The 137,923-nt window shown below is 63.1% G+C and overlaps 1 protein-coding gene across 1 annotated transcript; it reads left to right on the top strand.

Annotated features, from left to right (window-relative positions):
• Nucleotides 1-85,912: 85,912 nt before the first annotated feature.
• NOTCH1 (notch receptor 1) lies at nucleotides 85,913-129,965 on the top strand. The gene is made up of 34 exons (XM_028094868.2): nucleotides 85,913-86,189; nucleotides 87,891-87,972; nucleotides 104,200-104,462; nucleotides 105,028-105,366; nucleotides 107,462-107,584; nucleotides 107,939-108,172; nucleotides 108,397-108,552; nucleotides 108,701-108,886; nucleotides 109,182-109,295; nucleotides 110,112-110,225; nucleotides 110,369-110,602; nucleotides 110,686-110,796; nucleotides 111,262-111,454; nucleotides 112,581-112,726; nucleotides 112,921-113,034; nucleotides 114,616-114,735; nucleotides 115,047-115,199; nucleotides 115,738-115,966; nucleotides 116,504-116,705; nucleotides 117,569-117,722; nucleotides 117,806-117,990; nucleotides 118,513-118,645; nucleotides 118,963-119,220; nucleotides 119,294-119,406; nucleotides 119,819-120,390; nucleotides 120,718-121,146; nucleotides 121,670-121,818; nucleotides 122,529-122,745; nucleotides 122,913-123,000; nucleotides 123,092-123,257; nucleotides 123,805-124,100; nucleotides 125,224-125,371; nucleotides 125,459-125,556; nucleotides 126,739-129,965. The coding sequence occupies exons 1-34, from the start codon at nucleotides 86,129-86,131 to the stop codon at nucleotides 128,260-128,262; spliced, it is 7,704 nt and encodes a 2,567-aa protein (XP_027950669.1). The 5' UTR covers nucleotides 85,913-86,128; the 3' UTR covers nucleotides 128,263-129,965.
• Nucleotides 129,966-137,923: the final 7,958 nt, after the last annotated feature.

Raw genomic sequence — 137,923 nt, 5'->3', positions numbered from 1 at the left:
GACCATGTGGTGTGGGGAAGGAGCACCCTTGCCTGCCTGGTTAGGGCCGCAGATGCTCTCCAGCGAGGCCCACCTGTGCGGGGGACAGAGACCCCCACCAGGCCGGGATGCCAGCAGGCATGCCTTCCCCCGCACCCCTTTGCCTGCTGGGCACCCTACCCCAGCGCACCGCCCCGCGCCTCCCCGTTAAGCGAAAGCAGGGCTCCCAGAGGCAGGAGGGCAAAAGCAAGTGGGCACTGTGCCCGGCCTGGCTCGGCCCCACAGCGGCATGACCTCGGGCGGGGCTCCAGCGGGACCGTGACTCCGCAGAGGTGACTGCTGGCTTCTCCTTTCCAGCACCGGCAGCTTCATGGCGTGGGAGCTTGCCCAGCGCCCCATGCGCCCGTTTCAACCGTGCAAGGCAGTGGCTCTTAGTCCAGTCTCAGCCCAGCGCCCACTGTCCCAGCCAATTTCAGAGCATTTCCATTGCCTCGAAAGCACCTCCACCCTCTTAGCGGTCACCCCCCGACCCCTCGGGTCCCGTCCCCACCCCCAGCCCGAGGCCACCGCCCTTGTGCTGTCTATCTCTGGCTGCGCCCGTTCTGGGAGGTCGCACGAGTGGAATCCTATGCTGTGTGTGGCCCCCTTGGCGTCTGGCTCCTCTCACTCAGCCTGCTGTCTCGGAGGCTCGTGCACGCCGCAGCGCGTGTCCGTGCGTGTCGATGTCCACGCGTGTCCGCGAGCGTGCGTGTGCACGTCCACGTGTGTCCGTGTGCGTCTGCCTCATCCTGTGTATGGGGTCCCCAGCTGAGGGGCATTTGGGTGGTTTCTACCCTGTGGCTGTTGTGAACCCGGCTTCCGTGAACACTTGTGCAGATTTCCATGTAGCCTCGTGTGTTCGTCTCCCTCAGGGATATACCTGGCAGTGGGGTTACCGGGTGGGGTGGCAGCTCTGTGCTGACTGTTTGAGAAGCTGCCCCAAACTACCTCCCAAGCCAGTGGTTTCTGATCACGCCACCCCTGCCCAGCCCCAGGAAGGCTGGAGGGGCCACTCCGGTCCTGCCGGGACCCTGAGATGGAATAGGAATGGCATGGGCGGATGTGGACCTTGTGGTCTCCTCTCGGCTGGCTCAGAGCTGAACTGAGGCCCCAGGAGGCTCTCTGGGGATGTCACGCAGCCTGTGGGCTGTCCCCTCTCTGCAGACTTGGAGCCAGAGGTCAAATCTGGACCCCACGGGAGCCTGTCCCTCCCCTGGACGTCCTGCCCTGCAGAACGTCTCACTGTCCCACCTAAGAGCCTGAGAAGTGTCTCCGGCCTCGGTCCCCAGCCTGGCCCTCGGTGCAGGAGCTGAGGCCAGGACCAGGAAGGCAGGACCCCTCCACCAGCTTGGGGGCAGCTGGGGTCTGGTCTGTGGCTGCGTGTTGAGGATCCTTGGGTCCAGGGCAATCCTGGGCAAACCCCCACCCTCTCCAGGCCCGGTGTCCTTCGTCCATAATGATAACGATCGGCTGCCCTGTGGTAAATCTTAGGGTACCTCCTCGGCCCCCACTGTGCCAGGAGTGGACTGGGGTTCAGAGAGGCAAGTGCCCCTCCAGGTCCTCTGACGCACGGCGGAGCTGGGATTAGAATCCAGGCCACCCTGAGCCATCCACACAGCTGGCCCCTGCTCACTGTCTCCCCACCCTGTTCTAGGATTAGAGCAGTCCCTGGTGAGCCGAGCTGGGTGTCCTTGACCCTCTGTGCATTCCCCATCAACACCCCATCCCTGTTCTGGGGATGCTCGGCGTTCCCCACTTGCACCCGAGTGTGACCATGTGAAGGTGTCCCTGTGCCCTTCCCGGGGCAGGGCCTCTGCCCAGTCCAGCAATTCTGCGCAGGCACCAGGAGAGGGGGTCACCCCAAGTCTGGGGTATTGGTGTCGGTGCCACAGGCTGCCATCCTGGCCCAGATGACGCCGGCTAGCCTCTCAGCCAGGATGCCCCGGAGCCCACGGCAGCCCCGCCAGGCCCTGCCTGGGGATCACAGCTTCCTGAGCCAGCCCAGCTCTGCACAATGGCCGGAAACGCCTTGCTCAGGCAGGGGTCCATGCAGCCACGTGGGGCCCTGGGAGAGGCGGGAAGGCTGCTTTGCGTGAGCGCCAGCCCTCCTGGTGGCCCTGAGAGCCCCGCCGGCCTGCTGTCTCTGGATGGGCCATGGACACCTCCGCACGGAAGACCGGGCTGGCGGGGTGATCAGGAAGCAGGCCCACCAAGGCCCACCCTCGCTCTGCGGTCAGGGAGGGAAGCCCCACATCCACCAGGCCCTAGCCAGGAGTCTCCATGGGGCAAGGCACAGAGGGCTCGGTGCTGGCATCTGTGACCACGTTGGGGAGGTTTTATAGGGTCTGACTCAGGAGGCCCAGGAGTGCCCCGACCCTCACCCCTTTCAGCTCCCCCACTTTAAAGGAGCCATGTGGAGAAGGAAGAGATGCACCTCCCTCCCTGGGCTGATTCCTGGAGGCCAGGGGGTGCAGGCTGGGGACCAGGCTTCGGCCCCAGGAGTCGTGAGGACGTGAGTCCTCCAGGGTCCGAGAAGCCAGCCGGCCTATGGCTGGGGTCGGACAGGAAGGCCTCTCTGGGCTGGGGATCACTGACTTAGATTGTGTTTTGCCATTCCAAAATGAAAAGAGATTTTTTTGGTGTATTGTCCAGGCTGTGGAATTAATATGTGCTGCTTTTGAAAGAGCCGGTGGATTTGAAGCGCGGAAGCACGTGAGAGAAACCCCTGTGCCTCGTGTCCCGCTGCGGGGCATTTACAGGGCTCGTGCGTGTCCCAGCACCCAGCCGGGCCCAGGGGTGAGGGCACATGGTGCGCAGAGCGGCTCCCGCCAGGCCGGTGGCAGACGAGAGCCGCTGCGTCCTTGAGGTCAAGTGCCCTGGGCTCCAAGTCATGTTCACACTTACAACAAAACATGTGCATTTTCCAGTAGATTTTACTTTTTACAGCTGTTTTGGGTTCATAGCAATATTGAGAGGAAAGCGCAGAGAGTGCCCGCAGACACCCTGCCTTCCCACACTAGCTCCCCCCCCATCGACGCCCCGCCCGACGCTGCACTGTTACTCAAACCCGGACGGAAGCATGGTCATCGCCCAGAGTCCAGAGTGTGCATGAGGGCCGCTCCAGGGTGTCCATCTGTGGGTTGGGACAGATGTGTGGTGGCCCAGACCTGTCGCCTGGCCTCAGACACAGTGTGCTCACCGCCCTGCACATCCCGAGATGCACACACTCCGAGTGCATGGTTCCCTGACTCTGGTCAATGTGTTCCCCCAGGTAAACCCCACCCCGGTCGGCCTACAAGACATTTCCATCCCACCCGGAAGCACCCCACACTCCCCCAGACTCACTCTGCCCGAACCCCCGGCAGAGCCCCACGCTCAGCTCGGTGCCTTTGAGACGCTCCGTGCCGTGCGTGGGTCCGGGACAGGTTCCTGCCGTGGCCGGGGGGTGGACCACAGTTTCTAACAAATGCATTCGAAAAGTAGTGGCTCACCTATGGTTTCTCAAAGAGCAAACGTTGAGTTACTGTCTCATACGGTCATCTCACTCCTGGGTGTGCACAGAAGGGTGCTGGAAGTGGGCACTGGACAGATGTGTGGGACACCTGCTGCCGCGGGGTTCGCCACAACCAAATGTCCGTCCGCGGAGTGGGACTGGGCGTTTCCACACCATGGAATGTTATTCAGCCATAAAAAGGCAAGACGTACAGACACCTGCCACAACCCGGGTGGGGGGGGCGCTGCTCAGGGATGTGTGGAGTGAGAGAACCAGACACAGAAGGACAGATGCCGTCTGGCTCCCCTTACAGGAGCTGTGGTGTGTAGGCAAGTCCGCAGAGACAGGAAGTGCGTTCGTGCGGGTGGGGGGCGGGAGCCGGGCGGCTGGGGTTTGGGGCTGGGGAGATGAGCGTTCTGGGACTGGATGCCGGCGGTGGTGGTACGGCAATGTGAATGCGGTGAACCCCTGACCTGAGCACTTAAGGATGGTGAAAGAAGAAATGCCCCGCGACGGGCGCCTGGGTGGCTCAGTTGGTTAAGCGACTGCCTTCGGCTCAGGTCATGATCCAGGAGTCCCTGGATCGAGTCCCGCATCGGGCTCCCTGCTCAGCAGAGAGTCTGCTTCTCCCTCTGACCCTCCCCCCCTCATGTGCTCTCTCTCTCTCTCTCTCTCTCTCTCATTCTCTCTGTCTCAAAAAAAAAAAAAAAAAAAAGGCCCCGCGGGGAGCACGGTGGTGCTGCCTGAGCCTCCGCGAGCGGCTGCCCACTGGGCCCTGCTGATGGCCTGGAAGGCGTCTGGGGATTGGCTCTTACTAACCCCATGAGATGTGGGGCCACGTTCGGGGGGACCCCAGCACAGGAGGGCGCATCTTCTGGGCTCAAGCCCTCCTCCTGGGCTCCAGAAATAGACATCGGGGGCATGGTGTGGCCCCAGGCCTCCCGGGCTCCTTCTGCAGCGCCCGTGTGGCCCACCGCCCACCCCTTCCTCAGCCAAGGGCAACTCCTGGAGTCCATGGGGGTGGGAGAGACCCCTTCTGGGGCTGGAGGAACTCTCCCTCAGCCCAGTTCACCAGGCTTGCTGTGTGGCCAAGAGTCTTGGTCGCTGTGGGCAGTGGGGGTATGGCTGAAGGTCCTCCCTCTGCCCATTGTCAGACTCGTGATGACCAGGTCATCTCAGGACAGATGACGGGTAGAGTAGCCTGGGGGGTGGGTCCCCAGGGGGCAGCACACAGGGGGACCCCAAGTGGGGACATGGGCAGCATCTGTACCTGAGGGCGCCTGAGATAGGCCTGAGCCACCGGAGCGCTGAGCTCAGAGGCGCTGGGAGGGCTGGGAACCCACTTCCCCACTTCCCGAGAGCTGAGAGAGAGCCCTGGTCGAGGCGGGGAGCTGGGCAGGAAGGAAGCCTCGGCGGCTGTGGGCAGCTTGGTCCAGGTGCCTGGGCCCAGGCCTGGCTGGTCCTGGAGCCCTTGCCGCCCGGGGCCTCAAACTCCCCCAGGCCCCTGAGCACAGGGGCGGAGAGGAGGGGGAGGGGGAGGAGGGCCGCCGCCGGGCGCTGGTCCTCCCGCCCCAGCAGGAAAGGCTGACCGGGGCTGGGGACAAAAGGCGGACGTGCAGCTGGCCATGTGGGCCCTTATCAGGCCTGCACCCGCCGGGCTGCAGGGTCTCTGCGGAAACGCTCCCCTCTGCCCGCCTTCCTGCCTGCGCCCAGCCGCCCCTCCAGGCACTGTGCAGGGGCGAGGGGAGGCTGGTAGGGGTGACGCGGTGGGGGCAGTGGTGCAGGCCACCTGGCCCCGGGGGTTCTGGACTGTGATTCGAGGGAGCTCTGCCTGCCGCGTGAGAGCTAACGTTCTCCCCGCCCCGCCCCCCATCTGTCAGATTAGGAAACCGAGGCCCAGAGCAACAGGGACCGGGAGGGGCAGGCGCTTGTGCCTAAAGGATCAGCAATCCCGCAATTGTTGCTGACGAGGTCCTGGCTCGCGCTCGGGCCCCTCTGGGAATATGCAGCAAGGGTGGAGAGGGTCACAGACAGGGGCTTCCCTGGGGGAGCTCGCCTCTACAACCCACCCCTGTACGCTCGGGATCAGCACTTCTTTGTCTTGATTAGGGGCGCCTGGGTGGCTCAGTCGTGAAGCGTCTGCCTTCGGTTCGGGTCATGATCTCAGGGTCCTGGGATCGAGCCCCGCGTCGGGCTCCCTGCTCGGTCTGCTTCTCCCTCTGCCACTCCCCCTGCTGGTGTTCCCTCTCTTGCTGTCTCTCTCTGTCAAATAAATAAATAAAATCTTAAAAAAAAAAAGTTTGTCTTGATTATAACACATTTGAGGAGGTGGCTGCAGGTACCACTACCTGGGGGGGTGGTATGGGGGCCTTGGCAGGTTTCCCCACAAGGATACAGGGTCAGCCATGGGGGTGGGGGGACAGGGGACCCTTCACATCACCCTGAGGAGGAACCTGAGAGGTCCCAGCCGAGCCAGCATCCTGCCCCTGCCCAGAGACCCCACCCCAGGCCCCAGCTGCCCTCTGGTGGACGCAGAGTGCACTGGGTCAGGATGAGGTGGCGGCGGTGGTGGGCCTCATCCACAAACCCCCCACTCCCTCCTAAGCGCAGACTTGCAGGATTTGGGGCTGGTGAGGGGGGTGACCCAGAGCAGCCAAGTCTCCTGGGACCTTCTGCCCACGGAGTGTGGCATGAAATCTGCCGGAGGACTGCCCAGCCTGAGGAGGGGTGGCCAGGCCCAACCTCAGCCCCGTCAGCAGAGCCACACCCAGGCTGCGGCAGAACCCCCATTTTTTCCCACCTCAGGCAAAACCGCCCAAGACCCTCTCCCTCCCCGCCACTGCCTGGGAGGGCACAGGAGCAAGCGGGGACTTTGGAGGGGACACAGCTGGTCCTCTGGGGCTTGCTGGGAGTAAGGACACAGCTGTCCCCCATCTCCCCAGCATAGTAAACCCAAAGTTGGGTGTGACTATCCCCCAGCACTTAGCCCTGGGTTGGGAGTGATGTTGCTCTGCCCCTCCCCCACACACCCGGCGGCCCAGGTCAAGGGCTGCAGGCGGGGGCTCCGCCCCATCAGCAGCAGGCTTTGGACAGGTCTGTCTGGGGCCTCAGGCTTCCCTTCTGTGAATGGGGCAGGGGTGTCTCCTGAGCGCCCCTGTGGCTGGCTGAGGACTTGTCTGAAAGGCTCTCAAGCTCCTGCGCACTTTAACTGTGTAAAGGCAGGGGGCTAATTATTCCCATTTCCCGAACAAACCCACCAACCTACAGAGAAGTTTCTCAGTCCTGGTACCTGGGGAAGCTGACCCTAGGGTCAGGGGCTGGGCGGTGGGGACTTTGGAAGCTCCTGGAGGGTGCCAGTGTGGGGGGCCAGGGCAGGGGGTCCCTGTCTCGGTGGGAATGGACGACGGGCCTTGGGGGGAACCTGACAAAGAATAGCGCAGAGCCTCGGGCAGCAGGGTCTTGGCGGCCACACCCCCCGGGCACTGTGCTCATGCAGGCTCCTGTCCCAGTGACACGTGCTGCAAGAAGGCACCCAGAGCCCTTGTCAGGGAGCCACAGGTTCTTCTCCTTCTGGATGGTTGGGGCAGGGGTGTGCAGAGGGGCTGGCCGATCATCTGAATCATGGAGAACAAGGGGAGCGGGGTCCTGGGGCGCACGTCCTGGCTCTGCTATGGGACGTCACCTAGGATCAGGTGACAGCTGCGCCCCCTCTGTGGGCAGCGCTCGGCCAGTGTCTGGCTGTGAGAGTCCCTCCTGTTGGTGCTGGCGGGGGCCTGTGGCCACGGAGCAGAGGCGGCCCAGCCCAGGCGCGGGCTGCCTCCAGCAAGGCCCCTCACCATTGCTGGGCGCAGCTGGGCCTGACTCCCCGTCCAGTGGGGCCAGGGCTGCAGCTCGAACCGCGCTGGCCCGAGCCACGTGCTGCGCCGGCGGACGTGGTGCACACGGGGGCCACAGAGGGCCAGAGCACGTCCGCACTTGGGACCCAGTCTGGCTGGAGGCCCTGCTGCTGTTGACCCGAGGGGACAGAGGAAGTCCCTGATGGTCTCTAGCCTCCCTTGCTGACCCTAGCCATCTGGGCTGCTTGCAGGGGCACCCGGGCTATCCCAAGAAGCCCTGTGCCCACCCCTGCCGTCTGCTGACCTCTGGGACCAGGCCCCTGGAGAAGGGTTAGGGGCTTACAGGCCGTTTGGCTCCCATCTCCATGCTAGGGGGCTCCCTGGGAGCAAGGCCTTCAGCACACGGTCATGTCTTTGCCCACACCCCAGATATGGGGCCTGGCGCTCAGGGGCACCAAGGCCTTCCTGCCTTGAGGGTCAAGACAGGGAGGCTTGTCCATTCCTGTCCCTTCAGGCCCGGAGGAAGAGGGTGGGGCAGGGAAGGCCCCGAGCAGAGCCTCTGAGGGACCCCCTTCTGGACACCTAGGCGGAGGGGTCTCAGCCTGGTAGTTGCCACAGACCCTGCTCCCCCTCCCAGGCAATCTGCAATGAGCAGGCGGGCCCAGCCCCATGCAGTTCACCTACTTTCCACTGGGTGGCGGTGCTCCACCACGTGGGCCAGGCCCCAGGCCCTGGAAATGTCCAAGCGCTGGTGGGCAGAGCCAGGGCCACTCCAACCCTAGACAAGGCTTTGGGCAGCCCTGGGGCCCCGAGTGTGGGACACGTATGACCAGACACATCCCCCTAACAACCTGTGCAACTGTACAGGGCAGCGCTCTGTGTCGTTTCTTGCCAAAGGTGTTTAAGATGTGCGGGGCTGGGGGGGGAGTTAGGGGGATGGGGGGCGTCCAGAAAGCCAAGGCCAGTTCCTTCTGCTTGTGAGAACCTGCCCTTTGCACATGGACCACCCCCTCTCCACCGCAAAGGGCCAGGGCACCTTCCCAGGGAGTTCACCTGAGAGGCTCCACCCTCGATCCTTGCCAGACCACTGCCTGAGCTCAGGGTCTCTGCCTGAGGCCCCACCACCTGCAAGCGGCCGGCTGGCTGGGTCTCAAAATCCCTGGAAGCGATTCAGTGTCAGGCCTCAGGCGGAAGCCCAGGGCCCCGGCCCTCTGGCGCTGGCCCTTGTAGTTGCTCTCCTCTGTCCGCTCACTCTGTGATAGCACTCACTGTCTGCTGACCGTGCCAGGGGGACACGGCGGGAGCAGCAAGGGCAGGAGGCTGGCCCCGGCACTCCCCGCAGGTGCCTGGTGGTGTTGGATACTCGAGCCCAGGCTTGCTGAATGCTTCCCCGGGACGCAGTTTGCCTCCCGGCTTTGCTGCTGGCAGGGAGACTCCACACGGACAGTAGATCATGCACCCTCTGGCGGGACTGGCTCTAGATCTCTGGAACTCTCAGGTGGAGACCCACAGGGGCCTTCCCACAGTGATGGAGAAAAGCAGTACTGGGGGCACAGGTGAGCCGCAGGCTTGAAGAGTGTCCCGTGCGGAGGGGACAGGGAGACAAAGGGCTCCAGGAGGCAGCCTTTTGGGAACAAAATGGCTTTGAGCAATGAGCTACGAAAGAAGCCTTACAGCTCCCGGGGGGGGGGGGGGAGGGGTTGGGGGTGCAGAGCCGCCAGTCTTGCTGGGAATCTGAGGCTGTTGCAGCTGGCAAGCAAGGTCACGGTCACAGAGGCCATCAACCTCTGCAGCAGCGTCCCACGGCCGACAGGCACTTGTGGCCACAGCAGCAGTGACTTCTGGCCCCGGCCCGTGGCCCGTGGCTGCGGCGCGCTGTGGCCTCTCCCCGCAGAGCCGAGGTGTTCAGCGCAATGCTTGTGGCAAGATACACAGGACACAGCATTTACCGTCTTCACTGCTTTTAAGTGCACAGTCCGGGGGCGTGCGTGCGTTCACACTGCTGTGCTCCGTCCCCTCCGTCGGTCCCCGGCACGTGGTCATCTTCCCGCACCGGACTCTTGTCAGGTTACACCCGGGCCTGTCCCCTCCTCCAGCCCCGCCCCCTAGCCCCCGCCCCTCCTAGCCCAGCCCCGCCCCCTAGCCCCCGCCCCTCCTAGCCCCGCCCCGCCCCCTAGCCCCCGCCCCTCCTAGCCCCGCCCCGCCCCCTAGCCCCCGCCCCTCCTAGCCCCGCCCCGCCCCCTAGCCCCCGCCCCGCCCCCTAGCCCCGCCCCTCCTAGCCCCGCCCCGCCCCGCCCCGCCCCCTTCGTCTGGGGGTCTCCCACTCTGGGGCCCTCACTGTGTCGGTCAGTTTCTGCAGAGAATTAGAACCAATCGGAGGTAGGTAGATGATACACTTTTTTTTTTTTTAAAGATTTTATTTATTTATTCATGAGAGACAGAGGAGGAGAGAGAGAGGGAGAGAGAGAGAGAGAGAAGCAGAGGGAGAAGCAGGCTCCCAAGGAGCAGGGAGCCCGATGTGGGACTCGATCCCAGGACCCTGGGATCATGACCTGAGCCGAAGGCAGACGCTTAACCATCTGAGCCACCCAGGCGCCCGATGATACACTTTTTAAAGCAGCTGACGCCTGCAAGGATGAGGGCGGACCAGTGCCCGGATCTGCAGGGTGCGTGCGTGGGCAGGAACAAGGCGCGAGAGGAACCAGGGTTTCACGCGGAGTCGGAAGGCAGGAAAAAGTCGGTGTCCCAGTCCAGGGCCGGCAGGAAGGAGGAACTCTCTGTCGCTCAGGGAGGGTCAGCCTTTTTGTTCTGTTCAGGTCGTCTGGACGAAGCCTCCCCACATCTACTTTACTCCGTCTACTGATTGAAATGTTAATCTCAGCCAAAAAATCCTCTGGCAGAAACAGCCAGAACACTGTCGCCAAATATTGGGCACCCCGTGGCCCAGTCACGGTGACACCCAAGTTAACTGTCACACTAAGTGTGAGTGGAACCCTACAGGATTTGCCCTTTTGTGGCATATGCACTGGGCGGTGTCCTCAAGGTTCATCCACAAGGTGGCAGGAGTCATAATTCCCTTCCTTTTTAAGCCTGGATGATATTGTCATTATGATTATATTATTGTTACTGTTATATTATATTACCATTATTGTTATTGTTACTGTTATATTTTGTCATTGTTACCGTTACACTATTGTTATTGTTCTCGTTGTCTCAGGTAGCTGTTCCTCCATCGATGGCCCCTTGGGTTGCTTCCACGTGGTGGCTGCCGTGAGTGACGCTGCCACGTGGAGCTGGAGGCCTCTGTGATCCTGTTTCTGATGCTGCTTGGTGTTTACTCAGAGGTGGGGTTGCTGGGTCGTGCGAGTTCAGAGTTTTGTCCATTGAGTACCATGTGTGGTCACATGCAGCACCAGACGTGGGACATCTCCATTACTCTAGGAAACTGCCCCTTCCAGCTGAGATGGAGAATTTACCCTTCCACCTGAACAACCAAAACCCAAAACAAAACCAGACAAACAAAAAGCATGAAACAACAGCTTGTAAGGCTGGATGCTAGGTGACATGGGACAGTGACCCCTGAGAGATGGGGGAAATGGGGTGCACCCGACACCTGTCCAGCTCACTGTCTCAAGGGGGTTTCCATGGCCTGGGACGGATGCCTGGGTGAGAGTCTGGGGGCCAGGGGGCTAGAGTTCATATGAGGGAGTGTGAGAGAGGGGAGAGCCACAAAGAGCGCTGGCCGTCCACAGCACTCAGTGGAGGACTGGCCAGCGCTGGCTGGGAGGGCATGCCCGGGGCAGATGAGGAAGCATCTGCCTTAGAGGGAACCACTCCCCAACCCACAGTTGGCTCCCGGCGACCAGACCAGAGACTCTTAGTTTGCAGGGTTTAGGTTGAGCTCTTAGGAAGGGCTTGCCTCTGTGGTGCGGAGTTACTACCCCAGACTGGGCCCCCTACCCAACTAGAAAAGCGAGCGTCGGAAGGAACACACTGTTCCCAGGAACGCACCTGCATCCCCAGAACCAAGCTCAAGATTGACAGAAATGCAAAACACCCAGCATCCGACAAGGCAAAACTCAATGTCTGGCATCCAAGCCAAAGGAGCAGACATACACAGAAGCAGGAGAAGGTGACGCATGATGAGAAGAACCAGCCACCCCAAAGCAGCCCAGGTCCCAGGGAGTCAGCACCGAAGGCCGTTGGGACAGTTATGAGAGCTGGATTCCAGACGCTCTAAGTTAAGTAGAACCACAGTGAGACACTCCTTCCCACCCATGAGGATGCTATCAAAACTCAGAGACTGCGTTGGCGAGCATGGCGAGTGGGAGCCCCGGGCACGGCTGGCAGGAACGGGCAGGACCGCCTGCGGTGGCTGAGGACAGAGCGTGCAGTGACCTCAGAAAATAAAAATCAGAGTTACCATATGACCCAGCGATTCTTCTCTTGGTGTACACACAAAAGACTTCAAAGCAAGGTCCGGAAGAGACATTGGAACCCCACACCCACAGCAGCACTATTCACAACAGCCAAGGCGTAGCGGCGGCCCAGATGTCTATCAGTGGTTAAATGGGCAAGCAAACGTGGTCCGTCCACAGTGTGGAGCGTGGCTCAGCCTTAGAAGGCAGGAATCCCCGACCCGGTGCTCCGTGAGGGAGGACACCGTGCTCCGTGAGAACAGCCGGACGCAGAAGGACAAATGCGGCAGGGTCTGCTCCCGTGACGCCCTGGGGCAATGGGACCCACAGACACAGGGAAGGGAGCTGCTGTCTTGCGGGGACCAGTTTCTTCTTCGCCGGAGGACAAGTCCCGGAGACGGATGGTGGCCGACCACTTAGCAGCACTGAACCGCAAAACTTCAAAAGGGTCGAGATCACAGACGGCGGCGATGTTGTGTGTTGTTTACCACAATAAAGGGAGGGGGAGAAAAAAATTCAAGGGGGGGGTGCTGCGGACTGGGGGAGGGGCGGGGGCAGGAGGGAAGGGGGAAAGGGGGAGAGGGCAGGGGGCACAGGTTGGGGCAGGGGCTGGGGGAGGGGAGGGGGCAGGGGGCAGGGGTGGGGGGGCACAGGTTGGGGCAGGGGCTGGGGGACGGGGGTCCTTGTGTAACGGGACAGAGTCCAGTCTGGGAAGATGACCGCGTTCTGGGGACGGGCGGAGGGGTTGGACAGAGGGACGGCTGCACAGCGGTGTGAACGCACGGACATCCCCCGACTGTGCCCTTAAAAGAGGTGAAGACGGTAAATTTTGTTACGTGTATTTTACCACAATTAAAAACAATAATTTTTAAAAAAAGTTAAGTAGAGACAGGGAAGGCATTACCCCAGGGAGGAGCTGAGCCCCCACTACGAGGATGACCACGTGGGCACACGTAACTCCCCGTCCTGCGCAGAGACCAAGTGGACTGAGGACGCTCTCAGTGCGACCCAAGAGGACAGTTTTAAAAGCAGACCCGAGGGGCGCCTGGTCGACTCAGTCCGTTGAGCATCCGAATCTTGATTACCGCTCAGGTCATGATTGCGGGGTCCTGGGATGGAGCCCCAAGTCCGTGAGTCCGCTGGAGATTCTCTCCCTCTGCCCCTCCTGCTTGGGTGCTCTCTCTCAAACAAACAAATAAATAGAACCTTTAAAATAAACAAATAAAATAAAAACAGACCCGAACCCTGTCCTGAGCGTTTTTAGCAGGCAAGGCGAGGCCTTGGAACCCACAGTGTGGTTTCCTTTTCACATTTTTGTCCCATAAGCAGAAGCTTTGAGCTGCCGGGAGTGGAGCTTGGATTTTAAGAATCTGCCCCCTTCTCCGCCCACCCCGCCCCGTGTGACTGCATGTGACTGCAGCCTAGTTGTGGGGATTTTAAGTGAACATTTTATTTTAGGGTAGGTTTAGAAGCAGCAGAGATAGTACAGAGGTCCCACATGCCACCTCCCCACTTCCCTGTTATTGACTTCCACTGGTTTGGTGCGTGGGTACAGCTCATCACTGAATATGGATATATTATCATTCACTGTAAGTGCACAGTTCGTTCAGATTTTCTTCTGTCCCAGGGCCCCACCGCGGACCCACCCCTTGGAAACACACCCCATCACTGTGGGTTTATTTGCGGGCGAGCACATCCTTACTTTCTGGCACGGCGTGAGCTGTTCCAGGCTCCTTGTGCATACCTCCCGCCCCCCATTGCAGGGTCAGCGTTTCTGCAAGGAGCACTGGTCCCTCCCCATGGGGCATGGCGTTGGACACCCAGGTCTGGATGCGGGTGCGCTCACTGCCCTTGGGGAGTCACAGCTTCCAGGCCCTCTCAGCTGGTGAGCAGGGAGGTGAGTGTGCGCACAGGGACCTGTGTGTGGACGCTTGTTTCCACAGGGACCCCTGTATTCACAGGAGCCTAACATGAGTGCACTGTGACAACCCTTCAGCATGTGGGGCATGCCGGCACCTCCCCCTGCTGCTCCCTAAGTCCTGCTCCAACAGAGACCAGCCCGGCTCCTCGTCCACCCACCAGCTCTCGAACGCTGCATCCTGAGTTCAGAACTGCTGCTGTGTTCCCGTGGGAACCCTGCACTCTTCTTGGCACGTCCACAGGTCCTTCCTAGTGCTCAGTGCATCCCTTGAACTGAGACAGCACTTATGCCGAGCTGCCCACCTGCCCACGGATGCTCGATGGGCTTCCATGTTCTGGCTCTTCTGAATGAGGCTTCCTGAAACATTCTCGTACAAGGTTTTTGGTGACTGTGGTAGACAGATTCTAGGACTGGCCTGATGATCTGGCCTTGGTGTCCCCTCCATCTCGGGCATGGTGGGACTCGTGAGTGCCACCAAATATTACTTCTGTCATCAGGTTGCATCATGGGGCCAGAGGAGATTGTCCGGGTGAGAATAATCTAATCACACGATTTTGTTAAAAACAGAGGGTTTTCTCCGGTGGAGGTAGAGAGGGACTCTATTGCCAGCTTTAAGTACAGGGGTGCATCTGCCAAGGACTGAGGGTAGCCCTAGGAGCGGAGAGACAACCAGCAAGGAAGTGGGGGCCTGGCTCCTACAAAGCAAAACCTGGATTTGGTCAACAACCTGAATGAGCGTGGAAGCCGATTCTTCCCTGAGCCTCTGCTGAGCCCCAACCCAGCCTTTGATTTCAGTCTTGTGAGACCCACACCACACAGAACTTCTGACCCACAGAACTCCGAGCTGACTGGTGGGATTGCTCTAAAGTGCCAAGCTTGTGGCAATTCGTTACACGGCAACAGATAACCGATAGAGCCACGTGTTTTCACTTCGGGATGCATACCTGATGGTTGAATTGCGAGGCTTTAGGGCAGATGCACACTTAACTCAGGAAGAATCTCCCAAAGAATCTCTGAGTGGTTGGATCATCTCACCCTCCCACTGGCAAAATCCGTGCGCTGCCAATGCTGCAGGTCCTTACCACTAGTTGGTGCTGTTAGTCTGGACTTCAGCTGTTCCAGTGGGTATGTACTAGTGTCTCACTGTGATTTTCATGTGCATTACCTGGACGTCTATAGATGCTGGGCACCTTTCCATGAGTTACTGGCCATTTGTACATCTCTTCCTGTGAAATGCTGATTCAAATATTTTTGCCCACTTAGGGCACCTGGGTGGCTGAGTCCGTTAAGCATCTGCCTTCGGCTCAAGTCATGATCCCAGGGTCCATGGGAGCCCTGCTTAGCAGGGAGTCCACTTCTCCCTCTCCCTCTGCTGCCACTCTCTCTCTGTCAAATAAACAAAATCATAAAAAAAAAAAACATTTTTGCCCACTTAAAAAAATTGGGTTGTCTGTACTTTGTTTGTCGGTGCTCTTTACATGTTCCAAACACAAATCCTTTGTCAAAGATTGTGCTGGGAACATTCCCCCAGTTTTCTGATTTCCTATTCATTTTGCTAGTGGTATCTTTTGATGAGTAGAAAATTTTTGCTTTGATGAGAACCAATTTATTGATTTCTTTTCTTGTATGGCTGGTGCTTTTGTGACCTGAAAGAAATCTTTGCCTACCCTAAGCTTGAGAAGATTTTTTCTTATTTTTTTTTTCTAGAAGGTTCTGGGTTTTATGTTCAGGCTTATGATCCACTTCAATTTCATTTTGGGGCAAAGAGGGGAATGGAAGATGAGGCCCAATTTTTTTCTGTGTGGATATCCAGTGGTTCCAGCACCGTTTGTTTGAAAGATTTTCTTTCCCCACTGGGGTGACTTGGCATCTTGAAAATCAGTTGACCATGTGTTTGCCAGTCTGTGTCTGGAGTCCTCACTCTGTTTTCCACGAACCCATTCATCTGCCCTTCCACCAGTACCATGCTATCTTGACAACCATTGCTTGGTGGTCTTTATGATGTAGCTCCTTCAACTTTGTCTACTTTTTCAAAATTCTCTCAGCTGTTCCAAATTTTCTGCAATTCCAATTCAAATTAGAATCATCTCATCAAACATTTTCTAAAATTAATTTATTTATTTTAGAGAGAGAAAGCGTGAGTTGGGGGAGGGACAGAGGGAGACAGAGAATCCCAAGCTGACTCCCTATGGAGCGTGGAGTCTGACATGGGGCCCAAGGTCACAACCTCAAGGTCACGACTGGAGCCGAAACCAAGAGTCAGATGCTCAACCGACTGAGCCACCCAGGTGCCCCTCTTTGAAGACTTTTTAAAAGCCTGATGAGATTTTGATAGAATTTGCAGTGAGTCTACACAGTATTTCAGAGAGAATCAGTCTCTTAGAAATACCAAGTTTTCTGGGCGCCTGGGTGGCTCAGTCGTTAAGCGTCTGCCTTCGGCTCAGGTCACGGTCCCAGGGTCCTGGGATCGAGCCCCTCATCGGGCTCCCTGCTCGGCGGGAAGCCTGCTTCTCCCTCTCCCACTCCCCCTGCTTGTGTTCCTGCTCTCGCTGTGTCTCTCTGTCAAAGAAATAAAATCTTTAAAAAAAAAAAAGACATACCAAGTTTTCTAATCTCTCTGAGATCTCAGGCCTTCCATAGTTTCTCTCAGCAAAGTTTCCTATTTGAATTCTTCCGGTTTGTTTTTTTTTTCTCTCATTATTTTAGTTCCTATGTATTTGATGTCTTGATGTTATTGTAAGTTTTTTAAAATGTCACTTTCCAGTGCTTCATTATTAGCCAATAGAAATGTAATTCATTTTTCTAAATTGACCCTTTGCCCCCCCATCTTGCTAGTTTGTCTTATTCTATCAGCTGCTTTTGTGATTTTAGAAGGATCTACCTATAGGATCATGTCTTCCATCTCCTGTTCTTGCCTCCTCGCCATGGCTAAGACCTCCCGTACTAGGTCAAACAGAGGCGGTGAGAGCGGACTCCCCGCCTTGCTCCTGGCCTTGAGGTCAGCATCAGCTTCTCACCGAGAATCAAGACTCTAACTATCAGTTTTGTATAGATGCTCTTATCAAACTGAGTAAGTTCCCTTCCCTTCCTAGTTTGCTAAGAGTTCTTACCATGCATGGTGTTGAATTTTGTCAAATGCTTTCACTCACCCGTTGAGAACATCCTATGGATTTTCTTGGTGAAGCCATAAATATGGTGGGTTACATGGATTGGTTTTAGGACGTTGAACCAACCTTGCATTCCTGGGATAAACTCCCCTGGTCAAGGTGTAGAACCCTTTCTATAGCTTGTTTGATTAAATTTACTATTTTGTTAAAAGATTTCTCTGTTCATGTATATGAGGGATATTGGTCCATAATTTTCTCTTCTTGTAATATCTTGTCTGATTTTCGTCTTGGGATATCATGGCCTCATTATATTTTCTTTTAGAGTCTGTGTAGAGTTGATATTTCTCCCATGAGTGTTTGGTTGCATTCACCAGTGAAGCCTCTGGGCCAGGAATTTTCTTTGTGGCAAGACTTTATACATGGAATCTCTGTAGTGGACATAGCACTGTTCTGCTTATGTGTGCCTTCTGTGCCTGTTCTCATCATTTGCATCTTTCCAGGAGTTTTTCCCTTTCTGAGAAGGGAGCGTCAGGAGCTTGGGGAACGGATCCTGTGGGCAGGTGCAGAGGTGGGATGGGGAGGGCTCTGCAGGAATCAGATGCCAGATTTCTGGTTGTCGGGTTACTAGTAATGTTGGGAATTATTCCTGTAATGTCTGTAGGATGTGAGGTAATGCCCCTCCTTCACTCCTGATATTGGCCACTTGTGTCCCCCTTGATCAGCCCAACTGAAAATTCATCAGCTTTACTGATCTTTTCAAGTAACCAGCTTTTGGTTTCACTCACTTTCTCTCCTGCTTGTGCATTTTGTATTTCAGCCGTACCTGCTGTCATCCTTGCTCCTCCGTCGTCTTCTCTGGGGTTGAATTTCTTCTTCCGCAGTCCTCAGCACGGTCTGCCCACCCCCCCCCCCCCGCCCCACAGCCTGGGTCCCCAGCGGGGGAAGGTCTGCGCTTTGCCCCAGTCCTGACTCTGGACCAGGCTTCCTCTGGAGAGGGGTCTCAGGTTCCCTTCCCCTTGCACGGTGGGCGGGGGGGGAGCCAGATGTGGAATCCAGGGTTCCCGGTCCCCCCTCAGACTGCCAGAGCAGGGGGTCCCTGTCTCTCCAGGCTCTGCCCTCATCCAGACCTTGGGGTCTCCATACGCCACGTGGATTCCACCCCCAGGGCAATCCTTGCAGGCCCTCTGGGATTGGGCAGCTGAATCTGAGCTGCCCGCCCTCAGGAGTCAGGGGGTTGGTGGTGGGGGAGTAGGGGATGGGTGGGCAGCTCTGGCCCAGGAATAGCTGTGTGTGTGTGCAAGTGTGTGTGTGTGTACACGTACCCAAAGCTCTCACAGGACTTCTCTGATCCATCCCATTTAGGCCCATCCCCTCCTGAACCCCTCCCCTCCGGAGCCCCCCCAAGCCCCTCCTGTCCAGAGCCCCCCCCACCGCCCCGCTCCGGAGCCCCCACTGGGGCATCAGTGGTTGAGCAGGTGGAGCCCCAGCAGCATCTACTTGGCCCGGTAGGTGGCGTCAGGAGCTTGGGGAACAGATCCTGAGGGCAGGTGCAGGGGGGGGTTAGGGGAAGGAAGAGACTGGGGACTGGTTCCTCTGGACGGGGGGCTGAGCCTTAAGAGCTGGTCTGAAGTGTCGGGGCACTTCCAGGCCTCACTGAGCTGTTTCACGTCCCATAGTCTTTTATTAATCACCCTGGGGCGAGGCGGGGGGCTGGGGGGAGGCTGGGAGGGGCGGGGCCTGGTGACAAAGACTGAGGGTGCACCTGCCAGGTGAGAGGCTCAGACACCACCGAGTGGTCCCGCAATGGGGGACAGGGCATGGGACCTTCCCCTCCTCCGGGCTGGGGTAGGGGAGCAGTAGGACCCCGTCCAGCCAGGGAAGAGCAGGGCAGGGGAACAGGGAGGAGTCCGGGGCTTAGGGCTCAGGAGGGGAGGGCAGAGCAGGTGGGAGCCCCACTCTGCTATGGGCGGCTTTGTCCCTGGGGGAGGGATGTGGGGTGGGGGCCCTGGGGAGGAGGCCACGCCTCAGGGAGCCAACACCTGCCCTCCCCTCTCCAGGGCTGGAGCAGGGCGGTGGATCCGCTGGACTTCTCGCCCTGGCCGCTGAGCTGAGACGCCCCCCCCCCCCGCCCCCACCCCGGCCCCGGTGTGGATTCCCACCCACAGGCAGCCTGGGAGGGAGCCTGGCCGGGTGGGGGGAGTTTGGGGGTGTGGGAGCCCTGAGTAGGGAGGCCCCCACAGGCTCAGGAGTGCTTGTGTTGAGCGACGGTGGGCGGGGTGGGCTACGCCCGTCACGGCTGTCCCAGCCCAAACAAATCAGAGCAGCGGCATATGGCCAGCAGGGCCTTTGTTCGCCCAGAAAGAAGCTGCTGGAAAGCTTCCGAGGTCTCGTCCCAGGGGCCGGTCTCCTGGTCGTCCAGTCTGTGCTTAGGGTCAGGGATGCCACAGGTCTTGGTGCTGCCCGGAAAACCGAGGTACAGAGTAGGAAGCTGGTTAGGGCAGTGCCTGGGCTAGCCCCCAGCGTCCCCCCAGCAGGACACAGGGAACCCCGCAACAGACAGCCTTGAACCAGGCACAGACCCTCCCGGCCTGTCCGGCTCCCCAGCCCCTGTCAGTGAACCCACAGTGCCCCCGTCTATCCGGGGTCTCCGGCCCTCTCGTACCTGTGTTCCTCTCCCCTGCAGGTGCAAAGCTGAGGGGAGGGGAGCCTGGGAGTGCCCTAGTTTTCTCATCTGTGAAACGGGATGGCAATTCCAGCTCAGGCTGTGCAGGGCCAGGCTCCTGCTGGGAAGTATTCTGGTTGGGGGATCTCCCTGGGGTTAACAGGACAGAGAGCCACGGCCTGCAGGCCTGGGCAGCCCTGCCTCGGGGTCCTCGAGGGGCCGCTGGGTGCCTGTGGTCCCCTGAGTCCAGCGGGAGGCAGGGCAGGCAGCGGAACGTGGGAGCGTGGAGAGCGGCAGGTGTTGCCAGCCTGATGGTTGGCGGTTTGGCCAAGGGAGCAGGAGAGGGGGAGGGGAGGCGCTTGCACTGGGGGGATCAGGTGGGCTGCTGGTCCCGGGGCAGCCCGCCCCAGGAGGGTGGGCAGAGCTCTGTGGCTGGGAAGCCTCAGTGCGGGGGGGGGGAGGGGAGGGAACCTCCCCGCCCCCACCCTCACCCCATCTTCCTCCTGGAATGCTGGGCGAAGACCCCTCAAGCTAAGTAACTCCCGCCTTTCCCCCAGGGTCCCGGATCCTTCCGTGGGCCATCAGAAACCTCCCTGGAGCCCATCTAGCCCAATGTTTCATTGTGCAGGTGGGGAAACTGAGGCCTGGGGCGAAGCCAGCCTCCTGATCTCTCTCTTTCCTGCTGGGACCCCTGCCGCATCTCCCACACCCCGACGTCAGGTTTGTGACCAGCCTCCCAGCCTCACCTCACCCCCACCCCCACTTGTCCAGCAGCCTCCTGCTTAAGCCCCCTGCATCCCCTGTGTTCATCCCACAGCCCCCACCCAACCCCAGCCCCGGAGGGCGGCTCCCCGAGGCCCTACCCTCACAGGCCCCACCTCAGCCTCCTTATCTCGAGGCTGCCTGGACGCCCAGGCTCTGCCCACCTCTAGGAGCCCCTCTTGCCTCTCCTCTTCCCCCCTCCCTGGCTGGCTCCTCTCCAGTGTGGGTCTCGGCGCTGGTGTCACATCTTCTCAGCTGCTTCCCTGACCCGCAGCCCGGGTCAGGCCCCTCCTCTGGGCCCCCAAGTCCCCAGCGGCAGACTCCTCCATCAGGCCCAAGGACTAGGGCCCAAGAGACTTTCAGGGGCTCAGTGTAATCAGGAGAGGGGAGGGAGTGTCCCCTGCGGCTCAGGTCATGATCTCCGGGTCCTGGGATCGAGCCCCGCATCGGGCTCCCTGCTCAGCGGGGAGCCTGCTTCTCCCTCTGCCTCTGCCTCTCCCCCTGCTTGTGTGCTCTCGCGCTCTCTCTCTCTTTCTCTGTCAAATAAGTAAGTAAAATCTAAAAAATAAATAAATAAACAATAAAATCAGGTGGGGGCACCCGGGTGGCTCAGTCGGTTGTGTCTGACGCTTGATTTCGGCTCAGGTCGCCATCTCGTGGACGGTGAGCCCCAGTCCCAGCGTCTCCTCGTCACTCCGCGCCCAGTGGGGCGTCTGCTTGAAGGTTCTCTCCCCCTGCCCCTCCACCCATTCTTTGTCTCCCTAAAATAAAGAAATCTTTAAAATAAAATCAGGAGGGAAAAACGAAACATTTAGAACAAGAAAATGCTTTCACATATAATATTAATATATTTGTCTTTAGACCAATGCAGCCGTAAAATCTCATCTTCCCTGTTTCTGGTTTTTACGGAGGTAGGAGCCCGGGAAGGCCAAGTCCCCCGGTCTCGCTGCCACCCTGGTCCTGAGCTGCCCAGCCCCACGCCGGCCACGCTGGCCACACTGGTGCCCTGACCTGGAACGGGAATGCTTGCCCAGACCTGTGAGCCTGGCCCGAGCTCCACGCGGTGCCAGCTGGACCAGCGACAGCCCCGTGCGGGCCCAGCTGCCCCCCTGAGGCCCTGAGAGCAGTGAGCCTAACAGGTGGCTCCCTGACTCCCTGTGGCTCCCTCAAGGCTAAAGCGTTTGAGCCGGGCCCCCTCGGCCTCCGGGAGCTCTGGGGGCCCAGGGAGGGCTTGAAGCGACCCAGAGGCCACGTAAACTGGGTGATGCTGATTAAACCCCAATAAACCCAGGAGGAAAAGCAGCTGGGGCATGGCTGGGTGCTGGCCCGCCGAGTGCGCCTCGGGGAGAGGGCAGGCCCACCCACACTCATGCACAGGGCTGGGGCAGCCCGTCGTGGGGAGATGGACGAGGGCCCGCTGGGCTCAGTCTCCCCACACCTCTGTGACGTGGGGCCCCAAAAACCCCATTTAACAGCTGGGGAAACAGGCCACACAAGTTCCACGCGGCCAAGGCTCCCGGAACATTCCAGCGCCTTAGACCCCAGAGTGCACTGCCCACTTCGGCTGAGCTCGGAGCCCTGGATGAGCACTGAGCCGGGCTGGGCCAGGCCTCCTCCAGGGGCAGTGCTGGCGGCAGCCCAGGGGAAGGGGCTGGGACGGAGGGCTGGGAACGGAGGCCCGGGGACGGGGGGCCGGCCAGGCCCTGGACGCTGTGGGCGGATTTTCCCAGCGCGCAGGTGTGGGCTGGGAACGCGCGGGGCGCAGCCATTTCTCAGGGCTTTCCTATGAGAAAGAGCCCCTCTGGCCGCGCCCTCGCCAACGCTATCGGAAGCCAACCTTGGATCCGGGGAATGTCAACACTGCAGGCACACCACCTGGCATCTGGTGCCCGCGGGAGATCCCTCCAAGCCAAGACGCTCCTTGCTATTTGTCATGTCGCTGGGAGAAGCCGAGCAAATATCGTCAGCCCCTCCCCACAACCCCTGTGACCTCTGCTGTGTTTGAACTCTCGATGGGCAAACAGGCAGCGGTAAGGCACAGAGATTAGAGCCGCAAATAACAGCTTCTTTCCCCCAAGCGCAGGATTCCCAGCCTGGACCCCGGGAGGCCCAGGGAGCTGGAGCTGGTGGCCACAGGGACCTAAGAGCCCAAGCTGACCACCCCCCGACCCCCCCCACCCCCCCCGCCGCCCAGGGACCGGGACTTCCCGGGGGGGGGGGTGTCTGGTTGCATCTCCCTCCCCTGAAGGCACCCCACCCACCCCAGGCAGCCCTGCTCCACCGCAGGTGTCTTCAGGCCCCGGCTGAGGTCTGTCTCCCGCAAGCGGGGCTTCGTCACACTGACTGGGATCACGTGATGTGCACATTCGCAAAGCACTGACCCTGTCCCTGACCCAGGTTCCTCTCCCACAGAGCGGGGAGGGCACTCTCCACCTTTCAGTGCCGGCTGGGAAGACAGCCTGGTGGAGGTGACATGCTGACACACAGTGAATGCTTAGCAAACAGCGGGTCCCACCAGGGTGACCAAGCCTCCCACCCGCACACCAGGCAGCCCTGCACTCTGGTCTCCCCGCTGTGCCCCATTCTAGCTGGCCTGAGTCCCCTCTGAAAGTGCAGGACCAGGAGGGAACACACATCCAGCAGACTAGACTGTCACCTTCCAGATGCTAGGGCTTGGCCTCTGCTAATGCAGCCCAGGGAGGTCTCGGCCGGGGGGCGGGGAACACAAAGAGCCAGGGATGGGGGCCGAAGGAGCAGCTGAGATACGCAGACATGGGGCTGGAGCTCCATTTGGAGCCAGGGTCTGTCTGTACCTGAGAACAGGAGCCAGTCTGCTGGGAGTCAGGGCTCAGTCCACAGCTGGGACTAAGGATCAGTCTGTGACTTGGATCAAGACTCAGCTCAGGCCACGGTCGGGGCTCAGTCTGTGACTGGGGTGATAAGTCAAATTGTAACTGGGGTCAGGAATCAGCCCATGGCTGTGGTCCTGGGGTGACAACTCAGTATGTGGCTGGGATCGGGTCTTGGCCTAGGATCAGTCCGTGCCCCCAGCGGCTCTTGTCGAGTGGCTGTAGTGGCACTTTGCTTCCTCTTTGGATCCGAGCATTCTTGGCCGGCGCCCAGCAGCTGATTCCCGGGGGAGAAGCCTGTTCCTGCTAGTCACATTCCCACGCCTGCCTGGGGAGTTGCCGGAGAGCAGTGGGGTGTCGAGGGGCTGCCTCCCAGGGGACCCACATCTCACCCCCCCCAGCCTCTGACAGCAGCCCAAGACTTGCAGAAGCAGCTTCTAGCCTGTGGGGTCCCTTTCCCAGAGCCCTGCACCCTAGTGCCCACCTTCCTGCCCAGTGAGGGGGCGGATGAGATGGAGCACAACGGGAGCCTGAATACCAAGGCCAGAATGGCCAAGCGCCTCCTCAGGCGGCTCAGCCTGGCTCATGAACGCAGCCGTGGGCCTGCACTTCCCCAGGCCTCAGATTCCCCATATGATACCAGAACAGGGAGGATCTGTCTACTGTGCCCCTCCAGTCTGTCCCATATACCACTACACCAAATCTGAGAGGCCAGGGGCTCACAGATGGCTGCCACTGGCCTGGGTCCCCACTAGCCCCTCAGGGGTGGTGCCCAGAGAGGAGCCTGTTTGTCTTTAAAAGCACAGACCCACCCCAGGACCTGGTGGGGTGCACAGAGAACTACGGGCCACCCTGACCTCAAGTGCAATGGATTTGCTCAGGGATCATGGTCTCTCAGCAGAAGGGTCGGCTGCTTCTGAAGGACTGGCTGGTGACTGGGGCAGGGGCCCCACTGGTGGGGTCAACTCCACCAGCACTAGCCAGACAGATCCCACGTCCTGGCCTGGGGTTGGATGAGGCCCGGGAATCGGGGGCTACAGGCCTCTATCCCCCCAGCCCATCAGAAAGGGACCCTTAGGGTTTCCTAACTTTCTGTCCCAAAGGCAAAGCCAGGATGGATGAAAGCCTTATGCATGGGGTTTTCTTGTTGGAGCGTCCCCACAGCATGGGGCGGCGACCCCAGCATGCCGCTCTCCGGAGGGTATCTCTGAGGTCAGCAAGGTGAGCACGGTGCAGGCTCTGACGAGGGGCTGAGCCAGGTGCACACATCACCCTGCGTAGGTGCCCTACTAGCCTTGATGAGCCTCAGTTTTAAAGGGGAGAAACTGAGGCCCAGAGAGGGGCAGGGCCTTGGCCTGTGTCCCCGGATCCAATCTCAGAAGGCTGGGAACCACTCTCTCTCCCCTCCCAGGCTCGTGGGGGTGGGTGTCAGGGCGGGCCGGGACGCGTGCCCGTGGGGGCTGGCCCAGGCAGCTGCTCAGCCGGTGTTGCAAGCCGGGCCCCCCCCCAACCCCGCCGCCCCAGGCCGCGTCTGGACTTGCATCGGCCCCTGCCCCCGGGGCCCAGAGGAAAGCCTCGCCCACCTTCCTGGGATCGGGAGGACATGTCCCAGCCTGGCCCGCTCCCCCATGCCAGATCCGAGCGTGAGAAAATCCCGAACTGAGGAGGCCCGTGTGGCAGGTGACCGGGGTGTGAGTACCAGCAAGCCCCCACCCTCCTCGTGCCCAGAGGAGGCCAGCCCCAACCCTGCCCCTTCCTGGAGCTGGCCTGGAGACACCACTGCCATCTCGGGCCCCTCCAGACCTGGCCCCTGGCTGCAGCTCCCTCAGCCTCCCCTCCACCCCTGAAGCAGCAAGGAGCTGCATTCAGCAGGTGCTCAGCACGGGTCTCCCCCAGGGGGCTGAGCCGAGCAGCTCGGCCAGCGAGGGTCTGCAGAGAGCCCAGTCACCAGGGCATTTCCCCCCAGTCAGGGTCACTGAAGTCTGAGCTGTGCTGGCCCTTGGGGCCAGGTGTGCGAGCCTGAGCGGCACCAGAGCCCCTCGAGAGCCCCCATCCCCAACAGGAGGGGAGGACAGAGGGCCACTGCCTCCTCGGTGGTCTCTCGGGGCCTGGGGGCACTGAGGTCTGGTCTCTGTGTCCTGTGAGTGATGCCGGGTCCTGTATGCATCCCTGGTTCGCTGGAGACAAGGAGGGAGGAAGAGGGGGCCCAGAGCCAGGTGGGTGTGACATGTGGGTGGGCACCTCCCTGAATGCTGACCCCTGAGGGGGCATGAGCCAGCAGGGGGATAGGAGTGCCATCCTCGGAGCTGCCAGAGGCAGAGGCCCTGCCCGGGCAAGTGCCCGCTCTCTGAGCTGCCTGGGAGGATGGGCTGGGCAGGCCCGAGAGCCCAGCGGGATCAGTGAGCGCGGCTGCCTCATAGCGGGACCCTGGCCAAGGGCCTCCCGTGTCTCCTGGGCTTCAGATGTCTTGAGAGCCCAGCTAGGCCCCCCCCAGAGGCCCCTCGGGACTCCCGCAACCCTGGGGGAGACACGGGCTCTAGCCAGGAACCCCAGGGGACTCCCGGGAAGAAGTGGTGCATGTCCTGTTTCCCAAAGGCCAGCATGACTTGGCGTGGAGGCCGAGCAGCCGCAGGAGCAGAGATGTCCCTGAGGGACGGGGCAGGCTATACACCTGTGGCTGGGCAGGCACCTCCCGGGTTAGGGCGTGGGGATGCCCAGGCCCCTGTACAGAAAATCTGGGCTCTGTTCCCCACAGGATGGTGGGAGGGGGCCTTGGGGACCCAGGCCAGGGGCTGTCCTCAGTGCCTTGGATGTGCTGGGCCCTGCCCAGAGGCCCAGCTCACTCAGCACCGCAGTCCGGGGGAGGGGGGGAGCAATGTCCCAGAGGTTGCAGAGCCAGCATGACCTACCCGCCCGGAAAGTGAGACCCCGGCTGAGAGCATGGTAGGTGGGCGTGGGGGACGGCGAGGAGCCATGCAGGATGAGGCTGCGGGGAGCAGGCGCAGGCCAGCAGAGGACTCGGGGTGCCACGCCGGGTTTAAGCCGCTCTAGAATGCGCCGTAGGAAGATGCCTCCTGCAGGCAGGGCATCTGCACAAACAGCCTGCAGTCCTGTGAGCAGTGCCCAACCTGCACAATCACACAGGGCAACCCTGCCCGGTTCAGTGTGGACAGCAACCCCGGGCTCTGGTCCTGGCGTGCAGAGATGGCTGACCTCCGGAGGGCTTCTGGCCGCAGGGCCAGCACCTCCACTGAGCCCACCTGGGAGACCCTGCCCCGGCAGCTTCCCCACAGGCAGGAGGCCCATGGCTTGTTTATCTCCATCACCACTGTTCCTTCACCATCTGTGGCAGAGGAAGGAAGGCCCCTGTCACCAGCCCCACCTGCGGTGGCCACTTCTGAGAACAGGAAGCCAGGGGCAGCAGGCCACCTGCCCCTCCACCCAAGAGGAGCAGGAAGGGGCAGGGAGGCTGGGCAAGGTCCTGGGGGCCCGCAACACCCAGTCACCCACCCACACCTGCTGCTTCTCCCCAGCTCTGATCACACCCGTCCTGGGCAAGCCTCCTGGACATGCCCGGGCAGAACCCACCATCTCCCCTTGGCCTCTAGGGTCCCGCTCCCAGGAGACGAATAGGAGGTGGGTCCCGAATGTGAGGGGTCGGTGCCAGAGGGCAGGGCGGTACAGCTTGCCCCCCTCCCCTGTGGCTGGGGGCACCTGCCGAGACATCTGATGGGGTTCTTGGGCAGATGTCCGAGGCACAGGCGGGGAGGCTGAGATGTAGGAGCAGCCTGATTCAGACCCAGACCCCTTCCTTCACACCCCTACCCGCCGGCAGGACAGGGCCTTTGTGGGGACGCAGGGGCACTGAGCCCCGGGTCTCCATGGGGTTGTGTGCCCCATCCCCTCCCGCTGACCCCGGAGACGGCGCAGTAGGGGGCACGGTGGGGCCTGAGCTGGGACTCGGGATGCTGCCACAGCACCCATTCAGGTGTTGTGAGAGCAACAGGGAGGCTGGCAGGAAGGTGGGCCCCGGGGTCCATGTGGGAAGAAGGGCTTTCTGGGATCCTCCCCACCTAGGGGGCCAGCCCCCGCTCTGCTCTCTTGAAGCCCAGGCCAGGCCCCCGGGGCTCATAACAGGTGTTGCCTTGCCCCTCCCCGGCCGCAAGTCACACTCGGAGCCCAGCACAGAGGAGGAGGCACTGCCTCGGGCACCAGCTCGAGCTGGTGGTCCCGGGGGTGGGGTGGGGTGGGGGGGGTAGGAGGTATGCGGCCGTGCGGGGCCGGCGCTGTGGGAGGGGGCCTGACCCCTCTACCCTGCAGCTCCCTCCCAAGTAGAGAGAGAGCCCAGGCCTGCAGAAGGTGCAGCCGGCATGGCCATGGCCTGGGCCAGGGTCCTGGGACGAGGGCACTCTGGGCAGGGACCCAGAGACCAAGCTCTAGTCTGGGCCCTGCTCAAATACCCCTGTGGCCCCCGGCAACCCCCTTCCCTTCTCTGGTCTCTCCAACAGACGCCCAAGCTCAGCCCCATAGCCCTTGCTCTGCTGACCCACTCCGAGAAGCCCCTGGCCTCCTCCCGGCACCCACAGCCCTTCCCGGCGGCCGGCCGCCCCTCTCCCCTGGCTGGGAGCCGGCCCTGCGGCGGTGTTCCCAGCCTATCTCTGCTTGGGGCAGCTATCTCGGCAGGGCGAGGCTGCCCTAGATAGCGGGCACCGGGCGGGCTGGGAACGCCTCGGGCACCCCCGCCCCCGGGCCCGGCCTGGGCCTGGTGAGGTCACGCTGGCAACGGCCCCTGATAACTCGCTGGGCTGGGGGCTCTGGGCTCTGTATCCAGCGCCCTGTCAGGGAAGCCTAGATAACCAGGTCTCCAGCGGCCCCTCCCATGCCGCCCAGACCCAACCTGGCCTGGGCTGTCCTCTGGGGGGCCATCACTCCTGGGGGGTGCCGGGGACATATTGACTCTTCCCAGGGCAAAGCCAGGGGAGGGTCCAGCCGGCTGGGCGCCGTGGGAGGGGCACCGGTCCACCATTGCGTTTTCCTGGTACGGCCAGCGCAGGACCTGGGGCAGCCCAGGCCGCCTCTGGGCACCAGCTGGGTGGAACTGGGCCCACCTTCAGCTCCCAGCCTTTGTGCCATGGCCCCCTCGGCCTCACCTCTCCTGGCTCCACCCAGAACCTTGTCTGACCCCTTCCCAGCTCCCCTTTTCTGACAGGAGCCCTGAGCGCAACCCCGGCCAAGGGCATGGCCCAGGGCTGCTGTGTGGCCCTGGCCTTGTCTCGGACACTCTCTGTGCCTCTGTGGGTGGACCCCTTCATGACCCCCGTGTACACAAGAGGAAAGGGTCTTGCTGCAGCCTTTGGGCCGGGACTCGAACCCAGGATGGCTCTAAGACCAGAGCCTGGCTCCATTCAAGGGCCAGGCTCCTGCTCTGTGCTGGGGGATCAAGGCACAAAGGGCAGCATGACGTAGGCAGGCCTCTCTCAGAAGGGGGACAGTGGCAGCACATGGATGAGCAGGGAGAAAGGTCTAGCCCCTTGGAGCCCAGGGCAGGCGGCACTGAAGCTGGGGCAGGCGCAGGCCTCTGCAGCCGGAGGGCCGAAGGGGCTGGGAATCCCAGGGGCCCCAGCTGGCGAGGGTGACCTGTGGTCGCCGGGGTGCAGGCCGCCTCCTGGCTGACCCCTGGGCTTGCTTGTTGCGTGCGGCCTCAGGAGGCCAGTTTTCCGGATCCCGTTCATTGCACAAGCTCGTGAGATCGCAGAGAAGAAGGACCGCATTGCACCAGCCCAGCTTCCTCTTTGTTCTGCTGACGCCTTGCAGGGAGCGAGCAGAGACCCAGCTCTCCCAGCCTGGCCAGGGCAGGGTACGTCCCTCCGACCGCTCCACCTCGTGAGCCCTTGGCAAGGCCCCGAGGCTGCTCCCAGGCCCTGTGAGACAGGCCAGGGGGAATCCACAGCACCAGCCAGCCTCAGGCTGCCTGGGGCTCAGCCTCTAGGGTCCCTGTGTTCACTGGCACACGATGACTCCTGGATCCCTTTGGCACATAGTGTAGCAGAGGCACACCCGGGGGGAAGAAGCTCTTGTGCCTTCTTGTCCATGAGCTCACCTGCTCCTTTCTATAAAAGGCCCATGCAGCAAATGGGACACGCCTCTTTTCCCATCTCGCAGGGGAGAAAACTAGGGCCCAGAGAGATGTCTAGTCTCCAAGTGCCCCTGAAATTCCTCCTCCTCCAGGAAGTCCTCTAGGACTACTCCCCCTAGAAGGGGGTCTCGGCCTCTCTAGAAGGGGACTCCTGTCCTAGCTGCTGCCTCCCTTCAGCTCACAGCCACCCTGAGCTCTTCCCCACCCAGCAGTGGTCCCTTTTGGGCAGCCTGGGGCCAGTAGGTACTTCTGGCTTACTCCTGTCTTCCTCCACTGGACTTGGGGAACGTGAGGCCCTCCCTAAATATTCACTCATCTCTTGAGCTTCTTCACCGGTAGAAGGGGTGAGGACACCAGAGATGACACAGGGCCGTCGGAGCCCGGGTTGCTCCCGTTGCTGGGTCAGCGTGCAGGTGGAGGCCTCTGGCCTGGGAGCCGGACCTCACGGCCCCGCACGTGGGCTCCGAGTCCTGGAGGGAGGGTCACCTGGTGAGGGCCTGCCAAAGAAGCCGGACAGGTAGCACCGTGGAGAGGTGTCCTGCCGGCAACTAAAGGTGCCTGATCATGGCACAGGCCAGCGGTTAGACAAACCGGCGGCCGGGTAGACGGGAAGAGAGGAAGCCGAGATCCCGAGCCCACGCCGCCGCCCCCGCCCCCGCCACCCCCGCCGGTTCCCACGGAGCCTGGCTGCCCCGGACGTGGGGCCTGCTTTCCATTTTACGGCAGCTCCTACACATCATGCCTGACAATAAATCTGAGTTCACAGCATCTTTCCCTTTGAAAGCACGAATCCCCATTCAGACCAGACCCTCTCCCACGCCTCTCCCTGCCGTAACGAGCCGGGCAGACCAGTACCCCATGCTCTCTGTCCTCTGGCCACCCCACCTGCAAGCCCTCCCAGTCCTGGGCGCATTGCCTGGGGCCGGGCAGGCCTGGGCCTCCCTCTCCTTTCTCCGCTTCGGCTGGTGGGGAGTTTATTGCCCTGAAACGCCGGTTCTCTGCCTAGCCCGGCTTGGCTGGCGCTGCACCTGTCTGCGGTCCTCCTGGGCGTGCCTCCGGCTCAGCCCCCATCCAGGGAGCCCCTGGGACAGCTGAGCACCCAGTCCAGGCTCAGATGCCAGCTCTTTTGGGAAGACTCCTGGTCACCCTAACCCAGCAACCACCCTGCAGATGCTCCCGATGGAGGGCCTGCTCTTCTCCACCATCTCCTTCTTTCAGCAGCTGCTCCGGCTCACAGGGATCTCAGGATCCTGTGTGAGGCAGACTCACTCAGGTCCCCCAGCAGAGGGGGCCGCCTCTCCCCAGCGCCCCTTTCTCGCCCGCTGCCTCCGTGAAGCAGAGACTCACGCCAAAGCCCCACCCCCCACCCCCAAGCTCCCTGATGGCTGGCGCCGGGGGCCGTGAGCTCCTCCCCGCACCCTGCAGCTTGTCCACACAGCAGGCCCACGGCGGCACCCATCCCTGGCGGACTGGGGACTCCACCAGCGCGGCAGCCTGTAGCCGCCCCTCCCAGTGACCCCACCCCTGAACCCTGGGCTTGCCAAGTCCTCCAAGCAGCTGCCCTCTCACCTCCCTTGGGGGGCTCAGAAGCCACCTGTCCTGGCACGTTCAGCTCCATCCCTCCCCGCCCGGGGAGGACACCCTCCTGGAGGAGACCCCCCGGGGCCCCGTGGTCCTGCTCAAGACACTGACCCCTCCATCTGCACCAGCAGCTCGCCTCGGGGAGGACTCCACTCCAGAAGGCCGCGAAGACCCATGGCCACGAGCGGCATGTCCGCTCTCTGCCGCGGGTACCACCCTGAGCTCAGAGCCACACACTCCGCCACATCTGGCCTCCCCACTTGGGGATTTGTGTCTCCCGGGCCTGCCTGGGCCCAGAGCCCTTTGGACCCCAAGGCTGACCCCTGCCTCCAAACCCTGTCCCTCTCCCTGCTCCTGCACACCCTCCTGGTGGCCCAGAGCTGCAGGGTCTCTCCTCCTACCCCCAACAGCCTGAGGGTGTCCCCAGGCCACCGTCTCTGGCCATGGCGACAAACCCTGGCCAGGGCCAGGACAGGGCAGGCCGGAGTCCAGGCTGCGGTGGGGAGGAGTGGGCCCGAGGCCCCAGCTCCTGATCCCACCCCCTGGCCGCTCTCCAACAGCCGGGAGTGGGGTCAAGCATCTCCTCCCCCGCGGCCCCTGCAGAGTGTTTGCACAGCTGGAGGTGCCTGCGACCTGGCCCCGCTTCGGCTTTACTTGGTCTTCCTGGAGGCCAGCCTGGGAGGAGACCAGAGCAGAGCTGGGGAAGGATAACTCAGCTGCAGGGAGGAGGAAGAGAGGGGGCTCTGGAATTTGCTGTCGGCGGGGGGCGGGGGGGGGGGTCTGGGAGAACTCACTTCCCTGGCCTGCAGGAAGATGGTGGGGAAAGCGATGTTTCTGTGACCCCAGAAAGCAAAGCCCCCCGACACCCCTGCCATCGCCATCCCCTCTGCCGGGAGAGCCAGGGACAGGCTCAGGTGCGATGGAAAACCCCTGCCCTGGGCCCCTCACCCCCCTGGGCTGGGGATCTGGGAAGCAGGGGAGGGGTGGGTGCGCTCAGGGGCACCGGCAAGAGGTGTGCGACCCGCCCCCGCCCCTGCAGCCAGGACCAGGATACACGTGTACCTGGGTTGGTGAAGCAAGCCGAGGTCAGTCTGCTGGGGCAGCGCTCGGACCAACGTGCCTCAGTACCCCACAGGCTGAAGGCTCCCTGATGGCTCTAGCCATCGGTACTTCGCCTTTCCCGCCCCGTGCTCTCGGATCCCAAAGTGCCATGGACACAGGAGGCCCGACAGAGCAGGGGCCAGGATGAGGCTGCCCCAGGCCGGAGGGCACGTTCCCGGGCCGGGGTGGAGGCGAGAGGGGGCGAGGGCTCCGAAGTAGGGGCTGGAGGAGGGTGCACAGGGGGAGTCTCTGCCGCAGGGCAGGCGTGGGGGGTCTGGAGTGCCAGGAAATCGAGGCCCTGGGCGGCTCTGGTCCCCAGAGTTGACAGAGGCCTGGGCTCTGCCCTGCTGGCCCCTGAATTTCAGGCTGGGAAGTGGTCTAGCTCAGCCACGGAGCCTCCCTTCTGGGCTTTGTCTGCTCTGACCACAGGGCCCCCCACCAGCTGATCCCTTCGGGAAGGCCCCCCACGCCCCCCCGTCCCCGGGCCTGCCACTCCTGCGGATCCATCCACTGCTGCTGGGCAGGCCCGCCTACCGCGGAGTTCCTCGAGGCCTGGGTGCAGAAGGCTCTCGGTCAACTCTGAGGTCATGCGTGAATGGCCTCTTGCGTTATGGTCCAAACTGAGGCCCGGTGGTCAGCTGGCTGGACAGGAGGCGGCCACTTCCTGGGCTGGCTGGTGACTCACAGGCCCGTTTCTGGGAAAACTCTCACCCACCCCCCACCAGATCCGGATGGCGTGGAGCTCGGCCGAGTGGGGGCTAGCTGTGGGAAAGTGTGGTTATAATTAGGGGCTGGGGTCTGAGGGAGGAGAAGGGGGCCCAGGGGAGGGACCAGATGCCTCCTGGCCTCCTGGGCCATTGGGCTGGGCTCTCTGAGCCTCCAGGCTGAGGCCACGCTGCCCTGGACCACCCCAGCTCGGCACCCTGGCCTTTCCTGCTGAGTCAGGGCCTGACGTGCCCGGAGGGCCACATCGGGTTTGCCTGAGCCCCTCCCCAGGCCCTCCTAGTGATAGAGACCTTCCCACTTGGGGGCTCAGGCCCTGCACACAGCCTCACCAACGCCCAGGATAACCCATGGGACTGGCAACCCCGCGGTCCCATGGCTTGGGGGTGCCGAGAAGCAGCAGAGCTGGGCTCTGGCCAGATCCGAGTGTCCAGAGGAAGCAGGCCGCTCCTAAATGGGTCTGGGTTGTGGGGTCCCTCCCCACCAGGCTTCCAGGCCAGAGACCAAATGCCATTTGCTCAGCAGGTCCCTGCAAAAACATCCTTCTGGAAGGTTCTGAGAAGGGCAGGACCAGAGGAGGCCTCTGGCGGGTCGGGAGCAGGGCCCGGGGCCTCCTGAACAAACACCACCCCGCCTGCAGCGGACGGGAGCCGGGCCCCGGGCTGTCCCCCTCCCAAGCCCACCTGGCCTCCCGCAGCCACCCCACCCTAGCCCACCGTAGGGAAGGCCGTGGTGATGGAGAGGACACACGCCCACGCCTGCATGAGCAGCCGGGGCTGGCACCCTGCCTGGCCGGGACCGAGCAAAGCTTTTATTTGTTGGAACAGCATCACTGAGATGTAATTTGCATGCCATACAATTTCTCATTTAAAGCATACAATTCAACGATTTCTAGGGTGTTCATAAATATGGGTAAGCATCGCCACAATCAATTCTGGAACATTTTCATCAGCTTGGGGGAAATCGCATCCTTTACCATCCCCCCTGGCCCGGCCTCCAGAGCCGCTCGGCTACTTTCTGTGTATGTGGATCCCCTGCTCTGGACATGGCACGTGATGTGCCCGTCTGTGAGTGGCTCTTTCACTCAGCATAATGCCCTCTGGGGTCGTCCCTTCCCTAGCCGAACCGTAGTCCAGTACACGGATGCACTGGGTTTTAATCATCCCTTCTGCTGATGGACGCGGCGGCTGGGACGGGCGGCTGCGCTCGTGGGTTCTCACCTCTCTGGGGTGCACGCGGGCCTCGGAGGGGCAGGGCCGGGCCACGCAGCAGCTGCACCTGATCGCCGCCACCAGCAGGGTCTGAGGGCTCACTGGCCAGCGCCCTGGACGACCGAGGCTCCTCCCTCCACCACGCTGGGCCCGTCGCCCTGGGGGCCGGGTGTGGGTGTGAGCGCCCACCCCGGACCCACTGCATTGGATGGCCCAGGGATGAGCCTTGGGAGGCAGGAAGGCCAGCTCCCTGTTTCACAGGATCATCCTGGGCTTGGAGAGAGGCCCAGCTCCCAACTTCGGCTGGTCCCGCCTCCTCACTGGTCAGTGTTCTCCCAATTCTGGGGGCTGTGGCAGGAGTTGGGGGAGTTCTGGCCCCTCCCTCCGTACCTGAGCCCCACGTTGCACCTGCCCAGGGTTCAAGTTGGCTACTGGGTCTGGGGCTAAAAAATCTATAACCAAACAACATTCTGGTGTGAGATTCTGGAGGGTTCCAGAGGCCCCCAGGGTTCCTTAGGTCAGAACATGAGTGGCCACCCAGCTGTGGCCCGTGGCCATCTGGGCTCACCCCCACTGGGCTCCCCTGGACACACACAGGACTCAGCACTGCCCCCCCCAACCCCTCAATGCATTCTTTTGGCCCGGACCTTCCTGTCCCTCTGGAACCCCCTTACCGCCCGTTCACACCCAGCTCTGGTCCCTGGTAGCCACCTGCCCAGCTCAGGCTGGGGGAAAGACCAGAACTTTCTGTTCTCACCAGTGTCCCGGCCCCACGGACGCTCCAGGAGCACAGCCCTCATTACAGGGTGCTGGGTGCCGTTTGCCCCCTCTCGGACGCCCAGAGCCCAGCTCTGCTCTTCGTCCTGAGGCCCTTCCTCACACAAAGGCATTTTTATTTCTGAACTCTTGGCCTGGAGCCCACAGCCTGTGGGCAGGGTCAAAGAGCAGCACCCCACTGACCAGCTGACCCTCGAGCAGGCCAGTCATGCTGGGCGTTGTGGCCCACCCCACCCCCGCCGCCGCCCGCCGGCCCCCAGCAGCTCGGTCCACACGGAGGTCTCTGTGTCCAGAGGGATTTCCTGCTGGAGCAGAAGGGGCCATGGAAAGCCAGAGCCCAGCCCCAAGGACTAGGAGGGAGAGTCTGGCTGGCCCCGTGGGCTAACTGACCACCGCCCCGCTGCCTGCCCCCTGTCCTCGCACAACGCTGGGGACGGGCATGCCATCCCCACTTACAGGTAGGGAAACTGAGGCTGTCGAGCAGAGCAAGGCTGGTGGTGTGGCCCCAAACCGACACTTGGTATACTTGCTGCCCCTGACGGTGCTGGTGGGTGCTGGAGCTCGGGGCTGCGGGCGTGCAGGGCTCCCGCGTCCCCAGCACGCCCCCCCCCCGTTACAGCCCCCCAGGCGTGGCTGAGGAGCTGCCTGTGAACACTCGGGCAGGAGCGTTCTGTGCACTGGCTTCCCAGAAACTGCCCTCCCTGCCCCTGGCTGCCCTCAAGGCCGTGGCAGGCGGCCAGATGATCATGCCAGGCCTCGGGGTCCCCCATGCCAGCCAAGCCTTCCGGTGGGCTCGGGCTCACGGTGGCGCTCTGCCCGAAGCTGCCGGTCGGGTCTGGGGTCTCCAGTTCCTCCAGGGAGGACTCGTGAGGCAGCCGCTGCTGAGCAGCATCTCAGGACGGCCCTGGAGGATGAAAACCCCAAAGGGCATCCGTTCCTCCCCAGGCAGAGAGCAGGGCCACCTGGGACCCCGTGCGTGGGGGCAGCCGACTGCCTGGTGGTCTGGAGCCCTCTGGGCCCCACACCCAGAGCTCCACGGGGACAGGGTGCCCGGTCCCCTCCATGCCCCCAGCACCTCACACAGACCCGACACAGCAGATGCCCAGAAGAGATTTGCCGAAGGAAGGGGCCAAGACTCCCCCTCCCCGGGCCAGGCCACGGGGTCCTGCAGCGTTCCTGGAGAGGCCGTTCCCCGCACAGTCATCCCCAGGCCCCGGTTCAAGGGACCCTCGGTGGTGGGGACACAGCTCCCAGTGTGGTTGGTGAAAGCAGCCCCACAAAGCAAGGCCCCTCGAGAGTGGAGGAGGAGCCAAGAAAGGGCAGGCGGTGGGCATTTGGGGCCCTTGCTTGCCGAGGAAGGTGACCCGGGCAGCAGGTGGCTGGGGCAAGCCCGCAGGGTGGGGCCCTGGCATTCTGGGCATTTCCCTGGAATGCCCTTGAGGGGCAGCTGCAGGGAGGGCCTGGGCCAGGCTGGCCTGTGTGTGGCTCCTGGGACTGCCTGCTGGTGCCCCCCCCCCCCAACTTGGCCCTGCCTGGGAGGTCTCGGGTTCCCAGGACGGGGCTGGGAATGGGCTCCATCCAAGGCCAGGGGGCCCTGCCCATCCTCAGATCCCCTCCTCAGAGTATGGGCACCTTCAGGCCTGTTTCTCCATCACCATAGCTGTGCACCGGAGCAGCCTGAGGGCAAGGGAGGCCATGAAGGAGCTCCGCGGAGGGCTGGGGGCCAGGGGAGGGGGAGCGGCGCAGGGGGAGGCCCTGACCACACGCACCATTTGCTGAGGCTGCCCAGCTGTGCCGGGCCTCACCCCTGAGAGGAGAGTCTCAGCCCATTTGCTGTTGTTCCCCCACTGAGCCCCTGTGGCTTCTGTTTCCTCAGGGAGTGGGGCCAGCGCCAGAGAGGGAGGGAGGGAGGGGTGCCCAGGAACATCCAGACACAGGGACGGAAGCACAGAAAAGGCTGAAAGGGCCAGCCAGTCCCAAGAAGGCAGCCGCCAAGGAGGGCCCCGCCAGGCCCTACCTGCTCTCCGGCCTCCCGCCACAAGGACAGGTGAATCGGGAGAGCACCAGCCCCACCGCAGCCCCAGGCGGAGACGAGGGTCCCTCTGGAGTCAGGATCCCACGCTCAGGGTTTTACGTGAGCGCTGGAAGAAGCAGCTGATTTTGAAGACTCGGTGTAAAATGGAGGGGGACCGGCAAGGCCTGGGGGATCCTGGGGGCCCTTTTCTACTTCCTGGAGGAGGATGCCCCCGGGGAGGCGTTATTTGTCTTCACTGAGACGGCACTGGGCTTGCGCCTTAGCGGGCAGGCCTGTCCCCAGTGCCTCCAATCACAGAGGCAAGGCCTGCAGGCAGCTCTCACGTGGGCAGGAAGACGTTAGGAGCAGCAACCCAGAAGCCGCCAGTGGGGTGATGGCCTCGGGGTTGGGGGAGGCCTCCCAGGCCAGTGGGCTTGGGGCCAAGCCTGAAGCACAAGCAGGATCAGCCTGGGAGACCTCATCAGTGCAGACTAAAGAGGAAATCACCTTCTTTATTCTGGACACCAGATCTCTATTAACACCACCCAGCAGGCCTTCACACCCTGCCGTTCTCCCCACACACCCTGCTCCACTTGACATCCCAGGCCCATGCGCTCCATCCACTCCCTCCTGGCCCCACAGGAACCTTCCAGCTGCAGGGTCCATGGGGGACTGTCCAGTTGCCCCCAGGCTGGGGACGTCACCATCCTGGCCCTGCCCACGAAGCCTCCCTAGGCACATGTTGGCTCCCTCTATAATTAGCCACCAGCTCCACCTGCTTTGATCCCTGGCCTGGGAACCTGGGCTCTGCCTCCCCCACACACACCATCAGGGGCAGCTGCCACCTGGGCGTCCTCTGGGCCCCCGGCCCCAAGCCTGCTGCCAGGCCTGCCTCTGTCCCTTGGCCCCCGCCTCCCATTTCCAGTCCAGCTCTGGCCTTAGGCAGCACACCACCCTCCACCGGCTTGGGGTGGCTGTGCGGTCTGGCGGGGCCGGTTCTTTGTGCCCGTGGCCGGAGGCCCCGAGGGCAGCCTAGGCTCGTGAGCAAACCAGGACAGACCTAGACTCAGAAAGTGCTACAAGCAGGTAGGGGGCCCACCACACAGGAGGCACGGGCTCCGGACAGCCCAGTTTCTAGGGCCTGTGCATCAAGTAGGGCTGCTCAGGGGTAGGGAGGCCAGAACCAGAAAAACAGCCCAAGTAGTGTGGGGACCCAGCCAGAGGAGCTGGGCTGGGGTCCCGAGGTGAGTGCCCACCCCACCAGCACTGGAGGCCCAGTAAGCTAGGGCCTGGGTCAGAGCCCCCAGAGCCCCCCCCCCGTCCCCGGGGCCCCAGAGGCCTGCTCCTGGAAGGGTGAGGGCCCTCAAGACAGGCTGCTGGGGACGGATGCTCTTCAGGACCCCACCCCCGGGTGCAGAAGAGGCTCATGGACACCCAGAAACTTTCCCTCCCTGACTATGGGCCAGTGGCCTTTGAAGCGGGAAGGTCTGTGGGGGCGGGAGGAGACGGTCCAGGGGTATAATTAGGGAGGGTGGTTTCACTCTCTCTCACACACGGAGCAAACCCAGCTGCAGACGCCCTGGGCAGAGCTGGCCTGGCTCCCCAGACAGGACCCGGGACAGGGTCTCTGGGCTCCATGCCTCCCTGGTTTCCAACCCCCCAGAGGCAGAGGGCTGGGCCTGCTCCCCCCGGACCACCCACACATTTCATGACCGCATAGCAGGGAGACCAGGAGCCCTTCCCTGGCCGCTGCTCTGGTGGTCTCAGTGGCCTTTGGGATAACCTTAGGGCGTAGAAATGCTCCCTTCATCCCTCAGCATCCTGCCACCCGGGGTCCAGCCCCTTTCCAGAGAGTGAAGGGTGGCATGGGGACCCCTGGGGCTTTAGGCAGAAATCATGGTTAAACCCTGGTGCGCTTCCTTCCCCAGGGAGGAGGGGAGGCGGGGGAGGCAGAGGAGGCCAGGGCCCCAGGGCTGTGCCAGTAACCCCCATCCTGCCCGGGGCACAGCTGTCCCCCACTGTGGGCTGCACCTGGAGGGCTCGGGTGAGAGTGAGCAGGTGTGGGGACCAGGCCAGACACCCAGCCTCACGTCTCCAGGCCAGCGCATCCCTGCCTGCACAGGGACTGAGGACAGGGCCTGGACGCCAGCCTCCCATCTGAGGGTCAGGACCTACTTCCAGCCCCATCCGCCTTCTGTTGGCACGCGGGGCCTACGCCGGTGAAGGAGGACCCAGACCGCACCCTCGGGGGGATCCTGGGTCAACAAGGAGAACTGGCTGGAAGGCTGGGCTGCAGGCCCAGGCTCGGGCTTCTGCCACCTTACCCTCTCTACCTGAACTCTGGGTCTTTGCCTGTGCTGAGCACCTTACCCGGAATACTCCTCAGCTCCTCTACCTCTTACTCATCGTTCAGGTCTCAGCCAGGAAAGGGGCTTCTGAGGGGCCTTCCTGAACACCCACCAGAGTGCACGTTCCTCACCTGCGCTCCTCCATATGCCCTGTGCACCCCATCACAGCACTGACCACACTAAGCATCAACCCTAGTGATTATCACCCTCTCCCACTGGTCTGTGCAGGCCAGAGGACACCACAGGGCCTGGTATGCATCCACCATCCACACATCCATCCATCCATCCAACCACCAGCCATGCATCCACCCATCCAACCACCATCTGTCCATTCATCCAACCATCTACTACCTACCCATCCACCCATCCACTCATCCATCTACCTGTCCACCCATCCACCTGCCCGTCCATCCATCCATCCATCCACCCACCTATTCATCCATCCACCTGTCCACCCACCTACTCATCCATCCATCCATCCATCCATCCATCCATCCATCCATCCATCCAACCATCATCCATTCATCCATCATCCACCATCCACCCACTCCTTGATTCACTCAGCACAGATTCTTGGAGGATCCACACGTGGCCAGGCTCTGCTCTGAGGGACGGGACACAGAGGAGAGAGCAGAGGCAGCCCCATGGGGGAGATGCTCTCAGGGGCCTGCTGCAGCCCTTCCCGTAGGGTCCATCTGAGTTGGGTCTCTGCAGGGGATGCTGAAACCAGGGCTAGGGAAGGATTGGGGTGAAGTTCCCACCTGTTCCTGTTACCATGCTCTGGAATGCGAGGCCAGGTCATTGTTTCAGGGACAACGGTGCCTGCCAACACAGTGTGAGGTCACCTGCAGTACATCATTTCAGGGAATGACCTATTATGGGGGTGGAAGGGGAAGTGTGCGCCTGCCCAGCAGCCCCTGTGTGGGCACCCACACGCGTACACGCACGCACATCATTCCTTTCTTCTCCTGTTGCCCAGACCCAAGCCCAGCACCCAGATTGGGCAACCAGAGCCCTGGAGAAGAGTCTAACCATGCAGTTGGTGACAGGACAGGACCCTGCTGACCAGGGCGGGGCCAGGATGAGGGCCAGGACTGGGGCTCCTGTCCCCTCGAGGCAGCCCCAACTGCCCCACCCCCTGCCATGAGGGGCAAGTCACCAGGCGTGTCCCCTTCCTCTGACAGCACCTTCCTTCCTGGCCTCCCCAGGCCTGTCCCAGCAGCGCTGCCAGGAAAGCGGGCCCTCCCCCTGGCTCTGGGGGTGGAGAGTCAGGAATGCCCCAGGGACCCCTGCCCACAGCCCCTCCAGCACCCCTCCAGGCAGGAGTGGGGTGGAGGCTCCCCAGGCTGCCCAGCTTCTATGACCCCACACTGGGAGGTCACCTGGGCAGACAGACCTGTCCCCCATGCCACCCTTCCTTACTTCCAAAGACAGCCTGGTATGCATCTGCTTATTCTTACACAGTGGATGGCTGGAGGGCTTGCAGACAACACCGTGGCCCCAGGCCCAGGGCCCAATGAGGAGAACCAGAAGAGCAGAGACCGAGAGGGTGGGACAGAGGGGTGTTCAGTGGGGGCCCAGGACCACCTGATCTCCCTGGGAAGGGGGTGGAGGAGGTAAACAGAAGGCTTCGGGGGGCATGTCTCAGCTGAGGTCTGAGGGAGGACAGACATCTTCAGATGAACTGGGGGCAGGGCCAGGGGCAGGAAAGGACAGCAGGGAGCCCCACGCGGGGGGCTCATGAGGCCTTTCGAGGCCCAGGAGCATGGTGAGTCTGGGGGCCTGAGGACCTCACCGAGGGATGGGCCGGGGCTCTGCATCTATCCAGGACTGAGGGGTATGGAGGCCCACTGTAGGTGAGTAGCTGGGAGAACGGTGTCCCTGAGATGGGGACAGGGCTCTGTCCCTGTGCCTGGTCGCCGGAGGGCCTGGTCAGCCAGTCAGCCCGCCCCATGGCTTTGCCAGAGGCCCAGCGGTCCGCTCCTGACTTGTAACAGCAGAGGTGTGTCATCCCCTCTCTGCCCTCGGCTCCCCCACGTGCCCTGCCCCCGTGATGCCAGGCACCTGGTCTCGGGGCAGACACTCACACCCCCAGAAGCTCCCTCTGCCTGGGGGTGCCCCAGCCCACCCGGGGCTCGCAGGGCTGGCTCCTGCCATTCCTGTCTCAGCACAGACCCGTCCAAAGCTGCACCCATGCTGACCCCAGGACTAGCTGATACAGTGTCAGGTTGGCTCATTTGGGGTGTCCTCCCCACCCAGAGGGGGCACACCCTGAGGGCAGAGGCTTTGGCTCTCTGCAGCTTTTGTCCTCAGTGCTCAGGAGGGCCAGCGCCTGCATACAGTGGAGCTTAATTAATATTTGTTCAATGAACAGATGTGGAACTCAAACCTGGAAATAGACCACAAGACCACCTACGTGGACAGTCAGAGCTGGAGCTGGTCCCGGCACCTCCACTTGGCAGGTGCCCCACCCCGGGCAGGTGTGGGACCCCTCTCAGCCCTGTGCTTGCTGCTGCCTTCAGTCACCCTGGTAAGGTATGGGGCATCTTCAGAGCCTTAGGAAATGGGGTGTGGCCCTGAAGGCTAGGGGCCGACCAGCTTGCTGCGGCCTCCCCTGCCCCGGGCACCCCCTGGGCCTCAGAGCTGCAGGCCAGGTCCAGCAGCACCATTAACTTGGGCGGGTCAGGGGCTCCTGGAGCAGCCTGGAGGGTCCTGAGCTCACGTCACACTGGGGATCCAGCAGCCCCCCTCCCCATGGGGGCCACAGCCCTGCCCCTCCCCCTCTGCCTTTGGTCAGCAGGAGCGGCAAACGCACTCAGTGTCCTGGGACCTGGGCTTGTCTGGCCCTGCCCGGCCCTGCAGCCACCCCCTCAAGCTCTGCTTCCCAGCCCTCAGCCTGGGGTGCGCACCCCACGGGGGTGGAGGCCACGCCTGAAGGGGCAGGTCCCTTGGCCTGGGAAGTCCCCCAGGCCGGCAGTAGGCAGGGGAAGGAACTGATCAGTGGTACGTGTGGCCCAGGGTCAGGGCAGTGGATGGCAGGCAGCCCAGCCCAGGGGGCCTCCTGTAGGGCAGGACATGCTGGGCCCCGGTTTCCCTATACTGCTGGACATCCAGGTACCTCCAGCTCCAGGGGACTCTCTGAGCCTGTCTGGAGCAGCAGAGCACGTCTCACCACTCAGCCCAGATTCTGACTTGCTTGAGACCCTCAGAACCCACTCCCCACCCCACATACACACAAATGGGGTGAAGGGCCTGGCCTGGCTGTGCCAGCAGTGGATGGGCTATCACAGCCGGCTTCCCGAAGGAGGAGGCATTTCCCTGGTCCTTTGGGGGTGGTGAGTGTAAGGCTCAGGATGATGGAGGGAAGAGCAGGCCTACTGGGGGCCGTGCAGGGGGCCTGTCCAGAGGCTGGAGCAGGAGGAGACCGGACTTGGGGACCTGACTTTCCGGCAGAGACACTTGGGTCTTGTGAGCACAGGGGAGCCCTGGAAGGTTCCTGAGCTGGGGAGGGCCTGGAGTTAGAGCTGATAAGGCCCTGCGGGCAGCTCTTGTTCTCCCTTCCTTCCTCCCTTCCCAGGACCCGCCCAGCAGCTGATCTGGGGGCTTAGGGGAGCCCTACGTGGTGGGATCAGGGCCCACAGGGACACGGATTTCCTGTCCGGGAGCCACCACGTCGGGGACCCCAGCCAGCCCCCGGCTCTGACACACTATCCCTCAGGAAATCCTGGCCCAAGGGCGACCCACAGCTCAGGGATGCCAGAGCCCTGAGGGACGATCCCGTGGGGCCGGCCCGTGGTCCTCCTACCGACCCTGCACCATGCACCCTATTGGCCCCAGGCCCCCGGCCCTCCGCTCCACCCTGCCCCCCACAGCCCCCTTGTCTGCACAGCACCCCCACCCACCCAGCCCCAGCCCCGGCCCCACCAGCTCTTCTGAGCGGTGACGGGTATAGTTCCAACCCCAACTTTCCTGGCTGCCTTCTCAGCCCTGCAATGGCCACTTGGGCTTCTCTGGGGGGCTGCAGACACCCCCAGAATCTGGCACACATTGCGGACCCTCTCCCTGGGAAAATGCACAACCGCACAGAATTTCACACCCAGTTTGCAGAGTTTCAAGGGGATTACAGACCCAGGAAGCTCAAGGCCATCTTGGGAGGAGTCCATGGACTTCCAGCTAAGCCCTGACCAGGGGAGGAGGTGTCCCCCCATCTGACAGGTGGGGAGACAGAGGGCCAGAAGGGATGGAGACGTAGAGGGTGTCCCAGGGGTTGCTAAGAGCCAGGCGGGCAAGGGGTGGGAAGCTTACACGCCCCCCCCCCCCCACAGCTCTCCGGGCTCCCCAGGGGGAAGCTCAGAGGCTGGGACCGCAGCCCTACCACACCCGGGGCCTGGTGATGCTGGGCCAGAGGACAGCCTCCAGCCAGCCGGCCTTGTTCCAGCACCAGCAAGCCCAGAACGCCAGGCCTCCCCGGCCAGGCTGGCCCAGGCCCCATCAGCATCCCCAGCACGGAGAAGAGCCTACGGGGGACTCAAACGCTAGCTGCGACCTCCAGCTGCCTGTGGAAATTGGGGTCCTGTGGTTTCCCTTGGCCTCAGTTTCCCTGAATCACAGTAGCTAACCGCAAGTAGCTGACAGAGCCCTGGGCCCCGCAGCTTTTCCTGGGGACAATAAAAGTTAGGCCTCCAAGCACAAACACTGGAGTCAGGCACACCTGGCCACAGGCCTCTCTGGCTCTCTCCAGGTGGATGCCCTCGGGGGGTTGGCTGAACCTCCCTAGGCTTCAGCGTCCCCAGCTGTAAAGGGGCGAGAGAAGGCGGGCTTTTCAGGGTTTGGTGAGCTGCTGTCTACAAAGTGGGCAGCGCGATCAGTGGGGGTGGCTGGCAGTGCCCAAGCCCCGCTCTGCACTCTGCTCTCGCAGGCTCGTGACCCAGGGGGAGAGAGGGCGTCATGATGAGCAATTCTGGGCGCTTTGGGGAGCAGGCACGGAGAAGGGCCCCTCGGGGGGTGGGGGAGAAGCAAATGGAGCAGTTCGCACCAGCTCAACCCAAAGCCTCAGAACCCTTCTGAGGGGTCAGGGCTGGACCCCTCCAGATTTCCCCCAACCCCCACGTCTCCGGAGAGCTGTGTCTAGGCTCCCATGTTTCTCTCTGGGACAGATTCGGAGGCCCGGCACAGGGTGGGGGTTTCCGCTGAGAATGCCGAAGGCCTGCTGTGCTCTAGGGGGTGTTGACCCCAGCTCAGGGACGAAGAGCCCCCCTGGAGGCCCGCGGGACCACCAGCCCACAGACGCACCCTCCCTCCCTGACCCAGGGGACCCGCCCCGCCTCCTCCTGGTTTCAGGGCTCCTTCGCCCATTTCCGGGCTCCTGGTGGCAGGTGTTGGACTGCACCTGCACCACCCCTCCCAGCCTGCCTCTCCCAGCGTGCAGGGGCCCTGGGGACACCACCCCTCCCCCCACCAGCTCCCAAATCACCGCCTGGAGACATGGAGACACTGCAGGCCCAGGGCCACCACCCGCCAGCGCTCAGTGGGTGGACCGAGGGGAGCCGGCTCTCCAGCACGCTGGGCCCCTGTCTCCCAGCCAGAGTGCACCCGAGTCCGAGGGGGCCTGGCTGCTGGGGGTTCCGAGGCACCTTTCAAGCACACCCCCTGGGAAGCCACTCTGGGGCTCCTCATCCAAGGTGACTTCTGGGCCCTGAGCTGACTCAGCCTTGGTCTCTGAGCCTCCTTCTCCATCTGTCACCACACTAGGCTGCCCTCTCCCGGGGAGAGGCTCTGTCCCCGTTTCCCCTGTTCCTGTCCCAGATTGGATCCCAGAGATAGAGCGAGGTGCCCCAAAGCCCCCAGCCTGGCAAGGAGTCCAGGAGACCCAGCAAGGGCAGGTCTGTCCCTGCCACCTCCTCTGGTCCTCAGCCCGGAGGCTGCCCCCAGGTTTTCCTAGGAGTCCCTGGATGGGGGGTAGGGCCGACTCCTACGTCCCTGAGCCTGGGGTCAGGCTGCACTGAGGTTTGCGCAATCCAAGGGGCTCAAGGCCCAGGCTGGAAAGGGAGGGGAGCTGCCTGGCAGCCTGTGCAGCAGCAGGTGGATGCCAGGGCAGGATGGCCGTGGGGGTGGGGGGGAGGGGGGAGGGGGGAGGTGCCCGGGCAGGTGCCTGCACACCCGAGCACAGGGCGCACGCTCCCGGGCAGGCACACGTGTGGGTGCGCACATGCACACGCACACACACACACACGGCCCCCTTCCTCCCTGGCTCTGTCCGCCGCTGTCTCCTTGCTGCTCCCTGGTTCTGGGGTCTGGGGGCTGCCCTGAGAGGGGTTTGCAGGGAAACGGAAGCCCGGGGCGGGGCGGCAGCTTCCACTAGGCCCCTGAGCCGGCTGGCCCCTGGGGTGTGGAGGGAAAGGCCAGGCTCCAAGGTGCCAGTAGGCTCTGCCCTGCCTTGACGGCCCTGCAAGGACAGCGGCTGTGGGCTCTGGACATGAACCGTGAGGCCACAGGGCCCGGTGCCAGGACAAAGGGCCCTTTGTGCGGTCACTGCCTGTCTCGCTGCCAGCGTTAAGGTGGCTGAGTGAGCTCCTCGGAGGTGCCCTCCCCCCCAACCCTCTGCATGCCAAGGCCCAGGGAGCGGGACAATGGTCATGACCTTGCCCCCACCCGCCCCACCCCCCATGCCTTCCTGAGCCGGCCAGGAGCCTGGCAAGGAGGTGTGTGTGTGTGTGCTGGGCCTTGGAACCTCTGCCCTGCCCCCCTCCCCCTCCCCCTCCCCCTCCCCCTGGGCCTTGCAGGCAAGGCCCCAGGACCACCCTGGGCTCCCAGCTTCGCTTTCCCCTTCCTGGGGTGCCTCCCAAGGCACCAGGCCCCACCCTCTGGCAGACCTGAGGGTACCGGGAGGTCAGGTCTCGGGGGTTCTGTTCTGGGACCAGAGGCCAGATCACCTCCCCTCTGGGGTGTTCCTGAGCCCTGCCCAGATGGGCAAACCCCTGCAGTGGGCTTGAGCCGAGGAGAGGGGTACGGCGGAGGGTGAGGTGGGAGAGAAGCTGAAGTGGAGGAGGAGGGTGTGTCGTCCTGGAGCTTGAAGGGTGGGGGCCTGGCCCTGTGCACTTGCCCCAGACCCACAGCAGGGACCTTCCAGGCTTGGGGGAGGGGAGGGTGGGCACACCCAGGGAGCGGTAGTGAGACCCCCTTTGTCTGTCCTGTGCTCCCCCCTCTGGTCTTGAGGCAGCAGGGCCAGCCTCCTGTGGGTGCCTGCCTGCCCCCGGGAACGACCCCTGAGGACCACGATGGGGCAGGCAGCTTCCCAGGGATCCTCGGGGAGCAGGGGAGCCGCCCTGATGGCTTGGTTCCGGGAAGGAGCCACACCAGGCTCGGCACCAGGCCCCTGTCCGTCAGGGCTCGGTCTGTGGTCCCCAGGCACATCTGGAACCTCCGGCCTGGGGAGGGGACAGGGGTGGCCTGCCCCCCAGCCTGCTCAGTGGGGTAATGATGCTGCCAACCCAGGCATGGATCCACTGCCAGGATCCACCGAGAGCCACGTGTGCCTGGCTGGCACTCCACCGGAACTCTCCGTTCGCTGAGATGGTCGGCCCCTCAAAGTGGGGACAGAGTAAAGCTGAGCAGACCAGGGTGTAGGCAGCGGGAGGAGGAAGCTCAGGCTCGGGGCCACTGGGCGGCGGCAGGTGAGCCTCCCACTGGAAGGAGAGAGACCTGTCCTCTGTCCTTTCTGCCCAGTTTCTGCTCAGCTTGGAGATCCTTGGCCACTCAGAGCGGGACGGGTGGGGGGGTCCCAGCCTGGCAGCTGGGAGGAGGGCTGGGGCAGATCCCCAGAGGCTGCTCATGGGCTTCGAGGCCGGTGTCCTCATGAGGAGCCCCTGGTGAGGGAGGAGCTCCCAGGCCCTGAGCAAGGTGGGAAACGGGTGCCCCCCTGGCTCACACCCACTAGGTGGCTGAGCACAGGGGAGACACCCAGCAAGCCCTGTCGGTCAGTGGTCAGCAGACCTGCCCTGTAGCCCAGCTGGCCCCGGCCATGGCTGGTCCCTCAAGCCCTGTGGGCCTAGCTATAGGACGAGAGCCAGTGAGCATGGTCAGGGCCAAGCTGGGAGACTTGTGTCCCCAGGCAGTGACTCAGGATGCTGCTGGGGGTCTTGGGGAATCCAGAGGGGGTTGAGGTGGCAGCTGTGACCTCAGGCCCTTATCGGGTCCCACTGCCAGGCCTGACCTGGATGCCCCTCAGGCCCTGCCTGCAGGTGCCCAGCAGCCGGTGAGGGGCCTGGTCTGGGAAGGGGAGGAGAGGGCAGGCGAGGGGCCCCTACAATCTCCAGGGCCCCGGGAAGGCCCCTCCTGCACGCCTCATCCGTGTGCTGCTCATGCCCACAGGCCTTTGCACATGAGCACCCCCAGCCTATCTCTGCTCCGGCTACTCAGGATGATGGCGGGGTCCGTCCCAGGACCCTGCACGTGTTGGGCGTGAGAACGAGATGTGGGCCCCGCAAGCCCGTCCTGGGCTCTGAAGGGCAGCAGACAGACAGCCTGCATGGCCTTGTTGACCGAGAGCTCCCTGGGCTTCAGGAGAGCCCCCAGAGACAGGCCTGCATCCACGTTAGGAGTCTGAAGAAGATGGGCCACGTGGGGCCGGGTCCTCAGCCTCGCTGCCACTGCGTCCACTCCCGAGGACAGAGGCAGGAACCCGGGCTCACCAGGCAGTTCCTCAGCCCGCCTTACTCCGGGTGGGCTCCACTCTGGGCCTCGCTTTCCTCATCTGTAAATGGGACGTCCCAGCACTCTGATGCTTTCTCCGGCCCACATGGCTGGAGATTCTGCTCTGGAAGTTTCTGCGCCTGGAGGTGAGGCCTGTGGGCTGGGGGAGGGCAGGAGGTGACAGAAGGTGGGCAGACCCAGGCCCAGAGGCAGGCTCACTCTCTCCCACAAGCACCCCGCCATGGCCCACCCCCACAACCCCGGAGCATTTGTGACCCCGTCTCCCACCACCTGGGCCCCCATCTCTTCCCCTCTGAGGGTCTGAGGGCAGTGTATGCCACCTGACAAGGGAGGGCAGGGTGGGAGCGAGCCCCTTAAGCCCCTCCACTGAGCTCAGGGCCAACCGAGCCCACAAAGGCCCTCCAAGGGACCCAGTGCTGGACGGGGAGGGCCCCGGGCAGAGAGCAGGCGAGGGGCTTCTCCCTGCACAGGCCTGCTCCTTGTTCCCACTGGGCCTGCCCCCTCCCCTGCAGGTGCCCCCTGCCCCCACTGCACCCAATCTCTGGAGGCAGTGCTGGGCTGAGGGTGGTCCCGGCCTGTCCAGACTTGCCCGGCTCCTGGAAACACCCGTTTCCCCAGCGGCCCTGCAGACCTGCCCTGCACGGCAGAGCCCAGCCCCTGGCACCCCTTCCCTGGGAGCTGGGGCCAGGAGGGGCTTCCTCAGGAGCGATGGGGTGGCTGGCGCTGGGAGGGGCCCCAGCCCCCGGTCTTGGACACAGTAAAGACTGAAACTGGGAGTTTCAGGGGGCAAGGCGGGGCAGGGGCTGGGAGGGGCCGGGCGGGCCGGTGAAGGCAGCAGACTGGTTTCACGATCCCCTGGAGGGCTCACCATCCGACGCCGGCCTGGGTGGCCCCTCGCTTTCCCAAGGCAGGGAGGGCCCCTCCACCCAGGGACGCCTGAGAGAGCCAGCCTGGGGGCATGGGCATCTGCTCGGCGGCCTCAGTGCCCTCATCTGTAACTTGGGGCCACCAGACGTCTCATGGGCAGGGCTGTTGATGGTCTCCCTCCTCTGCGCCCAGCTGCGCTGCCTCCCTCGGTCTCCAAGTGGCCCACCAGGACCTGGGTCGGGAGGGGGTCCAGCTCCCCGGCCCCCAGCCCCCCAGCCGCATGGAAACCAGCCAGCCTGGGCTCGGACGCCTGCTTAATCTTTCGCTGAAAAGATAATTTCTTTCTGTGCCATTGTCGGGCACTGGGGTGGGGGTGGGGGCACAAAGGGCCTTTTGTGCGGGCCGCTCTGCGAGGACCCTGCGAGGCCCGGCATTTTCCCTCCAAACGTAAAACCCTGTAACGGGAAGTCTTTCTCATAACCCCGCCTTTTCTCAAGTACAGAATCACTTTTGTTCCAGAGGACCAGCACATGGCAGAGGGAGGGCCTGGCTCTCCCCTGCTTCTCCCCTGCAAAATGCCCCGAGTGCCCGGGAAGGAGGGAGGGCCGCTGCTGCCGGTGTGCACAGGGGTTTAAGCAAACGCATTCCCCAGGGCCCGCGGCCCCGGGCTTCCAGCGCCCACCGCGTCCCTGGGGTTGGGAGCCTCGCTCCTCACCACCCCGCAGGCTGGCAGGAGGGCCAGAGGGCACAGAGCAGGGGTGCAGCCGCCACGCCCCCCTTGGCCCTGCACACCTGCCTCTGGGAACGCAAAACAAAGGGGAAAATCCCCCCCACACACAAAATTAAAAACTCGCCCGTGGTGCGTCCCAGCCGGGGACACCTGAGCGCCTCCCTCTGGCACTTTCTCTGTGTCTGACTCCAGCCTGGCTGCACAGACCCGGAGCCACTCTCCATTCGTTCCACAAGCCATCACCTTCAGCTCAGGCCCTGCGGCTGCCCCAGGGTGCCCGCCCTCCAGAGGGCGAGGTCGTCACCAGCAGACCCACAGACAGTCCCTTCATCATGGGCGCGCATCTAGCCATCCATCAGAGTGTCTGCTGGACCGTTACGTGCGTTTCTGCGCCACGCTCTGTGTCAGCGTCCTGGCTTTCATGGACAGACCGGCTCCCCGCGCCACCTAACTTTAAAGCCACCGTTTGTGTGCCGGGCACGCCGGGGACCATGTGCTGTGATCAATTGCACCCTGCAGATGAAGAGACGGAGGGTCAGAGGGCGGCCCCGCTGTGCCCACTGGTGGGAGCACACGGTCTGGTGCACTTGGCTGCTGACACTCTCTCCCAGCTCCCTGAGGGCCACCTCTTTGTGCTGTGGCAGCGTCAGCCCTGTCTGGGACGCCCGTCCGCCAGTCCCTCGCGGGCCTCAGCCGCGGGACCCGGCAGGCACTCCCTCCAGCATCACCACAAGTCCTCAGGATCCCTCACACCTGTGAGGGCAGCACAGTCATGGGCCAGGGGAGGAAAGCCCCGCCTGGGGGGCCTGGCCCAGCGTCCCCTGAGCACCTCGGCCCCCAGAGGAAGCCCCTGAGTAAATGGTTTCTGCCTGTTCCCACAGCAAGGATGTCCATTTCCCGACCGTTTGCATGAGTGGGGAAGCAGGTCCTACAGGATTTGTCCCTCACGTGTGTCTCATCTCACGGCACACGGTGCCCTCCGGGTTCGTCCACGTCATGGCGGGTGTCCCACAAGGCTATGGCATCCCACGGTGTGGATGGGCCACGGCTCACGTACCCGATCATAAACTGACGGACACACGTCTGAGCTGTGTGAGCACGGGTAAGCAGATCTGTTCCGGTCCTCGCCTTCCACACCGCGGGGGATGCGCCTGGGGGCCGAGTCGCTGGGCCATGCGGCAGTTCCGTGTCTCCTTGTTGGAGGAGCCAGCACCCTGTGCCGTCCGCCCCCCACCCCCCAGCCGGGCACAGGGGCTCCGGCTTCCCGCCTCCTCATCCACGCTGCTGTTTCTGTTTTTTTACTAATAAAACCACAGAATGGGTGCGAGGCGGCAGCTCACTGGGGTTCCGACGTGCATTCCCCTAACGGTGAGTGATGGCGAACACCTCTGCCCCGGCTTACGGCCATCACAGGTCTTCTTCAGGGAAATGTCTATTCAGGTCCTTTGCCTGTTGGTGCTTTTGTGGTCGGGCTGTAGGAGTTCTTCACGAATTCTGGATATTGACCCCTTACCCCACATGTGATTTGTCTCCTCCCATCCCCTGGGTTGCCTCCCACTGCCTTGCTGGGGTCCCTCGGGGCACAGAAGTTTGCCTTTGGATGGAGTCTGTCTGTCCTCTCGTCTGTGCCCCCAGCTTCTTTATCCCCAGGGGATCTGAGTGCGGATGGGCCCGTCACGGAGCATACGTTTGCCAGGCTCCGTGCTCCGGACCGGGCTCCGTGCTCCTTGGGCGCCCGACATGCGAACGTGGACGGCACGGGCTCCTGCCCGGCGGGACGGATGAATGAGGGGCCGGGAGCAGGGATTATGGAGACTGGAACGGGAGGGAAGGGGCTTCCTGGAGAAGGGCCGGCTGTGTGGAGGCCCCAAGGTTGAGGGACGGCGGCCAGGGTCTTCGTGGGGCTTGGGGGCACATCTGGGAGCGGGGCTGCCGTGAGGGCCGGCTGGGAGGTGTAGGCGGCTGCTGAGCAGTGGGGAGGTGAGACAGGAGGGGGGCGGCCGCTGGAGGTGCACCAGCACTGGTAACCCAGCTCGGCAGCGAGGTCGGGGCACCACCCCGTGTGGAGACCCAGGGAGGGGTGGATGGGCAGCGAGGCGACACGGCCCCTGGTGTGTCCACTCCCACGGGCCCCCCGCCTGCCCCTTCCCAGACCTCTTGTTACAGATGGGGAAACCAAGCGGGCAGGAGGTTGCCCCCGGGGTGCTGGGGCCCTGGCACAGGAGCGCCCAAACCCCTGACTTAGTAGCTAGGTGGGCAGCCCTGCTCACGGTCCCTTCATGTCCTGGGGTCAGCGTTGTAGGGGCTCCTGCGGCCGTAACAGCAAAGGACAAACTGGGGGCTGCAAACAACAGCAGCTCTCCCAGCTCTGGGGCCACAAGTCTGAATCCAGGTGTGGGAGGGCCGCTCCCTGCAGAGGCTCCAGGGGACGGTCCTCCCTGCCTCACCCTCATCCAGCTTCCCGTGGCTCCACGTCTCTTGGCTTGTGGCCGCCACCCCCCAGTCTCTGCTCCGTCCTCATGTGGCCTCTGCTCCGTCCTCATGTGGCCTCTGCTCCGGGTCTCTGTCTCTCCTCTTCTCTTCCGAGGACACCTGTCACTGGATGCGGGGCCCACCCTGATCTAGGATGATTTCGTCTTGAGATCCTTTACTGATTTGCATTCGCACAGGCCCTATTTCCAAATAAAGTCACTTTCTGAGGTTCCGGGTGGACCTGACTCTGGGGGGACCCTGCTCAGCCTGCTGCAGGCTCTCAGTGTCTGCTGGGCCCCCCACAGGCAGCCGCCCCTGCAGGGGGAGGCCTGCTGCTGGCCCTGGGCTGGCTTGGCCCTCCGGCTGGGCTCACCTGGGCCTTGCACACCATGCCGTGACTTCAGCTGGGCGCACGGTTCAGAGTCCAGGTTCCTGGCCCACGTGCCAGGGTGGCTCGCCCCACAGCCTGAACTGGCACAGAGCTCTCTCTTGCTCTGGGCCCCACTCAAAACCGGCAGTCTTCTGGGTCACCCCACGAAAGGGTCAGGGTGGTACCCGGGCAGGGGCCCCTGGTAGCTGCCTCTCAAACCCACAGAGGCCGGTGAAGCACCGAGCGGCTTTCCCAGAGCAGGTGCGGCTGCACATCCTGACCTTGGAGGAGCCCCTGCTGGCTCCTCGCAGGCTTCTGGGCCGCCCGGGCTCCGCTGCTGCCTCCCAGACCCCTACCCACCGCAGGGAAGCCCCAGAACCTCTGCCGGGCTCCCCAGCCCATCACCTGCCACCCCCGGCCCCCAGCCAGAGTCCCTTGGCGTCATCCACTCAGTCCGACAGGGATTGCAACGGACTCGGAGCGCATAGCAGGTGCCTGAGCTCTGTGGCGGCTCACCTGCCGTGACCCATCTGACCTCCGTGGGAGCCAGGACAGGGAACCCTCTGCACCCTTGGAGCCTCTGAGCGGGCACCAACCTGCGCCGTCTCCCCAGATGTCTGCTTCGGAGTTACTGCCTTGCTGGGGGAGCGCGTGGCTTCAACGAGGGTTTTCCTGACATTCAGGCTCTCACTCCACAGGAAGAGGAACCCACGTGAGGGTTTGGCCGGCTGCTGAGCAGAGTCCTCCCATCGTACACTCAGGGCCGGGGGAGACCACAGGATAGTCCACGGCCCCGTGAGCCGCCTGGGAGATGGAGCTGGGCACGACTCCATCCCCACGGGGCCGTGCCTGTCCCACTGCGGGCCTCAATGTCCTTTCTCCAGGGCCAGGGACCCTGGGACCCAGCCACAGGTCCCGCCAGGAAGCAGCGGGGAGCCCCCATGTTCCTATATAACTTGTTTTGGTGTTAGGAGTCCCTCCTTGAGTGGTGGGCTCAGTCTGACGAGCAGCACAGGCCCAGAGCCCAGGGAGCAAGCCTTCTGTGTCAGGGGCTGGGTCAGCAAGTTGCCCAGGCTCTACCCACGGCTGGGACAATCCCCTAGCTAGCTGCCCGCCCTGGCTAACTGGCCTGAGGACACGAACCCCCCAGCTGATGCCACAGGCCTCCATGGGCAGGGCCCCTGGCTGCCGCGCTGGGGGCCATGACACCCACCTGCCTCTGCTCTCTGATATCCCCCAGCAGAGGGGTTTGGGGTGCTGGGGAGCCCGGCTCCGGGCAGCGTCCCCTCCTGTCCACCTCGGCGTCCCAGCCTTGTGGGGCCTGCTCTTCCGCCTTCCTGAGCACGCTGACTAGGGGTGTCCTCCCTGCTGGGCTAGCGGAGGTGGACAGACATGAACAGAGGGTCCTCTGGCCTCCTGCAAAGCTCACCTTCTGACTAGCCTGCCTCGTTCTGCCTCCGCCCCTTGGCCAAGGCGAGCTGGGTTCCAGAACCAGCTCCGGGGTTAAATCCTAAGCCACAAGACCGAAGCCCCCCACACACAGACTCTCAGCATCCATATATATGCCCACAGCCCCTGTTCTCACCTGGCAGCCTCCAGATCCCCGGGAGTGTGGGACGCATCAGCGGGTCCTTCGGCCTCTCTCTGACCCGTCCCTTCCTCCCACTGTGGCCTGGCATAGGGACTGGCCCGGAAACAAGGCAGGCAGCCTCTGCATGGGGCCCTCAGACACCCCCACTCCGCGGCTCCACTCCAGGCCCAGGGTCCCCTCTTCCTGGGTCAGCACCCTGACTCTCCCCCCAGGGACTTCTCTGCCTCCCCGGTCATGCCCGATTCCCACTCTGGTCCTGGAGCCCAGATCACCCATCCCCAGCACCGACCACAACATGGAGCGGGGGGCTGGTGTGGCCCTCACTGCCTGTGGGTGGAGACATCAGGCTGGACACCAGACCCGACCCGACTGTGCCACGACCCCCTCCCCCGCGGCTCCCAGGTGCTGGGGAGCAGACCCCCCATGGCGGGGGCAGGCCCGTCACCCTCCTCTTGATAGTGGCTCTTCAGACATCTGGCAGGACAGTAGCCGGGTTCCAGAGCCTGCTCTGAGCACCCCACTCCTGGGGCCACTCTGTTCCCCGCCCACCTAGTGTGGGTCTCCCTCGAAGTAGGCCCGAGGCCAGGATCCACGCAGAAGCCTTGGTTTGGGAGCAGCGGGGAGGGCAGGGACACAGCGACCACCGGGCAGGAGGGACAGACAGTCCACAGGGAGCAGGGACAGCAGTCAGCCCAGGACTTCCAGGGGCAGTCCCTGTGTTTCCGTCGCCAGCCCCAAGGCACGGTCACCCTGGGCCCTTAGGGCCTGTGTGAGGGCAAAGCAGGTAAGGCTGCGGACAGCAGCCACTAGAAGTGAGGGGACACAGGCAGAGTCACCGAGTTGGGGGGGGAGAGGGAGGGAGAGTTGGGCACCGTGACCCGCTAGTGTGGGGACTGGTGGTGAGTCAGCGGGCAAAGCAAGGCAATCCAGGAGGCCTTCCTGGGGAGGCCCCTTCTAAGAGGGTGTGGAACCCACTAGATGAGCACATCGTTGCCTCATTCAGTGCATGACCCCAGGGGAGGTGGTATCACCATCCCCACCCTGGGCACACGAGGAAACAGAGCCCAGGGCAGCCAGGGGGCCCCCAAAGGGCCTGCCCATAGCCTCCCAGGAGGCAGCTTCTCCGTGGCCCCAGGGGGGCCCTGTTCCCAGACCATCCCCTCCTCCAGCTCCGGGCTCCAGGAGGCCACCTGTACCCCAGCTCCCCTCCTGGAGCTACAGTCTTCCTCCCTCTGCCTTTTCCCAGCAGGCCTCTCACACTGGACGGCCACCACCAAAGCTGCTCCTCGCAGCAGGTCATGCCCCAGAAACCCGGGGTTCTCCTAACACTTCTCCTGCCCTGACACCTACGTCTAACCATCAACTAGGGTGAGTTGCTAAGTAATCATAAACGGCAGCACCCTCTACTTAAAGCCCTCTGATTTGCCATGGTAACAGGACCCGGATCCCAGTGCCTCCTGGTGGCCTGGGAGGTCCTGCATGACGGGCCCTGCTGGCCACCTCGATGACCTTCCTGCACCAGCTCCTGGCTCCCCCCCCAGCCTTGTTCCCTTTCTTTCTGTTTCTTGGAGGTGTCAAGCACCTTCCTACCACAGGACCTTTGCACAAGCTGTTGCCTCTGACACAATGCTCTGCCCCTTCTCTTCTGGTCACTTAGGCGGCAAAAGGCCTTTCCAGACTGCCTCGTGGTGATCACATGCACTGCTCTGGAAGTGTTGGTCTCAAGGGTGTGTGGCGAGCTCCTGAGAGCGGAGCCACACCTGCACACACTAGGCCCTCTATGAACAAGTCAGCGAGGGCCTCTGCCTGGTGCCTTCTGTCCTTCCAGGGGCCCCAGTGGACCCCTGCCCAGCGGCAGGTTCTGAGGGGGATGGATGGCTGGGAGCATGATGAGGGGCTGCTGGGGAGCCCCCTGCCACCCCAGGGCCTGTTTCTTGCCCTGACCCTCTGGGGTTCAAAGGGGCCTTGGGGGGGCAGCCCAGACCAGCGGGAGAGGAAATCCTCGGATTTTTCGAGGACAAATGGAAACAAGCTCTTCTTGTTTATTTCCTGGTGCATTGTGGAGCCTTGGAGTGGCGGTGGGGGGCGGGGGTGCTCCTGTTAACTCTTTCTCCTCTGAATTTAATTGTCCCCCTTCCGGCCAGGCTCCTCCAGGCTGGGCGCCCGGGGAACTGCTTTCCTGAAGCCACTGGCTCCCAGTGCGGGGAGGGACTTAAAAGCCCAACAAATCAAAGCAGCTGGGACAGATAAGGCTGCGTGGAGTCTGAACCCGGAAACGTGCTGGGCTCCCTACTGGGGGTGGTTGGGGAGCAGGACAGGAGCCAGGGGCTGGGCTGGGCCCCCGGGAGGTGGGGACCCCTCCCCGCAGCTGGGAGGAGCCACGCTAAACCCGTGGGTGGCTTTGGGGATCCTGGGCTGGGGGAGTGCGTCTGCGGCAAGTTTTTCCCATGACCTCACCCGGAAGGGCTGAGCTCGGGAGGTGAGCCACCCCGCCCCCCCAGCGTCAGGCTGGGGGTTGCTGCGGGGGCTGCCAGCGCCCCAGCATCTTCAGCCAGGGCTGCCTGGAGCCTGGGTCTGGCAGGTCCGTGCAGGGGTCCTGCGCCCCCACCGCCGCCTTTGCACCCACTTGCTGGGCAGCCGCTAGCCCACCTGGCACATCCTCCGTGGCCGACCCGGTGTGCACAGCTCCCCTGCAGCCTCGTGGCTGTCAGGATAGAGGCCAGGGATCAGCAGACAGGCCGGCAGCGGGGGCCACGCACACGCACGGCGGGGGGGAGGGGGAACCCAGCCCCAGGGAGGGTCACTCTGGGAGGCCCTGGAGGCCGGCACCCGCAGGGTCATCCCTGTTTACAGAAAAGGAAACTGAGCCTGGAGGAGGAATGACGGCCGGGAGCCCCACGGGTCGGGGCTGGGGGTGGGGGTGGGCCTAAGACCCTTCCTGACCGCCGCTCACCAAGTGCTGGCGGGAGCTTGGGGAACTTGGCAGCGGGGGCTGCTCCCCTGCAGAGCCTGGAGAGGTACTCTTGGGCCCCCCCTCTCCCGGCAGTGGCTTTGGCCTGGTCCCCTCCCTCTCTGGTCCCCTCACTCACCCCTGCAGAGGCTAGACTCCGCCCCCCGGACCCGGTTCTCACAGCTCCCGCCGACTCCCACACTGTTCCCGCAGATGGGCTTCCCGACCCCCACCCCCAACTCTCTGGAAACACCAACCAGATGTTGGGACTGGGGCCTGTGGGGCGCAGGAGGAAGTGGCTGGGGGGGAACGTCAGCCTAGAGCTCAGGCAGGCCTGGCAGGGCTCAGAGAAAGACTGAAGCCCGCGCCACCCCCTCCTCGCCACAGTGCAGACTGGGGTCCTGTGGACCGGGGGGCCCCAGGGCAGACCCCACCCAGGCTGGTGGGGCACAGGCCTCCTTCTGGGCGTCAGCCTCGCTGTGGCCCCCCCCCCCCCCCCGAGCCTGCCTGTCTCAGGGCAGGGCGCCGGCCGTCAGGGGAGAGTGTGTGAGCTGCAGAGGATGGTGGAGTGCCTGCTTCTGCCCCGGGCCACCACCGGCCTAGTGCCCACCCCCCCACCGCTGTCCACCCTCCCGGCAACTTCAGAGACCCCGCTCACACATGCTGGGTCCTCCAGGACCGGCCACAGAGCCTGATGACTGCCCCGTTCCTATACAAGCGCACACCCACGTGCACGTGTGCACACAGGCACATCTGAGCATACGTGTGCGAATACACACGTGCACACACTCGTCCGCTAACAGGCTTGCGGACAGGCACACACACTCACACTGGCACGTGTGTGGGTCCCATTCATGTACACAGGCCCACGGCCGCACCTACACGTGCACAGTGTGTACGTGTGCGGGCACACATGTGTGCGGGCAAGGTCATGTTCTCATGCCCACGATCACCCCTGCACACCTGCATGCACACTCACACGCCCACACGTACACCCGAAAGCTTCCTCCTCCCGGGAGCCCTACGTGATGCTCGGCTCCCTGTCTCCACACACCCTCCTCCCCACAAGCCTTTCACGGGACGGGAATGACACCCGGTCCTGGTCAGGGAGCGGGGGGACCCAAGAGGTGACCGGGAAACTGTGTGAGGAGGGACGCCCTCTGAGAAGACGAGGCACTGCCCAGAGCTCGAGCGCGCCTCACCTGCTCCCTGCACAGAGGGGCCAGGTCCAGCCCCCCCGGGGACATCAAGAAGCACCTCCTCCCCAGTGCGACTCCCGGCCTGGGCTGGAGTCTTGAGAACAGGACCCTCAGGTCCCATGCACACAGCCCGTATGTCAGCGGATAAACATTCACTGGGTATTTCCTGCCTGACCCCAGCCTAAGCGCACGAGTGTGTAGGACCCTGTGCCTGGGAGGCCGTGGGAGAGTGTGTGTGCGCATGTGGGCAGGCCCACTGGGCCCCCAGCAGGAGTGAGGGAGGGCGGGAGCTTGGTGGCCGGCCTCCCTCTCCCTGGTTTGCGGGGTGCGGTGGGGGCTGCTTCCCTCTCTGGGGCCTCCTGCACAGCCGCCCCCTTGGCTGGGGGGTTGGGCCCTCCTGGCACCTGGGCTCTGGCCGCACCGGGGTCTGCCCCGGAGGAGACCTGCAGCACCACCCTGCCCTCTCTGTCGGTTCATGAGACCCGGCTCATCCTCGCGGCCTCAGTTCCCACTTCAAGCATCGTCTGTGGACCCCACTGGCACGGACTCCCTCCTCCCCGCGTGCACCAGGTGGGTAAGCTCCCAGAGGCCCCACAGCTCTGACTCACGGCGCATGCTCGGCAGACGCTCGCGGCATGAATGAATGAGCGGGGGGGGGGGGGGGGAGCGGAGAGTGAGCCCGAGGGAGCAGGAAGGTGATTCGGGCCCAGGAGGGGGATGCACAGCCCCTCTCCCAGCCCCTCCCAGAAAGGCCTTGCTCTTGCACCCCTGCCCTACCACCCCACCTCCAAGGGTCCAGCCGCGGCTGGCCTCTGACCCAACTTCTACCCTCTGTCTGTCTCCCATCCTGCAGAGGCAGAGACTCAGAAGAGACATATCTGCCTGAAGCACAAGGGCCCAAATCTGTAAGCACTAGGTGGGGGCAGTGGATGCTGCCCTGTCCAGCGCCCCTGTTCTCGGCGCCCTTGGAGGGGCCAAGGGGCTGGAGCAGAGACTGCGTGACAGGGACGTGGGTCAGGTGCCCCGTGTCGAGGCCCAGACAACCCCTCACGAGCTGTGTGAGGTTCTGCACCCTCTACGGGTCTGGGAGTAGGGGGACCTCGGCTCCCGGACTGCTCCAGCTGTGCTGGCCGGTGACCCCATGAGCCAAGGCATGTAGGCTCGGTCGAAGGGGGCAGCCCTCCCGCCCGCCCGCCCTTGGGAAGCAGCGGGTGAGGTGGAAGGAAGGCCGGCTCCAGCCAGCCTGGGGAGGGTGAAAGCAGGACGCCCCCAGGGAGCTGCTCATTGTGGCCAGGCCGCGGGAAAGGAGGGAGGAAGTTGGGGGGAGCTGCCGACCCCAAGCAGAGAGAGGGAGGGGCTGGAGCAGGTGGGGTGGAGGCCAGGCCAGCCGCTGAAGACCAGGCAGACGGTGGCAGCTCCTGAGACTTGTTGTGAGCCTGCCAGAAGCAACCCTGCAGGCAGATGGAGAAGGGGGCCGTGCTGCAGGAGACTGGCCACCGGGAACCCCAACAAACCTGGGGTGGGGTGTGGGAGGCTCCAGGAGGCTGCCCCCAGCCCCGTGCCTGGGGGAGCCTCTGACGACACGCTCGCCGTGTGCCGGGGCTGCCATAGGAAGCACCACAACCTTGGCTGAAAACAACAGTAACGTATTCTCTGTCATTCTGGAGGCCGGAGTCTGAAGTCACGGTTGTGGGCAGGGCCGTGCTCCCTCTGAAGGCTCCCGGGGAGGGTCTTTCCCAGCTCCTGGTGGTGGCTGGCCACCTTTGCTTTCCTGGGCTTGCGGCCGCGTCCCTGCTCCTTCGGCATGCAACCTTCCCTCCCGGACGCGGTGCCTCTCCTCCTCTAAGGACACCTGTCATTGTGGATTTGGGACCCACCCTAATCCAGGAGGATCTCATCTCGAGATCTTTACCTTAGTTACATCTGCAAAGACCCTTATTCCAAGTCAGGTCACGTTCTGAGGTTTCAGGTGGACAATATTTTGGAGGGTCACTATCTCACCCACCGCAAATGCCGTGGACCCTCAGTCCAGCACAAGATGCATGTGCAAGTGTGGCCCCTGCCTGGGTCCTGCACTCAGTTCCCAGTGCCCTGCAGGCAGGGTTAGCTGGGGAAGGTGTGGGGGCAGTGCGCCTGGCGGAGGGAGCATCGGGGGCAAAGGCCAGGAGGCAGGGCTGGGGTGCCCTCCCCACCCCTCTGGTGACTCTCCGCTGTGCTAGGCTCCTGGCGGCGCATCCGGCCCTCTCCGCAAAGGCGGCCGGCCCTCCTTGCCGAGCGTTGCGAGGCTCTGGGCCCTGCAGCCTCTGGGAGACGGACAGCAGTGGCCGTGGGCAGGGCCAGGGCCAGAAAGGAGACACCTCCTGTGGGCCCGAGGGCCTGGGAAGCCTGTGGCAGGTGCGTCCCCAGCCTCCGCAGCCCCATCAGGGCCGGGCTAAGGTTTCCCGAGCTGGTGCCGGGGCTGGGCCGGGGCCTCCCCAGTGCGGGCCCGCCCATGGCCCGGCTCCCAGCGTGCTGCAGAAATGTCTTTTTGTTGGCTGAACAAAGCAGCTTTGAGGCAGGCCCTTATCTCAGGCTGCGGTGAGATAGGACACCGCAGCTCCGCAGCTCCGGGCAGGAGCCAGCCCGCCGGCTTGCATGGGGCCCCCAAGCCAGGAGTGGCAGGGAGAGGCTACCGGAAGGGGGTGAGGTGGAGGCTGGTGCGGTCTCCCACCAGGTGAGGTGTCTACATGGGCTCAGGAGGGGCACAGCAGGTAAGGGCAGGTAGACACGGGTGGGCACGGACATGCACAGGCTGAGCCAGGATGGGGGTAGGGTGCCCTCCCAGGCTGAGGGTGACAGGGCCCCCCTGGGCCAGGGGCTGCTCGTCCTTGATCCAGGCCTAGATCCCTCTGCAGAGAGTCCCTGATGCTGGACACCTGAGGGGGAGGCGCCAAGAAAGGTGACCCCCAGGAGCCCTTGCTGCCCACCCCGCACCGCAGCCAGCCCACCAGTGTCCCAGGGAGCTCAGGGGCTGGCCCAGGCGGCCTGGGGGCAGTCAGGAGGTCAGGACCCCTCGCTGTGTCCCGCATCTGTGGGTCCTGCCATCGCCCATCTGCAGTGAACCAAAGGGCCCCAGGGAGTGCGGACCTCCCCCCTCCCGCTATCTCAGGACCCACTTAGGGCGCCCCCTGGGTGTTCGGTGCCCCAGGAGAGACCCCAGGGCAGAAGAACGGAGGTCAGTGAGAGGAAGCACAGCAGGCTTGGGTGCAACTGCCCCGACACAGGGGCACATCTCAGGTGGTTCTGTGCCCGCACGGGCCTGTGGGGCCTGGGGCCCTCCCTCCCTTTTCCCTTCGTGTCTGTTTGGGGGCACAGTGGGACTTGGGCTCAGGAGGGCAGGAGCCCCGCCGGCCATGCTCAGCGGCTATGATTAGCTCCAGTTGGAGCAGTGCCCGAGAAAGCACCCCCCAGCACAGCCCCGACGCTGGCCAGCCTGTCTGTCCTCACCACCCTCCCCAGGCCCGGAGGAGGGGTCTGGCCTCATGGAGCAAATGGCCCCTTCTGCCTGTGATTGCGGTCCTTCTGTTTTCCTTCCCTTGGCCTCTCCGCCTCCCTCTGACTTTCCCACAGGCATTTGGGGCATGAGAAATACCTTCACTGGGAATGACAGTGGCGGATGCACCCACCCCGCCCCCGTGAGCTCCAGGCGCGCAGACCCTGGCCGCACGGGGCTGAGCACGCGGGGCTGCTGGTGGCTGGACTCGGAGATTGTTTCCCCAGCCACAAATACACAGGCTGGTTTCATTTATAAGTAGCCCGTGTCTGGGGGTGTGGACGTGGGGGCGACGCCGGCGTCCCTGGGGTGGAGCGGGAAGCAGCCTTGTGGATGCATCAGATGCATCAATGATGGTTGATTTCTACCAGGGGATAAGACTTCCGTCATTTATAACATTCTCCAAGTCACTTAGAACCTTGATTTTGTGTGTCATGAAAAGTGTCTTCGCACAGAACCCAGCCCCTTCGTCCCCGTGGCGGTGCAGCTGTGGGGCGCCGGGCGTGACTGCCTCTGTGGGGGCGGGCTGTGGGGCATTGTTTGGGAGGCCCTCAGTATCCGGGATCCCCCGCTCCCCCAGCCTGATTGTCGGCCCTCAGGCATGGGGTTTGCTCGTTTGGTACACCTGTTTTCATGTCACCCCTTCGTGCGTTCATCTACTGTGCAAATATCTATGAGGAGAGGGCCTGCGATTGTCGGGCACCGGCCCGGGCACCGGGGACACGGCGCACGGGCAGAGCCGTGGGGCGAGGGCTCCCGACCCAGCCGGAAGCAAGATGGGAGCACGGGCTGAGCTGCAGGTGGAGATGGTGAGGGGCCCAGCCAGCCAGGAAGGGGTGTAGGGAAGGGTGTTCTAGTCAGAGGGAACAGCCAGGGGGAAGTGCAGAGGCAGATTTGGAGTTGAGCAAGGGAGGGGGCCGTGGGGTCTGGCAGGCCACAGAGACAACTCTGGCTGCTTGCAGAGCGGGCCCAGTTGGAGGCCCCAGTCATCCAGTGGGAGGGTGCATTCTGGCTTCGTTCTCAAGGCTGAGCTGGGGGCGGCAATCTGCAAGCACTTACAGGGGTTTGGAGAAGGAGGGCGTCAAGATGCTGCAGGTTATAGGACGTGGGAGGCTGGAGTCGCCGCTGGCTGAGGGACACCCGCAGAAACACCGGGTCTGGGGGAAGATGGAGCTCAGGGTCAGAAACACAGAGGTGGAGAAGTTCGCTGGGCACTCGGCATTCGGACAGGGAATTCTGCGGGGTGACGTCCCCGCTGAGACGTGCTGCGGGAGTCGAGCCCTGATGTGGGGTTTGGAGCCCGAGGTCGGCAGTCGTGGCAAAGGAGGCGGGGAAGAGGCAAGAGGCAGCCCTGGGCGGGGACCAGGAGGAGAGGAGGCCCCACTGGGGAGGCAGAGAGGAAAGGAAAGGCTCGGCACCTGGGAGGACAGGGACCCCACAGCCAGCAGCCACCTGGGCCGTGAACAACAGAAGCATATTCTCCCCCAGTTCTGAGACCAGAAGTTAGAAATCTAAGTGGGACAGGCCCCTGTGCGGTGCCCCATCCGACAGGACAGCTTGGCCGTCCTGGGGGCTCTCCCTGCTGCCGGGGGATCTCCCCAGTCAAGGCCACGCTGCCACCATTGGTCCCACTTCAGAGAGGAGGACAGAGAGCCAGGACCCCAGGGGCGGAACCAGGACCAGAGCGTTTCCCGCCTCTGAGCACAGGATGCTTCTACAGACCCAGTGCGCCCCCCAGCCCCTCCACGGCGCTCACAGAATAACCCCATAAAGGAACGCCAAGCAGGAGAGGGAGCAGGGAATGGAACAGAGGGACTGTTCCCCCCGCCACCGGGTAGGGCTCCGGGCAAGAGGGGACATCTCTCTCTGGCGGGGGCCCCTCCCAGGAACGGCCCCAGTGGCCCTGGCAGGCAGAGAGGGACATCAGTTTGCAGAGGCCCTCCCCCTCTGAAGCAGCCTGGTCAGGCTGGCGGGAGGCGGGGGGCCACACTCACGGTGGCAGACAGATGCTGGGGATCAGGAGGGCGGCCTGGGCCCCCCCTGCGGCTCAGACCCTGTGTGCTCTGGGGCTGGGCCACCTCTGATCCCCTGCGGCCTCCCAGCCCCAGCCCCAGCCCTGGGACCCTCGGGTCTCCCCAGATTACTCCAGGCTGTGCTGCCCGGGGCCTCGGTCACATCCCTGGAATCCGCAGGCTTATCTGTGAGAGGCTACTTGCCGCCTCCCCTTGCCTTATGGGCAGGAACCGAGGCCCCCCGGGGCCCCCCGGAGGCATAGACCATTCCTGAGCCTGTCCTGGGGGCTAGGCCAGCCTGAGCTGAGGGACCCATGTCAGCCAATCAAGTGCTCAAAACCCAGCCAAGCTGGGGTCTTGGCTTGCCGCCTCCCCTCCTGTAGGCAGCTTCTCCCTCAACCAAGGGCCCCCCAGGGAGACTGGCTGGGGGCAGCCTCTCTGCACGTTCCCACGCTCCTCTGTCCTGCCCTCAGGCCTGGGGCTCTCAGGGCCCCCGGGCTGCACTCTCCCTAATCCCTGCCCACACCTCCGTAAAGAGTGCTTTTACTAAATCTCCTCAAATTACCTCATTGGAGCACCCCATCTGTTTACTTCTTGCACTCTGAGCTGTATTCAACCTCACCTTTGAATAACTCAAGCAAAGCTCTCCATCTGACGCCCAAAAGGCACTCCACAAAATGCAATGAAATTCTTGATTTAAAAAAAAAATCACTGGGGCGCCTGGGTGGCTCAGTCGTTAAGCGTCTGCCTTTGGCTCGGGTCATGATCCCGGGGTCCTGGGATCGAGCCCCGCATCGGTCTCCCTGCTCTGTGGGAGGCCTGCCTCTCCCTCTCCCACTCCCCCTGCTTGTGTTCCCTCTCTCGCTGTGTCTCTCTCTGTCAAATAAATAAATAAAATCTTTAAAAAAAAATCCTAATAAAATCTGACTGGTGACATACTTCCTTAACCTGATCAAATATCCTAACCCCAAACCAATGTCTTCCTCACGGTGAAACTTCGAGAAGCATAGCTGTTGAAGCCAGCACCAGGACAATGGTGACCACCAACATCCCACTTTGTTCTGGAGGCACGGCCCGTGCAGTTACGAGAGAACAGCGTCAAGCTTTAGCCGCTGGGGACAGAGAGGAAATGATCCTTATTTGCAGATGATTTTATTAAGCACCTGAAAAACTGAAAGATTTCAAACAATAAAGGAATTCCTTGAGACCCTCCATGTGTGCAAACATCAACCTTGTAGCTGATGTATGAAGGAACAGACCCTCTAGATGATTGCTGTAAAAATTATGAAATAGTAGGGAATCAGTAAAAAATATACCAGGTTCATATATATATATATATATATATATATATAGAGAGAGAGAGAGAGAGAGAGAGGGAGTGAGCATGAGCAGGAGGGGCAGAGGGAGGGGGAGAGAGAATCTCAAGCAGAGTTCATGCTGAGCACAGAGCCAACGCAGGGCTCAATCTCAAGACCCTGAGATCATGACCTGAGCCGAAATCAAGAGTCAGACGCTCAACTGACTGCATCACCCAGGCGCCCCATGCCACATTCATGTTAAGAGAGCTTTCAAATGCAACCAAGGGTCATACAGGAAGATCCCAGGACATGGGAAGGCCCAACCTTTTAATGCACACTTAATAACATAAACACATCAATTCTCCGTAATAAATCCATAATTATAATGACACTTTGCTTTTAAAAACTAACAGGACTTATTTTTAAATTAAACAAACTAATTCTAAGGCTCACGTGGAAAACCGCACAAGCCAAAACAACCAAGAAAACTGTGGAAAGAAAGAAGTGTGTGTTCATAAGGATTCGGTTTGGTTGCACACAACAGAGACTTCAACAGGTGGGTGCCTCTTTCTCTGTCTTGTGAAGGAAGCCCTGAGCCAGGTAGGCAGCCCAGGGCTGTGGGGGCTCTGTGGTGTCCCAGACTCAGGATCCTTCCTTCTCTCTGCTCCACCCTCCTGTGGTGTGGCTTCCCTTCTAGGTTTGCCGGGTGGCCCAAGATGGCTGCTGGGATTCCGGTCATCACCCCCACGTTCCAGGCAGCTGGAAGGAAAGGAAGGAGAAGCATTCATGCCCTCCTCCTTAGGGAAAGTCCTTAGAAGTGCCATACCTCGCTTCTGCTTCCCTCTTACTGACCAGAACCTAGTCCCGTGGCCACGCCTCTCTGCAATGAAGCTGGGAAAGGCAGGTGCTTCGTGCTTTGCTTCCTCACCTAAAATCAGGTGACGAAGAAGGAAGAGAGAAGGTCACGGATGTTGGGGTGGGCTCCTGCAGTTTCTTCCAAAGTGACAAGTGGGGACTAGCCCCTCCAGGTGCTAAAACGTTTATAAAGCTACACTAAATAAAACAGGGTAGATTAATGGAAGAGAACAAGCCCAGAAACAGACTCAAATACATAAGGGGGTTTAGCGCGTGACAAAGATGGAATTTCAAATCAGTGAGAAAAGATGGATCACACAAGCACCCATCCGTACTGGGAGGGCAGGTAGCCATTGGGAAAGAATAAAGCTGGATCTGTATCTCACACTTCACACCAAAATAAATTCCAAACGGGTCACGTTTCAAGGTAAAAAATAAAACCACAAAGGCCAGAAAGAAGTAGGGAAGATATTTATTTGTAAACTCGAGGTAAGACCTTCCTAGGCATGACACAAAATACAAAAACCACATACACACACAATTTTTTTAAAGATTTTATTTATTTATTTGAAGAGAGAGAGAATGAGAGAGAGAGAGCATGAGAAGGGGGAGGGTCCGAGGGAGAAGCAGACTCCCGGCCGAGCAGGGAGCCCAATGTGGGACTCAATCCCTGGACTCCAGGATCATGACCTGAGCTGAAGGCAGTCGCTCAACCAACTGAACCACCCAGGCGCCCGTGCACACAAAATTTTTTTTTAAGTTCAAATACATAATATAAAATTTCTGCATAACAAAAACCACCTGAAGCTATTGAGGTCTGGAGCTTAGCGACATTGGAGAAGCTGTTTGCAAGCTACATTGCAGACAAAGGCCTCATTTCTCTCGTATATAAAAAGCTCCAACAAATCAATAAAAAAAAAGGTTAACAATCCAGTAGGGGAAAAGTGAAAAAGCAAAGGACGTGAGCAGAGAGTCCGCGAGAAAGGAAAAGCAGATGGCCCATGAACGTCTGAAAAGACGCTCAGCCTCACTGTGGGTGAGAGACATGCTCGCTCAAACTTCCATGATGGTGGCGAGGCTCCCAGATGGGCCTGCGTGAGCGGCAACTCCTGTGTTACACGGCGTGGCTCACATACGCTGCGCTAGATGGTTCCGACCTCGAGGAGGCAATTCGGCCAAATCTAACCCTCTGAGCCAATGGCCCCACTCCCACACAGGCATCCGGCCACAGAGCCCAAGTCAGGGCAGCCCGGCTCCTGAGCTGGCCAGAAAAACCCCAGCAGGCCCATCAGCGGACTGTGGCAGGCACACAGAGGGCTAGTCTGCGGGGAAAGCCCGGAGCCAGGAAGGAGGCGTGCAAGTTTTAAGAGGGGGCCAGGACTACGGCAGGACCGGGGGTGTCAGCAGTGAGGGAGCTCAGGGTGCACTCGGCACATGGGACAGGGGCCGCCTGGCTGCCCTCCGTTTGGGAGCGGCGAGCCCCGGCCGTGCCTCAGGGAAGCTGTCCTCGGCACACCGTCTGGGTCCTCACGGCGTTCTGAGCTACGACAAGGCGTGTCGGCGGGGGGAAGCAGAGGGAAGCAGGAGGGGCTGAATGAGGGGCTGGGGTCTCAGCACACCCAGGCCACCTGCTCCAAGTCTGGGTCCAGCTCTGCAGGTGCAGGGGAACAGCGGAAGGATGACAAGCTTGCTTATTCATTCATGAAACACGGCTGCACCGGCCCCAGAGCTCAGCCCTGACCAAGGAGGCCCTGCCCGCTCCAGTGCGGACCCTGGCAGGGCCCCCAGGGCGACGCTGTGGGCAGGCAGTGATCGTCTTCTGTGACAAAGGTCCTGCTGTAGAGGGCCGGGCCCCAAGGTGGGGCACCTCCCAGGCTGGGGTCCCAGACGGAGGGAAGGAAGACGCAAGGCCAAAGGGAGGCGCGAGGAGCTGCTGCCCTCGCCACAAAAGGAAGTCTCCTTGGTAGCTGGCAGTTCAGCCCAGAGACGGGGGAGGAGGAGAGGGGGCAGTCCCCCCTCCCTGCGGGGGCCCGCTTTCTGGGGAATCCTGGTCCTGGTTCATCAGTGTCTCATTTGCATATGGCCATTCATCCTCTCCCTTCTTTCCCAACCACCCCTGAGCCTGGGGCCTGGTCCCCCTGCCAGCAGCCCCCCCATGCCCCTCCCCAGACGGAAGGACAATGGTGGTGGGGAGGAGGTGGTGCAGGGGTCTGGCTGGCCCGGCCAGGCTGGCGGGAACCATTGTGTGTGAGGCCCTGAATGTTTGCACTGCAAGTGTCTTGGCTGCTGAATGGGACACAAGCATCCCAAGAATGCTGCCTGAGCCCACAGCAGGCCATGCTCTGGAGCGCTTGGCCAGCCCAGTACGTCCTGGCCAAGCTTCTGAGTCTTCCTGTCACTCACACCTGTTGAGGCAGAAGGTGGAGAGGGAGGAGGTTAGCCAGGTTCAAGTACCAGATGGGAGTGACCAAGGGCTGCCAAGCACAGTGGTATAGGTTGTGCACTGCACACACACCAGGGTGGGCCATTCACCCAGGCAGCCACCACTGCCAGTGACCCAGCAGCCTCCCAGTTGACCTCCATGGTCTCTGAAGTAAAACGGGACAGGGGATCCCTCAGTATCTCTCAGCCCAAGGTGAGAAGGGGCTTGGAGGAGATGGGAGGGGAGGTGGAGCAGGAGAGGAGGAAGGAAGGAAATCTGGTAGGGCTGTGAGAAGGCAGTGGCCTGTAGTCTGACAGGCTGTGGGTCACATGGGGTCCCAGACGCAGTGCTGAGTCCATCCCGCAGACCAAGGGGTGACTGCTGGTAGCTCAGAAGGTGCACCTGTTTCCTGTCTGTGAAATGGGGGGGTACCTGCACCCCCCAGGGTATGGGAGGTGAGTGGGCCGATGGCGTGGGAGTGGGCACCCCAGAAATTGCAGCCAAAGTGATCGGCGTTGTTCTCAGAGATGTAGGTCCCGGGCTGTACTGTTAGGAGTGGGGAGGGGCACAGGGAGGGTGCACCTGGCAGAGGAAACTGTAAGGGCAAAGGCCAGGAGGCATGAACGGGCGCCGGGGTATGATGGCAGGCAAGGGGCGGCCTGCCTGTGGCATCAGTAACCGGGGGCTGGCACACGGCAGGGGGAGGACAAGGGAAGAGATTGGCCGACTTGAGGGGAAAGGGGGCCAGAGGGGCAGCCAGGAGGCCCAGAGCCCCGCGGGTCTGCCCCAGCTCCCTGCCCCAGCCGTGGACGTCTCGTCCTGGAAGCAGGTTTTTGGTGGAAGCCATGGAGAGCTTGGGGGTTGCAGGGCCCCCTGACCAGCCTTGTCCTGGCATCCAGGGCCCCGGCAAGGGGACACTGACGGGCAACACGCCAGCCAGGACAGGGTCTCGGACCGGGCTGGGGGCACCTGTGCTGTGGGAGGGCGGCTCCTCCTTCCTCTTTGTGTGAGCCAGTGGCTGCGCCCTGGCTGGCTCCCCTGGCGACGACGCAGAGACGGACGGACATTCTCGCCGGCTCCGAGGGGACAAACAGAAGGGACAGAGCCCTCCCTGCCACATGTCTGCTGTGTGATCTGGGGCCAGTGGCTCCTTGCCTCAGTTTCCCGCCTGTAAGATGGGGGTGGCCACCGTCCTGGCCTGCCAGGGCTGAGGTCGGACTCTGGGACGCTGGCTCCATGGGGTTGGTGGAGAAGGTTCCCATCAGCGCCGGAACAGGCTCCCAGGTGGACGCAGCGTGGGTCCTGCTCCCAGCGCTGCGTCTACCCGGGAGCCGGCACATGCGGCAAGTGGGACGGGCCCCCGGTGGTGCGGGGAGGGCCGCCCTGTCCTGGTGAGGACGGGGACCCTGAGGCACAGAGCAGCCAAGGACACAAAGTGAGGGGGGACCAAGGGGCAGAGAGCAGGAGGAGACGGTGGGGACCCTGGCCGCCAGGCCTGACTGGGGGTCACCAAAGCCACAGTCTGGGCAGCCTGAGGGTCTCGGGACTCCCTGACCACTGGCCCGCATGACCCTGGCCAGGGGCCAGCTTGGCCTACAGCTGTCAGCCCGGCAGAGCCCGCGTGCCACCGACACACAGGAAGCCGCGCATCACCTGGGGAGGAAGCCCTCTCTCTCCTTCCCTCACCAAAGCTGGGGCCGCTGTGGCTTCCCAGCACGGGGCCACCCCAGCAACAGAAGCCCAGCGGAGCCCAGGAGCCAGTAGGGTGCCCCGCCCCCACCACACACGTGCGCACAGCCGGGGACAGTCACCGGGGGGCTGGTGGGTGCACAGTGCGTGAACGCCGGGCTCCCCCAGACTCAGGGGTCCCCCTACCTCTCCATCTGCGCAGTGAAGTCGTGGAGATGAGTCAGGCCTGACCAGTGGCAGGGGGGAAAGGCCCCCCGGAGAGGTGGCACTGAGCTCGAGTGGGTGCCTGAGGACCATATCTGAGACGCGGCGAGACGGTGGGGGTGTAAGGGGCTGCATCTGGGGGGCCGTAAGCACCAGCCTGGTCTCCAGCTGTGCAGCGGGCAGGCCTCAGATCTCCCCCAGTCCCAGCAAGGGGCCAGGCCAGAGAGAGGCAACTGCACCACACCCTCCCCGGTGCTGAGGCCGCGGTACTGGGGGCGGCCCCCCATTTCGGGCAGGGTCCAAGTGCCCACTGGAGCCAACAGGAAGCAGGTCTCAGCCCAGCTCTGGCCCCTGGCGCGGGGCCCTGGCTCTGCTCCTGGGCTCTAGCTGTGCACTGGGCGAAAACAGGGTGAAGGGAGGCCTGGCCTGGGGTCAAGGGCTGGAGGGACCGGAGGGGTGGGGTCAGCCACCCTGGATGTGGGTGGGGAGGCTGGCCATCTGGACAGAGCGGCGTGGCCCCACACAAAAGCCTGCTCCCCCCCCCGTACCTCCAGGCCAGGCCCAGCCTTTGCCTGACTCCCAAAGACCCGGGGCCTTTTGACTGGATCCCTCCTTTCCCCACACCTGGGGCCTGTGTTTCCGAAAAGGGAGCCGATTCAGGGGTCTCCCTGCCCATCTACTTTGCAGTGAGAGACCTGGGTCCACACCAGGTCACCGCCCTCCCGGAGGCGAGCTTGCTCACCTGGGGAGAGGGACAGCGCCAGGCGGGCCTGCTACCCGGGGAGGGCGCCTCCACCCTACCCACAGAATATAAAAGCGGTCACTTTATGTAGGTGTATATGTATGTGTTTATTTATTTATTTATTTATTTATTTTTTTTAAGATTTTATTTATTTATTTGAGAGAGAGAGAATGAGAGATAGAGAGCATGAATGGGAAGAGGGTCAGAGGGAGAAGCAGACTCCCCGCCGAGCAGGGAGCCCGATGCGGGACTCGATCCCGGGACTCCAGGATCATGACCTGAGCCAAAGGCAGTCGCCCAACCAACTGAGCCACCCAGGCACCCTATTTTTAAGACTTTATTTTTAAGGATTCTCTACCCACAACATGGGGCTTAAACTCACGACCCTGAGATCAAGAGTCCAGGCTCTACCGACTGAGCCAGCCGGGCGCCCCAAAAGTGGTCACTGTGATGTGAAGGATTCGGTGGCATCTGGTACATTCTGTCCACCGTGCCACCGACATCTGGTTCCGGTCCTCAGCCCCGGAGCAGAGCCGGCACCCCAGCCCCTGGCCGCCCCTCCCCTCCTCGCTGTCTCCGTGGATTCCCTCCCGAGCACACGTCACATCCATGGAGTCCTGCCACACGCACCCCTCCATCGGGGCCTTTCCACGGAGCACCGTGTTCGAGGTTCTTCACGCCGCAGCATGAGTCAGGACTCTGCTGCCTTCATTTATTCCTTCTTGAGACATTCACCTGTGCCTGGGGGCAGAGCTCAGCCTGTCCCCGTAAGGCCTTCGGGGCTGCCAGCATGGCTCCACCCACACATAGCCCTGTGAGGAAGGTGGTGCTGCCCCAGTTTCCGGGCGAGAATACTGAGGTGCCCGCGGGTAGCTGGGCTCACCCCTGGACGCGGGTCCTCGCTGTAGACAGGCCGGCGTGTGGGGAGCCACCCTCCGCAAGGGGACGAGGGGGTCTGGCCCGGGGCTGGCCAGCAGGGAGAGGACACGCACGCCCCGCTCAGCCTGATGACCTGGGGCGTCCCGTGGGGGTGCTGAGACGAGGCTCCCACGCTGAGCTGAGGTGGCCTTGGGGCTCTGGGCAAAATGTCCAGGGTCCTGGGGCTGTGCAAGGGAGAAGCTTCCATGATCCCCCTCGGGAGGCAAGGGGAGAGGCGCCCCTGGTGTCCCAGGCTCCCCTGCACCCGGGACCCCAGGCCCTGGCTCTTGGCCTGTGTGTGGTCCTGTGGGCTTTGCGCGGTCTGCTGAAGGCTCAGACCCTCTCCCCAGAAACGCTCCAGGGTCCGTGGGACCTTGGCGATGCGCTGAGGCAGCTGCGGGGGGGCCTGGATCTAATCCCGCCGTGGCCTGTCCCTCACCGTGGGACTCGGTTTCCCTGTCTTTAAATGGCCCTACCTCACAGGCCTGTTGTGATGACAGAGTGGGGGGTGCCCAGCCAGCTCTGTCGGGGTTGATCTTGGGGTCCTGGGTGCAAGCCCCATGTTGGGCGTAGAGTGTACTTTAAAAAATAAAATAAAACAAAACAAAAAAACAAGAAATAAGAGTGTTGCCCACCGGGATGAGCGCCGGGCACGGATGTTGAATTGCCTCCCACCACAAGAGCCCCTGGCCTGCCCTGGGCCTGCACTGCAGGGCTGGAGGGCCTGCACCCGGGCCCAGCCCCTGGGACTACCCCGGCCACCTGCAGAGGGAAGGCCCGTCCACGGCCATGCTGGGGATGGGGTCAGGGGAGGACCCAGCCTCGCTGTGTGGAGGCCAGAGTTGCTGACGATGCAGGGGAGCTGCTTCCACGGGCCGGTACCCCACCCCAGAGCCCGGTGCTCCCTGGGACCCACCAGCCCTCAGAGGCTCAGGGCTTTGTAGGCCCCCCGCCACGAGGAGGCCTGCCTCTTACCCGTGGCCAGCATGTGGTTTTGTTTGGGGAGTTCACCCCTCCCCCTGTGGGACCCTGACAACCCACCTGCCTCTCCAGTCCGGGGGCACTTGCTGGGCCTGCCCCGCACCTGGCCCTGTGGACATAGGCTGGAGCTCCCTGCCCGCCAGAGCCCCGAGGCAGTACCCAAGGGCACCGACTTTTGAGCTTCTCCCAGGGGTCCGGCTCCGCCCTCTGCCCCCTCCCTCCTGCTCAGCCCTGCGGCCTTGGGAGAAGCACTCTCTGGATCCCCAGGCACAGAAGAGAGCCCTCCTGCTTGAGCTCCAGGCCTTTCTTGGGGCAGGGACACCAAACCCCGTCCACATCCTCATTAAGGCCCGCACAGGCTGCGGGGGTGGCAGAGGGGGCGGCTGGTGGCAGGGGCCACAGTGTAGACCCCACAGCTGGCCATGCTTCCCAAAGGCCTGGGGTTCAGAAGCCACTCCTGGGGGAGCAGATGGGGGGCCAAGCCCCAAGGAGGGGTGGCCCTGGCTGCGAGAACTGGCCGCTTCCTGCCGACTCCCCTCCTGAGCCCCTGCAGCAGCTTCTCACCCAGGGACAGACCCTGGGGGCCCGGTGGAGGGCCTCTGCCTCTGGGGTGAAGGTTGAGCCCATAAACCACACCGTTTTGTAAGATGGTCCCCACCAAGGACCACAAATGGGAGCAGAACGTGGCAGGAACCCACCGGCTGGGATCCCCTCCTTCCCACGTGGGTGCGTCGGGCGTGCGAGGCTCGGCCACTCCTGCCGGCTGGAGCACAGGGCTGAGCTCCCCCCACCGCCCGCCACAGAACGAGCGTCTCCAGCGTTGCTGAACTTCCCACAGACATGACTTCCAACAGCTGTACTTCCTCAGTCGGGCGGAGGAGCGGTGGTGTCCTTGCTGGCCTCCCCAGGGGGCTGTTCCCAGTCCCTCCCAGTTACACCTACGCAGCCCAAGGAATCTGAGAGGCAGGCTCTCTGGCTTCACGATAGCTCCTCAGGACAAACCGCCAGAAGCAGAATCTCCGGCTCAAGACTACGGACGGTTTCTTCTTGTCACTACACAGGGATGTGGTCTGGGACAGATGGACCCTCTGCTGAGCTGTCTCCTGCCCACACCCCAGAGGCTCAGGAGAGGTGTGCTCTGGCCGAGCAGGATACACATATGCGGCTCACCCAATTTCAAGTAATCCTCACACTGTGGGATGCCGGTGTCAGGTTTCCACCGGGAGCAGTGACTCGGAGGTCCCTGAATCCGCCAGGGTCTGGGGTGTGCTGAGAATGTCCTGGGGCTTCTTCATGGGGCTCCACAGACGGAGATGCTCTTGTTACAGAGAGGCAGGCTGGGGCCAAGGCCGGGCCACCAGACCCAGAAGCAGAGACCTACCACTGACCCCTGGGGTGACCTTGGGCCCGTCCCTTCCCCGCTGGGCCTCAGTTTCCCATGCACAGCTCTAACTGGCAAGCGGGGGCAGGCGAGGCCAGGCCCAGGGTTACAGCCCATGATTAGGGGCCATGCCAGGGGTGGGGGGGAGGGCCCCCTCCGCGGATGGGGCCCGCACCACGGGGCCGGGCAGCAGGGAGCCCTGAGAGCTGGCTGGAAAGCTTGGGCTTCATCTGGGGCATCAACTCCCGAAAGCCACACAAGCTGGGCCCCCAGTGTTGGGATCCTTAGGCTCAGAGCTGGCTCAGCAGCGCGGGGGTGGACAGAGACATTAAGAAGTCATCATTTCCTGCTCATTTTAAACATTTTGTGAGACCCTTTGACCCAGCCCTTTCCTTTCTCCCTGGGCCTCCAGCCTCCCGTCGATTTTCCTGTTTACTGCACCCCAGAGGCTGGCCTTGACCTGGCTCCACTGGGGCTAGTTCCCGAAAGGATTGTCCGATACCATTTTCAGCCTCAGGCCCCCAGGTCCTGAGCAGCTGGGTTGGCTGGGGCAGGGTCCACACCCCACAGCCAGGTCTGAGTCCAGACCCACACTGTCCCCTCCTTGGAAGCGCCTCCTGGCTTCTCCAAGCCCACTTATGTTCCCTCCTGCAGAGGAGGAGCCCTGCTGGGGGCTCAGAGACCCCTCCCCTGCCCCCTGTCAAGGGCCTCCAGAGGAGCTGCAACAGGCTACCTACCTGCCACAGCCTGTGAGGCTCGAACTCCTGACGGCCAAAACCCAGTGCCCAGAGCAAGGTACAAGGCTTGGCTCTGGGTGTGTTCAGTAAATGCCCTCCAAGTCTGAATGTAACCCAGGGGTCTCAGAGTCTGGGTCCCAAGGAGGACCCACCCCCATCCTGATAAACACATTTTCAAGGGTCAGTTTGGTTTAGGAGCAGGGTGGTGGTGACCCCCACCTTCCAAACTCCCAGAAGAGCCCCTTCTGGGGGACACTGTTGAAGTGTCTCAGGGATCGGGTGCCTCAGGGAAGGGTTCCATGCAATCCTATAAAGAAACTGTCAAGTGCCTGCCTTGTTTTGTGAATTACCATACGCCTGAGGCGGCTTCAGCTTTCCAGGCGGCCTGTGGTCAGGCAGTGCGGACAGTCAGGCCGGAAAAGTCTAAGGCCTTCGTAACAGCCAGCATTCTCAGCCTAGGCTACCTTTTTGAATCCTCGACCAGACCCGTGGGGTGAGTGGGGTAGGAAGGAATATTCCCATCTTCCAGAGGAGAAAAGTAAGGCTCTGAAAGGTGAGGTGACTCCTCCATGGTCATGAAGTCAGTGAGTGGCAGAATGAAGCCTTGCACCGGGCCTTCTGCCGTCAGCGAGGGAAGGGACAGCCCTGGGAGGTCTGGCAGGATGGACAGGGGCCACTGGCTGAAGAGCCCGGTGCCAGGGGAGGCTGCCACCCCCAAGGGCCAGGCTGGTGTGTCTGGCTCCTGGCCAGCTCCCAGGCTGGGTGTGGGGCCGGGCAGCGTCCAGGGGGCCTCGCAGGGACACGCCGCAGCCTGGCTGCCAAGGTGGGAACTTTCTTCTAAGAGTAAACAGAGAGTGTGTCCTGGTGGGGGGCCTCCGGGGGCCTCTGATTCCTGCTGTGTGGCTCTGAGCTCCCCCCAAGCCCCGGCGTGCATGCGGAAACACCTGCTCAGCCCAGGATGGAGGCAGCGGCACAGATCGGCGTGTGGAGCGTGCTGGGGCCGGGCCGCTTCCCAAGCGGAGCCGATACCCTCCCCTCAACCAGTGGCCTGACCAGACAGCCCCCGCTCGGCTCTGGGGAGGAAGTGAGCGCAGGGGCAACTGGAGGGGGGTGCCCGGGGGGGTTGCCCAGTGCTGGGCCTGGGTGGGGAGGGGCTGGTGGTGCGGCCACCAGCTGGGCCGAGGTGGCCTGGGGAGAAAGCGGGTGGATTCGGGGTCTGCTGTGACGGGCTGTGGCCAGGGGTCTGCACCAAGCCCGAGTTGCTGGCCACAGGGGCTTTGTTGGGCTGGCTTGGCAGCGGGGCAGAAACCAGGGAGTGGGCCTCCTGGAGGAGCTACTAGCTGCTGTTGGGCGGGTTAGCAGGTCAGCTCAGGAGGCCCTGAGTGGTTGTGCACACGCCGCTGGACAGGCAGGCAGCACCTTGCCCCAGCCAGGGAGCTTCTGGAGAGGTCTGAGGCGGGAGACAGGCTCCCTGGGCCATGCTGAGTGCTGTCCTCTCCCTCTCGGCTCTATGTCCCAGTGGTCTTGCCGGCAGGACAGACCTGCCAGCCTCTAGCAGGACCACTGTGAACTAAAGGAGAAGGTGAATATTTCATCGAGCCCTGGAAAGATAAATGGGATTTTTAAGAACAGCTTCAGGTGTGGCTGGATCCAGGGTCTCCAGTGCTGCCATCTAAACTTTGTCTCTGTCTGTCTCTGGGCTCCTCGGGCTCCACTCCCCACAGCATGACAAGACAGCTTGAGTCCTCCCAGCTCAGTATCTCTTGTGGAAGATGGACTCTGTCCAGCCAGCCCCCGTCACATGCCACCTCTTGGGCCCAGAAGTCCGAACACATGGCTGGGGCAGTGGTCCGCAAACCACAGCTGTCCACCGAAGGCGCTGACCACGAGCCAGCGTGGTCTCTGCACAGAGACCAGATGCGTTGAGCATCCCTTGGCCCATTGTATCCCCTCCTGGATCCCAGGAGTGAGTCTGTTCTACAGACGAGGAAAGTCACCTGCCTAACCACCCCTGTCCCGCTTCCTAGATGCCACCACGAGGAGACTCGGATCAGGGGTGCTCACCCCAAAGCCTGAGAGACCAGTCCGAGCTCTCCCTCAGGTGTTATGAAGGAATGATTCCTGAAACTGCCAGACGGCAAGCCCTCCTCACCGCCCCCCCCCGCCATGCAAGTGCTCACCTGCCCGCTGCCCCTCCTGTTTGGGATTGACATTGGAGGTGAAGCTTCTCCACCTGGAGCACTTGGGGGTACTGAGAAGAGCCGAAATCCGTGGGATAGAATAGAGCCTGTTGGTTCCGGAGATGGGTCTTAACTGGGGGCAAAGAGCCTTTGGAGTCCGAAGCAAAGCTAAACTCTGTATAAAATGTGAACACACACCACGGGAACAATTAAGTAGTGTGTAGTTGGACTCAGCTTCTGTGGCATCCCCTGCAGGGCACGCCAGGGTCCCCTGGACAAGGCTCCAGGAGGCTTCTCTCTCCGCTCCTGGGTGCGAGGCTGCACAGAGACCGTGGCACAGAGGACCTGAGGCCAAGGGAAGGGGGACCCCTCCGTCCACTCCAGCCCTGCGCCTGCCCCTGACGGCTCAGAACCTGACAGCGCCCCCCACCATGCACTCTCCTTCCCTGTGGCTGTAGGGACTGATCACGGCCACTGCCAGGCCACGGAGCCTCCCTGAGGTGGATGAAGGATCTTGGTCCATTTGCTCCATCTGACCGACGTGTGCATGGGGCTCCCGGCCCCCCCAGAACCCAGAGCCTTCCTGACCTGAAGACCCTAAGGACCCTGGGCTGCAGGGGTGAACTCCCCATCATGGGAGGGGTGTGGCCACAGGTGGGGTGCCACAGAGCCAGCGGATCTTGGGATGGAAGATGGGAAGATGCTGTGTGCTGGCTCAGAATGTCGCCCGACTGTACTCAAGCGTTTGCCCACGCACTGAGCAGCCACGCCGTGCTGGGTGCTGCGGCCCCCCGGACAGCCACCAACCCCAGTCCTCAGCAGCGAGTCCTGATCCAGTGGGGTAAACCATGTTGAATGCAACCTTATAGAAATAACCTCAATTCCTGCCCCTAATGGTGGGCCTGGCTGTCGGGTGGGGCACGCAGGGAAGGTGCCCGGAAGAGGAGCGCTGGGGTGCTGGGCTCCCCAGATGCGCCTCTACCCCGAAGGCAGGCATGTGGTCCGAGACTGTCCCCCTGGGGTTCTAACAACAGAGAAAAGAAGCGCCTGTTTCATTTTAAACGTGGCCTCTGCTGGGGGTTGTAGGCAACGGAACTCTATGCTTCTTAGTTTTGTTTGAATTTTTACAATGAAGGGAGAAACGCCATTTTCTTTTGGGTAAAAAAAATGTAGCTGGTAAATACAAACATGTGTGTTTTTCCTCAGTTGGTGTTGAAGTGAGGAAAAAAGTAACTTTGCAGAGAGAGATGAAGAGTAGCTGTGGGGAGGCCCAGGCCCTCCAACGGCTGATGGTGTGGCCCCGCCCTAGGGTACTCTGCCTCAGTTTCCCTTCTTGGGAAGCTGAGGCTGCCCCTGGCTAGCTGAGACCGAGAGGAGGACGCCCCCACGCTCCAGCTGTGTTCTGCTGTGGCCGTCCCTGAGTCTCTGCCCGCTGGGTCCCTGGCCGTGACCTGCGTGGCTCGGGGGTCACCGCCCTGCTGCAGCGCCCAAGCAGAGGGTCTGTCCCGCTGGGAGGGGTCCAGGTGGGAACCAGGCCCTAGGCTCTGGGCTCCAAGGAGCTGGGGCCTCCTGCTGGGGTGGGGCAGGCAGGCTGGCCCCCTGGAGGCGGTGCTGGCCAGCACCGGACTCCCTACACCTCATGGCACCTTCCTTCCTTGGGGCCTCCTGGGACAGAGACCAGGACCGCCGTCAGCACAGGGCCCAGCTCAGAAGTGGGCCGCACATGCCACAGGGGCAATCCGCGGTGGGGAGGGCGGCAGGTGCCTCTGGGAGGTGGGCGCCGGCTCCTCCCCATCTGTCCAGAGGGAGGCTGGTCGGAGCCTCAGGCCGCCCCTCAGGCTCCTGGAGTTCCCACAGGGTGTCCTCAAGCGCTGGTGCCTTTCTGCACCGTTCAAGGTACGGGAGGAGTGCCCACAGCACAGCCTTGCCATCGCTGGCTCCTATAGGCCCTATTCCGGAACCCGCCCCAGGCTCGGCCACCCCTGCTGTGTGCGGCCCCGAGCACAGGCCTGTTTGGAGCCCTCGCAGGGACGGGAGGGGTCTACAAGGGGGCACATGGAGTCAGGTTCCCTGGGACCCGCAGGCCCTTGGCGGCAGGGGCGTGGGAGGGACGGGAGCTGTGGGGTGGAAGGGCAGGGACACCTGCGTGTTCCTCCCTCGCATCACCTCCGAGCCTCGCTGTTCTAAGTGGGAAGCCAACATTAGTACAGCCACACTCGGTACCCCCTGCTCTGGGGCAGGAGGCCAGACGGCCCCCACGAGTGAGGGCCTCTGGGGAGCAGGGGAGGGGGTGCATGTCACTTGCTTGGGCAGCGGCCCACCTCCCCTGGCCCCTGAACGTCCCCTGGTGCAGAGGGACTTGCCAGCTTGCTGACAGGTGGGCAGTACGAGGGCAGCCACCCCCCTATTTGCACGCTCACCCTGCACCAGCAAAGCCCCGTCACCCCTCCCCGCCCAGCCTCTGGGGGCAGCCACGGGTGCAAGGTGCCTGCGTGGTGGGTGCTCAGCCCCCACCCCGCCCCCGCCCCGAGCAGGGCACCGGCCTGAATACAAGTCCTGAGTGCGGTGGCTTGGCCGAGCCCCGGCGTCCTGGACCAGGGGCGCCCATGTCCAAGTCCTGGTTTTGCTGCAAGGTCCCCCGGAGACACACACCCTAAGCCCATGATGGCCTGCCGGCCCACGCATCCCTCTGCCCGAGGGATGGCCGTGCTGATGTGTGCTGCGCAGAGCCCCTCAGGGCTGAGGCTCCCCAGAGACAGGCTGGGGCAGGCCGAGGAGCCCTCTCCTCCAGCTGGGCCAACGCACTCTCGGCCACATGAAAGACCTGACTTTCCTTGCTGATTTTTGAAAATTATTGCACCAAATGTTTACCAGTGAAATGCTGATTGTGATGATAAGGAGGCTGGAGAAGCCAAGAGAAAGAGCCCAGGGCGCGAGAGAGGGAGGTCACAAAACCCCCTTTCTGGGCACAGAGCTCCAATCCCAGGAGCGCCCCACTGGAATTTGCCACCAAAGTGCCTGTTTTTATTTAAATGGCCCAGAGCAAGTCTGACTAAACTAACATTCCCACGCCAACACTCAGCAGCGCCTCTGGTTTTTGGCAAATTTTTTCCTTAGCTGTCAAGGCAGGAATATAGAAGAATTCTGGTCTGACTTAAGGATGGTCAGGGGTTTTTCCCTTCCCCTTGGAGACATGGAAATAACTCACAGATGTGCTCTACCTGCTGATGTCTGCGCTCGGGTTTACCTCAGGAACACAAGTCCCTGGGCGCCCTGTAACCCAAGCCCCACTTGCTTTGTAACAGGGGGGCCTGGGGGAAGTGTGGGGGAGGACGGAAGTTCTAAACATGTTTAAATGCGTCGGGAGCAAATGGGAGGGAGCCCAGGAGGCCCTGAGAAACAGGCTGAGGCTAAGGATGGCAGAGCCCCACCTGGGCCGCGGGGGCTCCTGGCCTCTCTTGAGCAATTCTTCCCTGTAAAAATAAAAGTGGACTTACTTTTAAAGGGAAATGTCCAGCTATTTTTAACCCCAGAAAGGAAGAAAGGGAAGGAGGAGGAGGTCGGGAAGGAGGGAGAGAGGGAGGGAGGCAGGGGAGAGGGAGGAGGGACTCCCCGCATGGCCGGCTTTTCCTTGAGTGACTCAGCCTGTGCAAAGCTGCATTTCTACCAGAGCCTGAGGGGTGGGGCCAAGCAGTTTCGTCCCCTGGGGCCCTTTCTTTTTGGAGAAAGTTCTGGGCTGCAGCCAATGGGGCGGGCAGGGTGGAAGGTCCCCAGAGCTGTCGTCCTTGGAGCCCCGTGCCCACCCCGCAGGTTCTGTGGGGTCCTGGGACCCATGGGGGTGAGGACTGATGTGGGCAGCCCCGGGTGCCAGGCTGGGCTCCAAGCCACACTAAGAGCATCAGTGTGCCCTGTCCCTCCGACGGGCTTGATGACAGCTTCCCCGTTGGGGCCCAGCCCCCTCGGCCAGCCCCTGCCTCAAGGGGTCATCTCTGGACTCCAAAGCCTTCTCAGAGCCTGCCCCCACGATGTCCCTCATCCACGGAGCTCCCCTGATTTTCTCAGCATCCAAACAGTACCCTGGAGTCCCTGCAGGACCTTTCCTCCTTGGAGCCTCAGCCTCCAAGGGACACCCAAGGGGTGAGCCACCAAACCCTGAGTGACCCAGCCCCAGGCCCGGCTGAGCTCGGTTCCCGCTCCGTGGACCGCTGAGGGGATCCGGGGGCCTGGAGAGGTCCGAGCGGGGCTCCTCCTTCTCAGGGCATGGGATGCCACGCCGAGGGCCACCTACAGTGGGGGTTTCTGCTCTGAGCAGTCCAGGGGCTGCTGGGAGAGGCAGGGGGGTCTCTGTGGGGTCTGTAGTGCTTTGGCCCCCCTGTAGCATGTTTCTCAAGTGACAAACCTTGTGGTCCTCAGAAGCCACCCCAGCCCGTGCTCGTTAGCTCACCTGCTCACAGGCAGGCTACCTGTTTGGGGACTTGCCCGGGCAAGGCGCTCCCTAGGCTCTTGGCCTACCTCTGTGATGCCAGCCCTCCTTCCTGGGCCTCACCGGCAGGAGGGAACGGGCCCTCGGCCTGCGCTGACAAGAGGCCTTGAGGCTCCTAAGCAGTGACCACCAGGGGTGGTAGGTGTACAAGACGCCCCACAGGCAGAGCCCTGTGCGGAGCCCCACATTACTGTTAGTCACAGCTGCATCCGGAACGACAGACATCTTCCCGAGGGCTCTGGGATGGCTTCCTGGAGGAGGTGAAGGCTAAGGAGGGAGGGGTCATTTCTGCAGAGGACAAGACGTGCAGACAGCAGAGTGGGGCACTGACCCATTGCCGGCAGGCCCAGGGGGAGATGCTCAGCCCCTGCAGGTAGCCCCAGCCTGCTCACTCCTCGTGCGGACTTCTGGGTGCACGCCTGGGCCTGGTGACTGTGGACCCCTGCGTGAGGTGCAAGGGGCAAACAGGGATGCGAACTCTAGACCCTAGCCTATGCCCTTCCTCCTCAGAACAAGGGGGAGCCCTCCAAGGTCTGCCTGAATCCATCCTCGGGAAACACAGCAAGATGCTAGTAGAGTTCCACACGCATGCGCCCGCGTGGAGACGCACTGCTGGAGCCCAGCGTCCAGCTCAGGGAACTGGGTGGCTAGCCCCAGCCTGTCCACCCGAAGCAATGCCACAAAGCCACTAAGCCCACACCTTGGAAAAACTCAGCCCTCCGGGAAATGCTTCTGGTTGGTCTCAAGCAGAAAAAAGTAGATAGGACTTTAGAAAGGATGGGGCCACTGAGGCCCAGGGGGCAGTGGTGGTCCCTTGCGGGGGGGCGGTCAGTGGCCAGAATCCAGTGCTGGACCTGCACCTGGCTGTGGCTCATCATGGGTGGGGTAACAGGTTGGACACTCCCCCCTGGGCTCTCTTTACAAGCAGGTCAGATATGTTTTACGATCAACTTCAAAAGGTGGTGAGTGAGGCCCTTCCCTTGTGTTCTAGAATCTTCCCACAGCTGCTCTGCAGGGTACCCCCTCCCCCCAGGTCAGGCCTATGCACTTGTCAAAGGCTACAATCTCAGCCCAATTTGTGAGCCCTTGCTCCTCCCACCAGCACCCCTCCCCTCTGCTTCAGGGCCCCTGCAACCCACACTGAGCAGACCTGGGCCCATACCCTAAGTGCAACTGGCTGCCCCCCACCTTGTGACCCATATAGGAGGGTGGTGCACACACAGCCCTCTGCAGCCCTCCAGGGGCCCATCTGCTGTTGGGGACGGAGGCCCAGACCTGGCCTGATCAAGAGCCAGCCTTGGCCTAGCTTTTCTGAAAACTCAGGAGCATACGCTTACCTTCCTCCAACCCCCCGGGGCTGCGAGGTGTCCCAAGGGGGCACAGGAAGCACCCAGACCAGTCGCTGCCAGAAGGAATAGGCTCAGCAGCCCATGACCAGGGTACTCAGCCCTTGCTACACCTTAGAATCCTGGGGAGCTTTAAACACATTGACCGCCCCCCCAAAGCAGGTTGAGTCACTGCTGACTAGCTTCCCCCCCAAAAGGGGGCTGGAGGGGTTTTCTTCTGGGGGCAGGAATAGGCCAAATGTCAGCATGGCCTCCCCAGCCCTCCCTGACCACAGCACCCCAGTATCTCCGGATGCAGGAGAGGGGAACTGACCCAAGTCAGTCTGCCCAGGGTGAGAGTGTGGGGGCCTTCTCTCCATTAGGGCCTGGCAAGCTGGCCCAGGGGAGACACCGAGAGCCTGAGGTGGCCCCTGGCCACTGCCAGCAACCCCTCTGGAAGCCAGCCCTGCTGCCTCACCCCTACTGGTTCAAGCTCCGCAGCCAGCCTGGGGCCTGTTCATCAGCGGCCTTGTCGCAGCCCCGACCTGAGCCAGGCAGGCACCCAGTCCAGCTCCATGCTGCCCCTGCCCCTGCTTTCCCATCAGGTTTCTGGAGTGGCCAGCACCCTGCATCTACCTCCCTCTCCTTGTTTCTCCCAGCTGCCCCACACCTACCGTCCACAGGTCCTAGGCTGGCAGAACCCCTCCCCTCCCCTCCCTCCAACCCCCCCCCCCCCCCCCCCCCCCCCCCCCCCCCCGGGCCTGGGAAGTTTGATCAAGACCCACACACAAGAAGGCTAGGCCAGAAAGCTCAGGCCTAATTTGTGAATGAATAAGCTTTGCATCTGCATGCCAGGGCCCTGCCCACCCCCTGGCCACCCACCTCAGGCCAGCCCCTGCCTTGGCCATTCACAGGCCCTTCCCAGCCCCAGCCACTCCGGCTCTCCAGGGTCTCCTTGGCCCCTGTTGCCCTTGGGGTACCCAAGGCAGCGGGTGGTACAGGTGTTGGAAGCCTGGGAAGCCTGGTTGTCCTGTCTACCATGGGCTGAGAGCACCCGGCTCCTGGGTGAAGCCCAGAATAGAGTTAGCACAGCCGGGCCAGACCCAGGTAAGACTCCCCTACCCAGAGCGCCCTCCTCCCCTCCTCCCTCCAGCGCTGCTCCCTCCTCCCCTCCTCCCTCCAGGGCTCCCTCCTCCCTCCCTCCAGGGCTCCCTCCTCCCTCCCTCCAGGGCTCCCTCCTCCCTCCCTCCAGAGCTCCCTCCTCCCCTCCTCCCTCCAGCGCTGCTCCCTCCTCCCCTCCTCCCTCCAGCGCTGCTCCCTCCTCCCCTCCTCCCTCCAGGGCTCCCTCCTGCCCTCCTCCCTCCAGCGCTCCCTCCTCCCTCCCTCCAGGGCTCCCTCCTCCCCTCCTCCCTCCAATGATCCCTCCTCCCCTCCTCCCTCCAGTGCTGCTCCCTCCTCCCCTCCTCCCTCCAAAGCTCCCCCCTCCGCTCCTCCTTCCAGTGCTCCCTCCTCCCCTCCTTCCAGAGCTGCTCCAAGGCAGGAGGGTGAAAACCTGCTCGCAAGCCAGGGCTGAACTTTTGGCCCAAAGCCTATTGGCAGAATGCAGGGCCCCAGTGGAGGGCACACAGGCAGTGGCTCCTGAGGCCTTCAGTCCTTCCCCAAGAGTAGAGGGGGATGTGGTGGGCAGAGCCCTAAGTCTGTGAGCTGGGGAGGGGGGACAGGGAGGGACTTTGCAGCCACCCTCTTCCTTGTACGGACAATCTGCTCCTCCAGGCTGCTGGGCTGCCCTTATATAAACATCTCTGCTGCCTCCAGGCGCCTCAGCTCCCAGGCACTGGCCCCGAGAGATGTTACCCCAGGTTCTGGGAAGGGCAGCCAGCTTCTGGGAGGAGGCAGGCAGCTGCCTTGGCCTGGACTGGCTGTCCCTCCAGCACTCACATCACCCCAGCCGCCACCAGTGCCCCACGGCAGGTGTGCTAAGAGGAGCAGGCCGGAGTCAGGTGTGCAATCTGCCCACCACCAGCCCACTCTGCCTAGCTCACAAGGCTCCCTGCAAGGGCTGCTTGGCTGCCAGCCTCCAGGTTCTGCAGTCCTGCAGGTGCTCCTTCCCCTCCCTCCCCAGGATCCTTCCTCAGGGCCCTTCACCCAGCTAGGTCCCTCTAGGCCTTTAAAGGCTCCCTTCTGCCATCACCTACTCCAGAAGCCCGCCAGGATGCAGGGCTGGGTGGTTGTACCTCCTCCCGTGGGGCTGACCACCCTGCATTGGGATAGGCATGTCTGTCCTCAGTGCCAGGCCATGAACTTCGGTTTCAGTGGGGACTATGGCAGGCATTCTGAACGTCCAGCGCTTAACCCGGCTTGGCACAGGATGCCCAAATCTGGCATCGCGGCGGAGAAATAAATCATGCGGAAGGAACACGTGGGAGGCGTCCAGGGCGGCATGGGTGCTAGCCGCGGGCCTGCTGGACTCGTGGGCTTTGCGGGGCATCTTAGGCTGGAGGCGCCAGAAAACGGGCCGGACAGTGACCAAGGAGCGTCTGGGGCGGGTCCCTCCTGGGGGAGTGGCAGCGCAATCCGTGTGGCCACCAGGCACTGGCCCCAGGTTGTTTCACTGGGGCACCCAGAGCCCTCTTTCCAGAAACCGTGGCTTTGGCGCCGCCATCCCTCGGGGTCAAGTGTCAGAGCCAGGGTGTCTGTGCGGTCTCCAGGGGGCTTACAACTGAGACCTCAGGGCTCCGGGGAGTAGAGCCTCCGGTTCAGGGCTTACCTACGGCTGCTGAGGGTACGACTTCTCCCTGAGCTCCCGCCCCGGGGCCTGGAGACCCTTAAACGGCCACGGCCGCCCCTCCCCACCTCCACGGGTCCAGCTCCCCACCGCGCACGGTTCCCTCAGGATCCCCAATCCCCACTCCGGCCGCGCCTCCTCCGCTATTGAGATGCAAATCTTTGCCAATTGTCGCCGAGTAAGGCGACAGAGCCGGATCCTTCCGCAGTCCTGAACCAAACTTTTTGCCGCTGAAAACTTTCGAACAAGAAGTAGTCCCTAGGGCCGGCCCCCGACGTCCCTTCGCCCCGCCACGTCCCCCAACCCCAGAGGACCCGGGCTCCGGATACGCGTCCAGGCCGAGGCGACGCAGGGCTGTCGCGGTGCGCGCAGGGGCGAGGCCAGCGAGGGCGAGGGGTGCGGAGGGATCGGCGGGGCGGGCCCGAGGGGCGGGGCCGGCGGGCGGGGGCGGAGCGCACGGCGGTCTGCGCCTCACTAGTGCCTCGGCCGCGGGAGGGAGCGCAGGGGCGCGGGGCGCGGGGCGCGGGCGCGAGCGCAGCGGAGGAACGAGCCGGGGCGCCGAACCGGGCCCCGAGGCCGCGAGGGTCCAGCGCCGCCCGCCCGCCAAGAAGCAGGGAGCAGCGCGGGCCGCCGCCACCGCTCGTGGGACAGTCCGGCGAGCGCCTGTGCGCCGGAGCCCCGCCGTCTCGGCGCAGGAGGCCGCCACCGGGCGCAGCGGGCAGCCGGCGGGGTAGGCATGCCGCCGCTCCTGGCGCCCCTGCTTTGCCTGGCGCTGCTGCCCGCGCTCGCCGCACGAGGTAGGCGCCCGCCCGCGAGCCCGCAACTTTCCGCGCCCTTCGGAAACTTTGGTGGCGCCCTGCGCGCGCGCCCCGGGCGTCTGGGAGCGGGCGGCCAGGGTGGGGAGGGGGGGCCCGGGTCACCCGGGGCTCGGGGAGGTGAGCGACCCTCCCCCGCACCGCCTGACCGACCGGGATGGACTCGCGCCGCCCGCGCCTAGGGCCGGGTTTGAAGCCGGGCGTGGGGGGCTAGGCGCCCCCCACCCCGGGGCCCCCGGAGGCCCAGCCCTGGGCTCGCCATCGTCAGCCACGCGTGGGGCTTGCCGCCGGGGTAGGCGGGCGAGCTGCCTACTACTTTTCGATTTGAATCGAGTCGGTTTTGGTTTCCTGTTGCTTTGGGGCCATTTATCTTTTTCCTCGCCTCTGGCCCGCGCCGGGGGCGGATGTTGGGGCGCGGAGTGTGGGGTCCGGGGCGTCGTGTTGCCTTTACTGAGCTGTGCGGCGCGACCAGCCTGCCGGGCGTGGTGGGCAGTGGGGCACCAGGCGGACCGGCCTTCTCCCCATTCAGGAGAGTTGGCGAGGGGCCGGACGAGGGGCGAGGGGCGCTGACGGAGGGGTCTCCTTCCCACGCCTGATCGCCGCCCCCATCCCGGCTCACAGACAGTTTGGCTGGGGAGGGGGCAGGGGTGGTGCGGGTGTGCGGAACACCCAGCGGTGACTAGCGGGACTTTCACTTTGCCGAGTTCAAGTTTGGAATCTTGCAAGGGTGAAGAGGGACAGGGAGAAGGAACGCTGTCCCTCTCCACTTCACATCGAGGAATCCAGTGGTGATTAATTCCTCTCTTCCCCTAAAAGTTGGAGGGGAGAATTAGCTCCCCACTTCCAGAAGGTGGGGTTCCAAGTCACACCCCATCCCCGCCCCCATGAGGGGCTTAATTTACACAGCACTGGTAAAATGGGGAGGGAGCGACTGGATTAATCCCTTCTTGGGAATGGGGTGGAATTCCTTCCAACCAGGGTATCTTCATCCCCTTTTCCTGGGTGTAGCTGAAGATGCCCGCCTTCAGGAGCAGGTATTGGGTGTCCTGGAGGCTGGGCTAGGTCCCCGAGGTGCAGCCCCTGTGCCCCAGGAGGCGGCCCTGGTGACAATGGGCTGCTCTGATTCTGGGGCTGGTGCTTTGTTGGCGGGCGGAGCCTTGAGCCTTGCAGCTGTCGCCTTTTCCCACGAGTTGGGGGGGGTGGTGGGCCAGTGTGGCCACCCCACCCCTCAGCACCGCCCCCTCACAGAACACGTTTGAGCAGCAAGACAATCTTGGTGGCTGGATAGGGGCCCCAGCCCCGATGGGCTCCCCGTTGAAGACCCGTTGAAGATGGGTCGGGGGTGCAGAGTTTGGGAGAATGGCCCAGGGTCATGTCAGATCTTCTTCATTGTCCAGATGGCATTTCAGGACACCGTACCCACTTTGAGTGTGACCTGCCCACCTGCCACCCAGCCAACCTGTTGCCCTTCCCCCCATTTCTGACTACAGAACTCTGGGCGGATTTGAAGCCCCTTGGGGGTTCACGTTTGGGAGGGTTCCTGAGGTCCCCTGCCCCCAGCAAGCCCATGATGAGGCAGAGCCTTCTAGGTAGAGGGGTAGCTGTACCCCTTGGAGTGGGCCCTTCCCTGTCCTGAGGGCCCTCCTGCCACCCAGGCTGACCTCTCGTCTTGCCCCTCCCCAGGCCTGCGATGTTCCCAGCCCAGTGAGAGCTGCTTGAATGGCGGGAAGTGTGAAGTGTTCCCCAACGGCACCGAAGCCTGTGTGTGAGTACGCACCCTGCACCCCTGTGGGGACCTGTTGCTTTTGTCGGGAGCAGAGCCCCTGCCTTCTGCATCAGCGGCCCGCAGGGACAGAACACTAGGCCATTGTCTTCTGGAGATGGCCCAGAAGGCTGGGCGCGGTCACGTGCTACTTTTATTGGACAAAGTCTGGCAATTACTTAATCACCAGCAATTATGTTGCGTGTGGAGCTGGTCTGGCCGCTGGAGGTTCAAGCATGCCTTTGTGGGCCACCTTGGACTCCTGGGGTACTAGGTGGGAATTCCTGGTACCCCATTTCTTTCTAAAGTCCCTGAGAAACAAGTTGCCCACCAGGGGAGGCTGTGGACCTTTAGAGAGGCCCGGCCTCCACCACCTTGCCTACGGGAGTGCCTCCTCCAGGCAGGGCCTCTCAGCCAGAAATGGGCTCTTTCAAAGTCAGACCTGCCCCTCCAGGCCCTCGGCCTTCCCCAGCAACCCCCCTCTAACCTCAGGTGAGGTTGGGGAACACATCATCATCATCATCGGGAGCCCATCTCCCAGGTTGAGGGTGGGTGGGAGTACCTGCTGGAGCTTGGTTTCCATCTTGCCATCTGTAGCTCCAACCCCCCACCGTCTGGCCCACCATCCAGCCCATCACTCTCCAGGCCTTGGTCCCCATAGCTGGGGCAGGGGTGTGTGTGTTGTGGGGGCGCGCGCCGCAGCCTGCCTGGACTCCAGCGGGGAGTCCTGGTACAGTCCGCGCCCTGCCTGCCCGTGCACACCAGCCTCAGAGAAGTTTTCTGTTGCGCTGGTGCCCTTCAGCTTGACTTCGTCCGATGGGGATACAAGGAGGTGCTTGGTGGCTGGAGGAAGGGCCCCTCCGCCCCCAGGGGGAAGCTCCCTGGCCGGTCCTGGGTCCTCTGTCCTCCTCTGAGTGCTGCATTCCCACTGCCGAGGGCCCCTTCCCTTGACAACCCTTGGCCCGTGGGCAAGCAGTCCCCCCTTCCACTGCCCCCATCCCCCCCAAACTGAAGCCAATTAAGCAGGTCTGTGAGCAGTTTAATAGACAAAGAGGATTGTGTCTTTGTCAGATGCTAATGAATGCACACTACTTTTTTTTTTTTTTTTTTTTTTTGCTTTTTTGGGGCCTTTTTCTTCTCCTGCAGAAGCCGCACCGACGCTTGATGCCCTAAATCTTGTTTCCTTTCATTCAGAGACCGACAGCTGGGATTCAGGGGAAGCGCAGCGGCTATTGTCGGGAGGCGGATTAATGCCGTGTGATTAATTATGCGTGGCTTCCCAGAATGCACGACTCCCTTCCCGCCAGCCCCGGGCCTGCTCTGGCTGCGCGCTCACCCATGGGGTGTGTGTGGGTGGGGGGGGTCTCTGTACTTCTGCAGAGGGCTTTGGGAAGGCAGGAGGGGTGCGGTGCTGGGGAAGGTAGGAGCAGTCTTTTATCAGGGCCACCAAGGAGCAGGGACAGCCCGGCCCAGGGGCCACTAGGGTCTCCCTGGGCTGGAGCCTGGGCCACAAGGGGGGTGCCTTGGGGTGCAGGCTACTGCATCCCCCTCCTTGGCATTGGGGTGAGACACTTCAAGGGGACAGAGCGATAGTGCGGCATGCTCTCCCACCCCTCAATCCTAGAGCCCTGCCAGCCCAAGCCGGACCACTGCTCAGGGCTCGGGCGCCGGCCTTGTCTTCTCCCTGGGGCCTGGGGCCCCCCTCCTCCTTGGCGGGAAGCCTGCCTTAGTCTGGCCTGGCACTCAGCCGAGCTCAGCCCACAGAGACCCCATTGTGCACGCCCCGCATATCCACTTGGAAGACGGAACGGAAGCACCGTCCTCAGAGGCCCTACCTCTGGGTCACACCGTGTTGGAGACTGGGGAGCGGGGATGGGGTGCCAGCCAGGCCCAGCTGTGGAGAGGCACGGGTCTGGGCTCAGGGTGCAGCTCGGGGATGTCGTGGCCACTCCTGTGAGGGGCCCTGGCTCCCTCTGATCCTGGGCCCTGTGCCCTCTGCTGGGACCTTCTGTTCCCTTCAGGCCCCAGAAAGTCTGCTAGTATGGGAGGCCGAGTGGGGAAGCCACCTTCTTTCCTCAAAGGTGTGAGGGTGGAGGCCTTTGGTGCCAACCTCGGTGTGAATTCCAACTCTGCAGCATTCATCCTGGACTCTCTCGGAAAGTTCTTTGACTTTCTGGATCGGTTTGCTGGCTCTCCTATGGATAGGGCGTGGGAAACGGTGGTGTTCCCGTTCCAGGCACATTAGTACCTGGTGAATCATATGTTTCCACCCCAAAGAGAAGGAACCTTCCCCAGAGGCCGCGAGTCAGGTGGCTGCAGGGATCAGGGTCAGAAAAAGAGGTTTCTGTTGGTGTGAAAGCCTTCCCAGGATTTCACGGAGTAGCTGAGGCTTGGTGGGCCAGTGGCTGCAGAGGACGGGCCCCATGGCCTGTCCCTGTGGGCAGAGTGCCGTTTCTGGACGGCTGCTCTGTGCAGTACCCTGCAGGCAAGCCCAGGGCAGTCAGTGCAGAGGGGGGATAGTCACATGGGCTCCCCCTCTTTTGTTTGGGGGAGGGAGAAGGCTTGAGGGGACTGTTGTCTGTTTGGGTGGGCGTGCGATCTCGGTCTGAAAGGCTTGTGGGGCCTGCCCCGGCCTGGGCGGGGAGCTGAGGCCCCAGGATTGCTAAGGTACTCCCCCTGACTGCGAGAAAGGCCATCCCCGCCCCCCGCTCCCCGCCCAGGGCCTCTCCCAGGTGATCACAGAAGCGGGGTGAGCCATCATGCTCAGGGCACCTGGGAGGGAAGTCCAGCTGGCTGGCAGGTGGTGGGCTTTAGCCCGGGACCATCCAGTGTTTGAGGCCTGGCTCCGCCACCCACTAGTTCTGTGACCCCAGGTCGCTGGTCACCTGAACTCCGACTCCCCGTCTGTAACGCGCAGCTGACCCACCATTGATCTCTTCGTGGTGCGAGGATTGCATAAGAGCCGCATGCTTTAGGCACCGGCTGGAGTGTCCGGTTCCCTGCCTGCCTTCTCCTTTTGAGCTGACAGGGCTGGTTTCAGGATCCTCATTCTCGGATGTTTAGTTGGCTGATGAGTTAATTCAGAGAACTCAGAAGGTGCTGCCTGGGGAGGGGCTCACCGATGCTGAGGGTCCTGTCACCGCCCGTGGCTCTGATCCCCAGTCCTCTTTGCCTTTTCCCAAAGATGCTTTTGAGCACCTGCTGTGTGCGCCAGGTTCTGCCCGAGGCACTGGCTAGCAGGCTCAGGGCGCCCTGGCCCTGGTGGGGGTGACGAGGTGACTTTCTTGGCAAGAACACGTGGGTGGGTGTGACGTGTGAGGCAGAGGTGAGCACGGTGGGCAGGGCAGCCTGACCCGGGGCTGATATGGCTCCTCGCAAGCCTGTGACACCATGTGGGCCGGGCATGGGGGGTGTGATCTGCCAGGATGGCGGAGTGCAGAGTGGCACCTCTCTCTCTCCAAAGCCTGTGTTCCTACCCACTGTCCTGTCTTGCCCGCGCCGCCCCAAGCCCTCCCCGGCCACTCTCCGAGGCAGCAGGCCCGCAGGACAACTTCCCTTTACGAGGGGAGGTCGGGAGGCTCAGGCGGGAGAAGGGACTCGGCCCTGGGCTTCAGAGGGACCGCTCCTTCGGCTCCTGTCACCTGGTTGGCTGTTTCCACTGAGTCACCTGGGAGTCTTGGGCGAGGCTGGGGGAGGGCCAGCCTCACTCTCAAGGCTGCTGTGGGGCTTCCTCTGTTTATGTGGTGCCTGGGCCCCGGGACCAGGTTAGAAACACACGTGTTAGACACCCAGGGTGAACCAGACTGGCTCCTAGGCTCACCTGCTCTGTGCGGAGACGTCAAGGCACATGCCTTCTTTGAAGGAAGGTGCCTCCTGGGACCAGGCCTGCCTCTGCACAGAAGCTAACATTTTTCCCGTTGCAAAGAAGTACATACTTTTTTTTAAAAGAGAGAGGAAACTGTGCCCTTAGCAGGAAGAGGGTGGGTCAGGGCCAACAGTTGACGGAGGAGAAGCTCTTCAACAGGATGGTGGGGGGTGCGGCGTGGGTGTTGGGACCCCCTGCTGCTGGTGGCTGGGGAGGGGCCTGCGGGACCCCACGGAAGCCAGCGCCGGCCCCCTCTGTGCTCGGCGTGCCTTCGATGGGTGGCCGGGGCTGTGCTGGCAGGTGGGGGGCCCCGGGGCCGTGCTGGGCTGAGGGGTTGCACCCTCCTGGAGTGGGGAGGGCACCTTTCCTGTTTCATGTCTTGTCTATAAATAGTGAAAGGATGTGGCTTTGCAGAGCTGATTGAGCACCTAGATTGCTTTCCTCAACAACGTACCAGTAATAACTCCACGCGCAGACAGCCCCATAAAACCCTGGCAGACGCGTTTCTCGGCGGGCTCACACCCCCTCCAGGTGGTGGCCAGCTCTGCTTGTCTTTTTTTTTTTTTTCCAAAGCCAGTTTACAGGTGGGAAAAACTGAGGCCGGGCCGGGGGTGGGGGTCTGAAGCCAGCTTCTGTCAGCACCCCCTTCGTGTGCAGGTGTATCCAGAGCTATCCAGGCTTTGACAGGCAGCTGGCTTCGGGGCATCGTGACTGTGGGGCCGATGTGTCTGATGGCCCTGAAGTTTCCCGGGACGGCGGGGCTTGACCACCTCTGGGGGGCTGTGTGCCCTCCCCCCATGCCCTGCCGTGCATGGTCGAGAAGATACAGAGCCAGCGTGGTTCTGGTTGGCAGGGCCCCCTCAGACACACAACCTGGGCCTCCGTTTCCCCCTCTGTACGTGAGGGAGTTCCCCTCCACAGCATCCCAACAGGACCCTGGGACAGGCCTGTAAATGCCTGGGTGCGGGCGGGGCTGCGTGGCGGTCAGGCCAGGCCACGCAGGAGGGCAGGTTCTGCGAGTCTGGGCCCTGCTCTAGGCTCCGGTGTTCTCACCAGCTGGCCCCTGGGGCCGGGCAGTGCCTGATGGGGAGGGTGTAGTGATGTGCAGGTGTCTGGAGGAGGGGCGGACAGGCAGAGGAAGGCCCTTTTCGGGAGCAGCCCGGGCCCTGGGCTGTCTCCTCAAGACGGAGCGCCCCCACCCCTAGGACACGGAGGGGCTGAAGATTGGGGGGGTTGGATACATATATGGATGTCTTGGTGATCAGTTATAGGCATCATGAGTTTTGCTGCTTTAGCCACTTGAAGGGTGCGATTCCAGCATTTAATACGTTCCCAAGGCTGTACCACCACCAGTGTTGTCTGGCTCTGGAGCTTTGCCCCCCACCTCACCCCCACCACCCCCCGTCTCCCGCTCTGCTCTTGGGGCCCGCTCTCTGTCCCGCAGTCGGGTCCTGCAACATCGCATCTCTTCTACACGGTGGGGCCTGTGTCTGCCTCGCCCGCCCCCAGCACCTCTGGGCTGGCCCCGCTAAGTAGGCCTCCCATTCTCCCGGCCCCCGGCCCTGGTCAGCCCATGTCTGCTTTCTGCCTCTGGATTTGCCTGTCCTGGACGTTCCTGGGTCAGCTCAGAGTTACCTGGTGTGGCCCCGTAGAAGATGAGAGGGGGCTGGGGGCCTGGCCTCTCGCTCTTAGACGCAGATGGGGTCCCTCCAGGTTGCCTTCTGGGCTAAGGGAGGCTCCACGTCTCCCGCAGGGCAGCAGAGTGGTCCCTCCCGGTCAGGCAGACTTGTGAGCGTTAGCATCTGGACTCACCCCCGCTTGGTGGGGGGGTTGCTTTCTCTGCATCTCCGAGACCCATGGAATTCTGGGGCAGAAACTCTCCCCCGCAGTGTTTCGCCATTGAGCGGTTCCTTCCGACCCTGCACCCACTGCTCCTAGGATGGAAGCATTCTGGCAAAGGCGGCCCCCAAAACGACTTTCCCCACTTTCCCCCAAGCTCAGGGCCAGGGATCAGCAGGGGTCAGGATGTCACGTCATTAGCGCTTTAGGGTGAATTAGTGCAGTTAAGCATTGTGCTCTCCCTGCTTCCTCCCTGACGCAGAGCTGCTTCTTTGAGTGGGTGGTGGACCCCTCTGGGAGGCCTGGCCTCTCCCACCAGGCAGCCTGCCCCCTCCGGCCCCCACAGCCGTTTGTCGTGCTGTGGGTCTTGAGCTCTTCTGGGCTGGGGGCTGGGGGCTTTCTCTGGAGGTCACACCTGGGGCCCCCGAGCAATGGAGGCAGCCCTCGGGGGCTCACAGTTTCCAGGAAGAAGTGCCTGGGGTCCTGGTTTCCAGTGGGTCTTGGGGAGAGGCGTGCACTGGGGAGCCTGGCATCTAATGCCCACACCTGCAGTTCCCAAACCTGAGCGTCCCTCACACACAGCTGCCAGCCCCCGGCCGGGTCTCAGTCTGGGAGGCCCCCACGGCACTGGCCCAACTGCGGCTTTGGACTCTTCACCCTGAGAGCTCCCCCCGCCAAGGTGGGGTCCCTCGATCACAGGGCCCTCGCCAACTCCCCTGGCTCCCTGTGCACAGGCTGCTCAGAGATGGGTGGGCGTGCAGGTGGGAGCCGCTGAGGTGCTTGCCAGAGGAGTGGCCACATTACAGCTTCTGTGCTGGGCTGGGGCTGGGGCCTGTCCTGGCCACACCGTAACGAGTGGGTGAGGCTTCGTCCCCAGCTGTCCCAGCTTAGCCCTCAATGGGCTAGCCGTCAGTCGCGTGTGCTCTAGTGCTCCAGTTGGTGGTTCTGTTAAGCTGGGTGAGTGGTTCCCTTGTCCCTCTGTTGACACTGTTGATTTGCTGAGCGAACTGCTCCCCCGCAGGTGGAGCCAAGGCCCCGGGGAGCCAGGCGGATGGTCACGTCCATCCCACCGGGACAGCACGGGGCCCCGGGAGGCTGGGGCTTGACAGGTGGCCACAGAATGTCTCAGACAGCCCCACCCCACCCACCCGCCCTGAGACATCTTGGACCCATGTGGGGTCATGCGGCAGGGGGGTGGGAAGACGCTGCGGCAGCCCTCGGCTACTCCCTTCCCTGGGGACCCTTCCGGGCCCGGGCAGCCGCTCGGCTGCCGGCCCCCTTCCTTCTTCAGCCCACGGTGGTGGCCTGGCCTGGGTCACAGCTGAGCCACAGGCATCTGCCCAGGGGGCCAGAACCCAGGGCCCGGCCACACCCGCTCTTGACCCTCCGCCGACCGGCCTGGGCTAGTAGGGAGCCTACTCGGTGCGCCAGGCCCCGGGGAGGTGTTTGCCCCTCTGCCTGTGCCTAGCCCGGGGCAGGAAGCTGCCAGGAGGGAGCAGCACAGACCTCCCACCAGCCCGGCCAGGCTGCGGGGGGGGGGGGGGGGGGGGGAGGGGGGGTAGCCGCTGTGGGACAGGGGGGTGCGCGGGGGAGAGGGGCAGCTGTCGGCCCCTGGAAAGGTCTGTCCAGGCCTGCGCAGCAGGGCCCGTCGTGGGGCTGGGGACCTGCCTCCCACCATTTCCTGTGTCGGTTGTTGGTGAGCGGAAACTGCACAGTTACTGGAAATGAGAGGTTTGGGGAAGAAGCCAGAGTTTTGAGTGTGTGTGTTTTTCCCTGACAGCTTTTCAGTAAGAGCGACGCTGAGCTCAGGCTGGGCAGTGGGGAGGGTCCTGCCACACGTCTGTCCGCCCCTCGGGGCCTCTGTCTCCCCTCCCTCCGGGGAGGGCCTGGGTGAGGTGACTAGCCCTGGGCCTTCCGGGTCAACCCGAGGGCTCCTCCACCTGTCAGCCTGGCTGGTCCCGGCTCCCATGGGGCGGCCCGCAGGGCGGGGCTCCCCCTCTGCACTTCCCCTCCGTGGTCAGAATGAGGGCGACCTCAGCCCTGTCTGCTTGGGAGCCAGACGGGGCGGCCAGGCAAGGCTGTGTGTGCCAGCGTCTGCGTGTGGCTGGGGCTCAGAGCATGGTGACACCCTCCCCCCGGTGGTCCGGGGCCCGGGGTCCGGCACAGCGGTGGGGCTGGGCGCAGAGCCGGAAGTTGAGGCCGGAGGCTGGTGGGCGGCTCGAGGTTCTGGAAGAAGCTGCAGTCCCAGCCGGTTGCCCTGAGCGGGGCTTTCCCCCGTTTTAGCGTGCCGCTCCCGCTGAGTTGGGGTGTCGCCTCCATTGGCAGCACAGGCTGTGGCATGGGCTTCCTTCTGCCACCCGGGCTGTGTGACCTTGGGCTGCCCACTCACCTTTCTGAGCTCCTTTCCCTCAGGGAGGATGGGGACCTGGCGCCTTGAGCTGGGGGAGGCATCCCACAGAGCTGCTGGCCAGTGACGGTGCAGCCCTTGCGGCCTGTCTGGGGTGATTCTAGGTCAGTGTCCCCTTTAGGTCCATGTGGGTCTGCACGCGGCTCTAACACAGGCGGGTCCCCCGATGGAACACATCGGTTGACTTTTACTCTGTCGGAGCCCTCCCCTCGTGCCCAGAGGCCTTGTCCAGAAAGCTCCCCCAGGCCAGCCCTGCCCCGGCATTTGGGTGAACTCATGCTAGGGCAGAGGGTGAAGCCCAGCCCGAGAGCCGCCCACTTTCCCTGCAGGGAAAAGCCCTCCAGAGGGCCCCAGACCCATGTCAGCCGTCCCAGGACAGCTGGGTGTCCCCAGAGGGTGACCGCAGGCCCCACCCTCACCTCCTTGACCCCGGGCCTAGGTTCCGTCTTCTGGCATTTGCTGCATCCCAGGGCACCTTGGAGGCCGTGCTGGGCCCAGGGTGACCGGCAAGGGCTACACAGCCAGGTACGCAGGCCTGGGGGGCGTGGAGCCTGGTCTGTGGGGCGGGGGTGCTCAGCGGTGTGAGTGGGCAGCAGAGGCCAGAGAGAAAGGGACTGGGGAGCGGTGCAGGATGGGGGTGACCTCTGGGACCACCGCTTAGCTGGAGGCAGCCCACAGCTGGCCCTGCGGGGTCCCCACAGCCCACAGGTGTCCCGGCCGAGTGCAGTGGGGGCAGGCTGGCTATGAGCTCCCGCCCCCTCGTGCCAGCGCCTGTGGACAGGAAAGGCCCCCGGCCCCGTGGAGGAGGGTGACTGGCCCTCCTGCTGGACGGGGCTGCAGAGGAGCCGGGGCCCCAGAGCCGTCCCACCCGCCAGCTGGCTGGGAGGCTTCCTGGTTCCCAGACCTCTCACCCGGAGCCCTACCCCCCACCCCGGGTTTTGTGTTTCTCTGAGCTTGGGGGTGTAAGAATGCATTGTCTGCTGCAGCCCTCTGGGGCTGGGGCGGTCAGGTGGTCAGGTGAGAAACCCCGGCCTTTTGGGCAGGGCATCTGGGGTGCAGAGGACACACACCCTCCCTCCTCTACCTGTGAGCTCCTGCTGGACCCGAAGCTGCCTCTGGAGCGGGGCAGACAGACAGCCCTGCTCTGACTGCTCCTGGGTGGCTGGCTCCTGGTAAAGAGCTGCATTCAAGTCCAGGTGGTGCTGTGTGCATACCATGCCTGAGCCCTGGTTTTCTTGTCTGTGAAATGGGCCCAGTGTGTACCTGTAGGGCCGTTGGGGGAGCCCGGCGAGCGGAAGCTGGGGGGGTCTAAGTACAGGTCCTATTTCATCATTCGGGAACCCACGTGAGGGGGTTGTTGGTGCCCTCTCCAGATTCTGGACGAGCTCAAGTGCCCCTGAGTGTCCGCTCTGGCCGGCCAGGGGGTCGGGGGTGTCACTAAGCAGCCTGTCCTCTCCCCACACCCCCTGAGACGGCATCTGCTCCTAGGAGTGGAGGCAGGAAGCTGCCAGAATCGTTTCTGGCTTTGGCAGGGAGCTCACTCTGCAATTGCTGACTTAATTAATCGAGTTTTGGATTAAGCCCTCCCTGTGGCCTCGTGAGCCTGTCGAGTCCTTCATTGCATCTGAGCGATTGGGGGTGCAGGTCTGGGCTCTGTCCGCTTGGGAGCAGAGGCCCCTGCAGCTGGAGGGGGGCAGCAGGCCTCTGGGAGAGGTCACATCTTCCAACCTTGTCTCTAGTTTGGGGCTCTACCTTTTGGGGGACGGGGGAAGGATTCTCTGAGTGGGCAGCAGACTGTTCTCACATGCCTCACTGCCACAGTCTCTTGTGATCCCGGGGGACCCTGTTCTTGCTGGCTGTGCCAACCAGCGGCCCTCCTCACCCCATGGGTGGGCCTGGGTCGCCTCTGTCCCCCGCTGCTGGGCCGTCTCAGGAAGCTGCTCGACCTCATACTGGCCTTTCCCTCCCTTCAGACCACTGGCCACTTCCCACATCGAGGGTGGGGCAGCCCAGAGTGACCCGGGGACAATGAGCCATTGGGGGCATTGTTTTCCCTGCAGTGGGAAAGGTGGCTTCCCAGGAGGGCAGGTTCATCATTTGTGTGGGGACACAAAGGGCTTCCCCCAGAGCTGGGGAAGGAAGCCATGCTTTTCCTGCATTTGCTCTACCCAGCATATCTTAGAGCATCCAGAGATGTGACTTGGGGAAGAGATTCAAGACAAAGAGCCAGCAGCTGTTGGGGCCGGAAAGCCTGGGCCCTGGGTCGTGGGCAGGCCCCACGCCCCCACCTGCCCTGGGCTGCTGGCCACCGCCGCCATGCTGGTCTGGGGGGGGGGTCTGTCTGTGTCAGCCCTCGCTGCCCCCCCCGAGGCCCTGGGAGTCACAGGCAGGGTCCCCCCCATGGGGCCCAACGGCTGCAGAGGCTGGAGGGAGGCCACTGCTCAGCCAGGCACCCACCGCCCCTGCTGGGATCACTTCCAGGGCCACACGCGGTGGTGGAGGCAGTAACCCCCACACCTGAGCAGGGCACAACCCACGCCCCCCTGTGCCTGTCGAGGTGGGGAGGGGAGCCAGAGCAGAAAGGGGCAAAAGCCTGGAGGTTGCCGAGGGCCATGGTCAGGTGCCCCTGGAGCCCAGCAGAGCACTGGCGGGGTCCCAGCTCAGCCGCAGACAGGTGTCTGGGCAAGGCTTCTGCAGGTGTGAGAGGGACCTGGGGACTTTTCACACGATGGCTCTTTGGGGACTCTGGGGGGGAAGGCAAGGGGCCAGTGCTCAGTTGTCCCAGTTCTCACATCTCCGTGGGGGTGCTCTCCCCCCAGCTGAGCTGCCCTGGCTGTTCCCAGTGGGAAAGGACGCCAGGTCCCCGGGTGGGGCACAGTTGGGGGAGGCCCACAGAGGTCACCAAGCTCCCCGCCCAGCCTGCAGTCAGCACATCATCCCTCATCCATTGCCTCCTGGAAGACGGTGGCCCCTGCTGGGGTATGGGGGGGACTTGGACTGGCCTCTACCCAAGGGGGGGGCTGAGGGCTCAGAACCGCCCCCCCCAAGCCTTGACCAGAGAAAGACTTGGGCTTATTGACTGCAGTACTCATGGCTGTACCTCTGGGGACCTCGGGTCCCATGCCTTTCTATGCTGGCCTCTGTCTGCCCCTGTAGCAAGGGGCCAGGAGCCTCCCCACCCAGTCCACGGGTGGCCCCATTTAGGTGGGCTGGGAGGTGGGTGGTTCTATTCTCCCCAGGCCAGGGGTCTCAGAAACTCCTGGCCCAGCTGTCCAGGGGTGGGTGGGCCCTAGTTTTGTGTCCCGTGTCAGTGGTTTGGGTGGAAGGCGATGGGCCTTTGCTGAGCACCACGGGATTGGGCTCCAGGCAGGATCAGGAAGCAGCCGTGTTCCCCACCCCTTGTCACCAGTGGACACCAGTGATGTTGACTTGGTTGGCCCATACACAGCAGGAGCCCAAGGGCCCCGGGCGCTTCCTAGGCAGCAGGCTCGTGGAGGGGCAGCAGGGGTGATGTGGGGAGGGGGCTTCTAGGCAGTCTGCTGCAGGCAGAGGCATGTGGGGAGCAGGCAGCTTGGGGGCAGGGTCGGTGAGGAATGCCCTCCTTGTTCTGCTCCCGAGTAACCATTCCGCAGCCAGGAGGCACTGGCCCTGGTGATGGTGGCGGCGGGAATTTGGCCTGGGAGCAGGCCTTCCCCGCTACCCCTGGGGTCGTTCTACTAGGGACAGGTGGAGTCAGTTAAGGAAGGGTTGCTAATTACATCCAGGTGGCTTTTTATAGCAAGCAGCCTGGGATGCAGGCTGCTCAGTGGGGTGCGCAGGGCGGTCCCTGCGTCGGGAGGCGGGGGCCTTGCCCACCTTTGGAGTGGCCGCCTGAGCTCCTCCTGGTCCTGGCAGGGTGGGTCCCCTCTGGGCAGGCAAAGTCCTTGTGTCTCCAGAGCTTTCCGTAAACACGCGTAGCTCGGCTGGTTCCGTCAGTATGTTTCCCAGGGACGCGGTAAATCACGCACAGACCAAATCCAGTGCTGGCGAGAGTGAGTCCCCTCTGCCCAAATGGTCAGGTCGCCGGACGATGTGCACGAGGGCCCTCTGAGCATGTGCAGTCCCTTGACCTCCCCCCTCGGGAAACAGAGGCCCAGGCAGAGTGGGATGGAGACCCCCTCCTCCGCCCGACCCCGAAAGTTCCTCTGATCGAAGTACGTTTCACTGGCGCCCCCAGGAAGCACCTGTCCTGGGGTATCTTGGGTTCCTCCTGTGGACAGAAGGGGGGGTACCACATCACTGCCCCCCCAGCTGCCAGGGTGCAGGGCTCCGTGCTCACCGCTGGACCACAAACTCCTTGAGGGCAGAGCTGAGCATAGCACTCCTCACGACTCCCTCCCCCCTCCCCTAGTGTGGGGCAAAGAGACCTGTCATCTGTCCCCTGGGGGTGGCAGATGGCTGCTTAGCTTAGAAAGGAAAACAGCACAATTTAGAATTAGTCCCGGGTGAAAGGTCACAGCAACATCTGCCTCCGGATGCTTTCTGGAGTCGCATTTCTATGGAGCAGTGCCGGCTGGGGAGGGCGGGAGTGAGCACAGTGGAAATACTGAGGCGGGGACAAAGCCGCCCGGCAGCCATTTGGCGCTCCTCCGCTAGGCAGGGTGTCTGCCGGAAGCCTGGCCCCCTGTCGGCCCCCTCTGCGGCCCTGTGCCTGGAGCCCCCAGCCCACCTGTCACTCACCTGCCACGGCCAGCATGGGTTGGCCTGTCGGAGGGGCAGGCCGCACGGAGGGTGGGAGGAAGGGCAGGTGGGGGAGCAGGTGCTGGGCGGCCTCAAGGAGGGGCGGTGAGGCACGGGAGCCGTGCAGTGTGCTGGGCGGGACCGTCCCTGTCCAGTCTGTAGGGGGCTCGCCTCGGCTGTCTTGGGCTCACCACCCCGCCCGGACAGGAGGGGCGTGCAGGTCGGCAGGAGGTATCGCTCGGGTCACCCGAGGCCCTGACCCGGGCCCACTCTGGGAAGCCTCTCACTTTCGAGGCAGCTGTTGGGTGCCATTCCCTTTGCCGGGCCCGGGGCCCCACCCCACCAGGCACTTACACCGACCCCCAGGACAGGCACTGAGGACGGAGGGTCCCTCCGGCCCCCTCAGGGAAGTCTGGGTGCCTTGGGCAGAAGGGGCCACAGGTGTCCATCCCCGGGGAGCTCCCGTGCTGTGGCCAGGTGGGCAGAGAGGTGTCCACAGGTGCAGAGGAGAGAGATGACTGGAGGCTGCCCGGAGCCAGGGGCGTGGGGCACAGAGGGGGCAGGATGGCCTCCAGGACTGGCCCAAAGGTGCTCCACCCGCCTCCCGTCCCAGACCCTGTGCCTGGCCTGGTGCTTCCTCTTGACTCAGGCTCCCAGCCAAGCCCCTGTACCTCGCACCCCACACTGCCCCACAAAGCATCTGCCTCTACTGTCCCTCCTCCAGGGGCCACCCCTCCCCTCGTGGCCCTGCCTGTCCTCGAGCTGGGGTGCTGGTGGTGGTGGCGGCCACGTCCAGGCCCAGCCCAGGAGCCAGCTCGGGCCGGGCAGCATGCTTTCACGGTGCTGTCTGCCTGGCCTGGGCAGGAGTAGGGGAGACAATGGGCCTTCTCAGCCGTGGCTCCGCCCCCCCGGCCCCCCCCCAACGCAGAGAAGCCTCTCTGGTCCCTGCCCCGCCCGCCCTGGTTGGCGGCCCGCCGCGCCCGGCTGGGATCAGCTGCTGCCCGCGTCCCCGGCCACAGGCGCACCTGCTTCCCGGCCGGCCTTTGTCCATGCTACTGACGCCTGATTTATTGGCATATTTTCCCTCGCTGGCCTGGCATAACCCAGCCTCATTGGCTAGGTTGCCACCCATCCAGGTGGGTTGTCCCAAGGTCTTCCCACGGGGGTCCCCACTCCTGAGCCAGAGCACGGGGGCTGTTCACAGAGACACTGTCCCATGGCTGGAGGGTTTGGGGTGTGTATCCAGGCAGAGCCTTCCGGTCCATCTGGGGACACCCAACATCCGGACAAGTTAGGGATCCGTCTAGTGGCAGGGGGTACCCAAGGACACCCCCCCAGGACCCTGAAGACTTCCCTCCCCTCAAGCCAGCAGGGCTTGTGGGGGGGGCGGTGTGGACAAGGCAAGCACCCTCTACCCAGCAACCACCACCCGCCCGCTCCGTCCATGGCTGGGAAAGAAAAAAGAGCCTTTTCTCCAAGTGGCGCGGTGGCTAGGTCCTGCCTGACAATGGAGGGCATTGATAGGTTGGGGGAGGTGCTGCCTGTCCCCCCACACCCATCCCCCGCCGCTCCACTCCGGGCTCCCAGTGCCACTCAGGCCAGAGCCGACGGTCGGTAACTCCCCGGGGTCCTGGAGCGTGGTCGTGCAGGAGTCCCCCTTGCCAGAGCCACTGACCCCGCGGCCTGCTTCCCCAGCAGGCTGGGCAGGAGCCCGACTCTGGCCTGAGTTGCCTCCCCCGACTGGTTTTCTTGAAGCCAGTTGGTTTGGGACTGTTGGCTTCTGACAACAGATGGTGGGCCAGGGGGGCCATTTTGTGTCATCCTTATCACCTTTCCAAGCTGCCACCACAGATAGAAACCTGCAGGGAGACAGACGCATCCCAGGCCTTGGGGACAGCCTGGGGAGCAGCCCACTGCTGAGAAATGCGGAGACTCCGAGACCCCGGCCCCCCAAACCGCCACCCCACCCATGCAGGTCTGATTCTAGCCCCAGGGGCAGGCAGGAGGGGAGGCAGTGAGGACCGGCAGGCTGCGTCCCCATGGGACAGCCGTGGCTGTGGTTTCCGTGCCAGGGCCACGGGGCAGCCCCTTCTTGGCTGGGCTCTGAAAGATGGGATATTTCCATGCTTGGGAGAGCCCCCTCTTCATCCGGGGACCTGAGCTTCCCCACCAGTACCCGCCTCTGCTGGGGGTGGAGGCGCTGCCGACCCGGTGCCCAGAGCTGTGGGTGTGGCGTCCCAGCTGCCTTTCCCAGGCCGCTGTGGGCCGGAGGCGGGCCAGGGGCACGTTATGCCTCAGAGCCTTCACCCCTGGGAAGAACAATGCCTGGCTGGTCCCAGAGCCTTTACTGAGCTTTTCCCTCGAGTACAAGGCCACAAGGTGACCTCAGGGGGCAATTTATGGCCCAGGCTCCAGAAGCTGGGCCGACAGGTGGCCAAGGGGGGCCCTGGGGTGGGGGTGGCCTGCGCGGAGCCCCGTCCCTGCAAAGAACCCGTGAGACGCCCCCCTCCCAGTTCGTCCGCTCCTGTTGGAGCCCGAGCAGCATGTTCTGGGGCAGGGCACAGACCTGGTGGACATGGCAGCCTTCACCCCCAGCTCCCCAGCCCTGGGCTGGCTCACTGAGAGCTCGGGAAGGATGCTCTTCCACGCACCTTGATTTCTCATGCCATGAAACGGGTGTGTCTGCTCCCAGCTGATGTTGTCTGGACATTGTGAAGACTTGATCCCAAAAGGGAAAACCATGTCTAGGCGCTGAGCGTGGGTTGGGGGGGGGATGGGGTGCCAACCACGTCCTGGTGGTATTCCCGTCAGGTAAGACCTCCAGCAGAAAGAATCCACATTGGAAAGGAAACGGGAGACAATCTGCTGCGTCTCGGCCCTCTGTACGTTCATGATCGCGTCCGTAGTGAAAGCAGAAAAGCCGTGAGCCCCCAGAACAGAAGAGCGTCAGAGCACTCCTTCGCGGGGAATGGTTGGGACCCACCTTGTGGCCCCTTCCTGCTGGCTCACCCAGGCGCTCATGCAGACATAAGGGTTTTGAAACCAAGGCCAGGCCTCGCTGTGCGTTCTGCTTTCCAGCCTGTTGCCCCAATTAACAGAATCATTTTTTTTTTTTTTTATTGAGGTGAAATTCATTGAATGTAAAGTTAACCACTTTAAAATGTGCAGCTCAGTGGTGTTTGGCACATATGTGCTGTTGTGCAACCTCCTCCCTGGACCCAGATCATTCAGCTGCCCCCCGAGGAGCCCCTGACCCGGCCCTGCACCCACCCAGGGTGGGGCCCGACAGCTGCCACGCTCCCCGGGGGCAGCCGCGGCCTCCACAGAAGCCAGTGCTGGGTGACGGGGGTGGTTGGCCGGGGTGCCGGCACGAGTAAGCGCTCTGGTGTGTCTGCCACAGTTGCAGCGGGGCCTTTGTGGGCCAGCGATGCCAGGCGCCCAGCCCCTGTCTCAGCGCCCCCTGCAAGAACGCCGGGACATGCCACGTGGTGGACCGCGGAGGCCTGGTGGACTACGCCTGCACCTGCCGCCTGGGATTTTCCGGGCCCCTCTGCCTGACGCCCCAAGACAACGCCTGCCTCTCCACCCCGTGTCGCAACGGGGGCACCTGTGACCTGCTCACGCTCACCGAGTACAAGTGCCGCTGCCCCCCGGGCTGGTCAGGTGAGAGAGGGCAGCGGGCGGCGGCCCCGAGGACCCTCAGACGCTGGCCCTGCCCTGGCTGCCCATGTGCCGTGACGAGCGGGGCAGATGCCAGGTCAGTCTGTCCTTCAGGCCGCTGGGGTCGGTGACCCCTACCCTGGAGTCCCCACGCCCCTTCCCAGCCCCGAACTTGTCCAGTTGTGGCTGCCCTGCTCCAGGGCCCCCACTCCTCCCTGCCCCCGTGAGGAAGGGGGTCCTGTCTCTCGTCCTGTGCTCGGGGGTGGGCCAGCCTCCGTCGGGGGCTCTGACGCTGCGTGGGGCTCTGGAGGGGACACACTGGGGTCAGGTCTCGAGGCCGCCCCCGCCCCCCTTAGCAGCCGTGCGTCCTGGGAACCTTGGTCCCTGTCCACAGACAGATGGCCGTGTCCCGCCGTGGGTCCTGGGGGCTAAAGAGAGGATGCTGTTAGGTCTGTGCCAGGCTGGTTCCTCCATGGTACCCAGGAGCCGCCCCCCGGGGCCTGGAGGAGTCCTGGCTGTGGGCAGCCAGAAGGCCTGCGTGACCCTCTCACTGCCCCTTGCCCACCAGGGAAGACGTGCCAGCAGGCCGACCCGTGCGCCTCCAACCCCTGTGCCAATGGCGGCCAGTGCCTGCCCTTTGAGGCCTCGTACATCTGTGGCTGCCCACCCGGCTTCCACGGCCCCACCTGCAGGCAGGACGTGAATGAGTGCAGCCAGAACCCCAGGCTCTGCCAGAACGGGGGCACCTGCCACAACGAGGTCGGCTCCTACCGCTGCACCTGCCGCACCACCCACACTGGCCCCCACTGCGAGCTGCCCTACGTGCCCTGCAGCCCCTCCCCCTGCCAGAATGGGGGCACCTGCCGCCCCACGGGGGACACCACCCACGAGTGCGCCTGTCTGCCAGGTACCATCCCGCCGGCCTCCCCACTGCCACTGGCAGGCCCCAAGGGGGACCCAGGGGTGCGGGAATGGGGGTGTCCTGTGTGGGGGCAGGGGCGGGTCTGGAAAGGGTACAGGTTAGGCAGCGGCTTGAATCAGGGTCCAGGTGTCACCCTGGTCCCTGGCCATCCCACTTCTTCCTGGGGGTGGGGTCTGCTGTGGCCCCCAACACTTCCACCCCCCCACCCCCTGTGCCAGGGACCTGGGGTCCCCGCAGCCCCCAGGGCAGGCTCGTCAGTGAGATGCGGCCCTGGGTGAATCGGGCTGGACAGGTGTGCCCTCCCTGGGGGTTCCCCCCTGCCCTCATAGCCCCTGGCCCTTCGCCCTGCTTGGAGCCTCCTTGGGTGGCAGGCATGAGCCTCCCCGCCCCTTAAATTCCCTGGAAACCTTGTGCTAGTTGTGAAACTCAGCACAGCCTGGCTGGGACACTTGCTTATGTCGCCCCGGGCCTCCCGTTTTGCTGGGGCATGTCACCGCCCCCCGGTGGCTTGTCACCCATGGGTGTGGGGGACAGCGAGGGGCAGCCAGCCATGGCCACTGGCCCTGTTGCACAGGCTGGTCTTTGCACCACAGTTTCTTAGTCCGTTTTGCTGCTGCTGATCTAAAAATAATACTGACGGGAGGCTTGCCAACCTCGTAGTGTGTCAGCTGCAGTTAGGTGGGCCTGGGGCAGGGGAGGAGGAGGAGCCGAGAAGGTGGGGTCGCGGGGTTTGGGTGCTGGGCGTGCAGGGGTACCAGGAGGACTGCCCCAGCTGCCATACTCCGCAGCCCCTGCAAAGGGGAAGTGGCCTGCCTGCCGGCCACATAGCCCTGGGCCTCGTCACCGCACCAGCTGCCTTTATGTGCAGACACCAGGCACGTGCATTTCCTGGGCAGTGCTGGGCGTTTCCCTTGCCACCTGACCGCCCCCGTGCTGCTGGCTGTTCAGCTCTCCCCGGGGGCTCAGAGCTATGCCCAGTTGCCAGGCCCACCCTGGGTTCTGGGTTCAGATGCCTTTTTGTTGGCCCAGTGACCTTGGGCCTGGGATCTCCCATCCAGCCACGTGGCTCAAGAGGGGCCTGCCCCCCTGGGGCCACAGTGAGGGCCGGAGGATGCAGGGTGTGGGGGACCCACTGGAGGATATCCCATGCCTAGAGCTCATGTGCCCCACCATAGGAGATCCTCCAAGGCACGGGGAGAAGCCGTGCTCGAGGCCCACTCTAGCACACATGGGAGTCACAGCTCGGGCTCTGGGCTCCCATCAGGGGTGCTCCCTCCAAAACACTGTCCACTTCGCACTTTGGCTCTTCCAGGCCTCCTGCTTTTGCCCCCCACAGCACGGGTGGGGTGGGGGGGCCCCGAGGGAGGAGACTGGCTCTCCAAGGGCAAGAGAGGGGTTCAAAGGCACCCCGGGAGGGGCATTAATTAGTAACCGGCTGCAGGTTTGGGCTCCTGCCCAGTGCACCTTTCTTGGTTGATGATTGAACGAGCGGGACTTGAGCGGGTTAATGGCTGACTGGCGTGGAGGCCATGTGGCAGTTGACCCCATGTTGGGGAACCACACCTCTGTTCCTGGGAAGCTGAGGGCCACGTGTGTGCGCTGCCTCCTGCAGTCCCCTGCCTGGAGACCCCCCCCCCCCCAGCCCCAGGGCAGTCCACTAAGATGGGGCACGTGCTGCGGGCCCACGGGGTGCCCTGGGAGCCCCCCTCATGGTGCTTGGCCTGGAGGCAGCCACAGGGAACTCGGCTACAGAAGGATGTTTCCAGGAGCACCTCCAGAGTCCCACGTTCCCAAGTCCCTGTCTAATTAGCCAGCCCTGGGCCAAGGGATTCACGAGAGGAACGTGTCACCTGTGGGCTCTGGAGTGGGGGGCCTGGTCACATGGGAAGCAGGGAGAGCAGGGGGCAGGGCCTGGACCCCAGGGCCCCAGGGTGGTGGGCACCCCAGCACAGGCCTCGGAGGGGCAGCACCCCGCCCAGAGCAGGGTGTGTGGGTCCAGCCAGGAAGACACTGGAGCGGGCCCATGGCGTCCGACCCTGCGGCCAGGGCCTGACCGTGCCCCCGGCTCCTCCTGCTGCAGGCTTCACTGGCCAGAACTGTGAGGAGAACGTGGACGACTGTCCAAGCAACAATTGCAAGAACGGAGGTGCTTGTGTGGACGGCGTGAACACCTACAACTGCCGCTGTCCCCCAGAGTGGACAGGTGCGCGCCGGGACCGGCTCGGGGCGGAGGGGGCTGCCCGCCCGGTCTACCCCGGGGGAAGTGTGGCCGGGTTCTGAGGCCCCCACCCCAGTGGCCGCACTGTCCGCAGCCCGGCCCCGGTGGCCCCGCGCCGCAGTCGGGCTCCCTGGGTTTGGGCCCAGCCTAGGGCTCGCGTCTGGATGGCGGACAAGCGTGGCCCTCCCCACCCCCCCGAGCCCCTGTGCCCGCAGCAGAGCAGAGGCTCGGGCTGGCGGTGGGCGGAAGGCTTCCCGAGGAGGTGGACCCCGCGCCTCGCGGTCCAGGGCCCTGGCGGCATTCGCCCAGCCCGACGGCCTTGGCCCCCTCCCCCCGCAGGTCAGTACTGCACCGAGGACGTGGACGAGTGCCAGCTCATGCCCAACGCCTGCCAGAACGGCGGCACGTGCCACAACAGCCACGGCGGCTACAACTGCGTGTGCGTCAACGGCTGGACAGGCGAGGACTGCAGCGAGAATATCGACGACTGCGCCAGTGCCGCCTGCTTCCACGGCGCCACCTGCCACGACCGCGTGGCCTCCTTCTACTGCGAGTGTCCCCATGGCCGCACGGGTGAGCACCAGCAGGGGGCAGGGCGCACTGTCACCCGGACGCACAGCTGTGGCGGGTGGAGGGAGGAGGGCCGGGGGCGCACGGGGGCAGGCCCGCTGCTGACGAGCCTCCTGGAGCGACCCGCCGTCGTGGGCCTGATGGGGCCGCTGGGCAGCGTGGCTGTGGGAGGCCTGCCGTCCCCAGGCTGGGGCGGGTGCCCTGCTGACCGCCGCCGTCCCACCCAGGCCTGCTGTGCCACTTGAACGACGCCTGCATCAGCAACCCTTGCAACGAGGGCTCCAACTGCGACACCAACCCTGTGAACGGCAAAGCCATCTGCACTTGCCCCTCGGGGTACACGGGGCCGGCCTGCAGCCAGGATGTGGACGAGTGCTCGCTGGGTGCGTCGGGGCGGCCGACAGCAGGGGAGGCTGCTGGATGAGCGTTCCCGGTCTGGTGGGGAGGCGGGCTTGCCCCACGACGGTCCGGAGGTCAGGGTGCCTGAAGCAGCCTCTCACCGGAGCTGTGTGCCCCCTGTCCCCCCACCAGGTGCCAACCCCTGTGAGCACGCGGGCAAGTGCATCAACACGCTGGGCTCCTTTGAGTGCCAGTGTCTACAAGGCTACACCGGCCCCCGTTGTGAGATCGACGTCAACGAGTGCATCTCGAACCCGTGTCAGAATGATGCCACCTGCCTGGACCAGATCGGGGAGTTCCAGTGCATCTGCATGCCTGGTATGTGGAGCCAGCCTCCAGCCCATCAGGGTGGGCCCTGCAGCGCCCCCGGCCTCCACAGCCACCCGGGCCAGTCCCCGGGGCACCAGCCCGCAGAGCAGCACCAGGGCAGGGTGGGAGGGTGGACCCCGGGGTGCCGGGCCAGTCACGGGAGGGCACGCGTGGGGGTGCCAGGCAGTCGGCTCCACGGGCAGCAAGAGCCAGGGACCACTTCTCTGCATGGAGCCCCCAGCTGTGGTGGGCCGGCTGAGGCTGTTCATGGGCCCAGTGCCCCCTCACCATCCCCCACCCCCAGGCTACGAGGGCGTGCACTGTGAGGTCAACACGGACGAGTGTGCCAGTAGCCCCTGTCTCCAGAACGGCCGCTGCCTGGACAAAATCAACGAGTTTCTGTGCGAGTGCTCCACAGGTGAGGCCCGTCCCCGCAGGGCTGCCGCCGAGCCCGCCCTCCCCGGGGGCACTGGCCCAGGAGCCCTGACGCTCCGCTGGGGGGCCCTGGGCTTTGTCCTGCACGAGCCTCTCCCTACAGGGGCCCCAGGGGCGGGCCTGCAAGGACTTCACCTCAGGAATGACTGGGCCGGGCTGGGCAGGGGGTGCTGACTCCCCGCCTTGCTGGGGGGGGCGAGGGGCACCCAGGGCCTAGAAATCCTCCTGGGTGCTGCAGTTCCCTGGGGATGAGCGCCCTGGGAGCAGCGGTGTACTCCCCAGACCCCCGAGGGGCGTAGGTGGGCAAGAGGTGTCAGCCCGGCACTCGGAGGGCTCGCAGCTGGGAGGGAGTCGGCCTGGCCTGTGCCCCCTGCAGCGGGCGTGGCCTGTCATGGACAGTGGACGTGGCCCACAGTGGACGTGACTGTCAGGAGGGCCTGAGGAGCTCGGGGTGGGCGGGGTCTGTAGGTCCAGGGGCCAGCCCCGGGCCCCGGGAGGTATTTGCAGGTCAGAGTCTGGGCCTGCAGGGTATAAATCGGCCATCGCAGACACTGGGGGACCTCATTCACAGTCCGACATGGTTGTAGACATAGCGGCTGGGGTCAGTCGGGGAAAGGGCCCCTCTTGGCGGGGCAGGAGCTGAAAGGGGGCAAAAAGAGAGATAGGAGGTCTCCTGATTCCTGGCTGCAGCAGGCTTTGGGGAGCCCATCCCAGGAACTCCCTGCTCTGGTCCGGCTGGGGCTCAGCCAGGGGCCCCTGTCACCCACTGCATCTGATGGCAGCCCTCCCCCGGCCACAGGCTTCACCGGACATCTGTGTCAGTATGACGTGGACGAGTGTGCAAGCACGCCCTGCAAGAACGGCGCCAAGTGCTTGGACGGGCCCAACACCTACACCTGCGTGTGCACAGAAGGTGTGGGGCCGGGGAAGGGGGCGGGAGGCAGTCCGTGAGGAAAGGCACGCTCCAGTCCTCCCCTTCGGGAGCACAAGAGTGCCAGGTCCGCTTGGTGGCCTTCCGGCCGCAGCCGCCCTGACGCCCCGGGCCCTGCCCTGCAGGCTACACGGGGCCGCACTGCGAGGTGGACATCGACGAGTGTGACCCTGATCCGTGCCACTATGGGGTGTGCAAGGATGGGGTGGCCACCTTCACCTGCCTGTGCCGGCCGGGCTACACAGGTCACCACTGTGAGAGCAACATCAACGAGTGCCACAGTCAGCCCTGCCGGCATGGCGGCACCTGCCAGGACCGCGACAACGCCTATCTCTGCTCCTGCCTCAAGGGGACCACAGGTGCCTGGGGGGGCGGGGGCGGGAAGCGGGGGCGGGGCACGCGGGGGGGCCAGAGGGCTGACCACAGCGCTGCCCACCGCCAGGACCCAACTGTGAGACAAACCTGGACGACTGCGTCAGCAGCCCCTGCGACTCGGGCACGTGCCTGGACAAGATCGACGGCTATGAGTGTGCGTGCGAGCCCGGCTACACGGGTGAGCGGCCCGCGCACTCTGTCCCTCCCGGGCCCTGGCGGGCCAGCTCAGGCGCAACGGAGAGCAGGGTGCGGCCGACCGCGGCGGAGAGCGCAGGGGCCCCGGGGCTCTGACCGGTGCCGGGATGGGCACCCTCGACCCTCCTGTCTCTGGTCAGAGCCAGACTCCTGGGCGCATGTTCTGTGTCTGCCGCCACCACTGTCCACCCTGGAGGCCCGTCTGGGCTGTTGGGATGACGTGGGCCCTGTCCCTGAGGCCACTGCGCTCACGTGGGAAGCCCCAGCTGAGACTTTTTACGCCTTAGGAGGACCAGGGAGGGGGCTTGGGTGTCCTCACCCGTTCAGCAGAGGGGGAAACCGGGGCTCCAAGGGGCCAGAACCTGCTCACTGAAGCTCGTCCTCTTCTGAGGGGGGCTTGGGGGGCCCCGGGGCGTGGGTGTCTGAGCTCCCCCACCACTGCCCACAGGGAGCATGTGCAACGTGAACATCGACGAGTGCGCGGGCAACCCCTGCCACCACGGGGGTACCTGTGAGGATGGTGTCAACAGCTTCACATGCCGCTGCCCCGAGGGCTACCACGGCCCCACGTGCCTGTCCGAGGTCAACGAGTGTAGCAGTGACCCCTGCATCCACGGGGCCTGCCGGGACAGCCTCAACGGGTAGGTGCGGGCTGGGGGTGCTGTGGGGGGGAGCAGAGCCGCACACGGGCTGCAGCCGCAGCCCCCCACCCCCGGCACATGGTTGGCCTGGCCCTCCTCCCCAGAGCCTGGCATGGGCATGGTCGGCTCAGGGTTCAGGTCTCGGTGACCTGAGGCACGTGTGCGGGCTTCCCGCACCCCACATTTCTGTGATGTGCTCACCTGTCCCGTTCCTTGTCCTGGCTGCTGAGCCAGCTCCTGAACCGTAGCGGGGAAAGGGGCATCTTGAACCACACCGGAGTTCACGTTAACGAGGTGGCTGTGGTCACCAAAAGACGGGCACCTGGGGGGCCAGCCTTGTGACCTCCCAGCAGGGGAGGGGGGCGGGAGGTTGAGTTAAGCCCCAAGGCCAGAGATTTATCAGGCACGCCCGTGTCCCCCAGGGGTTGGGAGAGCTTCTGGGCATGTGGACGCGCTGGGAGGCCTGGGCTCCCCTGTGCCTCATCCCGTGTCTCTCCCATTCAGTTGCTCCTGAGCTTCAACTTGTATTAACCGCTAACCCGGCAAGTACACTTTCTCTGAGCTCTGTGAGCCGTTCCGGCACGTCCTCAGTCTCGAGCAGAGGGTCTCGGGACCCCCAGTTGATGGGTGACAGCCCGGCCACGTGGCGGGCGTCTGATGGGGGCACCGTGTGTGTGCCTGAGCCCGTCTCCCGTGGCGTCTGTGCCAACACCAGCACTTGAGTGTGAGACACCCAGAGCTGGGGAACCGGTCGGTGTGGGAGAAGTGCACACGCGGCGTTGGCAGGGCGAGGGCACGGGGCGGCTGAAGCTCGCTTTGTCTCTGACACCCACTGTGTGCCCAGCACTGCCCTGTGGAGGTGGGCTGTTGACATGGCCAGGGAGCCCTTGCTCTCTGTTCAAGGCCACGTGGGGGCCGAGTGGCACGTGGCCTGACCCCGGCCTGGATGAGGCGCTGTCCCAGAGGTGATGTAACCCCTGTCTCAGGCGAGGGGGGTGCTGTTACCCCCACTTTAAGGGGCTCTGAGGGCCGGAGTGGACCAGGCCCTCTGTGGCGTCGGACCGCAGGGTGGTGGCAGAGCTGGGAGCGTGGGCGCACGTAAACCGCCCTGTGGTCCACTCTGCAGGTACAAGTGTGACTGTGACCCTGGGTGGAGTGGGGCCAACTGTGACGTGAACAACGATGAGTGTGAGTCCAACCCGTGTGCGAATGGCGGCGCCTGCCGAGACATGACCAGCGGCTACGTGTGCACCTGCCGCGAGGGCTTCAGTGGTGAGGAGTGGGCCGGGCAGGGGGCTCTGGGGCCACCCGCACTGCCTCCCTCCCGCCATGGGCACCGGCTGCCGCCGGGATGGGCACGGCGTAGGGCTCTGCCTGCAGCCTGGGTGGCAAGGAGGGTCCTGCAGCAGGATCCTTCCATGGCCCCGCGGTGATGGGCTCGCCGACCACTGGCGCTCTCTCTCCAGGCCCCAACTGCCAAACCAACATCAATGAGTGTGCATCCAACCCATGCCTGAACCAGGGCTCGTGCATCGATGACGTGGCCGGGTACAAGTGCAACTGTCCACTGCCCTACACAGGTGAGGGTGGGCTGGTGGGCCCCGGGCTGCCGGGGTGGGGGGTGCGGCAGTGTGGCACAGCATGGCTTTCTTGGGGCTGGCCTGGCCACACTCGGGCCTCCCCCCATGGCTGGCCTTGCCAGATTCGCAGCAAACACACAAGACGCTGGGGAGACGTTGTACTAGGAGTCTGTCCCAGACGGTTGGTGTGGTCGGCCGGCCCACCCAGGAGCTGGGGTCCTCCGCAGCAGAGCCAGGAGCTGGGCCTGGGCGGTTGGCCTCCACGGCCCGGTGTCCACACTGCGTGGGCCCCTGGGGGCCAAGCGGCACCCCCCCACCTTGCTGGCCGGGCTTGAGGGATCCCTTTGACGGCGGGCCTTCTTTGTGTCGGGGAACAAGGAGCCCTCTGTGAGGGCTGAGCGAGGCGGGAGGCGTTTCCCTGGGCGTCCTGGCGTCTGCCGTTGGCCCGGCCAGCAGGATCGCAGGAAACGGTCCCCTCTGTGGAGATTGAGAGGGGGCTAAAACACGGAAGTCCACAGCTACTCCTGCCACTGGGTCCCACTGGGAGTGGGCAGAGGGCACTGCCACTGGGGACGGTTTCAGGACGGCCGCCGCCTGGGGGTCTGGAGGCGGCCCCGTGTGGCCAGGCAGGTGCGATGGGGGCCTGGGCCTGTGCTGGCAGTTAGGCAGCCTGTGACCCGTGTGGCCATAGGCCACATGGCCAGCGTGGTATTTTCGTGGACCAAAGCCGGGGGCCTGGATTTTTTCTCCTGCATGGGTGAGGAAGCTCCTGGCTGATAGCTGCCCTCGCTGGGGCACACGGGTCCCTTTTGGACACAGTATCAGAGGCTGGCGGGCCTGGTGGGGAGGAGCCGGCCTGTGCTGACCGGCTTCCCGTCTGCCCACTTCCTGCTTCCCTCTGCACAATTGTCGGAAACTCTGGCGAATTTCCTGCCTGCCTAGGTCACTGTGGAAACAGATAGAAAGAAAGGCTCTGGAAAATCACCCCAGCAGGCCAGGGAGATAATGGGCCACAGGGAAGATAGTGCTTCCTTTCTTCCCCGGGAATCGGCCCCCACGGCTGTAAACAGGAAGGCTGTCTGCTGGGCTCTCGTGGAGGAAAGTCACCCCAGTGTGACACGCTCCTAGCGAGACTCCCTTCCCCGTGCCGGGGTCCTGTGCCGCTGGGGCTCCTTCCCTGCTGCCCAGCCTCTGCTCGGTGGCTTCTGTGGCCTCCGTGACTGGACGCTGGCTGCCCGTGGCACAGAGCCCTTGGGAAGAGCTCCCAGGCCTCCTGGAGGCCAGAAGAGGGTGTGAGGCTGGAAGCAGGCCGGGCCCCTGTGACGTGGTCGGGGGCCGCCAGTCCGCTCCTGAGGGGTGGGGACCCAGGCTGTATCCTGCAGGGACTGTCGGGGAGCCGGGCATCTCTCTCGTCTGTCTTCAGGCCCCCGGTTTGGGTCCTGACCCAGCCAGGAGCTTGCCTGGGGTCCCAGTGCAGCCCCATTCACCCACCATAGGGCCAGCCACTGGGAGATGCTGTGGGACAGGGACCCTCCGGGCCAGGGCTCCCTGGGTCTCAGCACTTGTTCACCTTCCCGTTAGGAGCCACATGTGAGGTGGTGCTGGCCCCGTGCGCCCCTGGGCCCTGCAGAAACGGGGGCGTGTGTAAAGAGTCCGAGGACTATGAGAGTTTCTCCTGCATCTGCCCCACGGGCTGGCAAGGTGAGGCCTCCTGCCCCGTGGCCCTGCCTGGGTGCGTCCCCCTGGGGCAGGAGGCCTGGAGATGAGCCAGTGGGTAGCAGAGCCACACCTGCAGGGCCTCTGGAAGCAGAAATGGGCCTGATGGGGCCCTTCCCACCCTGCATTTCTATCATCTGTTTGGCTCGAGGTTGGGGGGGTGGCAAGTCAGAGAGCCCTTCCTTCCTGGGGTGTCCACGGAGGACTGTCCTGGGGCACAGGAGGCCCTGCTGCTGGGAGGATGGGGGAGAGGCCTGGAAGGCGGGGGCTGAACCCACACCCCCCCTTCCCCCCAGGACAGACCTGCGAGGTCGACATTAACGAGTGTGTAAAGAGCCCGTGCCGCAATGGTGCCTCGTGCCAGAACACCAACGGCGGTTACCGCTGCCGCTGCCGCGCGGGCTACACGGGGCACAACTGCGAGACGGACGTGGACGACTGCTGGCCAAGTGAGTGGCCCGGCCGGCTCGGCCCCTCTGAGCTACTCCTGGACCGGCCGTTTCTTGGGCGGCCATGGGGCAGGGAGCTGGCTGGGGTCCAATGGGAGGACCGATGTGGCAGTGCCTGGGGGCACGCCTGGGTCACGCTGCGGGGGGGGGGTAGCCTCGCATGGACCGAGGAGGGTGGTCCTGGGTGGCCCCAGAAGTCCCCAGAGCCAGACTGCTGGCACCTCCCAGTGGGTTCTGGGAGCTCCTCCACCCGCGTGTCCTTACCAGTCCTTATTGTGACCCCACGAAGGAGCAGGGCTCTTAGCCCCCCACCCTGGGTCAGGACACTGAGACCCGAGACACCAAGCGTCTTGTCTGGCGCCACCAAGCAAGCAGGGGAGATGGTGCCGCCAGCCCTGTTGGTCTTTAAGCCTGCCCGTTCCGCCCCTGCCCTGCAGCCTGGGGCCTGGGAGCGTGTCGGGGAGCGTGGGCCCCCAGCTTTGGCCCCCTGGCAGAGTGGTGGTACCCACCCTCAGCCTGCCTGCCTGTCCCCTCCCAGACCCGTGCCACAATGGCGGTTCCTGCACTGATGGCATCAACACAGCTTTCTGCGACTGCCTGCCCGGCTTCCGGGGAGCCTTCTGCGAGGAGGACATCAACGAGTGTGCCAGCAACCCGTGCCGCCACGGCGCCAACTGCACAGACTGCGTGGACAGCTACACGTGCACCTGCCCCACGGGCTTCAGCGGGATCCACTGTGAGAACAACACGCCTGACTGCACAGAGAGGCGAGTGCTGCGCGGGGTGACCCGGGACGCAGGCCGGGGGCCAGTGCACGGTGCCCCCAGCGGGCATCCACTGGGCTGGCTCTCACTTCCCGCGCAGTGTCCCCTGGGTGCTTGTCTGCTGGCCCGTGTGAGAACCAGGAGCCCTGGCGGTTTCTCCTGAAGATCTGGTGCGCCCCCTTCTATCCCACGGCACCAGCTCTGTGACCCATCTTGTTTCCTTTTTTGCCCGGGCTGCCAGGAAACTCTGCACTCAGTGTTCTCATCCTTTGTTTCTGACACGGTCCTCTCTGCGGTAGCCACGCGGGTTCTGGTTTCGTCCTCGTTTTTCCGTTTGCCGCCACATGCCCGTGTTGTGAAGACAGAGGAAGTGGGTGGTGGGTGGCGGGAGAGCCCGAGGTCCCCGGCCCTGAGGTTAGCCCAGGACCTCCCTGCCTGCTCTGGCTGTTGGGCCCTCCCACCACAGTCTGAGTCGAGGGGGAGCTGCCCAGGCGGGGCCCCCACCCCCGCTCACCCGGCTTCCTGGCTGCTCACCTGCAGCTCTTGCTTTAATGGAGGCACCTGTGTGGATGGCATCAACTCCTTCACCTGCCTGTGTCCGCCGGGCTTCACGGGCAGCTACTGTCAGCATGACATCAACGAGTGCGACTCGCGGCCCTGCCTGCACGGTGGCACCTGCCAGGACAGCTACGGGACCTACAAGTGCACCTGCCCGCAGGGCTACACGGGCCTCAACTGCCAGGTGAGGCAGCGGGCTGCAGGGGGGCCCCACAGGAGGAGGCCGCAAGCGGGGCGCCCGCCCCCAGCGCATCGTCACAGCCACACTGCTGGGCCCCGCTCACGGCGGCTTCCCCACGCTGCTGAGGAAGGCGGGCGTGGGGCTCACAGGGACCCCGATTGCCAGCCCAGGGCCCGGCCCAAGGCTGTGCTGCTTCCAAAGGAAGCAAGTGGGGAGCGGGGCCTTTCGGGTCAGGACCAGAGGTTTATGGAGAGAGAGCAAGAAGCAGGGGAGGGAGGCAGCTAAAAACCAGCTTTTTTATAGAAAATATACAAAAATATTAAAGATGTATTTTTTTTTTGAAGATTTTTCACATAAGATACCTGTTACAAAAACTCCCAACAGAGTAGTTTACTTCCAAAGATAAATCTTCCTTCAAGGAAAGGCGGTTCTGGGGGCGCCTGGGTGGCTCAGTTGGTTAAGCGTCTGCCTTCGGCTCAGGTCATGGTCCCAGGGTCCTGGGATCGAGCCCCGCATCGGGTTCCCTGCTTGGCGGGAAGCCTGCTTCTCCCTCTCCCACTCCCCCTGCTTGTGTTCCCTCTCTCACTGTCTCTCTCTCTGTCAAATAAATAAAATCTTAAAAAAAAAAAAAAAGGAAAGGTGGCTCTGGATTAGCCAAGGGCCCAGAGAAAGGGAGTGAGGCCCCAGCCCCAGGCGGCTCCCGAGCCAGGGGAGGGGCGGGGGGGTCCCACAGGCCTCAGCTTCCAGGTCTGTAGGTGGGCTGCCCACCCTGGGCACAGGGCTGTCTGGCGGAAGTGTGTTGCGCTCTGCCGGGGGGGCCAGGCCGGGTGGGGAGTGTGAGTACGGGCGCCCCCTGCTGTCCCCAGAGCCTCGTGCGCTGGTGCGACTCCTCGCCCTGCAAGAACGGTGGCAGGTGCTGGCAGACCAACACGCGGTACCGCTGCGAGTGCCACAGTGGCTGGACCGGCCTCTACTGCGACGTGCCCAACGTGTCCTGTGAGGTGGCCGCCCAGCGGCAAGGTAACTGGCCGTGCGCGCCCCCCCCCGGGGTTCCCCCAGCTGCGGCCCCAGGCCTCACGCCCCCGCCCTCTGCCTCCCCACAGACATCAACGTCACCCACCTGTGCCGGAACGGGGGCCTCTGCATGGACGCAGGCAATACCCATCATTGCCGTTGCCAGGCAGGCTACACGGGCAGCTACTGCGAGGACCAGGTGGACGAGTGCTCACCCAGCCCCTGCCAGAATGGGGCCACCTGCACCGACTACCCGGGTGGCTACTCCTGTGAGGTGGGCACCCATCCTGGGGGCGGGGCGGTCTGCTGGGACTGTCACCGCATGCCAGGCCCTAGGCTGCGAGCAAACACAGCAGGGAAGACTAAACCCCACAGGTGCGGTCCCAGGAAGGGAGGGCTGTGATGATCAGGGAAGACTGTCTGGTGGAGGTGTCGGTGGGGGAGCGTGGAAGAGGAAGACTATGCAGAAATATGGGGGGTTTCCCTCTGGGCCCCTTTCCCCAGAGCTTTCTCCCTGGGCCCAGCTGACACCTGCCCTGAGGCCCCCCACTTCTATTCCATGAGACAAGCTCTAGCCTGCGCTCTGGGCAGTGACTGTCAGCTTACTAGGGCCCTTCTCAGAGTTCACTAGGCGGGGGTCTCTCTCTGGGTTGACTGGGTGTGAGGAACTCAAGCCTTTGCTGGTCAAGAGGGTAGCTTGTGTGGTCCCTTGTCGGCCCACACAGGGTGCGGAGGGCCACATCTCCACCTCCCACTGAGCCACGGGCCCCCACCCCTTGTCTGTCTCCCTGCACAGTGCGTGGCCGGGTACCACGGGGTGAACTGCTCCGAGGAGATCAACGAGTGTGTGTCGCAGCCATGCCAGAACGGGGGCACCTGCATCGATCTCACCAACACCTACAAGTGCTCCTGTCCCCGGGGCACACAGGGTGAGCACTTGGCCACACCCCAGGGCTGGGGTCCAGGGAGAGGTGGGCGCATTGGGCATTAGCCACAAGCATGCTAGACCAAGTCCAGGCTTCCACTCTGCCGCCTGGGGCTGAGTGGGGTAGGAGCCGAGGGAGGGAGCCCAGCCAGGCCACTGGCACCCGGCAGCCAGTGTGGGGTGCGGCCCTATGGCCACGTCTTCTCTCCTGAGCATCTGTGTGGTCCCATCCTGACCTTTAGCCGGGGGGAGCGCCATCAGGAGGGAACTGGGCCAGCGTGTGGCCAGCACAGTTCCCTCATGGCACCCGGGCTTCTGCAGGCGTGCACTGTGAGGTCAACGTGGACGACTGCAGTCCCCCCATCGACCCCGTCTCCCGGGGCCCCAAGTGCTTTAACAACGGCACCTGCGTGGACCAGGTGGGCGGCTACAGCTGCACCTGTCCACCCGGCTTCGTGGGCGAGCGCTGTGAGGGCGATGTGAATGAGTGCCTGTCCAACCCCTGTGACGCCCGTGGCACCCAGAACTGCGTGCAGCGTGTCAATGACTTCTACTGCGAGTGCCGCGCAGGCCACACCGGTGGGTGCCACGCCAGGGCGGGGCCGGGGCCGGGCAGGGCAGGGCCAGTGCTCACTCCCACTCTGGTCCCCAGGCCGCCGCTGTGAGTCGGTCATCAACGGCTGCAAAGGCAGGCCCTGCCAGAACGGGGGCACCTGCGCCGTGGCCTCCAACACAGCCCGCGGGTTCATCTGCAAGTGCCCCGCGGTAGGTGCTGCCGTGGGGGTGCTGCGGGGGGTGGGAGAGTGCCCCCTCGCTGCCACCACACACCCAGGGCCAGAGGGTGGGAGGTGGCTGGAGCTGGGCTTCGTCCTCCTGGCTCCCAGACCCAGGCTTTCTGGGGGAAGTTTATTTTCAAAGGGGTCTCGGGGACTGGCCACGCCCCGCTCTCCCTGGCCCACATCGGGGTTACAGTGGGTGAGCCCACATTCATGCGGTCCATGCTGCTCGGTTCTGGCAAACCCAGCGACACTCGCCCGCCAGGGCTCAGTGCCCTGTGTGTCCTCCCCGCTCCCGGAGCGCCCCTGACAGCCCCGGGGCTTTCGTATGTGGGGTGAATGTGCCGTCCAAGGCGTGGGCTGTGGGCCCCCTGACGCCCCGCCGCCACCTGTCCCCGCAGGGCTTCGAGGGCGCCACGTGTGAGAACGATGCACGCGCCTGTGGGAGCCGGCGCTGCCTCAATGGCGGCACGTGCATCTCAGGCCCGCGCAGCCCCACCTGCCTGTGCCTGGGCGCCTTCACCGGCCCCGAGTGCCAGTTCCCGGCCGGCAGCCCCTGCGTGGGCGGGAACCCCTGTTACAACCAGGGCAGCTGTGAGCCCACCGCCGAGAGCCCCTTCTACCGCTGCCTGTGCCCTGCCAAGTTCAACGGGCTCCTGTGCCACATCCTGGACTACAGCTTCGGGGGCGGCCTGGGCCTCGACATCCCGCCGCCGCAGATCGAGGAGGCGTGCGAGCTGCCCGAGTGCCGCGAGGAGGCGGGCAACAAGGTGTGCAGCCTGGCCTGCAACAACCATGCGTGCGGCTGGGACGGCGGCGACTGCTCGCTCAACTTCAACGACCCCTGGCAGAACTGCTCACAGTCACTGCAGTGCTGGAAATACTTCAGCAACGGCCGCTGCGACAGCCAGTGCAACTCTGTGGGCTGCCTGTTCGATGGCTTCGACTGCCAGCGCGTGGAGGGCCAGTGCAAGTGAGTCGGCGGGGGCGGGGCTCGGGGAGGAGCCTGGGCATGGGGCGGGGCTCCGGGCGTGGGCGCAGGTAGGGACGCAGGTGCAGGCGGGGCCCAGGTGGGGAGGCGGGTGCAGGGGGGCTCCGGGTGGGGGGCGCTGGGGGTGGGGTGCAGGTGGGGAAGCAGGTGCAGGCGGGGCGTAGGTGGGGAGGCGGGTGCAGGGGGGCTCCGGGAGGGGGCGCTGGGGGTGGGGTGCAGGTGGGGAGGCCGGCGGAAGCAGGGCTCCGGGAGGAGCCGCCGGGTGGGCGGGGCCGGGCCGGGGCCTGAGCGTGCCTGCGTCCTTCGCAGCCCCCTGTACGACCAGTACTGCAAGGACCACTTTGGCGACGGGCACTGCGACCAGGGCTGCAACAGCGCTGAGTGCGAGTGGGACGGGCTGGACTGCGCGGAGCACATGCCCGAGCGGCTGGCGGCCGGCGCGCTCGTGCTGGTGGTGCTGACCCCGCCCGCGCAGCTGCGCAACAACTCACTGCACTTCCTGCGGGAGCTCAGCCGCCTGCTGCACACCAACGTGGTGTTCAAGCGTGACGCCCATGGCCAGCCCATGATCTTCCCGTACTACGGCCACGAGGAGGAGCTGCGCAAACACCCCATCAAGCGCGCGGCCGACGGCTGGGCCGCGCCTGGGGCCCTGCTCGACCGAGTGGAGGCCGCCCTGCTCCCGCGCGGCGGGGCGGGCCGCCGGCGCAGGGAGCTGGACCCCATGGACATCCGCGGGTGAGTAGCTCCAGCCGGCTCCCCTGGGCGCTCCCAACTTGATGGTGGAAGAGCCGGAGGGTCCGACAAGACCGGGACTTCTGGGGCCCACCTGTCCAAGCTCCCGACCCTCCACCCCCCACCCCCCACCTCCTGGCAGGTGCTTCAGCGCCTGGGGTCAGCTCCCAGATGAGGACTAGACTCTTGAAATCTCTCTTCTTCTGCAATGGGAAAAGGATGCTTATGGCTCCCAGTGGGACAGTGGAGGACAGCAGGGCTGGCTGGGAGAGCACTTTGAGGGGTATCTCAGGTGTCACAGCCCTACTGTGTGCCGGTGCTGGGCTTGGTGGGTTGGAGAGAGCACTGTCCACCTCCAGGGTGGTTCTGTGCAGGCGTGGCTCCCTGCGGCCCCAGGCCACCTCTCCCATCCTGGGAGTGGTCTCTCCCCCTACCTTGGGATGATGCTGTGGGCCTGAGGGGTAAACGGGGCGGCTGCAGGGGGCAAACCTGAGGTCTGAGCTTCCTCACCTGGCTGTGCCCCCAGATCTATCGTCTACCTGGAGATCGACAACCGGCAGTGTGTCCAGTCTTCCTCACAATGCTTCCAGAGCGCCACGGACGTGGCCGCCTTCCTGGGCGCGCTCGCCTCACTGGGGAGCCTCAACATCCCCTATAAGATCGAGGCCGTGCAGAGTGAGTAGCCCGCCCCAGCCCTGCTCCCTGAGGGACAGTTTCCTGGCTTCTAAGGAAAGTCTACCTGGGAGGGAGCAGGTGCCCTCCTGGGGGCACTCCCAGTACCCCCCCAAACGTTCTTGTTCTCTGTGCCATTTTCCGCCCACGGGTGCGTGTCATGCCATCCAGAGCTCAGGAGGCACTTTTGTGGGATTTTCTGCCTGGCGCACCCTCCCTCCCCGTAGTGACAGCTGTCGGTGCGGCTGGCCCAGGGGACGGACACATCTGCCAGAAAGTGGGAGCCTTTTTCTCCCCTCGCTCATTCCCGATTTTTCTTTGTTGGGTATTATTTCAAAATCTTTACAGCTTTTTAAAAAAGAGAGAGAGGGAGAAGAATTGATCGGTGTCATGTGAAGTGTTGAAGTTTGTATCTCGAAAATCCCCCTAAATCCTTTGTCTTAACAGCTCAATGCAAGTGCAGTGATTTGAAGTTGGCTAATCCTTCTCCCTTAAAGGAGAAAAAAGTAAAAGCCGTCTCCAGATAGTCGGCTGGTGCAGGAGAGAATTTAGCAATAGTTTGCAATTCTGATTAATCGCGTAGAAAATGACCTTATTTTGGGGGGCGGGATGGAGGAGAGCGGGTGAGGAGGCGCCCAGCCGTGGAGCCAGTCCGCTGCCCCCCGGCCGCCGGCCTGCCGCGTAGCCGCCGCCTGATGTCCGGACGCCCACAGGTGAGACCGTGGAGCCGCCCCCACCCCCGCAGCTGCACTTCATGTACGTGGCCGTGGCCGCCTTCGTGCTGCTCTTCTTCGTGGGCTGTGGGGTGCTGCTGTCCCGGAAGCGCCGGCGGCAGCATGGACAGCTCTGGTTCCCCGAAGGCTTCAAGGTTTCAGAGGCCAGCAAGAAGAAGCGGCGGGAGCCCCTCGGCGAGGACTCCGTGGGCCTCAAGTTAGTGCATGCCACCACAGCCTCTGGGGGGCTTGGGGGAGATGGGGCCCACCCCTGCAGACCCACGGGCCTCACCTCACACAGTGTGAGGGCCCCGGGCGGCCGCCTGAGCCGCAGCCTCAGGGGGAGCCCCGCTCAGTCTCGCTTCCCCGCCCTCCCGCCTCCAGGCCCCTGAAGAACGCCTCAGATGGCGCTCTCATGGACGACAACCAGAATGAGTGGGGGGACGAGGACCTCGAGGCCAAGAAGTTCCGGGTGAGTCCAGTGGGCTCCTGGGCCTCCCCGGGCGGCCCTACCCCTGCCCCGGCCCCCACGTGACGGGGCCCTCTGCTCACCCCTTCCTCAGTTCGAGGAGCCAGTGGTTCTTCCCGACCTGGACGACCAGACGGACCACCGGCAATGGACGCAGCAGCACCTGGACGCTGCCGACCTGCGTGTGTCGGCCATGGCCCCCACGCCACCCCAGGGCGAAGCCGACGCCGACTGCATGGACGTCAATGTCCGAGGGCCAGGTAGGTGCACAGCTGGCCGCCTGCACCGCCCCCCCAGAGGCTCTCGGGTTAGGGTCCGGTCCAGCAGCCAGCTGGGGGTCGGTGTTCTGGAAGCTGAGCACGGGGCGGGGACAAGGGCGCTCCCTCTGTGGAGCAGGAGGGGCCATCTTGGGAGACTGTCTGCTCTTAGCCAGCTCCGTCCTGGGGGAGGCTCTCTGTCCATCAGATTAATTCCTTCTCTTGAAACACCCGAGGAGCTGATTTCCTAGGCACACATTTCTTACGTGGTCTCGTCTCGGGTGGGTCATCGGTGAAGATCTCAGGCAGGTTAGGAAGCAGAGCCACAGGGTCGCCTCTGCCCGCCGGCCTGTTGGCAGCTGGCCTTGGCTCTGTCCCTTGGGAAGCTCAGGTTGATTTTGGTGACCCCGGGCGGCATGGCCATGGGCGCAGGGTGTCACGGGCTGGGCCGCACGTCCACATGCTGCCCACCGAGTCGGGACCCTCGACACACCGGCCGGCACTGCTGCTGGGAGCCCGCCAGCCTGACGGAGCCCTTGCTCCCCCACAGACGGCTTCACGCCCCTCATGATCGCCTCCTGCAGCGGAGGGGGCCTGGAGACGGGCAACAGCGAGGAGGAGGAAGACGCGCCGGCCGTCATCTCCGACTTCATCTACCAGGGAGCCAGCCTGCACAACCAGACCGACCGCACTGGCGAGACCGCCCTGCACCTGGCTGCCCGCTACTCACGGTCTGACGCGGCCAAGCGCCTGCTGGAGGCCAGTGCGGACGCCAACATCCAGGACAACATGGGCCGCACCCCGCTGCACGCCGCCGTGTCTGCCGACGCACAGGGAGTCTTCCAGGTGGGCAGCCGCGCGTGGCCTTCCGCCTGCCCCTGGGGACGGCTGCTGTCTGCCCCGCAACCCCGCAGCTCCAGGTCAGGCTCTGGCAGGGCAGGCAGGCTGGAGGCGGGCCTGCAGGAGGTCGGCGTGACCTGGGGGGGAGGGGGGCACGGGGCGTCCGCGCCCTGACCCGAGACCGCTTCCCGGTCCCACGGCGGCAGCCCGGCATGGCGTCCCGGCTCCGTGTCAGCCTTGGCTGGAGGCATAGCTTGTGGCGGTGAGAAGGGTTTCAGGGCTGCAGTGGACTCGGGGCTCTGGCCTCTCTGGGACCCCAGGCATAGGGTGGGTTTCAGGGATTACCCCTGCACCGGCTTGTCCCCTGCCACAAGTCCCCAGGCCCTGGCCGGCCCTGCGCTGAACAGACAGACCAGACGGGGCAGAAACTGGGGGAGTCGTTGCAGAGCTGTTAACATAATGATTTGTGATGCACCGTCGTCCTGCAGAAGTCAGGCAGTGCGGCTGGCTGAGGGCGCACTGGGTCAACGAGCCCCTGGAGGCAGGCTCTGGCTGTTTGCCCTGACAGCCTCTCCGGCGTGCAGACACGTAAATTCCCGTGGGCACTTCGTGGGAGTGAGGCCAGCCGTGACGCTGCCTGGCACCCCGCCCCTTCCCCCACCAGTGCACAGTGACCATCCTTCCCACTTGGGACCCAGGATGCAGCAGCATCTGAAGGACTGCCTGCACCTCTGTGTCCTGGATGGACGCAGCATAGCTCAGCGGTTCTGAGTCCATGGTCCAGGCGTGGCTCTGCCCACCGGGGCTGGGCAGGGACTGAACCCTCTGTGTCCTGGGGTGGTGGTGGTGGTAGCCAGGCCCGGGGCGAGGATGAGATGAGGCCACACTTGGGCATCGAGGGGGCAGGTCTGTGGGGGCAGTGCAGCCAGCGCCCCGGCCCCTGACCCCCTCCAGCCGTGGCCGGTGGAGTTCCACCCTTCCTGCTCTCCTCCCGCCATCCACGCTGGCTGGGGCCACACAGACCCCAAGAGAGGCTTTGTGGTATTGCGGATTGGTTCCCAGGTATTGGTCCTAGGCCGGCAGCCTCAGACCCCTGTCTGCCCAGCCTGAGACCTTCCCTGTCACCTAGATCCTCATCCGGAACCGGGCCACGGACCTGGACGCCCGTATGCACGACGGCACGACGCCGCTGATCCTAGCGGCCCGCCTGGCTGTCGAGGGCATGCTGGAAGACCTGATCAACTCGCACGCCGATGTCAATGCCGTGGACGACTTGGGTAAGGCAGACTGCGACCCGGCCCGTGGAGATGGGCCTGCTGCCGCCCGGGCTGCCCCAACCTACTACCCTCTGCTTCCCCATGCAGGCAAGTCTGCCCTGCACTGGGCCGCCGCCGTGAATAACGTGGAGGCTGCCATCGTGCTCCTGAAGAACGGGGCCAACAAAGACATGCAGAACAACAAGGTAGGCTCGGGGGCGGGGTGAGGCTGATAGGTCCCTCCACCAGCACCACCCCTTTCTGAGCACAGCAACACCAAGCCCCTGCGTAAACCCCTGGGCTCTGACTTCCTAACCTGGGAAGTCCCCGTGAGGAGCCCTGAGCTCGGTGCCTGTGCATCGCTCGCCGTTCAGCCTGTTTCCGCGTGCTTACTGACACCTCTCAAGCAAGCGCACGCCATCTTAGCTCAGGCACCATGACCGGCACTGCACCTTCTGTTCTTGGCAGTCACTGGGCAGGGAGGGTTGATGCAGATGGTACAGAGAGAGCTCGAGCACTGGTGGGTGTGGGGCTCGGCACATTGTGAGGCCCCCAGGTGCAGAGGTGAGTGGCCATCTTCCTGCACATGAAGCCTCGGCCCGTCTTGCTCGCTACTGCCATGGCAGACTGCAGACCCAGTCTGAGCTCTGAGTGCTCATCGGGTGCAGGCAGGCACCCCAGCTCCTTGGCAGCCGGGCCGTGCCTACATCTCCCTGATCCCGCCTGGGTCTCTCTCTTTCCTTCCTGGGGGACACAGCAGCTGTTGGACCCAGGCATTCCTGAGTCCCCTGCAGGTGAGGTGTGACCCCGTGCCTCCCACTGGGGAGGCTGAGCCTCAGAGAGGCAGGGAGTGCCAGAAGGGCATCAGGCCATGGCCAAAGCCTTGTGTGAGCCAGGGAGGCACCATCAGGCCACACACTCCCCACCACCTCGCCATGCAGAAGCTCACGGAGACATGTGGCAGACAGGGAAACCAAGGCTCCGGGAAGGAGCTAAGGCATCAGGCTCACTTGGGGACCATCTGGGATGGGGCACTCCCACCCTGGTGCTCAAGGACATAAGTCAGGGGTCCTCAAGCCCCTGAAATTGCTGCGCTGTTTGCGGCTCTGCTGTTCTGAAGGCAAGAGAGAGGCCACGGCTTTAGATTTCCCGCGGGGTCTTGTGTCCCCCATACAGGTGAAGTCCCGGTGATTTAGAACACAGAGTCCCACAGACTGCCTCAGGGCGGGACTCGGGAGGTAGATTTTTACGGCCGTTCATAAGGCCTAGTCCGGTCAGCTAACAGCGGAGTTATGGGACAGCCCACATGAGTGTTCTTCTGCCGCGGTCCCTCTGGTGAGGGGGCGTGGGTGTGGGCGACCCCCTCACCTGCCCCCATCCGTTCCCAGGAGGAGACACCCCTGTTCCTGGCTGCTCGGGAGGGCAGCTACGAGACAGCCAAGGTGCTGCTGGACCACTTCGCCAACCGGGACATCACAGACCACATGGACCGCCTGCCTCGCGACATCGCTCAGGAGCGTATGCACCACGACATCGTGCGGCTGCTGGATGAGTACAGCCTGGTGCGCAGCCCCCAGCTGCACGGCACTGCCCTGGGCGGCGCACCTACCCTGTCCCCGCCGCTCTGCTCTCCCAATGGCTACCTGGGCAACCTCAAGCCGGCCGTGCCGGGCAAGAAGGCCCGCAAGCCCAGCACCAAGGGCCTGGCCTGTGGCGGCAAGGAGGCCAAGGACCTCAAGGCACGCAGGAAGAAATCCCAGGACGGCAAGGGCTGCCTGCTGGACAGCTCGAGCGTGCTGTCGCCCGTGGACTCCCTTGAGTCACCCCACGGCTACCTGTCGGACGTGGCCTCGCCGCCCCTCCTGTCTTCTCCATTCCAGCAGTCCCCGTCCGTGCCCCTCGGCCACTTGCCCGGCATGCCTGACGCCCACCTGGGTGTTGGCCACCTGAGTGTGGCTGCCAAGCCCGAGATGGCAGCGCTGGGTGCGGGTGGCCGGCTGGCCTTTGAGGCAGGACCACCGCGGCTCTCCCACCTGCCCGTGGCCTCCAGCACCAGTGCCGTCCTGGGCACTGCGGGTGCCGGCGGCGGCGGCGGGGCCGTGAATTTCACCGTGGGCGGGGCCGCGGGCTTGAATGGCCAGTGCGAGTGGCTGTCCCGGCTGCAGAACGGCCTGGTGCCAAACCAGTACAACCCGCTGCGAGGGAACGTGGCGTCGGGCCCCCTGAGCACGCAGGCCCCTGCCCTGCAGCACAGTATGATGGGCCCGCTGCACGGCAGCCTCTCCACCACGGCCGCCCTGTCCCAGATGATGAGCTACCAGGCCCTGCCCAACACACGCCTGGCCGGCCAGCCGCACCTGGTACAGACCCAGCCACTGCAACAGGTGCAGCAACAGCAACAGAACTTGCAGCTGCAGCAGCCCGGCCTGCAGACGCAGCAAAACCTGCAGCCGCCCAACGTCCAGCAGCCGCAGAGCCTGCCGCCGCAGCCGCACCTCAGCGTGAGCTCGGCCGCCGGTGGCCACCTGGGCCGGAGCTTCCTGGGCGGGGAGCCGAGCCAGGCGGACGTGCAGCCGCTGGGCCCCAGCGGCCTGGCAGTGCACACCATCCTGCCGCAGGACAGCCAGGCCCTGCCCACGGCCCTGCCCGCCACGCTGGCCCCGCCCATGACCACTGCTCAGTTCCTGACCCCGCCCTCGCAGCACAGCTATTCTTCCTCACCTGCGGACAACACCCCCAGCCACCAGCTGCAGGTGCCCGAGCACCCCTTCCTCACCCCGTCGCCCGAGTCCCCGGACCAGTGGTCCAGCTCATCACCACATTCCCACGTGTCTGACTGGTCTGAGGGCATCTCCAGCCCGCCCACCAGCACGCAGTCCCACATCGCCCACATTCCAGAGGCGCTCAAGTAAACAGCCGGCGCCCCGGAGGGACCCTGCGCTTCCTTTCCCAAGCCCTGCTGGGGCGTCTGCGTGCTCCGCACGGACACGGGGACGGACCAAAGGGGCTTTTTCTTAAGAAACATGTTTTTGTACAAAATAAAAGGACAAGGATTTTAATTTTTTTTTTTAGTATTTATTTATGTACTTTTATTTTACAAGGAAACACTGCCTTTTTATTTATACGTAATGTTTTCTATGGTTCCAGGTAACAGCTTTTATCTGTTCCAAGAAAATAAACTAGTTTTCAGCCAGGATTTTCCTACTTACGATAAATATTGTTACGTATTTGTAAAATATAAACAAAGATTCATGATTTATAAATGCCATTTATTTATTGATTTTTTTTTTTCCCCCTTCGAAATCCAAAAAGAAACGATGTTGGAGAAGGGAGGTTTGAACCAGCATCGTCCACAAAGCTGCCAGGGTGCCTGGGCCTGCTGCCAGGTCCCCAGATGCCCCCCACCCCGCACCCGGCCCCGAGCCTCCTGCACGCATCACCTGCCTTGTGCGAGGAGATGCATCTAGACGCAAACAATAAGACAGAACCTTTGTCACACCTTTGGCACGTGGATTAATTTGCATCTAAAATAGGAACGTAAAATGTAAAATGATACGGTTTATACATTTTGGTGGCTTTTTATTAAATGATTTTTTTGAAAACATGCTTTTAAAGATGTGTTCTTGGGGTGTCCCACGAATACATTTCATGGTACCGATCATGAATCTTTGTTTCGGGTTCAGTATTACCCAGTTGTTGATTGGTCTTGTGAGTTCCTGTTCCTTCTAGAAGCTCCCCTGCCCCCACCCCAGCCTGGATGTTGAAGCATTGTGTAGGAGTGAGGAGTCAGGTGGCTGTGGGGAGCCCACCTGGGACGCCATGTGGAGGAATCCTGCCCTTTCCTGCGGAGAGACACTGCCTGGGCCACCCCGATGGATCGGCAGCACAGGGCCTAGGCTCAGCTCGAGGCCCCGTTTTCACGAGAGACTTCCCGGAGCAACCTCTGCCAGGCTTTGGAGAAACACGGCTGTGTCCGGCCTCGGTTCGCAGAGACGGCTCATCCCACGGCCTGGCGCAGCTCCAGGGTGCGAGCCGCTGAGGTGGTGCCCCCAGGGCCATGGGAGCCAGCTCAAGGGCCACCCCTCCCAGTCTTGGGGGGGGGGGTGGCATGTGCCCTGGGAGGGAGCAGATTCTTGCAATATCAAGTATAAGCCTGTGGCAAAGTAAATATCTGTAAGTACATTTTTAAAGATGGATTTTGTTTAAAAAATCTGAACGAACAAGTCTGTCGGGGGTCATGCTGACGAGGGATGTCAGAACATGGCTCTGCTCACGACCCAGGCCTGGCAACCTGACCTGCAGCCGCCTGGACCGTAGCTCCGAAGAGCAAACCCAGGGAAGGCTTCCCGCTGCCTCCTGCAGGCAGCCTCCCCGGCCTTGCGGGGGGCAGTGTTGTGCCATCCCTAGTGGGCATGACCAAACATGCCCTAAGATATTGATTCTTACTGTGTTTTGTAAAAATAGAGTGTAGTTTACAGAAAAAGGAAACTTTTTAAAAAAGTTATCTACGTGCAAAACTGTAGGTGATGAAATTGCTGTATTTTTTTTTCATCTTTTTTTTGTTACCTGATTTGCAATAAAAGTAATGATGGTCATCCCGATTTTGCTAAACCTGGTTGTGGCGTTGGCTCCCTTTCTTGGAGGGAGGGCAGGCCGTTCTGCTCCGAGGGAACCAGCAATTCCTCTGGTCCCTCTGATGGAGGGCAATGAAGCCCACCCAGCCCTGGCCGCTCAGAGGTTCTGCAGTGTCTGCATCTGTGTGGGCCACGCCCCGAGCGGGGAGCCGGGGGACATGGCCACGAGCAGGGAGCACGCAGCCCCCCTGCAGGGGCCTCCTGGGTCTGGGGTGACGTGGCTGCCAGGACTGGGCTTTAGGCTCCCCCATCTGTCTTGGTCAGAGGGGCAGGGCACCACTTACCCGACCAAGGGATGGCAGCCGGGAGCCCGCTGCAGGCAGGAGGTGCACAGGGAGGAGCCCAGAGGCCACAGTGGGGAATCCAGACCCCAGCAGGAGGGCAAAGGGAGCCACAGAAGCCTCTGAGCAGGGGCACCGCCGGGGATGATGGAGGGAGTGGGGAAGGTTCTGCGAAGCCCAGGGAGTACTGCTAAGAGGGCTGCCCCCTGCCAGCCACCCACATGGGCCTCCCTCCCTCCCTCCTGCCTCCACCCGGCCCCACCCCAGCCAGTGGATTCAAACCAGATTAACAGAAGGAAAGTCTGACGCCCCCCTCTGCTGCGAGGTGCTGCCCGCCCCTGCAGGCCTGGCCTTCCCAAGCACAAGTGCGAGCCCAAGATTTCCTCGCTGAGTTTGGAGGCTTCGTTCCCACCTGGCACAGTGTCGGGCCCTGGGCTGTGTAGACAGGACAGGAGGTTCCGGGAAATGGAATATGGTAAGTGGCCCAACTGTTGTGTATGGAGAAAGTAGACCCAGTCTGAAATCTGCCCCAAGAACTCCCAACGCCCCGCAATGCTGCTCCTAGGTATACACCCAAAAGAAGTGCAAATGGACCAAACGAGTCCACACACGCACCTGTTCACAGCAGCACGATTCACAACAGCCAGGAGGTGGGAACAGCCCAACGCCCATCAGCTGACGCATGGATCAACAAAATGTGGTAGGTCACACTGCGATGGTTCATTTTATGTGTCAACTTGGCTGGGCCATTTGGCCAAACACAAGAGTGTTTCTGGATGAGATGAACATTTGAATCCGTGGATGGAGTAAAGCAGAGCCCTCCCCAATGTGGGTGGGCCGCACCCAATCAGTCGACGGCCCGCATAGAACAAAAAGGGCTGAGTAAGAGGGAAGTCCTTCTGCTCACACTTGTCCGGGAACACAGCTCTTTTCCTGCCTTTGACGTTGGACGGAAGCATCAGCTCTCCTTGGGTCTCGAGCCTGCTGACTTTCCAACGAAAACTTAAGCTTCAGCTCTCCTGGTTCTGAGGCCTTCAGACTCAGGCTGGAACCTCTAGCATCCACTGTCCCTGGGCCCCAGCTTGCTGACCACAGATCTGGGCACTTCTCAGCCTCCATAATCTTCTGAGCCAGCTCCTGATCAGAAATCTCTTGATACATACGTGCGGCCTATTGGTTCAATTTGTCTGGAAAATCCAGACTGAGTGCACACAGTGGAATATTATTCGGCCCTGAAAAGGAGTGAAGGCCTGACACACAGCACAGCACCACCAAACCTCAAACACGGGAGGCTGAGTGCAAGGAGCTGGACACGAAGGCCACATCATTGTCCTGAACCGATGAACCCAGAGAGACTGAAGGTGGAGTGGGGGCCCCAGGGCCTGCCTGCTGGGGAGCAACTGGGGCCACGAAAGGCGGGGGTGCATTCTGAATGTACTAAATGTGATGGATTTGTTCACTCCAACAATGGCCACTTTTATGTTTTATCTCAGTTATTGTTTTAGAAGAGAGAAAGAACTCCCAGCAGTGTTGGAAGTTTCCAAGAAGCTTGTTTGGGTCATAAGATCCACTGATGGGGCAGGATGGGCCTCGGGGGTCCTGATGATCCCCAAAGTCACCGGAGCCCCTGGCAGCCTGAAGGAAGCGCACAGAGGAGGACGGGGCCCTCGGAGCACTACACTGGGTGTGCCGGAGACCGCGGGCCCGCCTGTGTCCCCGCAGACGAGGTCCTGGGGGCGGCCCACCCTGGCTGCAGGCTCTGTCCTGGCCTGCCCTGTGCGCCCTGCAGTGCCCCCCCAGGAACTCGTCCCCACCCGCCTGGCTCGGAAGCACTGGCTGAGAGCCCCACCTGTTTTTCTCCTTGGGGCCCAAACCTGCTCCGTGGCTCCAGAGCCCCCACCACCAGTGCGCTCTCCCTCTACGCCGTGGTCCTCATTCCCTGACGTCCACCCTGAGCTGGCCTATTCTGCCAGTCCTCACCCTCAGAAGGAGCCCCATCCAGACACCATGGGCCTCCCAGAGGGGACACAGGCCCTGACTTAGGGCATCTGTTATGGCTGAATCCTATCCCCGCCCCACCCCACCCCCCCAGCAGAATTTCTATGTTGAGACCCCAGGTTGCAGGACCTTGGGATGTGGCTGTATTGGGAGAGCTAATTAGGGTAAAGTGAGGTTGTTCGAGTACACCCTACTCCAGTCTGGCCGGTGTCCTTATGAGGAGATGACACAGACACGCACACGGGACCACGAGCTGGGACGCGGGAGGACATGGCCGTCTACAAGGGCAGGAGGGAGGCCTCGGGAGGAACCAGCCCTGCCCACGCCCGGGTCTCAGATGTCCAGCCTCCGGCGGTGAGGACACTCATTTCTGTTGAGCCACCCGGCCTCTGGGCCCCTGTGCTTTGTTAAGGCAGGCCCCAGCAGACGAAACTGGGGCGCCAAAGGCATGTCCCAGGGGCCACAGGGCCAGCCCCACCCCCCCCCCGCCCGCCCTCAGGCCCTTCCGCTCCTCAGGAGCCTTGCCCTCTTGTGAAACCAACCCAAGAGCTGCCCGCCCACCTGCCCCTTGAGGCTTCCTTCCTTTGAAGGTTTGAACGGGGCACTTCCTTCAGAGCAGCACCTTCCAGCAGAAATATAATGCGAGCCACAGATGCAATTTTAAATATCTCAGTAGCCACATAAAAAATATGAAAAGAAACCAAAAAAGCTTATTAATACATCTTAGATAATCCAATATGTCCAAAATATTAGCATCTCAACATGTAATCGACGTAGTTAATGAGATAGTTTACATTCTCCCCTCACCCCGCGTTTACCCTATGTCTTTGAGACCCAGTGCGTGTTTCGGGCTTTCAGCACACCTCGATGTGGACCGGCCACGTGCTCAGCTGCCACGCGAGGCTCATGCCCGCCACACAGGATGGTGCAGGTTTTGACCTTCAAGGTGGCCCCTAGGCACCCGTCAGTGCCAGGAAGCCCGAGACACAACATCGACGTGGTGTCTTGCCTTCGTTCATCCAGGGCAAGCCCCAAATGTGGCTCTGCCCCCTTCTGGCCAGAGCAAGGAGGGGACAGCATCAGGGCCACAGATCAAACAGACTGGCAGCGCTGCCACGACACCCGCGGGGCTCAGCGCCCCTCCGTGGGCACCGGCAGCCTCCAGAGCCTGTCCGCGGGCCGAGACTGGGCTCGGTGGTGGAGCTCATCTTCACGCTGGCGCCGCTCCGGTCTCCCCGTGGACCGGTGGTGGGTCTTTCATGGGCTGGTCCGATCTGGAAACCACACCCCGGAGTCCCGTGGGAGGGGACAGCGCTGTCAGCACAGACAGGCGGTGGAGAGCTTCCTGGGGCCACTTCTTGCGGGACCGCCCCCGGCAGGGGTCCCTGGCACAATGCCAAAGGATTGTTCTCTCTAAGTGTTCCAAACAGGAACCTGAGCAATGCGGTCCGGCTGGACGCGGGGGCACTCGGAGACCACAAGCCCTGTGTCCCGAAGGGTTTGCTGGCGGGGTCGACGGGCTTGAGGAGCCCTGGTTCAGGACTTCATCTGCCGTCACATGCTTGTATGTCCCGTGGGTCTTGAAGAGGGTCCCCACGCCCAGTGGGTCCCGGGCGGGCGCGCCCTCCTGGCCGACTGAGGGACCGCCCCGGTTGAGCGCAGGCTGGAAGCGCGGCTGGGAGCGCCTCGTGTGCCCGGCCCCGCTCCCTGATTTGTGGCATCTTGATCTCGCCTTCCTCGTGGCCACTGTTGGACCAGAGGCAGGTGACCCGGCACCTCTGAGCCTCCGTGTTCTCAGGGCTGACGCAGGAAGGGCTCGCAGCCGACCTCCCGAGCGTGTGGAGGGGCCCGTGAGGTCGCGGCCGCAGAGCTCCCGGCACGCCGTAAGGACACAGAGATGGTACAGCTGCTGTTACAACGAGTTCTAAAACCGTCGCCCTCCCCACGCCTGCCCGTGTGGTCCCCCTGAAGCCAGCAGCAGCCCTTCTAGTGGCCGCCGTCACCCTCCCCGTCCGGCACGTGCACCACAAGAGTGTTGTTCTTGCTGCAACAGGGCCCGTGTGCAAAGTGTCTCAGGGTTGGATTTTCGACGTTCTCCGTACCACCCTGGACCTGTTCCTGGAGCAGAGAGCCCGTGATGTGTAATCAGCGTTTATCACAGATCTATGCTTTTCTATGGCCACGCTGACTGGCAATCTAGTTACGTTGCGTTGCATGTACGGTCGAAGAGTTGCTTGTCTCAAAGTAAACGCACCGCACTAGAGCTTTAGTCACCGTGTTTGGACATTTCTTCATTCTAAAAATTGGCCTTAGGAAAGTGTAACCTTAAGGAACTTCTTACTTGCTCTCTACCTTGTTTCCTTGTCCATAGGGCAGAAAAGAGGGAAGGGGATACTGGCCACACCTGACAAGGGACCGGGTGATGCAGAACACAGGGGTTCTTTATGGGAAAGAAGAACTGTCGAGCCCCCAGAGCTGTGAGGATGAAATCACTGAGCACAGAGCTCGAGAAATACACATTCTCTGTTGTGCCATTAAGCTCAACTCAGGGAGGATTTATGGAGAACCTGCTGTGTTCAGCAGACCAACCCCTGCTCCCCGGGGTAGGGGGAGTCCAGAGATGAATAATACCCTGGAGAGGGCAGCAGTCTGGGGGTGATGTGGGCAGCCAGAATCTTTTGTCCTGCTGTACTGGGGCCAGATCCTATAGGAGCCCACGGTGTCCCTGGTGCCGGCGCCCTGAGTTTCCCTGGCGAGGCTTGCTGGGCCTGCGGATTCGGGGGTGGCTCTCTGCCTCCCCCTGCTGGCAGCATCCTGCCAGTGGCCTCCCCTCTCGGCAAGCATGTGGTACCATGGGGATTTCCATCATTTGTCTGCAGCTCACAAATCGCTCATGGTGTCACTGTGTTATTATCCCATTTTACAGATGGGGAAGCTGAGGCTTAAAGAGGCAGGGGACTTCCCCAAGTGCACCCATTTAAGCCAGGGCCATGTGACCTGGAGTTAGTGCCGCAGCCAGCCTGGCACTTGGCAATGGGCAGATTTGGGGGTTCTTCCGTGCTCCACCTCGGCCCTTTTGTCTTCCCAATCTGCAATCCCCCAGGCCTCCAAGTCCACGCCTGAAACAAGTCACCACTGAGGCTCAGGGCTCTTGCCCTCCTATGTTGTGTGTGTCTTCGGCTGATGTGGGGTGCCAGTGCCGTGCAGGGGGGCTGCAGATGCAGCGAGAGGGCTGGGTCCTGCCCTCGGGAGTCGCCTGAGGTTCAACTCTCCCCACCAGTCTGGCCCAGCAGCCTACTTCTCCCCTGGGGCCCCAAGACCACCTCCTGGGCTCCTGGCTCTCATCAGCACCATGCCAGAGCCAGGGGGAGGCCAAACTGGTGATGTCCCTCCTGGTGGGGAGCCCCTGAAAGCTTCCTTGCTTTCAGAAATCAAGTGCAAGGCCTGAAGAGCCCCGGGCAAGGCACAACCCCCTGATGCCACCTCCCACTCTCCACGTTTCTGCTCCTTGCCACTCCAGAAGCTTCTGTTTGCTTCAGCCACAAATGCGCCTTCTCCTCCACCCCTGGCTCTACCCTGTCACCAGCAGGTGGGACCCAGGCCTTGCCGGGTGCCCCCGCGGTGCCCCCAACCACACTGGACACATTTGCAGCTCTCCAGTGTCCATGCTCCCCAGGGCGGAGGCCCGGCCTGTCAGTCCCACAGCCCCAGCTTCCTAGCAGTGCCTGACACACAGTAGGGCTCAGCCAACGATGCATACAGTTTGGTGAAAGAGGTCTCTCTCGGTTTTTTTCCAGGCCCCCGCTGCAGCTAACGGGACACGACTCCCTTTCTTGCCTGGCTTTGACTCTCTGCGGACCGACTCGTGTGGAATTAGCATCCTTCTTGTGCTTTCTAGGACACGACTCTCACTTATGTCACCTTACATGTTTACCTGGCTCAACGATTAAGAAAAAAACAAGTTCTCCGAGGCTTGCCAGGTACCAGGCACGTTTGCAGATGCTGGAGATGAGAGACCAGAGAGACGGTGCCATGCTTATGATTAGCCTGGATGTGGATTTTTTCTTGCAAGGCACCTCAGGGGTCTGGGATGGTTCTACTAGTGCTGGTGCCCCCATGGAGGTGCCTCCCTCTGCTTATTCTCGGCCTGGCCACACACCACCGACAGGTGCTCCACACCATGGGGGCCACAGAACAAGCTCTGACACCCAGCTCTCTCTGCCCCCGGACCTGTGCTCTCCTGAAGGAACTGATGTCCCCTTCCTCTCCATTCAGACCTGCTCAGCTGTATGGCCTCCTCTTCCAGAAGCCCTGCCTGACAGCTCTTTCCACCTCGAAGCCCCAATGCACTTTTTCCCTGGACCACTCAGCCAGCCCTGTCTCATGGAGGCAGCCCCTTGCTCTCTCCAGGCTGAGTCAAGCAGGCCCCCTCCCATGCCTCCAGCCTCAGCGCCCAGGACGGAGGGCTTGAGTCAGAGGCTGAGCAGAGCACCTGGTGTGGAGCAGGACTGCCCTAAAAGCGTCCACTTACAAACCACTCTACTGCAGCTACTTTATGCCCTGGAGGAGTAAGGGGCAGAGGCTCATGGCCGTGGACCACCAACCTTCACCTACACCCAGACTGCAGGCACCCTTCCAAGGGCTCCTTCCCACAATCACCGAAATGGTCGGTTGTCAGCTCCAAAATCTAGGGAGCTACAGCCCCAGGCTGGGGCTCCTGGGGGGAGGGGGCCCTGACCCCCCCCACACAACGTGCTCAATGTCTACACCAGCGCTGTCCAATGGAAATATGCCAGGCACGTATGGAATTTTAAACTTTTGATGAGCTATGTTAAAAAAAGGGAAACAGATGAAATAAAATTTAACAGTATATTTAGCTCAATATACCCAAAATGTTATCATTTCAATGTGACAGAAAGCTATCAGTGGGCCATCTGACATTCTTGGCACCCTGGCCTCTAACGTGTACTTAGATCCCATCCCAGCTCGGCCCAGCCCCCCGTGCAGGTGCTCGGTGGCAGCCTTCTCTGGACAGTGCAGGCTACTGGGAGGGGCTGACGACTGTCCTGGCAAGTGTGTAGCCCTGGGTCCCGTGCGCTCCGGGTAACAGGACTACAGCTCCTGTTATGGAGCTTTGCATGAGGAACAAACAGCTCTGCCCTCAGGAAAGAGCGGCTGACTCTAGCCCCTGTAGGTGGGCTTCAGGGAGGTGGTGGCATTTGTATGCAGCCTCCGTGAGGGAGGGAGGAGCAAGGACAGAATGAGGGACGCGCTGCAGGCAAAGGGAAGCAGTGCGCCCCGTTGGCGCGGGCCCTACATACTCTGCAGCCAGTCGCCCTGTGCCCATTTGCCCGACAGGCCCAGGACAGCCCAGTTCATGCCTGCTGTTCTGGTATAAGCATCAACAACACGTCGTCAAGGTGGTCACCCTGCCTGGACTCCAGGTTGGTGAGGATGTGATGGAGCTTAAAAGCGGCGGACCTGTGACTCAGAGCCCAGCCTCCACGACCTTTGGCTCGACTGTGGGCCTAGACCTCTCTCCTGCACACCAGGCTACAGAGGGTCAAGAATGTGAGGGCCTCCGCTCCAAGGGCCTTAACAGGAGGGAGGAGGGGATGGGCCCTTGCACCTTTGCCTCTGCTTCCCCCTTTGAGGGGGGT

The sequence above is a fragment of the Eumetopias jubatus genome, unplaced genomic scaffold (genome assembly GCF_037043125.1).
Source record: "Eumetopias jubatus isolate StellerSeaLion01/CBP00866 unplaced genomic scaffold, mEumJub1_p1.0 scaffold_15, whole genome shotgun sequence".
NCBI lineage: Eukaryota > Metazoa > Chordata > Mammalia > Carnivora > Otariidae > Eumetopias > Eumetopias jubatus.
This window is presented reverse-complemented; position numbering and strand designations above follow the sequence as displayed.

Excerpts from the sequence above, each read along its gene's own strand:
- NOTCH1 (XM_028094868.2), top strand. The coding sequence starts at position 86,129 with ATGCCGCCGCTCCTGGCGCCCCTGCTTTGCCTGGCGCTGCTGCCCGCG. Across the intron at positions 108,173-108,396 it reads GTGTCCCCATGGCCGCACGG|GCCTGCTGTGCCACTTGAAC; the intron begins GTGAGCACCAGC and ends CGTCCCACCCAG. Across the intron at positions 108,887-109,181 it reads CCAGTGCATCTGCATGCCTG|GCTACGAGGGCGTGCACTGT; the intron begins GTATGTGGAGCC and ends CCCCACCCCCAG.